At 46.5% G+C, this 139,141-nt stretch overlaps 13 protein-coding genes across 20 annotated transcripts; 7 read left to right on the forward strand and 6 right to left on the reverse strand.

The window, feature by feature from the left end:
- Positions 1-12,854: 12,854 nt before the first annotated feature.
- On the reverse strand, positions 12,855-19,635 carry LOC117582025 (excitatory amino acid transporter). 2 transcript variants are annotated; one of them, XM_034269552.1, is made up of 8 exons: positions 19,384-19,635; positions 18,777-19,063; positions 16,338-16,520; positions 15,946-16,279; positions 14,738-15,313; positions 14,087-14,416; positions 13,900-14,014; positions 12,855-13,785 (listed from the first exon to the last, which is right to left on the reverse strand). In XM_034269552.1, the coding sequence occupies exons 3-8, from the start codon at positions 16,501-16,503 to the stop codon at positions 13,639-13,641; spliced, it is 1,668 nt and encodes a 555-aa protein (XP_034125443.1). In that variant the 5' UTR covers positions 16,504-16,520; positions 18,777-19,063; positions 19,384-19,635; the 3' UTR covers positions 12,855-13,638. The 2 variants fall into 2 exon arrangements, with proteins under 2 accessions (XP_034125443.1, XP_034125442.1); XM_034269551.1 differs by lacking the exons at positions 18,777-19,063; positions 19,384-19,635 and having other exon boundaries at positions 16,338-16,637.
- A 7,347-nt stretch (positions 19,636-26,982) lies between these two features.
- LOC117582349 (gamma-aminobutyric acid type B receptor subunit 2) lies at positions 26,983-38,343 on the forward strand. The gene is made up of 11 exons (XM_034270000.1): positions 26,983-27,099; positions 29,829-30,805; positions 31,369-31,512; positions 32,140-32,415; positions 32,484-32,735; positions 33,040-33,408; positions 33,474-33,775; positions 33,886-34,024; positions 35,358-35,633; positions 35,753-36,071; positions 36,132-38,343. Exons 2-11 carry the CDS (start codon positions 30,143-30,145, stop codon positions 37,406-37,408), a joined length of 4,017 nt encoding a protein of 1,338 aa, XP_034125891.1. The 5' UTR covers positions 26,983-27,099; positions 29,829-30,142; the 3' UTR covers positions 37,409-38,343.
- Positions 38,344-42,920: 4,577 nt separating this feature from the next.
- Positions 42,921-58,947, forward strand: LOC117582354 (xylulose kinase). The gene is made up of 3 exons (XM_034270010.1): positions 42,921-42,925; positions 48,633-48,639; positions 57,197-58,947. The coding sequence occupies exon 3, from the start codon at positions 57,211-57,213 to the stop codon at positions 58,930-58,932; it is 1,722 nt and encodes a 573-aa protein (XP_034125901.1). The 5' UTR covers positions 42,921-42,925; positions 48,633-48,639; positions 57,197-57,210; the 3' UTR covers positions 58,933-58,947.
- On the forward strand, positions 54,169-55,472 carry LOC117582355 (gustatory and odorant receptor 21a). The gene is given in 2 exon segments (XM_034270011.1): positions 54,169-55,320; positions 55,322-55,472. Coding segments are annotated over 2 exon segments (1,212 nt in total). The 3' UTR covers positions 55,382-55,472.
- Positions 58,948-58,956: 9 nt separating the features above from the next.
- LOC117582352 (cGMP-dependent protein kinase, isozyme 1) lies at positions 58,957-77,632 on the reverse strand. 2 transcript variants are annotated; one of them, XM_034270006.1, is made up of 5 exons: positions 77,617-77,632; positions 60,982-61,234; positions 59,476-60,918; positions 59,218-59,403; positions 58,957-59,157 (listed from the first exon to the last, which is right to left on the reverse strand). In XM_034270006.1, exons 2-5 carry the CDS (start codon positions 61,200-61,202, stop codon positions 58,995-58,997), a joined length of 2,013 nt encoding a protein of 670 aa, XP_034125897.1. In that variant the 5' UTR covers positions 61,203-61,234; positions 77,617-77,632; the 3' UTR covers positions 58,957-58,994. The 2 variants fall into 2 exon arrangements, with proteins under 2 accessions (XP_034125897.1, XP_034125896.1); XM_034270005.1 differs by lacking the exon at positions 77,617-77,632 and adding an exon at positions 62,768-63,059 and having other exon boundaries at positions 60,982-61,346.
- A 2,343-nt stretch (positions 77,633-79,975) lies between these two features.
- On the reverse strand, positions 79,976-100,429 carry LOC117582350 (protein transport protein Sec24C). 4 transcript variants are annotated; one of them, XM_034270002.1, is made up of 8 exons: positions 99,836-100,428; positions 98,513-99,643; positions 97,994-98,450; positions 97,809-97,924; positions 96,861-97,728; positions 96,013-96,803; positions 95,771-95,944; positions 79,976-80,012 (listed from the first exon to the last, which is right to left on the reverse strand). In XM_034270002.1, the coding sequence occupies exons 1-7, from the start codon at positions 100,076-100,078 to the stop codon at positions 95,804-95,806; spliced, it is 3,747 nt and encodes a 1,248-aa protein (XP_034125893.1). In that variant the 5' UTR covers positions 100,079-100,428; the 3' UTR covers positions 79,976-80,012; positions 95,771-95,803. The 4 variants fall into 4 exon arrangements, with proteins under 4 accessions (XP_034125893.1, XP_034125895.1, XP_034125894.1 ...); XM_034270004.1 differs by lacking the exon at positions 79,976-80,012 and having other exon boundaries at positions 95,621-95,944; positions 98,513-98,577; positions 98,617-99,643; XM_034270003.1 differs by lacking the exon at positions 79,976-80,012 and having other exon boundaries at positions 95,621-95,944; positions 97,994-98,447; positions 99,836-100,429.
- LOC117582353 (tudor and KH domain-containing protein homolog) lies at positions 83,698-88,811 on the forward strand. Of its 2 annotated transcripts, none has more exons than XM_034270009.1 (5): positions 83,698-83,864; positions 86,514-86,883; positions 86,957-87,778; positions 87,840-87,946; positions 88,006-88,811. In XM_034270009.1, the coding sequence occupies exons 2-5, from the start codon at positions 86,585-86,587 to the stop codon at positions 88,503-88,505; spliced, it is 1,728 nt and encodes a 575-aa protein (XP_034125900.1). In that variant the 5' UTR covers positions 83,698-83,864; positions 86,514-86,584; the 3' UTR covers positions 88,506-88,811. The 2 variants fall into 2 exon arrangements, with proteins under 2 accessions (XP_034125900.1, XP_034125899.1); XM_034270008.1 differs by lacking the exon at positions 83,698-83,864 and adding an exon at positions 85,284-85,492.
- Positions 88,810-89,349, reverse strand: LOC117582360 (protein C10). Its single transcript, XM_034270016.1, has one exon. The coding sequence runs from the start codon at positions 89,243-89,245 to the stop codon at positions 88,895-88,897; it is 351 nt and encodes a 116-aa protein (XP_034125907.1). The 5' UTR covers positions 89,246-89,349; the 3' UTR covers positions 88,810-88,894.
- LOC117582358 (Golgi phosphoprotein 3 homolog sauron) lies at positions 89,559-93,699 on the forward strand. Of its 2 annotated transcripts, none has more exons than XM_034270014.1 (5): positions 89,559-90,291; positions 92,480-92,607; positions 92,677-92,795; positions 92,860-93,035; positions 93,103-93,699. In XM_034270014.1, exons 1-5 carry the CDS (start codon positions 90,073-90,075, stop codon positions 93,349-93,351), a joined length of 891 nt encoding a protein of 296 aa, XP_034125905.1. In that variant the 5' UTR covers positions 89,559-90,072; the 3' UTR covers positions 93,352-93,699. The 2 variants fall into 2 exon arrangements, with proteins under 2 accessions (XP_034125905.1, XP_034125906.1); XM_034270015.1 differs by lacking the exon at positions 89,559-90,291 and adding an exon at positions 92,178-92,204.
- A 219-nt stretch (positions 100,430-100,648) lies between the features above and the next one.
- Positions 100,649-101,821, reverse strand: LOC117582357 (endonuclease G, mitochondrial-like). The gene is made up of 2 exons (XM_034270013.1): positions 101,564-101,821; positions 100,649-101,512 (listed from the first exon to the last, which is right to left on the reverse strand). The coding sequence occupies exons 1-2, from the start codon at positions 101,735-101,737 to the stop codon at positions 100,733-100,735; spliced, it is 954 nt and encodes a 317-aa protein (XP_034125904.1). The 5' UTR covers positions 101,738-101,821; the 3' UTR covers positions 100,649-100,732.
- A 2,529-nt stretch (positions 101,822-104,350) lies between these two features.
- Positions 104,351-106,324, forward strand: LOC117582356 (phospholipase A1 2). The gene is made up of 3 exons (XM_034270012.1): positions 104,351-104,584; positions 104,656-104,944; positions 105,479-106,324. The coding sequence occupies exons 1-3, from the start codon at positions 104,521-104,523 to the stop codon at positions 106,275-106,277; spliced, it is 1,152 nt and encodes a 383-aa protein (XP_034125903.1). The 5' UTR covers positions 104,351-104,520; the 3' UTR covers positions 106,278-106,324.
- Positions 106,325-123,445: 17,121 nt separating this feature from the next.
- Positions 123,446-124,195, forward strand: LOC117581949 (Golgi-associated plant pathogenesis-related protein 1). The gene is made up of 3 exons (XM_034269432.1): positions 123,446-123,675; positions 123,734-123,960; positions 124,024-124,195. The coding sequence occupies exons 1-3, from the start codon at positions 123,481-123,483 to the stop codon at positions 124,115-124,117; spliced, it is 516 nt and encodes a 171-aa protein (XP_034125323.1). The 5' UTR covers positions 123,446-123,480; the 3' UTR covers positions 124,118-124,195.
- Positions 124,196-134,238: 10,043 nt separating this feature from the next.
- LOC117582030 (longitudinals lacking protein, isoforms H/M/V-like) lies at positions 134,239-135,171 on the reverse strand. The gene is made up of 2 exons (XM_034269559.1): positions 134,573-135,171; positions 134,239-134,508 (listed from the first exon to the last, which is right to left on the reverse strand). Exons 1-2 carry the CDS (start codon positions 135,015-135,017, stop codon positions 134,372-134,374), a joined length of 582 nt encoding a protein of 193 aa, XP_034125450.1. The 5' UTR covers positions 135,018-135,171; the 3' UTR covers positions 134,239-134,371.
- Positions 135,172-139,141: the final 3,970 nt, after the last annotated feature.

Below are 139,141 nucleotides of genomic sequence, written 5' to 3' on the forward strand. Positions count from 1 at the left end.
AGTGGGAAAATTTGACAAATGCCCCAACGAGGAGCAGGCAGTGATAATCACCTGATACCCGCCATACCGTCCACACTCCTCTCTCTGCGGAGCACTGCGGATGTCTGATGTGTGTCTTCCCTGCTTGCCCCTCGCTGCTTACAAATTTGCGCATTTGTCCAAAGCAGCGTGAACATTTCGCACAATCAGCCAGAGATCGGAGTGGACGCCAGAGGAGACCCACAGAAGAGTGGACGCTCGCTCTCCCTGTCTCTCTCTCCCTCTCTCTCTCTCTCTGTTTATACCCTTTGGGATCCCCAACCAGCATTTTTATGCACATTTCGTTTTCGTTTCGTGCTCGACCCGCCAGCCACGAAATTATGTCAATAACTAAGGTCATATGCATAAATTCTGAGCCAAGCGAAGGAGCAGCAGTGGAGCATCAGCATCAGCAAGCAGCAGCAGCCACGGACAGCAGCAGTCGCGGACAGCAGCGGACACTGGAGACCCAGAGACCCATAGAGGGAGGCTGAAACGAGCTCAGAATCTTTAACTACATACTAAATACTATAATACGCTGCAAGGGGTGGAGGGTATGTTGGCTTTTGGGTTGAGGTTGGGCGAGGATAAACAAAACCACAGAGAATTATCTTTAGAGAGCAGAAGGAATCTCTTATCTCTTTAACTTAAGTAAGCATTTATGATAAACAGAAGTATAGATAAAAGTATAAAGGAAATTCTATAACTAATAAGGAGAAAGATTTCTTCCCCTATTGCGTATCGATACAGTCTCAACAGCTACCCTCGAAAAATTCCCTCAGCACATATCAAAGGGCATTCCATCTTCGTTTAACTTTTGCTCTAGCTGCCTTGAAAATTAACCTCGACTCGTTTGGTTGCAAGTGCACGTGTCTCGCTGTTGTTGCTGCTGCAAGCACAATGGTTGCCGGATGGTGGAAGAGGGAGGGAGTATGGTGAGGCATACGCCTCCACCTTGGCACTGGAACAGAGAGCTCCGTCCGCATGCTAATAAAATGATATTTTATTGCTGCTTGGCGGCTCATCACAGCACACAGAATGGAGCATTGAGACGGGAGACTGGATGACTGGAACTGCAAAATGGATGGATCCTCCATGCAACTCCATGGCTAATTGCCTTGAGAGTCGTGCGTGGCCGTGGAGACGCCTGTTACGCATTCCCCGAGATTAAATGCCCCATTTGCCATTGTGACAGACGGGCGGGAGGAACAGTCGGCTGCTCGGCTTCCCAGAGACGCTAGTTGGAGTGGGAGGAGTTGCCTTTCTTCTGTGGGTCTTGTTTGGCTGGAAAATTGCCGACTTAAGATTGCAGGACTCTGCAGGTCCCTGACCCAGTAATTGGATGTGAAGAACATGCCACAGTGCAGAGCGCAGAGTCAAACGGCCAGCCAGCCAACCAGCAGCTATGACTGCCACGAAGTCCGAGGGAGGGCGGAGGGGCGCAGGCAGACGGACTGAGAAAACTAGCCCAAAACACGATTAACCCACATCTTGGACGCGATCATAAATTATTATGCAGCTGGAAGCAGGCTGCAAAGTCGGGACCCAGTCGCGAGCTTGCAGGATTCGAGATGATAGCGTGACAGAGTCCACGATGGAGATGCCACACTCGTGAGTGCCACGGATCACGCAGTCAGCGCTTGTCGGCAGTGGGGCAGCAGGGTGCACATCAGCTTCTTCGGCACACGAACATGACTTTCTAGCGGATTTATTTTGCCTGGATGCAGGGGGCATGCAGCAGGCAGGCAGGCAGACAAACCATGCAACTATTTATGTTGCCATTGCCAGAGCCATTGCTGTTTGTTGTTTGCTGTTTCTTCTGTTTTTTGCTGGCTTCCCTCGTCTCTACATTTAATTATTTTGTTTAAAAAAGTTTTGACACCGCGACGCGCATGCAGATTTACAGTCAAGTCAAGGCGGCGGACAAGGAAGAGGATTTTGGATTGGGATTCGGACTGCGACTGTGGAAGTCATACAAGACTGACAGCCTCCTTGTGACCAGCGGCAGCCTGCAGCAGCAACATGTGTGTGTGTGTGTGTGTGTGAGGCGACAGCCGTGACAACAACAAAAAAAGAGAGAGAGAAAAAAACTTTTGCCACTCAATTTTGTGCCGTTTGCCGGACGAGCACGAGCTTTGAAGATTTACTTTGGGGATTGGCGTTTGGACCTCCACCTCCACACCCTGCTCGTACTCCTACTCCTACTCCTTCCAGTGATTGTCTGTGTCTGTCTGTCTGCAGCTGTTGTTAGTCAAAGTGTATCTAGATTAAGGCGCAACGCGACAATAAGTATTAAGCATTAAGTTGTCGCCGTGCAACGTGTGAAGTGCCTTCAACTTTGGGTCAACATTTGTGCTGTTTGTACGAGCTACGAGATGTGACAATACAAATCTGTGGCACAGTGGGATTGAGAGGGCGAAGGAGTGAATGAAAGTGTGTTAAGTAAGGGGTGGATTTGATGGTGGGAATTGAAGCGCCTCTGATAGTAGGAGGAGAGACTAATTTTTTGAGAATTTCTCTTGGTTCATATGAAATATGGGAGTAGAGGAGCATCTATCTGGAGGAGTCCTCTGCCTGGCAGAAGTGTGATAAGTGGAAGGAAAAGATCAGCTATGAACTGATTAAAAGGAACATAAATATGGGAATAATCTAGAAGTGATCAAAGTGATCCGCTGTTTGTTGGACATGTAAAGAGACTTGTTCACATTTGATGTTGAAAATAGAGCAATTACTGTCCCTTCCTTTCATTCTTTTCATTTCAAATCTATGGTACAGTAAACACCATTGCATAAGGATAAGTTACAGGGAATTCCTAGACAAGTTCCCTGTAAATTCCTTCCTTTCAGGGCAGCGTTATGTGAACTAGTTTAATCGCTCTGCTGCTATATTGGGTTCAGTTCACCTTCTGCACCTCAAGCCCAACCTTCCACCCTTTCTGTCCACCCTTCGGAAACCCCCTCATGGCTCCACCATGCAACGCGTCTGACATTTTGCATTTAATTTATGCCACAAACTCCCATTGCCGTGGAGATTACACAGATTGCGGGTTATGCAAATTATTTTGCCACCGTCGCTTCGACTCACTACAGCTGTTTGCAGCTTGCAGTTTGCCTCTGTTGCAGTTGCATTTGTTGTTGTTGCTTTTTGCTGTCGACTGACAGCCAATTTGGTAAGTCAAGCGCGGGGGGAGTCGTGGCAACGCCGCGTATGAGCGATGCCATTTGGTAGCCAGTGCCAGTGGCAAGTTTGCTGTAGGAGGAGGCGGAGGAGGACAAGGTGGAGTGTCGCCGCTCGAGACAGTGTTAAATAATTTTAATTATTAAGCCGCCGACTGCCTGTGCATTGTCTTGCGGGTCTCCACTTAGCAGCAGAAAGCAGGCGGAGCAGCGGGGGGGGAAGGGAATGCTGTGTAATCAAACACAAATTGAAACCGAAATCGAATTGCAAGTGGAATTGGAAGCCGCACGCATTCCATGGGGCAGGCTGCCAGTGGTCAGTCTCGAGCCAAGGAATTTTAATTGCAACTGAAACTGAAATCAGCCTCACATGCTGCACCTGTCTGCCCCGTCTCTCTTGCGGCAATTGCTCATACGACACGGTGGCCAGTCGACAGTCGCCGTTCTCCACTCTCCACTCTGCACTCCACTCCCCACTCCCCGCTCTTTTTTTCGGCGCAGACTCAAATCGAGTCAAGAAGTTAATTACAGTCAAACGCGGCAAACGATTTTCGTGCACTTTTGACACCGGCCCCGGTACGTGACAATATGAGAAGCGATGCCCAAGCAGGTTGCCACGAGGTTGCAGCAAAAGGGTACCCCATGGGGGCATGGATCTGACTGGCATGCCATGAGCCTCTCTGTGCACAGGGCAAATTGGGGCAACATTGTTTCGCCAGGAAAACATTAGGCAAATGGAATAGATTGAACCGCCTGATCCAGGGCTCATTAAAAACTTTCTTCTGGCTGCAGCAATTACGCTGAGAAAACGACTTCATTCCAGTCGGGGAGTCCCGACCATCGATGGATGAGTTTCTGAGCAAATAGGAGACCGTTTGGCTGGCCAGCGGTCAGTGGGTTAATTGCAAGGCACCGAAACAGATGAGCAGATGATCGGATGGGCCAGCCAATCAATCATAGAGGCAATCCAACGATCGATTGAACGATCTATTGATCCATTGCAGCGAAAGTCCAAATATTGATTCTCGATTTGACCCAACCACCAGGTGGTCGCAGCGCTGATGCCTCCAACACTTTCACGTGACAGAGAGCTTTGCATAATGAAAGAGCGAAGAGAGAGCAACGAGAGCGAGGGATCGGGAGAGAGGTACTGTGAGAGCGAGCACTGGCTGAGAGGCAAACATGCAAATGCCTCATCAATCAGTGAGTTGTGCCCCTGCCATTGCCCGCAACCCTTCCTGCCCCCCCAATGTGTTATCGGTGACGTTGCCTGACACCCATTCCGGCTACTGTGCTGCCGAGTGCCGTACCACATGGCAATCAACGCGTCAAACGAGCAGGAAATCCCCAGTCTTCCAATGGAGATCCCTCCGCTTGGCTGCTGCACAGTTAGCATTTCCATTGCCATCTCCATTTCCATTTCCATTTACTATTTGGCTTGCAGCAAAATGTGTGAATTGTCGGCTGGAGCTTGGGCAGGAGGCAAACAATTTTTGACAGCTGCCTTCGAAATGGGAACAAAACAGCAGAGGAAAAGCCCAACTGGGAAATGCAGCCAGGCAGCATCCCAGCATCCAGCTTGGGCAAACATCTACAGCACAGCCAAAGGCAGAGTTGGGCTGCTTTTTGGGTCAGTCTGCAGACTGCAGACTCCACCCATTCAGCGGCCAGGCTTATTAACTGCACGCTAATTTATTCCTGGCAAACAGTAGGAAGGCTTCTTCTATGCTGCTGCTGTTGTCGAAGATTTAGACTCGCAGTCGAACTGCAGGTATCAGATGGAGGCTGTTGAGGCAGACAAACAGCAGACAGCCAGGCGCCAGACAAATGCAAGTTGTGAAAATTCGCAATTGCTTGAAAATTGAAAAACTTCTGCAATTGTTGGATAAATGCTAGGGGGAAAACATTGCCAATATTAGCAGAGATTAAGCTAATTCCTCCTCCTAGTAGAGTTTCTTGCAGCTTCTAGGGTTTGCTTGCTCAGTAGGTGACAGAAGCCAAGCGAAAAGCGCGCTGTCCTGACACAGAAAAAGGTGGCAAATGTTGTTAGATTAAGTTCCAAGTTGACTGCTCTTTGGACAGCAGACATATAGTATGTGTGTCACTGCAGCTCTGTTGAAAAACTGATAAAATCCGAGTCCTGGAATTACAATTTCTTCATGTTAAAAAAAAATTAGAAAGCTGTGGGAAAACTGTAAAAACAACTCCCTTTTTGCACACATTTCTCCATGGATCAGATGGTTTATGTAGCCGAGGAGAAAGTGAAGTGCAAAGATCTGTGTTTAGATGTCTTACACCCTTTCTACCGCTTTTGTGGGCTCCGTTCAATATGCTGGTCTGGTCTGGTCTGGCCCGGTCTGGTCCAGCGCTTCCTTCACACTTTCGGTTTTTAATTGCACTCCGAAATTTGGAACGGCCAACTCTGACTTGTGGGTCTGTCTTTGAGCCTTTGAGCGGGTCCAATGCTGCGATGATCATTTGCATAAAACAAACAGCAATTTCTCACACATGTGTCCATGTGCCATTCGCCAGTCGCCAGTGATGCCGTCCCTCTTCCTGTCTCTGCTCCACGATGTGTGTGTGTGTTTTGCGGATTGCATTTGTGGCCCGCAGCTAAAAAGCGATTCGTTACATGAGAGCGCGCATGGAGGGGAGTATGTCTGGGGATAGCAGCCAGACTTTTGCCTCGCTGCAAAAGCGTCACATCAAACATGCATCAATAAATAAATAATTCCAATTTGCAAATTTTTCATCGAAGGCCCCCTAAAAAAACCAAACCGAAAATGGAACCCCAAATGCTGGGTGCCGCAGTGTAGGCCGAGGGAGTAGCCACGAGCAGTCCCGATCCCAGACTCTCCACTTCGGCAGTCTGTCCCGTCCCGTCCCGGCCCGGCCCGTCAGGTGCGCGCAGGAAATTGTTCATCTGTGGCTAACACAACGGCGGCCACAACAACTCCATTCTCTCAAAGATCTGCTATGGGCAGCCCGAAACAGAAGACGGCAAAAGCAGCAGCCTCAAACGGAAAACACACACACACGGTACATGAAATGAAAACAGAAAACAGACGAAAGGCAAATAAAAAGGCTATCGCTATCGCTTTTGGCCAATCTGCATGTGCAACGCTTACATTTTGCCAACAGCCCCGAACAGAGTCGAGCCAAAGAGCCATAGAGCCACACACATAAGACATCCATTGAGCCACCAGCAGCAGCAGTGGGTTTTGTTTTTGTTTTCTTCGTTTTGTTGCGTGTGAGGCTGCGAAGCGGACAATGACAACAATGAGCAAATCATGGGCACTTTGCATACGTCCCCCCCCTGCGGCCTTAAAGCGAGGCTGCACTCAAAGAAACTTGAGGGAGTGCAGAATTTGCTCTCTTATTGCTCACAATTGCGCCCAACTGCTCATCGCGACACTTGCGAATAATGCTAAAGAGAGAATGCACGAAAACGCAGCAGCGGGCGTAGCGACATGTCCGGACATGTCGTTTGCTGCTCGATGAGAGTTTTGCTGATAAGCGCTGACGTTTGGTTGTTGTTGCGTTATTGGTGCCAAAGAAAAGCTTTGGAAGAGCTTTTGGGAGATGGCTAAGTAATATTCTCTACTCTCATAGAAAAAGGAATAGGCAATAATTTCTGGTTATAATTCTGTGAAGTACCTCAGGGAATACTGTGGGTCATATTCATTCAAATGCAGGGGGCTCTGTTCACCTCAGACCTAAAAATAATGCTTCTGTCCATAGAGCCACGATATATTCCATCATAATCTTATAAAAAATTCGAAATAAACCAAAGAATGTTCGCCACGTTAAAGCAGAGGTTCAAATAGATTTTCAGTATATTTTTTTGGGGTTCCTTTTTCATCAATGATGGCAACCCCTACTATGTTGTAAGCTTCTATGCAGAAAACGTAAGAAATACAGAAATAATCCAAGTACAATTTCTTAATTAATTCCCAACTATTCCAAGCACTGCCCACATTTTTCATTGACTTCTCCCGCTGCTGGAATGCACTGTAATGGCAATATTTCTGCCAGTGTATGCCGCGAAAGGCTAACGAGTGATTGGAGCACAGCAAATGGCATTTTTAGCTTTTGACATTTCACGCGTGCAGCACTCCAGCGATGGAGTGGAGCGTCGAGTCGAGTGGCGATGGAGATGGAGTATGGAGTGGAGGAGAGCTGGAGCTGGAGCTGGAGCTGGAGAGCTCCTTCGTCATACACGGCGCATGTGTGATGCGATACTTTTCTCCCTCTCTAGCCCTCTCTCTGTCTAACTCTCTAGTTTTGGCCTGGCCCGATCGCGACCCCAAAGCGGGCGGCGGCACTTTAATGTGGCCCGGCCCCCGATGCCAGTGCCAGTGCCAGCTTTGGCTTTGGCTTTGGCTGTTCGTTCGTTCGGTAATGTCATAGATTTGGCCGTGCGACTAATTCACGACAATTTGCACTGATCGACGATTACCGATGTGCGGTGGGGCACTCCATGGTGTGGCATCCACTTCCTACCGGGATGGATGCATGGATGGGGCTGGCCCAGCCTACGCGTAATTCTCCCTCCTTATTGCAAATGTATTTTTAATTACATTGGGCAAAACAATGGGGTTGCCACTGATACTGGGACTGCCACTGGGCCATTTGCCTGATTGCGGTATTTTGCGGCACATTGCGGGATTCTCTATGCCTCCCGAAGTAAATGGCAAATGTCCGCATCGAATCATTCCACAGACAGAACGCGCGTACGAGAGCATGTTCAGGGTATCGATTTCAGGCTTACCAACTCTCGCTTCCAGCTCTTCCCCAGCTCATCTGCCGCTGCCACTGGCACTCCTCTCTCACTCCATCTCTCTCGCTGCTGCAGCTCCGTCTTCTGCTGCTGGCGCGTAAATTTTCATGTCGCTTTGCGATTTGCAAGCATTTAACAAAGTCAAAACAATTTTAATGCACAGACGGGGCAGTTAATTAAAATTGCAACGATCCGTTGCCCAGTGGCTCCTCTATGCCATAGGTACACTTGTAATACCCTACAGGGTGCCAAGAAAGAGGAAGGGAGAGCTCTCAGTGTGTGTCTGGGATTAATATCAAACATGCCAATGATGTCCAAAATTCACATCAAATCTCAATCAGCAAAGAAACTCTCTTTAATGTCTGCCCAAGTCGTGAATTTTGTAGATTTTCCCATAGGTTTTTGTGGCCCTGCAGCGGTACGAGTGCCTCAGAAGTTTGCCGCAAGTGAAAAGAGACTTTCAGCAAAGAATCTTTCTGCACCTCTTTCTTTTGCTTCCCTCTCCAGGGTATCCCTCAGTCGTCAGCAAACACTTGCCTTCTGCACCTCTCTGTTTCGGGTTGGTTTTGCCTAGGACAACCGAACCGTCGGACACTTGTTCGAGGGATTGGGATTGCCTGAGCTTCCCATGTTTGTTGCCTTTGACAAAATCAAATTAATTTTAATGCCTGTTGGCCGCTTTGGTGCACATTAATTACGAGCAGCGAGCAGCCAGCAGCCAGCAACGAAGGTGCATCCCTGCGACACCACCCTCCCCCCTGCTGCAGCAGCCTTCCCACTGCATTTTGGCATTTCGATTGCCGACTGGTTTATAATTCAATAAAATTTGATTAGGCATTAATTTGCAATGTCGTCTAATTAATGAGCGCAATATGCAATGCAATCTGTGGGAGCTGGGAGCTGGGAGCTGGGAGCTAAGAGCTGCCGCCAGCCAGCAGAGGGAGCTTTTAAGCTCTCAGGGGTTAATGGCTATCATGGAGAGCCCACAGCTCACTGGAATACCTCTAGCTCTCCCTCAGGCGTTGCCTCTCTTGCTCTTGTTCTTGCTCTGCTTTAAGCCGCATCTAATGCCAATTTCTAAGCTAAGAAAAACACAGTATTAAATGGTTTTCCTCTTCCTAATGCTACCATCTCTTGCAACAGCTCCTTCTGCTGCTCCTCCTGCAGCGTGCAAACAGGGCGTCCAGCGGGTTGGGTGGTGGGCGTGTTGCTGCACAGGCGACCTACTGTTGCATCTCCATTTTTCCATCTCTCTGTGGCTCATTCTGTGGCATAATAGGCCAATTATTACTGCAATTTGCATTGGGCCAGCACACACACAGCAACAGCTACACTCTCCGGAGAGATGTGTATAGTCCATGAGAAGTAGGAAGCTGGCAGCCAAAGAGAAAGAGCCCAGAAAGAGCAAAGAAAGCAGGAAGAGGGGGACGGCAGTGGCAAGCCTTTGGAAAATTCTTTTGAGGAGCGCGTTGTTATTATGAAACCGTTTAGAGAACGTGTTTGTGAACAGCACAGTAATTTGGTTAGATTACCAATCCAGAGAGGAGTACTACCACCACTGCGAGTGGTGGTGATGTGGATGGAAGGAAGGAGCAGCAGCAGCAACAGCAACAGCAACAGCGGTAGAAACGCGACGAATGTGGGCCAATCTATCACCGCTCAAAGTCACACCAAGCCAGAGATTGACTTCAGCAAGAGAGTAGCAGCAGCAGGAAGAGCAGGAAGAGTGGTTCTAAGGGGGGGAGAGTGGAGACTGCAGCACTGGGAATCCCGTTTGGAAATGGCCATCGGCAGCGTGTGAATAGAAACGTTAGTGCAGGCACGTTCTGGGATGCCTTGCCTGATAAAAGTTGATTGCAAATTTATAGACGAGCAGATTGCCCATAAACTCATGTCCGAGCGGTGGCCTGGCCCCGGACTTGTATGCCCGTGTGTCTGTCCGTCTGTCTGTTTGTCGATGCACCCTGCATCTGCATCCATCAGAGTCAATCCCAGTCAATCATCATGAAGATAAGCGCGCTGTCGTTGTCAACACGAGAACAACTTCCGCCAGTGCTCAATCATTTCGAGGCCCAGAACGCAGTCAGAATCAGCACGGCAGTTGCACTGCCAGACACCAGTCGCAGTCCCAGTACCTGGCACAGTGCGAAAGTGAAACCGCCCCATCGGAAAATGTTGCTGTGACTTTGCCTCTAATTGAATTAATTAGCCCCGGAGCTTATGCAAATGCAAACAGCAACTGCTGCAGCTACAACTCTATGAATTATACCAAGTGTTGGGCCTTTCTGCATGCCATATGTGCCACAAGTGTCAATAAACATACAAATGCACATATCGTGAGCGGCAGCCGCAGCTCCGGTTCTCCTTCGACTTACCCCCCTGCCAATATTATTCTTCACAAATGCGCCGCAAGTCAAGCCAGCAGCAGCAGCAGCAGCATCCGCCATGTGTTGTTGCTTCACACAATGGAAAACGAAACGGCACAGTAGGTTCCCCCCCTTACCGTTCATGCCCTATATTGGGTCCAATGGGCCGATCACGAACTTTGTCACACGCAAGCGAAATAAAATGTTGGGAGAGAGAGTCACGAAGCGGTGGCGGCGTGTGGAGTGTCCATTTATGGATTGCCTCATGCCTCATGCTGCCATCTGAGCGCTGCATTCCACACAAGACTTTCGTTAGAGAGTGGAGGCTGTAGAAATGTTAGATCCATTGAGAATAATTCCTTATAATTGGAGCAAGGTCAGAGGAAGGCAAGATCTTCCAGGTGGAAAAGAGATGCGTAAAGTAGAAGCCATGATCCAAGAGTTCTCTCACAATTATCTCCTCCCAAATGATTCTCCCTGTGCTGATCATTTCCTAGAGCATCGAGCTACCGGCTTGTTGCCATTTCTTTCCCTTCGATGTTTTGTTGTCTGTTTGCACTCGTATTTCATTTTAGCAGCCAGTCAAGCAGGGGTAGCAACAACAACGCCAACACACTTCAAAGCCGCTGCCAAGTAGACCTTCAGACGCCAAACACTCCAACGCCAGCCGCAGCAGTCATTGAAGCAGACTCAGCCAACGCGCAGCTGAGCCGCAGCAGCAGCAGCAGCAGCCACAAGAGCAGTCAGTGGGACAGTTGGACAGGTGGAGGAGGCCAAAGAGAGGGCTAAAGAGGGAGCGGGGCCAAAGAGAGGGCTAAAGAGGTGCCAAGAGCGGCTCAGCGGCCGACAGCTCGACTTTGCAATTGCGCACTACACAATTTTGTTGATACGTTTCTACATGCAGCGCAGCAACCACACACAGAGGCCGCCCGGTCTGGCATCTCCATAAATATTGCCACCTCATATGGCGTATCGCATTCGCATTCGCATTCGCATTATTGCTGTAGATTTGTGTACCGTACGCCCGTACCCCTGCCAACGCTTGATTCATTTCATTCACCTGCAGTGAGGCACTCCACAGTGGGGCTCAAGTGCAGACAGTGAGGCAGATTGACACCTGACATGCCTCAAATCGAAGCAAATCAAATCGAAGTTGTTGCTGGGGGAAACGCGGGTTTCTACACAGATATTCCCTATTCCATATCCCAGATTTGAGATCAACAACAGGGCCTTATCTTCCAGGGTCGTGGCGGGTTCTGGTTCTGGCTGTGGCCTGATTTCCCTCTGTAATATATTCATAAATGCACATGCACCTATGACCGTATCTATATAATTATATAAAGCCCGATTTGGCTCGCTCTGTGCCAACCACTGGCCGGCCACAACCAGTGCAGGCGTTGAGTTATAGCACTTGCGGCGGGCACACTCGTGGCACACATGTGCTGCTGCTGAGTAGATGATTCATTCATTCATTCACTGCTGCTGCTTGCTGCTCACCCATCGATCGCCAGATTTATGGCCATGTTGATAGGCAAATTTCCGTTTGCCGATACCGATACCGATACAGATACAGATACAGATACGAAACGATGTAGTTACAAATGTGCACAGTGCACGAATATAAAGATACTCCAACAATTGACAGATGATTAGGTAATGATGACCTCTAGCCAACTTGTTAACTTCTTAATTTATTTAATTTAATTCTAAAGTCGTTTGAGATATTCGTATTCATACAGTGTTCAAATATTTAAGTTGTGGAGTAGTAATTTATGTATTCAATAACATATTCTATGCAGTTGTAGATGCAGCGTAGAGCATGGTTTCTGCAATTATAACACCAGCAATGAATAGAGAATATATAAAAGAAGGTTTATAGGCCGTGATAATAAAACATATAGTAGAAGAAATGGTGAGTCAGGCATACAGCACATATTTTACAGACATAGTTACGTCTCCGGGCTTGAAATTATAGAACAACAACAAAATGAAATTCTGCCCAAAATATTTTGCAGAAGAAAATCAAACAATTAGACAGAAAAGGAGGACCCCAAATGCAATGTATTTTACACAGGAATCATCCAAAACAATATAATAATGAGACTGTATAAAACTTCTGTGTTTCTCTGCAGTAATTAGAGATAAGAATTGGAATTCCCTCTACAAGCCGCAGAACGAGTAGAACATTTTGGGGAGTGATGGAGTGGTGAAGTGATTGCTGCCAGTGGATGCTTCACTTTATTAAAATGCCTTTGAATCATCCCATTACAACCCAGTTTTCATTCTCTTAAAACCGCAAATGTTGACCCCAACCTCTAATGCATAAATGAAAGTCAGAACAAATGTTATAATAACTTTTATTTGTTGTTGTTGTTGTATTCTGCGTTTGCGTACAAATCGAATGTTGGATATATTTGGTTAGTAATTAATAATTGTTGTTGTTTGTTTGTTTGCCTACGAGTATACCGTATGCAGATATATATTTTTGTGTATTCTTTTTTTTTTGTTAATTTGTTATCGCTATCGCTATTGAACTAAGTCTGCTATCAGTCTACGAATGCATGTGTGATAATCGGTAATTGGTAATTGCTAAACGTGGACTTGGGTATAAAGAAATGTCAGTGAATGGTGAATAGGATCGGGGGATCATCAGCAGATCAACAAAGTGAGAACTAAAACTAGAACTAAACCTAGGATCCAGCTTCCTTCTTGTAGTACAACCTTCGCATTCGACACACATCAATGACACTCACACAATATTAGTATAGATATTAAATCGTAGAAATAAGCAACAACAAAGTAACACAGAAATCAGTTCACAAATCGATGATGGCCTTACAAAATAATACCCATAGAGAAATCGTTCGCCTCCTTTGCTAGTCCGAATGTTATGTGCTGCTGCGTGTGATAAATATATTTTGTATTGTTATGACTACTAAGTGAGAGAGAGTATATATCCGATATATATATATATATGGTGTATGTGTGTGTTGTTCGGAGGAGCAGCGCCTCAAGGTTCGAGTTCTCTTCGAGTCCAAAAAAGAGGAATAAATTCTACATAATATCGGGTGGGTTTCCGGGTGTTCGTCACTCATGCGACAGTCTCACAGATCGATATCGATATCTTTATCTATCTGTATTTGGTGGTTGTTCAGATCTATATCAAAACAGCTTATTGCTTTGCAGAGGGGAACACTATTTGGTCTATTGGTGGTGCTGTTTGTTTGCATCTTCTGTTGGTGGTGGAACTCTCACGACTGACGAACTGGCGGCGGGTTATCATCTGTTGGTAGCTTGCCTAAACCCTGCGATTGCTGTGCTCCTGCTGCAGGTTCACATTATTCATCACAGCACTCATGTCCACCACCACAGAGTCGGTGATCAGTTCGGTCTGTCCCTCGAGCATGCCCTCGCTGTGTCCATTGGGGGTGCCAGCGGGCATGTCCTAAGAAGCAGTTGAAGATAAATTATTGAACTGCTTAGCACTGCTTTGGCAGCTAAGTACTGCTTTGGCACTGCCTAGCACTGCTTTGGTAGCTTAGCACTGCTTAAATCTCACCTGATAATTGACGGCGGCAGCATCCAGTGCCATAAGCTCCTTGCGCGACAACTCCTCAACGATGGCGGCGGTGTAGCAGTCCCCTAGCATGTTGTTGGTGGTACGAATCCGATCGCTGAAGCAAAAAAGACACAGAGAGACATTGAGACAGTTAAAGTTACTCCAAGGGGAATCCTCGAATACTTACACAAACCAGTCGACGGCAAAGAGTAGCGTCACATCCTGAACAGGAGCATCGATGGCGGTGAGCACCACCAGGAGCAGCACCAGAGCAGCGCTCGGCACACTCGCCGAACTCATAGAAGCCGCCGTAGAGGTCAGCAGCACGGTGAGCAGCTCCCCGAAGCCCAGCACCATGCCGCTCATCTGGGCGATGAAGATCGAGGCCACGGCGATGTAGAGCGCAGTTCCGTCCATGTTGATGTTGCAGCCAATGGGCAGAACGAAGCGGGTGATGCGCGGGTCCACGCGCAGCTTCTCGTTCATGCAGCGGAATGTAATGGGCAGGGCAGCAGCGCTGCAGGTTGCAGGTTGCAGTTGCAGGTTGTAGGTTGTGGTGTAGTGTAGATGTTGGGTGGATTTCAAGTGTTTTCAATGTGTTTTTTTTTGGTGGCGGAACAAAAGAGTTTTTTTTTTGCATATACAAGAACGTAACAAACGACGGGGCGGGGGGTCAACGATTCAGGGAACGATTCGTATCGGAAACCAAGAAGAAGGAAAAATACTTGTAGCACGTTAGACGTTCGCAGATCTCGAGAGATCTCACAGAGATCGCTCGCTATCGCTATCACAGAGAGAGCAAGACAGAGAGAGTGTGTGAGAGAGAGAAATGGCTTACGTTGAGGCGGTGGCAAAGGCGGTGAGCATGGCCTGGATGAGGCCCGCGTAGAACTTGAAGGGATTGCGGCGCACGAACACGAAGTAGATGGCCTGCATCACCACGAACTGGTAGAGGAACACGCCGATGGCCACCGTAAAGATGAACCAGATGAGCTGCGCCATCACCAGGCCCAGGTCGTCGACGCTTAGGATCTTGCCAGCAATCACCGAGCTAATACCCACCGGCGTCAGCCACATCACGCACGTCACCATCTTCATGATCACCTCGAAAATGGCTGCGAAAAAGTCCACAACGACCTGCCCCTTCTGGCCAATGGTGCCCAGGAAGGTGCCAAACACCAGGCAGAAGAACACAATGCCCAGCGTGTTCGTTCCGCTGCGGTACTGCACATCCCGCACGAGCACCACTTCGTCCAAGTCCTCAGCCTGGCGTTGCGCCTCCACGCCGCCGGACAGCAGGATGGCCGTGTCGTTCAGCGTCTCGTTGAAGGCGTGCAGAATGCTCGGCTTGGGCAGGTAGACGGTGTGGGCCTGCTGGATCGATGCCTGGAACAGGTTGTCCGGGAAAATGTTTCTGTGGAGAGGTGAAAAGAAATCGGAAAAATGGACAGTCGCGCCCTTGCAATTTTAAATTCAAATTCAAATAAATAAATGCACTGCACCATGCAGTGTCCTGCTTTAATGAGCTGCTTTTAAGTTCGGATGAAATGTCAATGTGGCAAATAGATGGCGCCAGACTTGGCCATGTAAATCCACTGCAAATTTCATCTATTTTCTTTCTTCATACTTTGTCAAGTTATATGGTAAATCGAAACGATTATATTTCCATTCCATATATACACGAGGAAAAAAGGCTGTTCGGAAGGAGAAATAGCACACGAAAGAAATAACACACGGCCTTTGAATATTCAAATTCAAATTCAAATTTCAACTAAATATACTGCTTGAGTGCAGTGCTTGAAGAAACTGCTTAGCCGTGTAGTTTAGTTTTCAACGTCCAATAGATGGCGCGTACCGCTTCGCACTGCTTTGCTTAACCGTTTCGACCCATTGAAATACTGCTTTACCCAACCGGTTCGCACCTCAGTTTTAAATTTAAATCTGACTCTAACGCGATTTTAACACATATGAAACTTTTCTTTGATTTTTTCAGAGCATTTATGCAACCTTTCACTTTCTGTCGAGTTTGCTTCGATTCTGACTCACCTGCCCAAATCCAGGAGGCTGTCCAATAGATTTACGGTCCGCTTGTCCGTTGAACGGTCATCGTTATTATGCATATCCGGATTTCCAGGATGAATGAGCAGCACGAGGGCAATGCCCAAGGCGGCATTGAAGAAGGAGGTGCTGGCGAAATAGACGAGCGTCCGCAGTGCGATCTTGCCGTTCATCTTGGCATTGAGGCTGGCAGAACCCGCAATCAAACTGGAGATAACCAGCGGCAGAATCATCAGCTTGAGCACGCGCATGAAGAGCTCTCCTGGGTACGATATCAGCATAATGGAGTCCCCATGGAGATGCAACGGACGCAGCGAGAGGCCTTGAGGAAGAGATAGAGATTAGAGTTTGGGGAGCACTTTGGATGGTTTTATACGTACCCATGATAACACCCAGGAGCACCCCAGAGAGCGTCACCAGCAGCATTAGATTGTCGCTGAGCCACTTCCGGTAGCCGGTGAGCTCCACGGGCGCATCGCTGCGTTCCGTGGTCTTTGGTGGCAGCTCGCTGCCGTGCACGGAGGCCGTCACATTCGGAGGACCCATTTTGGCGAAGAGGTAATCTGAAAATTTCCCAGACTTTTCCATTGTCCGCGGACCCGCAATCGAATGCAGCTCAGCGAAAAGCACAGCAGAAGAACAGCAGCAGTAGAAGAGGGCGGGCAGAGAGCCAGACAGGGGGGAGGTGGAGAAGGAGAGAGCACAGAGAGCGAGCGAGCGAGCGAGAGAGCAAGAGAGAGACGCGACACGAGACGACACGAGACGTTGGCTTTCCTGTTGTTATTTTTGTTGCTATTCGTTGAATCACAGAATCAGAATCACTTTAATATTTATGGCCAAATGATGCGAGGATTATAACTCGTGTCCGTGGGTGTGTGTGTGGGTTGTCCTGACTGTGTTCCTGTGGTCCTGCTGTGTGTGGTTTTGTCTCCCCTTTTCGAGAGTGTTTCCTCCAAATTATTGATTTTTGAGATACTTCACATTGAACTTGAGAATGTTGATTAGGTAAGCCATTTGGTGGCTGCTCGGTCGCCTCAGGGGGGCTCCTACCGGTGGGGTGTTGTCTTCTTGTCCGTCAGCGTCTGTGTGTGCGAATGCCGTAGCTCCGCTGACTCCTCCGCAGCGACTCCTTCGTCTGTCGAGTGGCGTTGGTGGGTTAATGGCTCCGTTGTTGTGGCTTTCCTGGTACGCTGCCTGCACCGAAACTCTTGTCTGACCTTCGGACAGGGGGCTGCTGCTGCTTCTAGTCACAGTTCGCTGCACTCTCTGCTGCCACTGCACTTTCTTCGGTGACGTTTAATCGATTTTTCTGCCACTCGTGTGGGGTTTGGGGTCAGGTCAGTCGATGCTGGAATCTCTTTTTTGGAATCTGTGTCAGCCTCACTCTAGGAGCAGGTCAATGGTCAAAGCAGCTCGACTGGGAACAGCCTTGGTAATTCCCTTTGCTTTTTGTGAGACTTTTTCTATAATTTCCTGGCCGCTTTCCGCTTTCGTTTTCACTATTACACGGCCCTTTTTATCCTACTTTTCTTTCTCTCTGTCGCTGTGTGTCTGTCTCTGTCTCTGCTCCCGTGTGTGTGTGCTGCTGCTCCTCAGTAAGTTCTCTTTTGCTCGACGATGAACCGTTCACTCCAAGCGTCCTCCTGCGAATGTGCGACTCTCGCGTCTGCCACTCGCTTTTATGCACAGGACTTCTGTCGCTCCCGCTCCCGCTCTCTCTTTCTCTCTCTCGCTCTCTCGCGTCGCAGGAGTCGAGTTGGCTCACTCTCCGCTCTCCGACTCTCTTACCGGCTTTTTGGTACGGCAGCAAAATGTCAACCACAACATGAAAATGAAATGGAAATTGAAATGGAGACGGCACGCACTTGCAGCGCCCGCCACCGCCTCCCCCTGCCGATGAGTGACGCTCCATAATTATAATAGAGCGGAAAATTTCGAGCTTCTTACGCAAATGCCAGTTGCCGGGAGGAAGGGAAGACCTTGCCTCCTTCCTGGTAATTTGATTTAATGCCTGCGCTAATCGATTCAAGTGACTTGACGGCAATTGACTTCGAATGTCCTTGGGCGGCAGAGCAAAAAGGGTGAGCCGAGCGAGCATTACAGCCAGCCGTTTATCGATCCGTTAGAGCGCGCCTTGTTAGCTGTCATTCATAAATCATGTGAGGGGGAAAACCCCCCCCGACCAGTGGCCACTGTCCACACTAGTTCACCGTCTTGTGGCCCCTGCCCGATGTCCATCTTTGGGCAGTCGGCCAAATCAATAGGGCATTGCTATATTTAACTTTTAACATGCTCTGCCCTGCCCTGGCCTGCCCTGCCCTGGCCTGGCCACAACAAAACGTTCTGCGTCCACCCAGATCCGTGTGATCCAATGCCCAGCGCTTTGCCAACGATCCTCTCTGGCAGATAATTAAGATAATTGCAGCGAATGTCTGCTGTCAGCATTGCACTGATTCGCCCGAGAGCGGCGAGCCACAGACAGACACAGAACTATTGGCACTTCCCAGAGCAGGCACTGGCTGCGGCCTCTTCGAACTTGAACTTGACATTGGAACTACACGCCGAGGAGATCAGGGAGATGGCTATGGGGGCGGGGGGCGGCGCATAATGGCTAGATGGATGGGCTGGGAGATCAATCGAGTGTGTGCGGCCTGTCACTCGGGCCATTCACTATGGATTTCGGTTGAAACAAATTGCCACCAGGCACGACATTCCTCAGCGTCCGATCGAAGGTCGCTAATGTATTTTTAATAACTATATTTGGACGCTGCCTTTATTGCTGCTGCTTTTCGAGTGCTGATGGCTAAGGGAACACTCACCTTTCACGATTAACCACAGATTACCCAGGATGGAGCTTGTTGATGGCCCGCCTTGAAGGCTCCTTGAATTAACCTCCACTTTGCACTCAACACTCAACACTCGTCACTTGTCGCACTTGTAGCACTTGAGTATCTTTTGTGTATCCCTGTACACCGGCGCGTATGCTTAACGTCTTGCCAATGCAGTCAGTTGGAACAATTGACGCAGCAGTTTCTGCTGGCGTTGCATCAACAGTTTCAGAATGCGTTGCACCGCTGTAGCCGTTGTAGTGGATTGCTTTTCCTACCTAGCAGAGGGCCAGAGAGTGGGTGTCTGAGTGTGTGTGGCTTGGAGCTTAGCTTTGCTCTGCTTTGCTTTTCACTTCAAGGTTTGTTTACTCGGAAAACGCAATGCAGGCGGTCGCACAGGTGCAAATCGAATTAGATGAGTGGCTGGGGCATGCAACGTGGTTAACAACAAAAGCGAAAAGGGCTTAAGTTGTCTCAGCGTGGGCTGAGGGCTAAAGAAGAGGCAGACAGCGTGAACTCTTGGCATATGGCGTAAAATGTGGCAGGGAAATGTCTAGAAGGAATGCGGGCCTAGCCCTAACCCTTTGCCTCTTCCTACCTCGACACAGACGAGCGAGCGAGCGAGCGAGCGAACACGACACGACACGACACGAACGATCCGAAACTGAAGTGAAAACTGCAACTGGTATGCCGCGCGCCTTCGAACTTAACTGATCGTCGAATGCGGAACGCTCAACTGAACACTATTTAAACTGCTGCAAAGATTTGCTGTCTACACACACACACACACACGTAGGGGGATCTCGGCGATCTGTAGCAGGAGGAGGAGCTTCGATGTCCGCTGGGCTCGGCAATTGAACGGAAAGTGAGCAATAAATTTAATTTAAGCAGTGCGACGGCGGCGGCCCAAGAAAATACATTTCTTTGGCTTTGTTTTCGTTTTCACTTCGCACTGCCGCGGAAAGGGTTCCTTTCCCCCCTCTAATGCGAGAGAGAGAGAGAGAGAGAGAGCGAGAGCGCCGATTAATGACGGCAGCGAAAGCGCGTCAGAAGGTGCCCTCATCTGTTTCCGTTTATGTCTTTCGGCGGCGCTGCCAAGCTACACCCCTGCCCTCTGCTCTAACACACGTTGACACCCCAAAAACAAACGACAATTGTTTATTGCACTTTGACACACTTTAAATCTTTCGTTTGGGGAAGAATTGCCATCAAAGCGAGATTCATACCCCCACGTAGAAAACAAAAGCGGGAATACGAATTTAATGGAGGAGAAGGTAATGACTGGGCGAATACCCTGGAGGAACAAAAGAGGGTAACTTGGGGAAGGAAAGAACAGGAGAAGTTTGCGGATAAAGAAAAGCCAATTGTTGCTTTGGCAGTTGTTGGCAGAAAGAAAAATCTTACTGAGATCTTAAATGTAATTTGGAAACTTTCTAATAAAATATGATCATTTCTTTCTTTGATGTAAGAATATTACATCTTCGACTCCTCGCAGAAGCTCTCTCCCTGGCTTCCAAATTATGCCAATGAAAGGGACTCCAAGTTTATTTATTTTTATTTATATTTCCAGACAAAATGTATCCTAAGGAAGCATATTTTGCAGGGATCTACTCAGGATAAATATTAATCTACCTTTCACTCTCCATCACTCGCCAGTCTTCCCCTGGAAATACACCCTAAAGCCAAAGCCAAAGCCCACACCCAAAGCCCATTCAAAAGCAAAACAACTCTCGCTGAGCGAGAGAGGATAGCTCCTCAGATTGCCTGCCGTCTCATCGTGTGTACAATTCGCATAAATGATTGTGTTGTGTGGCACAACTTGCGTGGATCTCAAATAGAGATTTAAGTGGAAAAGTGGAAAATTGTTCACCGAAGAACAGCGAAGGGTGTGAGACATGGCAGTGAGACCCACCCAAGTGCTCATATATTACGCATACGCCTCGTTTGCCCGAAGACACACAAACGCAGAAGTAGATGAAAGCAAGAAGAGAAGAACACATGTACATGCAGATGCCAAGCACAAAGATGAAGGCATTTTGTATGTTTCCCGATTTGTCATTTTAATTAGAGCGCAGTGCAGGTGCAGGTGCAAGTGCAAGCAGACACAAGGCGCAGCGGGGGCAGAGGGGGCAGGGTGCTACAATGCCTACAAAAATAAATGAGCTGCCGCCACAGAGACAGTCACAGTTACAGCAACAAAAGCTTCCTCAAATGATAGCCCCCTATTATAGGGCCAATTTCCATAATGTATGAGCAACGGGAAGACAAATGCGGCATGTGCGAGTGACAGCGGCATTGCGTGATGGATCGCTCTCTCTCTCTCTCTCTCTCTCTCTCTCTGTGTGTTTGGAAAGGTTGCCTTACATAAGAGTCAACGACAGAGTCAAAGCCAAAAGCCAATTAGGGGTCAGTCTTCCAGGGGGCAACGGCAGCAGGGGGCCAAGAAGTCGATTGGGTCTAAAAATTGCACAGAGACAAAAAGTAGAAGCAGTTGCAGTGGCAGGGCGGTGGATTAGCCTCCGTCTGGGAAGAAAGGCGAGTCACGCGCAGCTGGCGCATACCGGATTTTGGGGGACGCCTGCACCTGACCCACTCAGGCCAGACCAGGCCACGCCAGGCCACGCCATGCCGGACCAGACCGGGCCGGGCCGGGACACGTATGCTCTCGGCGCACGTTGCGCGTTGTCGTGCTGTGTGTGTGTGGCACGGTCCTGCTGCTGCTGTTGCCATTGCTCAATGAGCGCCAGAGCAGTACAATGACACCAAAGACCAGCTGTCTTTGTTTACGACCCATCTCTTTCTCGCGCTGAGACGGAAATATCTGAATTTTGGGCGAGTGTCCGTGGCACAGGCTGTTGCATCGTTTTGTTTACGGTGCATCCCGCTCGCACCCACGACACACGCCAGCGGTCCTGCTCGCGCATTCCGGCACGCTCTCTGGCACGGACAGCGCAGGCGTTAGCCTCTGCCATAATTATAGCAGCATATTCAGGTTTATGGCAACGATAGCGTGCGAAAATTATGGTTAGTAATTGCTTATGGCCATAAAGTGGTGGGTGAACTGGCTAACAGGAAGCTCTGGTGGGGCCAACAGCTGTTGTTTGTTTACACATAAGAAAGCCAAGTCGGCATAGCTACAATTGGCAGATATTGTGGATTGGGTAAGGGCAGTTAGGTGAGGACTCTATTCGGTGGTAGTATGCGGCTCCGAATACCAGCTGCCAGCGGGTTGCACTAAGGAAATATATGCCCGTGAACAAAATACACACATCTAGACACAAGACTAAAGACTGCTGAAAGTAACCAAAAATAACGTAAATGTCGTGTGCATGATGCCGAATTTGTATGCTCGCACAGCCGCATGCTGCAAGGGAGAAGGTCTAAAAATGAAAGGAAATTCTATATTCTCGAGTCAAGTGTACAAGTAAAGTCTTTAAAGTAGAATTCCCAAGAGAAAAAAACTGCATGGAATGTCATACATTTCATTCGCACTGCCGTCCCTTGCCATCTGTTAAATATACCTTGGAGCCGGCTTGATTTTACGTGCATAGAAAGAGACAGAAACAATCAAAGCTAACCGAGAGAGAGATGACTCTCAGAGAGAGTCACAAGATTGAAACAAATTGAAACAAATTCTTGCTCTGCCGTGTATAAAAGCAGCCTTGCCACCGTCGACACTCAACAGTCCATGGACTGTGCCACAAGCAGCAACAGCAACCCATACATGTAGCTCCACCAGAGGCTGGCTGGCTGCCTTGTAGCAATGAAATCTCGTACACCGCCGAAACATGTAACCAAATCAAGCCGCACAAATGTCAATCAATCGAAACCCAATCGAGTTAAAGCTGCAGGATCTGCAGCGCAAATCAAATAAACTTCAATTTGGGCTTAGCTCAGGGCCGCACCAACAGCGAATGCACCGCTCCCCCTCTCTCCATCTCCCTATAGATTTTGGCTCTGGCTAATACAATTTGAGGGGCTCGAAAAAAAAAACGCCGAAAAACGTTAACTTTCAAACAAAAACCTAATTCGATTTAGGGGGCAAAACGGCGGGCCCAGGCTTCGGGCACATGCAAATTATCCGCTTTCGTTCCATTCTTAATTAACATTTAAAATGCTTTAGAGTTTCGTTTTATTTTTTTGCCTTTGCTTTTTCTGCAGCCCCTGCACGGACTGGTTAAACCTTTTTCCGCTGCGGTGCTGGCAGGGAGGATGGGGATGGGGCGCAGCAAACCACTCGCTTAACCGCAGGTGGAACTCGCAACATGACGTGTAGAGTGGTGCAAGATGAATGGCTGGAGGAATGATGGGTGTTCCCACACACACACAGATGAAACACACACACGCATGAATATCCACTCATCCGCAGAAAGTTGCAAAATGTTAAATATTTGCAACACCTGAAAAATTGAATATTTTTCATTAAAAGTTTCCCGACGGCAGGCAACGGCTGCTGCTGCCAGAAGTGCGCGACTCAGGAGTGATGTGGGGGCGTACCGGCGTCGTCTCAACCGCAGTCAATAAATAAAGTTTGGAAAGTGCGTGGAAATGTCTTCTCAAAGATTGAACACTGTGTGGTTTGTGCTGCTAGTGCTGGCAGCGTGAGTGTGTGGCATGTACAGCGGTTGAGTGGGATGAGTGATGAGTAAACGTAATTAGTGAGTGACGTGAGTGGGTGAGTGAAATATAAGTGATTTATGAATGCATGCACCGATCATGGGAGTACCGAAAATGAATGAATTGTGGAAGAAGAATCCTCCTTCTAACCTCTTCTGATTTTCTAGTTTCGTGTGCGTATTTTGTTCATTCGTGGAAGCTGTTTTTGATCCAATATCTTCTTGTTTGGGTTCTTCTTTCTGTAATTAATTCTAGTTGCTTCCCGTATGACTGCTGAGGCTTCTCTGTGCCTCAATCTAAGTGAATATTCGTTACAACGCTTATCTTTTAAGCTCCCCAGAGCTAATCCAGCAACCTTTATTTTAAACAACAACTTATCAAAGCTTCAATTCTAGCTCTGATATTGACACTGCCATTCCCTCATTTCTCTGGATTTATTGTACCCAAATCAACATCGATTTGTGTGTGTTTGCTGTAAAAGTGCAAAGTGTAGTTCTCTCCCCACTCTCCCATATCTACTACAAGTTCTTCTTCCTCGCTGGCCATTGTCGCTCGGGTGCCGCCTCAGTGCCAGTTGTGGCACCAAATCAATTTACAAGCTTCAGCCGCAGCTCTCTCGCATTCGCACTTTCGCGGCAAACCGCGGCATGGATGGACCTCGACGAGCAGCTGGGCATGGGTGGGCTGCGGCGACAGTGGGGTGGCACGTGCTTTAGGGGGAAAGAGTCTGAGGCCCTGCAGCAGATGGAAGAAGTCTGTTTAAAGCGCCATCATAATCAGCAGCATCATCATCATCGTCCCAACTCCATGCCGCGCCCCCACCTTGATGGTCATGTTTTGCTTTGTTAAAAGGATTTTCACGGATTTCCGTTGTAATTTGAAAACTTTTTTGTGCAACTTTTTTCATTAGAATAAGAGAGAGAGAGAGAGAGACAGAGAGAGGCGTAGCGAGACACCAGGACAAAAAGGGGCGGCATATCCGGACTGTAGCTGGAGCGAGTGGTTCATGGAGGGCATGAGGAGGGCCACCGTGCCACGGGCCTCCTCCTCTTGTTGTTAGTTTTAGAAGTGCGGTGCTGGTGCCGTAGCCAAGAGCCTCCTTCCTGCCAAGCGCAGCCGGCGAACAGGTGTTAATTGTTTTCAAGCTAATTTCCCTCCAACGATAATGAATTTTGTGCAGCCCCCCAAAAAAAAGGAGAACAAGAAATTATAATTAAATTGTTCTGACAGCAGCGAAGAGCAGCCGAGCGGCTGAAGAGATTTTCGATGGATTCAACAGCTTAAAGGAGAAGGATACACGCGCAACAGGAGCTGCCATTATATCTGAATTCTAAGCTGGGAACGTGGCATGAAGTGTGGCCGGGGGAGAGGCAACACTTTCCCCGGCAAAAAGCGACAACTAAAAACTCGGAGGAACAATAAAGTTGTACTCTAAGCGAATAGCCAGAAATGAGACACACACACACACACACACACACACAGAGAGAGAAGAGGCTCCGAAGAGGCACGCTGGGGCAGCAGCTGGAGGCAGGCAGCGGTATCCACGCAGGTGTGAAAAGTGCGTGCAAAATGGAAATGGAGACGCTTCCTCCCAAACCCCCATGGGGGCGCTGCGTGTGTGTGGGAGATAATTGAATTTCTGATTTTAAGTGCTGCCAGAGACACAGACACAGACACAGACACAGCCAGAGACAGCGTGGAGTGTATCTCCTAAACAAGTCACAAAAGTGCAAATTTTGCGGCTCAAAGTATGCAAGCACTAAATTACGCATACGCCATGTGCGCCACGGCACCGTAACGGAACGTGTAAATTGTTACAACCTGTCTGCCATCGCCCCGCCCCGCCTCTGTATTGTGGCAGCTGCGAGCTGCCAATTTGCCAAGTGTCCGCAAAACAGAGAGCCAAATACGAGACACAAACAAACACACACAAAATAGTTGTCCGCTTCGGGGTCGCAACGAATGTGGAAATACACTTTCCGGCTAACCAATGCCCTGCCACACTCTGCAGTGAAAGTAGCCAAAGTCCAGCCAGGGGAAGTTCCAACAACTTCCAAGTGGCATTGTAAAAAGTTGGCAGCAGCAGCAGCAGCCCCCCGCCGCCAGTGAACTCATTTAAAATGCAAATGGAGGCCGTCAGGCCGCGCCGCCATAGAAGGAGAAATCAACCGCTCAATGGGGAGAGGGCTGGGCCAGGGGCTGGTGCTGACTGCCTGGAAAATTAGTTACCAGGCCCGAAACATAAGCAAAACATGAGAGGCGCGCGCGCGAGTGGCAAAACAATATATCAACCATTTGGACTATAAATTAACTGGAATATCCGGGCGCCTGTCATGCACCGGAATTTATTTGTCCACAATTGCTCGTAATCCGCTTTACCTTTCGCTCTGACGTTGCGGAGGTAACTGGACGTGTGTCCTTGCCTCTCCCTTTGCTAACTTCTTAAGTGCAGTGCAACTTTTTGACACTTGGAATTGAGTTTTGCGGTGTAACTGCATTTTATTTGTGTCACCTTTAGGTGTTACCCCATCCCCTGGGGTCGCAATCCAATCTGTGAATCCATGGCCATTGTGGCTGCCTGCTCCATGAGCTCGTGTATCTGTCAGCGACAGAGTCGCGTCGCATCATCAAATTTGCATTGGCGTCGCGGCGGCTGTGCTGCAGATAATCGCCAACTTTGACGCCGCTGCCTGACTGCCTGCCGCTGCTCAATTGAATCATTTCTGCAAATGGAAACTGCTCATAAAATGAACTTACACAGGACATAGCAAGAGGGGGTGTAAGGGCACGAAGGCCAGCAATTAATTGCAATTTTTTCAATGGGAAAAACGGAGCAGAAATCAAATTATTTTTCACTTGCGAAAGGGAAAACTGTAATCGAAACGAAGAAAAAGGGCAGCTGGAAACACAGCGCCCAGACTCAACTCAACTCAGACTTTGAGGCATTATTCAGAGGGAAAAATGAATAAAAGGAAAACCCATCCATCCGCTGCCGAAAGTCGAAGGAGACGAACGAACAGCATCGAATGCACAGCCATAATTAAGAGTGTCCTTGCTGTCAGCAACGGGCATTGTTCTGCAGAGGATTCCAATCTTCTTCGCTGTGCCGTTTGAGTAATGCAAATCGACAGCTGTCCCCCGCTCCAGCCCTCTCCTCCTGCTGCCTGTGCCGCCTGCCTTGCTGGCAATCGCCAGGATAAATGAATTTTTCATTAAAACAGTTGCAAATTATTTAGCTTCATGTTGGGCATTAATTTGCATAATTTAAACTTAAACTTGTCCACAGCAACATTTTTCAATTTTCCCTACAGCTTGTTGCGTGCTGCCCCTGTGCTCCCCAGTACTCCTCGCCCTCGGGTCTCTGTGGCTTTTCATGAATGAATTTTTGGCGCGCTTTTTGCAGCGCAGACGCAGTGGCTGGGCCCAGAGAGAGAGAGAGCGCCGACTGAAGCCGGTTGAACATTCAACATTCAACATTGAAAGGCAGGGCAGCAGCAGCATCCTTTCTGCAGCATCCTTCAATCTCGGACTTTTATCAGTCAAAAGCGAAGCTCCTGCCACGGCGTACCAACAGTTGCGGTTCGAAGCTCGTCGCGTGCGTGTCGGAGCTACAAAAAATCTCGCATAAATCGGGCCAGAAAGCCAGCGGCATCCTTCGAGCCATCGTCTTCGTCTGCGTTTTCGTCTCTGGTTCGAAGTAAATAAAACAAATAGAATTATTCTCCTGCCTCAAATATGTACGGCGACGTCTTTCCAACTGCCAATAAATTGTCATTTAAGAGTGTCTCCATGTGAGTGTGTGTGTGTGTGTGTGTGTGTGTTCGTGTGTGTGTGCCATGTGGCGTATACGCAATATTTATGAATGCAATTTCCGACTAAGGAGCGCCAGGGCTGAGCCGAGAAAACTGAGATTACAAGCACTGAGATTATTTTTTGCATGTTGCAGCTGCGAGCAGCTAAGTGGGTTGCTGCTGCTTCGTCCATTGTGTGTGGCAATCTCTGTGGAAATTGTTGCCTGATAAATCCACAGTTCATTTGGCAGCTGCCACTTGGCTGGATGGCTTTGTTCTACCGCTGATCATTGATTGGAGAGTGAGCAAAATCCCGTCCAAAATTAATTCAAATGGGAATTAGGATAGTTTGCAGCTTGGATCGGCTTGCAGTTGCTTTTTCTTTTTTCACTTTCCCTCCCGCTTCTCGCTGTTTGCCGTCACAGCGTACAAAATGGATTCAGAATTACAAATGCAGCCAGCATTTTGCATAATTTATGTCAAGCATGAAAACAACAACTAAAGCGGGGGCCGATGGCCACACAGGGAGCAAAAGGACCGACTGCTGAATGGATGGCTGAAAAGAGCACTATGGGGGTGTGTGGGAGGACTGCACACATGGCCATAAATAAGTGCAGGTTTAAATACCACGGCAACAATTGTGAAATATGACAGAATAATAGAAAGGACCAAAAGCAGAACAGAGCCAGAGCAGCGGCTGTAGCTAAATATTCATAAATGCACTGCAGCAAAAATTCGAGTACTTTATTTCGGGAGGAAATAAGTTCTAGTCTGGGTAGTTGGCCACTGCCAAGAGATGTGTCATAAATCTACATGATTCCATTTAATTGAAATGAAAGTAGAAATGGAAAGACTGGAATTCGTTCTCTGTTTAATAGCTAACAGCTGCATAAAAATGTTGATGTTCAACTAAAGTTTTACTGCACGTTTTTTTTGATGTTTTAAGAGAGAGAAAAGCAGTAAAAAATGCATCTGAAAATTGTCTACGTCTTAAATATAAAATTTTACTGCATTTCGAGTAGAGTTATTTGATAAAGTGCAATAGTTTATTATCCAAAAAGAGGGCAAAACTTCATGTTGGAGTGGAATGGTCTTTAAACTTCCAATTGTTACCTTAATGAAAATCTCACAATTTCATGGATGGTGGATGGATGGAAGGATGGATGGAGGGATGGTAACTGATGTTAACAAGCATTTCTCTCCCACTTTCAAATGTAAATTGAGAAGTTTTAAAGTGAAAACATATTTAGTTTCAAATGTTTTGACATGCGTATTAAAACTCGCTTTGAAAGAAAGAAAGAGTGACAAAAACGTCTCCATTTGAATTACATTTCAATCAATCCTGAAAAAGTTTCTTGGAAAATTTCAAATAAAATGAAAACCATTGAGTTTGAGGATAGTTTTGTTTAGTGAAGAGTTCTAAAGTTGAGAATATTTACCCATGATAGTTTTGGCAACAAATGCTGCCCATTTAAGGATTAAATTCAAAATTAAATCACTGTCCCGAAATCTGTCATTTTGAATCAAAATGTAATGAAAATTTAACCATTTCTCAAAGCTGAGCATTATTTTTGGGTAATTTCTTAAGCGTGCACTCCATTAGCAGATTAAATTGTTGACCTGGGGAGCACTTTCCCGCAGTGCATAAGCACAGCCATAGAGATTCGTCGAATGTGTTGCAGGTACGAGTACATACAACATATGAAATGTTAGTTACACGACTCGCTTGGCGGCTGGCAGTCGTTACATGGAGCAGAGCGGGCTTCGGGGGTGGAGAGAGTGGGTTAAGCACAGGGCAGAGGGCATATGTCAACCGTGGCTGGGCTGCAGGTGCAGCTGTAGGTGCAGGTGCAGGTGCAGCAGGGGTTAAGCAGCCAAGTGGGTGTAGAGTGCGGGCATTGAGTGATGGAGCTGCTGGGCGCAGTGGGCAATAGGCATTGCCTTCACTTGAAGAAGCAGCTGCCCCCCCTGCGGGCACGCCACTGTTGCGACTGTTGCCACTGCCACTCCCCCCTGTTTCTGCCCCGTACAGAAGAACAAAACTCAGTGCCGAACAAAATGGGCCAAAAAGTTATTTTAAGCGTGCGACAAGAATGAAAGCAAGCAAGAAAGAAAAGCGAGGGAGAGAGAGTGAGTGGGAAAAGCGTTGCTAAAGTGGTAATGGAGTGTGGATGGGGGGAATGGGGGGTACGCCGTGCAGTGGTTGGTAATCTCGAAACAATTATGCATACGCGCATGCAGAAAGCAACGAAAATCTGTGGCGCGTGATACTCTCGACATGAAAAGCAAAGCGCCAAAATGCTTGTTGGGCCATTAGCACAAAAAATAATGGCCAAAATAGAGGCCAGCCAGCAACAATAAAGGATAAAGAGTGGTACGGAGAGGGTGCAAGAGAGGGAAACTCTGAGAGCAGTGAAATTGGAGTAGCAGCAACATCGAAGACTTCACAGCTTAATCCTTTGCAACTGGCAAATTGCCTCAAGGAGCTCCTTACTGCTCCTCCTTACTGGCAAATTTTCTCACAATGGCTCCATTTCCTTTTACTGATACTCATACTCCAGCTCCTGCTTCTGCTTCTGCTCTTTCTTCTTCCCCTCTTTGAGGATGCATATTTTTATGTTCCAATACTTTTCAGCGTCAGTGTGTGGCTGTGTGTGTGAGAAAGCACAGATAATGGCAGGCGGGCAGCAAACGAAATGAGACCAAAAGTGAGGCCAATAAAAAGGCGATAAAATTGACGCCAATACAAGAGGAAAAGGAGCAGCAGGAGCACAGCAGCAGGGGGAGGAGAAAGAGGAGCAGCAAACGATAAGCGTATCCTGTCGGCACAACAGTGCATAAAAAGGCGATATATATTCCCGGCTGTCCCCCTCTTTGATAGCCAGTTGCAGCCGGTATAGGGCCTACCAATAGATACCGACATTGCCTTTCCCAATGCCTTGGTGATTAATGGGCCAGCCAGGGCACATGGCCGACGGGATGCGCATAACTCACTGCCCCCAAACGAGATACTGCCGATGGCTGGCCCCCAGTTTGGCCCTGGTGCTGGGCCTCGCCTGGACGGCTGTGGCTGCCGCAGCCATGGAGTCGTCAGCGGAGCTGCAGGCACTCAACGTGGAGCTGGACCAGCATCAGCCACAGACACAGCCACAGCCCAGTGTGGCAGGTGGCAATGCCTTAATTAGTGGCAGCCAACAGCCTCCAATCGGATCTGCACACACGGAGCTGCAGCTGCCATTGTGGGGGCCGCAGCATCGCTCCAATTGGAAGTACAAACGGACGAAAGTCAAGCGACGGCAGCGTCTCAATTCGCAGAGCAATCTGCCGAGCATCACAAACTCCTCCGCGCAGCCCTTCACCCCGCCAGCGACACAGCAGCGCTACCTGAAGGTCAATCAGGTGTTTGAGAGCGAGCGTCGCATGTCCCAGGCGGAAATACAACAGAATCATGGCAAAATCGTGCTGCTCGGACTCTTTGAGTTGTCCACGAAGCGCGGCCCGCGGCCGGATGGCATCTCGGAGCTGGGTGCCGCCACCATGGCCGTGGAGCACATTAACCGCAAGCAGCTGCTGCCCGGCTACACCCTCGAGCTGGTGACCAACGACACGCAGGTGAGTGCAGGGATTTTCTAGGAAGGGAATGAGGATGGGTGTGGGGCCATTCCATTACGAAATTGAATTTTCATTTAGTGGCGCGTGCAACATTAAAACTTAATAAGAAAATCTGCAGCGGCAGAAGGCCAGAGAGAGCAGGAGAGAAGGAAGATGGAAGCTGCTGCTGGCTGGAAATACGTCATCAACGTTTTCATCGTCTGCTTTTTCGTCTTTTGGCTTTCTTTTATTGCCATTTTTTTGCCGTTTCTTCTCTGTCTCTGGTTTTGATGGGGCACGCAAATGTACAACACGCATACAGGGAGAGACTCGTTCTCCGTATCTCGCATCTCGTATGTCTGTGTGTGTCTCTATCAAAGTTGACATTTTAAAAATGTTTATTGCGCCATCTTGACGCGTTTTTATGATGCCGAAACGAGTCACTGAACGGGGAACACTCCAACTCCAATTCCTCTGCAGTGCCCACAATAATGTTCCGTTCTCGCGCTCTCTTTTGCCCACTCTCTCTCTTTATCACACTCTCTTTTCCACTCCCTCTCTCTCTTTAACTCTTCTCTCTGCAGTGCGATCCCGGCGTGGGTGTGGATCGCTTTTTTCACGCCATCTACACACAGCCCTCGACGCGCATGGTCATGCTGCTGGGTTCCGCCTGCTCAGAGGTCACCGAGAGCCTGGCCAAGGTGGTGCCGTATTGGAATATTGTGCAGGTGAGTCGACAGAGAGCGAGTAGATTGTGGCTGATTAAAATGCAAATAGCCAGAGCCAAGAATTCATTCAATCAGCAACCTAATCAACTCACGTGCCACGCGTTTCGATTAGCATAAATGCCAGAGAGAGCGCAGGCCATGGCTGAGCTCACAGGATCTACGCACCTCATAAACCACAAGGCCTAAACAAGGCATAAACATTTGCACGCATCACAAAATTATGAGCTACACAAAATTCACTTATGCATGCTACACCCCCGCTGTTCCATTCCGTTCCACAGTTCCACTCTCCCACTCCGCTCTTGCATTACGCTCTTCTAATCCGCTCTCCCAGTCCACTCTGCTATCTCGCTCTTCAATCCCACTCTCACATTCCGCTCTGCCTTCCCGCTCTTCAATCCCACTCGCCCATTCCCATCCCTGTCATTCCGCTCTCCCTATTCCGACATTTGCATTTAACCTTTGAAGTTTCATTTGCCGCTCACGAGAATTATGTTAAATGAGCGGGCGAAAACTTTGTAGACTCGCATGTGGCATTCCTTGAGGCATGTCTTGCATTTTAAGCGGCCACAGACACGCCCACCCACAGACTAACTGCTTACTCCCTTTTTCACCCCAAAATGAAAGGTCTCGTTTGGCTCCACCTCGCCGGCGCTGAGCGACAGGCGCGAGTTTCCCTACTTCTATCGCACTGTGGCCCCGGACTCCTCGCACAATCCCGCGCGCATTGCCTTCATCCGGCGGTTCGGCTGGGGCACGGTCACGACCTTCTCGCAGAACGAGGAGGTGCACTCGCTGGCGGTGAACAATCTGGTGACGGAGCTGGAGGCGGCCAACATATCCTGTGCGGCCACCATAACATTTGCGGCCACGGATTTCAAGGAGCAGCTACTGTTGCTGAGGGTGAGCAGAGACGGGGAAGTAGCAGCTAGGAGTTTCCTCTTTAATGACAATTGATTCTTGCCCCTCAGGAGACAGACACGCGCATCATTATCGGCAGCTTCTCGCAGGAGCTGGCGCCACAGATCCTCTGCGAGGCCTACCGGCTACGCATGTTTGGGGCGGACTATGCCTGGATCCTGCACGAGAGCATGGGCGCTCCTTGGTGGCCAGACCAGCGCACAGACTGCACCAATCACGAGCTACAGCTGGCCGTGGAGAATCTCATTGTGGTGTCCACACACAACAGCATCGTGGGGAATAACGTTAGCTACAGTGGATTGGTAAGCAGGAAGTCCTTTCCTTTCCTTTCCTCCTTCTGCCTGCCCTGCGAATGATTTATTTGATTAGACAAACACGCAGCCATTGCCCATTGGGCATGTCCTTGCTTGCGATTGTGATTGCCACTGCGTTGCGCGCGTTTTTATGAGCCATTTTAGTGCCTCGTTCGAGGACGCCGCGAGGACTAGGCAATCTCATTACAAGCCATATTCCTGCAGCATTTCTGTGGCGTGTTTAATCGCCAGTCATTTCCAACCATTTCCATTTTGATTTTCATTTCCATTTCCATTCGATTCCACTTGACAGAACAATCACATGTTCAACTCGCAGCTGCGCAAACAATTTGAACAGTTCCATGGCCAGAATGGTGCATCCTCCTCCACAGTCGGTGGCAACCGCAAGCGTGCCGCACCACAAGCGGATTTGGATGCAGCATCGAGCAGGCGGCGCAGGCGTGCCACGGGCAGTCACGGCCTCTTCCCCGAGGCCATCTCCCAATACGCGCCACAGACCTACGATGCCGTTTGGGCCATAGCCCTGGCCTTACGCGCCTCCGAGGAGCATTGGCGGCGCAATGAGGCACAGTCCAAGCTGGATGGATTCGACTACACACGCAGCGACATGGCCTGGGAGTTTCTACAGCAAATGGGCAAACTCCACTTCCTGGGCGTATCGGTGAGTGAGCAGAGAGAGAGCTAGAGACTTGACTCCTCTTTGATTGGTTGTTTCTTCCCCCTTAGGGTCCCGTTTCCTTTAGCGGTCCAGATCGTGTGGGCACCACTGCCTTCTATCAGATACAACGCGGCATGCTGGAGCCCATTGCCCTGTACTATCCCGCCACAGATGCGCTGGACTTTCGCTGCCCCCGCTGCCGTCCGGTCAAGTGGCACAGCGGCCAGGTGCCCATTGCCAAGCGTGTGTTCAAGCTGCGTGTGGCAACGATAGCGCCGCTTGCCTTCTACACCATCGCCACACTGTCCAGCGTGGGCATTGCCCTGGCCATTGCCTTTCTTGCCTTCAATTTGCACTTTCGGAAGCTTAAGTAAGTCCTGCCACGGGGGCTGCGACTGCTGCTGCCTTTCTGTTGCTTACTCTGCACTTTTCATTGGTGTATCCAATCCTTCAATCCTGTATCCTTCTTCTCCTCCACAGGGCAATTAAACTTTCCAGCCCGAAGCTGAGCAACATCACCGCAGTGGGCTGCATCTTCGTGTATGCCACCGTCATCCTGCTGGGCCTGGACCACTCCACGCTGCCCTCGGCGGCAGACTCCTTTGCCACAGTCTGCACGGTGAGTCCTTCCTTACTACACAGCTTCTCCTTCTGTTGCCTTTCTTTTGTTTGACTTTTCGAGCATTCTCGTGGGTTGGGTCTCTTCGTCCCCCCCCACCCACCTTCGCCTCTCATCAAATATGACTTTCAGTTTTCTGGGCCTGCCAACAACTTTCGTGAGTCGCGTTCGCCCTCTCCCTCTCTCATGTGTTTGTTCTTTATTTATGTGTGGATTGAGCGGATGAGTAGCTGGAGAAAGAGCCTGCTCCCCGGCTATAAATAGCTGACGGGCTCCTCCAACTCACTCGAGGAGCAGCAGCAGCTCTTAAAGCTCTAGCCAACTGGCAGCCATACAGATTTTTAGATTTTCAAATGCTGCCATCTCCTGTCCCCTGTCCCCTGTCCATTTGAATGTCCTCTTTTGCTTTAGCTTCAACTTCAGTTTCTGTTTTTTAGCTTCAGTTTTTAGCTTCAGCTTCAGCTTCAGTTGCTTTAAACGCCACTCCAGGGAAATTTGCAGTTCCTCTGGCCCTCTGGCCTTGTTGTGCTCTTGCAGAGGGTGTTAATATTTTGACTTAAATTTTGAAACGTGCTGCATGCTCGTACACATGTAACAGCAATGATTAGACCACATTCTGTCTTCCTTATTAAACTAAAATAATTTCATAAAGATTACCAAATCTCGGCAAGTATTTTTACAGCCAGAAAATGTTTTTCTACCGTAGAAAGTATACAAATAATTTCCAAATTGGTTGAGACTCATGTGAATCTGATTCTACCACATTCTCTCTTAAAAATTCAATGAAAATATTCTCATAATAATTACCAAATCTCCGCAAATATTTTACCAGAATTGCATGATCCGCTGGCTTACATCGCTTAAAATATTTATTGTTTGTCATTTTCCTGCTAGCCAATTGGCTTTAAGGGCATCTAAGCCTTCGGTTTCCCTATCTATTTCTCCCTCTGGCTTTGTTTTTTGCTGTTTCCAGCTTCTGTTTCTGTTCTGTTATTGTTAAGTCCCGCAGCAGGACAGCCTCCACACGCCTCACCCCACGGATAACAAGTGCAAAACACATGACAGGGACAGGGACAGAGAAATGTACAACTTTTGTGATATTCCTCGTGATATTTGCATAAATTTGAAACGCAGTGCCACATGCCACCAGCCCTGCCACATGACTCTACTCCCCATTGATGAGTTGTTTTCCCCTTTCCCGGTCCCTTTTCCTCTTGTTTTCGGTTTGGGGTCTCTGTTTTTCTTTTGCTACATGACACGAAAGCACACACCAACACACACACACACACACACACACATCCTTAAGGACTTCCTATACGTATATCCTTGACAGGCACGCGTCTATCTGCTGTCGGCTGGCTTCTCGCTGGCCTTTGGCTCGATGTTCGCCAAGACCTACCGTGTGCACCGCATCTTCACACGCACCGGCAGCGTGTTCAAGGACAAAATGCTGCAGGACATCCAGCTGATACTGCTCGTGTGTGGCCTGTTGCTGGTGGATGCCCTGCTGGTCACCCTCTGGGTGGTGACGGATCCCATGGAGCGACATTTGCATAATCTGACACTCGAAATCAGCGCGATTGATCGGAGTGTTGTGTACCAGCCACAGGTAAGGTGTTCCGCCTGCCAGCCACACATCCTTTGTGTATTGGCATCCAATGTTTGTAAATTGACTCCCCCCTCTTGACTCTCTGCCACTTGCTGGCCTCGGTGCGCCCCCTCCTTCAGGTGGAAGTATGCCGCTCGCAGCACACCCAAACCTGGCTGAGTGTCCTGTACGCCTACAAGGGTCTGCTCCTGGTCGTTGGCGTCTACATGGCCTGGGAGACGCGTCACGTGAAGATACCCGCCCTCAATGACTCCCAGTACATTGGTGTCTCTGTCTACAGTGTGGTCATCACGAGTGCCATTGTCGTGGTGCTGGCAAATCTCATCTCGGAGCGTGTGACGCTCGCCTTCATCACCATCACGGCGCTCATTCTGACATCCACCACGGCGACACTCTGTCTGCTGTTTATACCCAAGCTCCATGACATTTGGGCGCGAAGTGAGTGGACGAACAGCAGCATCCCCACTAACCCATAGCCTAATCTTGTCTCCCCCCCAGATGACATCATTGATCCGGTTATCCACAGCATGGGCTTGAAAATGGAATGCAATACGCGTCGCTTTGTGGTCGATGATCGCCGGGAGCTGCAGTATCGCGTGGAGGTCCAGAATCGTGTCTACAAGAAGGAGATCCAGGCGCTGGACGCGGAGATACGCAAGTTGGAGCGACTGCTAGAGTCCGGTCTGGGCACCGCCTCGACGACCACATCCTCGTCCACCTCGCTGCTGCAGGGCGGACACGGACATCTGAAGCCCGAGCTGACCGTCACGAGCGGACTGTCACAGACGCCGGCCTCAAGCAAGCCGCGCACCCCGAGCATCTCCGGGATATTGCCCAACCTGCTGCTCTCCGTGCTCCCGCCGGTGATACCGCGCGCCAGCTGGCCCTCGGCGGAGTACATGCAGATCCCGATGCGTCGATCGGTGACATTTGCCTCGCAGCCACAGCTCGAGGAGGTTGCCTGCCTGCCCGCCCAAGATCTAATCAATCTGCGACTGGCCCACCAGCAGGCCACCGCCGAGGCAAAGACGGGACTGATTGATCGCCTCAGGGGCATCTTCTCGCGCACCGCTTCGAGCAACAAAGGCTCCACGGCCAGTCTGGCCGATGGCCAGAAGGGCTTGAAGGCGGCCTTCAAGTCGCACATGGGTCTGTTCACCCGCCTGATTCCCTCCTCGCAGACAGCCTCCTGCAATGCCATCTACAACTCGCCCAGCCAGCAGCCGGGCATCGAGGCCAACGTCGAGTCCAACTCGAATGGGCGCACGACGCATCTGAAGGCCATCCATCGCGGTTCACTCACCAAAAGCGGCACCCATCTGGATCATCTGGCCAAGGATCCCAGCTTCCTGCTGCCCTCCATCTCCACCATCTCGGGGGAGCAAGTCGATGGCAAGTATGTGAAGCTGCTGGAGACCAAAGTGAACTTTCAGCTGCCCAGCAGCCGCCGACCGTCGGTGGTGCAACCGTCGCCCAGTCTGCGGGAGCGTGTCAGGGGCTCACCGCGCTTTCCCCATCGCATTCTGCCGCCCGCTGCCTGCAGTTTGAGCGCCCTCGCCGAATCGGAGGATGCCAAAGTGCAGGACATAATGGGCAGCTGCAAGTCCATTCCGCGCATCTCCCTACAGCAAGCGACGAGCGGCGGCACCTGGAAGTCCATGGAGACGGCCGCCAAGTCGCGTCTCTCGCTGGGCGACTCCCAAGAGGAGGAGGCATCCGCGGTACAGTTGGAGCAGGTGCAGGTTGAGGCGGTGCCATTGAATGGCTTAGGTTAGAACCACACCACCAACGTCCTCACCCCCTGCCCAAGTCCTCGTCAATTAGAAGCAAACACCAAGCAATTATTTTCGAACAGACACGCGCCACAAACCCCCCCGAAAAGAACCCTTCCCCCTCGATAGAGCGCGTGTGCAACTGACCAATCATCAGCTTAAAGCAATCAAACGCATTAGGGATAACGCCTAGATAAGTCATACCCTCTCCAGGGTAGCTCCAACCAGTCAGCCAGTCATCTTTCGCACCCTATCCTGCAACCCCACTCGACAATGTGATTAAACCCCTGAGTCCCCCCTGTCCCTACAATTCCTTCTAGACTTTTGCCCTTTCCCTCTCTCTCTCTCTCTTTCTCTCTCTCTCTCTCTCTCTCTCTCTCTCTCTTGTAGGTTAAGTAGTTGAGCTTTTCGTTAGCTAGTGATTGTACTCCCTCTTAAAGAACCTTTCCCCAACCAACTCTAGTTGTAAGCTGACAAGATGCAAAAAATCTTAAGAAATTCTTTTTATTTTGTTGTGTGTCTTGTTTTTTGTTGTTGTGCACGGTGGTGCATCCAGTGTATCCAGAGAGCAATACTATCTATTATCGTACTTACAAATACAATCTAGAGTTAGAGCATCGGAGAATCATGAGTGAATAATGGCAAACAACAGCGCATGAGAATCAGAATCAGACTCGAAATCGGAAATCAGAATCAGCGTTAGAGTAGGGTTAAAAGCAAAGCCAATATAATTAATTATCGCCAAAGTCGTAGATAAATCCATGAATCATGTGTGTAGGGCATAAGCATGGGGAGAGTAGTTTGCCAGAAGAGTCCTGCCCTAGACCCAAAACACCCACCAACGTACAGTGGGAGATTATGCATTTTTTTAGAGGAGCAAAAATTAATTGCCAATTAAGAAAAAGCGATTAAAATCATAATTTCGTAGGCATATTATAGGAAAATTTTACATTTCATTTAATTTCCCTAATAAAAATTGTTTTTTTTATATGTTCTTGTGCTCTTAATTACCGTTTTTAATGTTCAAATTTTAATTGCATTTTTCATTTTTAATTTTTTTTTTTTTTTTAATTGTAAATACTTAAGCAAGAACCTCTCGGAATCTCCAGTAAAAATATGGTTTTCCCAAAACTAGGAAACAGCAAAGTTTCGATCATTTATATTTAATTTGAATGCTCAAAAATTATAATTTCCTTCCACAAAATCACCCACTGTACATCTCTCCCTGTCTGAGCCAGCCAGGCGCTCTGCAGTCTGAAAGGGGAGAGTCACTCCCTCCGTTCATTGCGACTAAGCCACTAAGTTTTTAGCATTGTAATCCAATTCCGGCCTCCAAGTCCCCCGCTCTCCACATTCCACATCTCTGCATACCATTCCGCCGGATAACTTTAATAAACAATGGAGCCTAAGCAGAATTGCCCGGCCAGAGAATAATGATTAATTAATTAAAGTTGTTTTATTGAGTGCCGCCCACTGGGCCATCGTGGGGGGAATGAAGCATATCCACAAACACAAACACAGTCACAGATACAGTCACAGATACAGATACAGATACAAATGCGTATTCAGACACAAACACACACAGAGGCCAAAAGAAATGACTTTGTACAGAGTCCGTGAAATGAGTTCTGCCCAGCGTAACGAAAGACACTGCGGCAACTGCGGAATCGAAATCCTGCACAAAAAGGAGCCGACCCCACAACTAATAGAGTTCGGTGATTAAGTTGACGTTGCAATTTGTTGCTATAAATAAATAAATAAATCGGACGACCGAAAACGTTTACGGCGGGTAGTCCAGGCCTGACCTTCCGCCCACTCCCTTTACTCACGTGTGCAATCCTGGCTCCATCCTGCGTGGCGATGGCACTGGCAGCTGCGTGTGAATTTATCTTTATGCTCGTAAAACAAAAAGCACATGAAACGGAATCGGCCAAATAAACAGCGACGACAAGAAGGAATTGCGAAATGGCAAGGGGAATGGGATTGGCGTGGGCCTTGGCTATGGATGGAAGATGAAGATGAGCACAGAGAGCACACACAGAGTGGAGCAGGGGGGCAACCAACGATGATGGTGACATTCACACAGCCATGTGGGCTGTGGAGGTGGGGACACTGAATGCGACAACATTTCTCATGGCTTCATTCAGTGAGACTCTGGCTCTGGCCCTGACTCCCCCCCTCCACCATCACGACTGACGCATCAAGATTTATCCCGGTCGCACTTTGTTGCCAGTTGCCAGCAGTTGTTGCCTCAGCCAGATTGCCACGAGTGTCGCAGGGTCGCAGGGTCGCAGGTTGCTGCTTCTTCCGCTCAATAAAATGGAGCAGTCCTGTCTTTACATTTGCTTTATTACAGGTGGAGTACCTTGCCACAGGGGCTGTCACGCATCGGGGGCAAGAAATGTTTATTTATTGCACATATTTGCCAGAGCCCGCAGTCCGTGGACCACTCACTGCCGCATGCCAACAGCTGACGACAACATTTTGTGGCGTAGCAAAACTTGCGCAAATATTAATTTTAATCAAGCTAATTAATATGGTCCAGCCTGCCAAAGAGGAAGACCCTGGCAAAAACAAAAAGAAACAAGAGGAAACCCAAAAAAAAAAAGAGAAGAGGAGCTCGAGCCCACGAAATGAATAAAAATGGGAGGACAAACGTGTTCGTTTCGAGGCATTGACAAATGGGCGGACGGGTCAACAGGTTGGGTCTCGCTGCCATTGTGTGTCGACAGTTTGGGGTTTCGTTTCCACAGAGAGAGAGTGCGAGTATGCAGAGGAGAAGGCTTCATTAAAGCCCCCGAGCCGGAGGGCTCTCCAGGCAAAAGCTGCCTTAATTAGCGCCTGCTCCAAAGGCAATTTACGCGTATGCCAAAGTGCATTAAGTGAGCATCTCCTGATGTACTCTCTGCGCGCTCTGTCCCTGCTCTCTCCGGAGCCTCGTGCCAATTCCCTCTAATTATTCAGGATTATCATGAGCATCCTCTTACACAAAGGATGAGTGTGTGTACTTGTGTGTGTGTTTGTGGCGGTGAACAATGCTCCAGGGCAATCGCAATCCCACAAGGAGGCGGCACTCTCTCATTCTGCACAAAGACCTGCACTTTACTTACCTTTCATGGCATAAAGCGCTTCAGTTTATTTCCATCCAGTATCTCTCCCCTCTCAGGAGGTGGCACATAAAACGGCACTAAGTTATTTTCAATCAATAAAAACAACATAAACAAAAAGCAAGCTGTAAAAAATACACTCAACTTGCCGTTCCATGTGCACGTGTGTGTGTGTGTTGGAAGGGGGCACCACGCTCTTTGCTGCTGTCCACCCCCCCACACATTTGGTTCTCCTTGGAGAACCGAACTGAAGGGAAACCACTGTGCTCCCAATTTGCCAATAAATTTGCCTGCCATGCAATGCCTGTAATTCAAAAGAAGCGAGTGAACCGAAAACAGCAACACATAACAAGAAGAATGATGCTCCGATTTGGTCAAAGAACCGAATCAGGAGATACACTTTGAAAATTAGAGAACAAATAGAGAGATCGCGAATAGGAATCAAAAAGGGCCAGATAAAGAGACGCAGATTTGCAGGTAAACATGTGGAATTGGACAGAGAGCAACAGAGTCTGTGGAGCTAACAGAGTAATTAACAGCGAAAGAGACCAGCAGCAGCTTCGATACATGTGGGATTTAGTGGGAAGAAACAGATAGAAGCAGATTCTGTAAAGCTAACAGAGCCAATAACAGCAGAGTCTGCGGAGCTAACAGAGCCAATAACGAAACAAATAACAGAGCAACTAACAGCAAGAGAGACCAAAAGCGGCCGACACTTTAAGAGAGGAGAGCATCAAGCTTCGTTGATCAACGGCATTTAATACGGTGCCAAAACACGATAATTACGAGCGCTCCCTATAAATGTGTATATCCAATTTGAAGCACAACGACAATTGAAATCCAATGAATATTTCAATTTATTATTTTATTAATATTTTAAGATTTGCCAAATTGATTTCATTAAAATCCCATAAAACTCCTCCTGGAAGAGTACAAAAAAGTGAGCAACAGAGCAAAACCAAAGAGCACAACAGTAGGGTGTTGGGAACGAAACACGACCAAGAGGAAAGCTGAAATGGGAAATTGTTGGCCAAAAAGTTTCTTCCTTTCCTGTGTGTCTGTAGCATTTTTTCTTTCAACTTTTCGTGGTGTGTCTCTTATTTTGGCAGTCGGTGTACCAGTACGTGGCTGCTGTCAGCACTGAAAATGACAAAATATGTTCCGTGCATAAATTCATTCGTGTCGGCCCCCAACTTCAACCGCCTTTCAATGCTGTCTAATCAGGCGGAAAAACATGCACGTTAAACATTTTCCACACTGATGGAAATTCGCACTTTTAATTGAGATTGGAAAAGGTGCGAAGCGGCGGCTCTAATTGGTTATCTCTTTGGTGGGAGCTGGGACAGGTGGGAGGTGGAACAGGAAACACGCCTGAGAAAAGCGAATGGCTAGGGTTTGGGGGAAATGGGAAACGAGTGGCGGAAAACGGATTTCTAGACGAGTGAGCGACTGATTGAAAAATTTCACAAGGACGCGACGAGAGGATGGAGCATGGAGGAGCCTCAATTCATGCAAATTTTCTCAGAGATAAAATCAGAGCTGTGGGTAGAGAGACCAAAGCAAAGCAGGTTGAGCTGTTGCCATTCAAGTCATGATTGCAATTTATTATAACTGAGCTGTAAACAAATACACGCACGAGAGGAGAGTAGCTGCAGCTTCATCCAGGCAGAGTGTTCAAGAAGGAAAGCGGTTATTGTCGCGACAACTGAGGAAACAGGTGGCAGGAGGCGAAGCTCGTGGCTCCATGCGAGCGAGGGAGCTGCTGTAGCCTGCACTCACATGTTCAGTTACCATGGGAAATTACACGAATGGAATGGCAGCAAACACACATCGAAAGAGGGAGAGAGCGATGTAGGGTGAAGGAGAGTAGAAATAACATAATGTTGTTGACACACTGCAAGGGCACGGGCACAGACATGCACAGGGGGGAGAAGAACGAGCGGCAGTCAACTAGAAGCGGAAGCGGAAGTAGCAACATGGCGACTGTTGAGCAGAAGAGAGAAAAGTCGAGGCGAGGCAAGACTGCCAACTGATTGCGATAGGTGGAGAAATGGAGACAGCGACAGCAGACGCAGACGCAGACTTGGCAGCCAAATGATTAATTTCAACAAGCTGCCACAAACTGTTGATGGAACAGGCAGCAGCTCAGCAGCAAGACTCCACTGTAGTCAAGATTCTCTGCACTCGGTAGTACGTGTCCTGTGCTCAGAGAGTTTATTGACTGAATGTGTGTCTGTGCGGCAAATGCAAACTTCGAACACGACAGAGAGAGCGAGAGACACGACGGCGTTGATTTTGCGCTTGAGAATTTAATGAACCACAAAATAACACAAAATTCGTTTAAACCCATTGCTGGTCCTACCCAAATGTGCCATTTGCCACTCTGATCAGATTTCGAAAAATTCTCATTTTCGTTTTGCCTAATCCCTGGAATGGCAAAGGCTTGTCGTGCCCAACAAAAAAAATACTCAGCGTTGCCCAGAGAGATGCCCAGAGATATATGCAGAGCCATCCAAAGATAGAAATTCATGTCCAGCTCTGTCGTAAGTTGTTTGGTTGTAGCTGTGTGAAGGAACCAACGAAAATAAGTGCTAACTGGAACAGAGATCAAATAACCCAATAGCAGCCCCCAACCCACACACACACACACACACACACACACACACACACACACAGACAGAGAGAGAGTGTAGAGTTCAAATGCCAAAACATTTTCTGGTGAACATTTCGTGAATGGACATGGCAGTGGACAGGCAGGTCCTACCGCTCTCTCTGCTTCTGTATTTGATTTGCGGTTGTGCATCCATTTCACTGCAAATGAAGCAAACGAGCCGTGCGGTCATTAGATGTCCAACCCCCCCACCAGCGCACTGGACTGCTTGGACTGCTTGGACTGCTTTGCCTGCTTGGACTGCTTGCTGCTCCCGCTCGTAAATATTGTCCGCACATTAAAGCGTTGAGTACTAAATTCTGCTCAATTTCCTGCCCACCGTAACATCATTAATGTGCCACTGCTGGCGGAAATTTTAATTAGAGCGGACACGTGGGGGCGGCACCAAAGGTAAGAGCTCAAATGCATGCGACAAAGTTTACGCCCAAGGTGCACCGCAGCGCGCTTCATTTAACTTTTTAGGGCAAAACACAACTTGACACGCGTGCACCCAAGTTGCCAGTCAGGCAGGCTTGCCGCTTGCCGCTTGCCTCTTGTGGCGTATGCGTAATCTGTATTGTTTGCCCCTAAGCATCCGGCATCAGGCAGCGTGCAGCTGCAACGCGATGACTTGATAAATATTTCCATTGGCGGCAACATCATCAACAACTTGCAAGAACAACAGGAAGAGAAACAGCCTCCTGCTGCTGCTGCAGGAGGAAGTGGCAGCGGCGGCGGCATGCCAGGAGAATTTAATAAGGAAATTCTCCTGCTCCTACTCTTTGTTCTTGGCAAAAATAAGTTTTAATTAGACGTCACTGCAGCGCCAAAAGTTTTCTCACTGCGGCTCAAGCGGCGTATGCGTGATGTCAGCGGGTGGGGGATAAGACTCCCCGCGCCCTTTCGGCTCATCTCTGACTCGCGACTCGCGACTCGCGACTCGCGAGAGAGAGCGAACTTTAATCAAAACTTGTGTTTCCTTTGCAATTATGCGACAAGAAGTCACACAGAACAAACGACAGACAGACACTGCTGCGTGCCGTTTGCCGCTGCCTCTTGCCGTGCCACATGCCTCCGCCTATCACCTGTAATTAAGCGGAGCGAACAGTTTTAAGCTGGCAGATGCAATGCATCATTAATGCACACTCGCTCGTACAGCCTGCCACATGCCACACACACGCAGACCTTCCCGCTTCCCATCTCAGAATTGTCGGGCAAAATGTGCGTGTCCTCAACGCCACGAATGGCCTATGAAGGGGTTGCCGGCAAACTGGCAGGGCAATGGCAGGGAAATTGTCAGGAAAATGGAAAAAAAATATGCCAGCTAATAGCTCCTTTTATGCGCCACCACTTCATGGCTGCTGTGCTCCGCTTTTTGGCTACACTCCGCTCTGGTTTTTGGCTCCTTGGCTGTGCCCTCACGTAGGCGGCATAAAATTGTGCGCTGTTGCTGGTGGCTCCCGGAACGTTTGCCGTGATTATTATGCGAAGGGTCGAAGCGGCGGCGGTACTCGTAATTTCATTAAAATTTTATTAGCTCAATATGAGGCTCGGGTTCGCGTAGCAGAACTCCAAAGTGTGTGTGTGCGGGGAAAGGGCAGGGCCGTGCCCAGTCTCAGGTTTTGATTTGAGCAAATGAAATTATCACCTATGCCAGGGTCATGAACATAAAACCAGCAAACCAGGCAGAGAGCCAGTCAGCCAAAGCCTCTTACTTTTAAGTACTTTAACAGTCGAGGAGGAGTTGAGCCAGAGCCAGAGGTGGAGGTTTAGGTGGAGGTGGAGGCCGACCCCGAGTCATTCTCTGCTTCCGACTGAGTACTGGTCCTGCAGCCTGACTAGCCCAGCTGATAAGTCATTCAATTTTCTCATGGCCAATGCCACAATTTTACATTTTTCGTTATTTTGCTATTAATTTTCAAGCTCAAAGGTTGTGCGGGATCGGGAAGGGCGAAACACGTATCACATATCACAAAAGCCGCAAAATCCTTGCCATTGGCTTTGGTTAAGCCGAGACACACACACACACACACAGGTACAAGTATGTTGGGCCGGCCGTGTGTGTGCCCTTTATGTTTTCTTGATTGAGTTTCACCTTTTGCATATGAAATTCAATTTAATCAGGCAGCAACATGGCCTGACTGGCACACACACACACACACACACACCCAGTGACACACAAACACTGGCACACTGATAATGCCAGGCAATAATAATGAAGTCCTTTTGTTGTTCAACATTTTCAACAACAACACAAATTTGCTTTTGCTTTCGCTGTCGCTTTTTCGGGATACGCAAGTGTGTGTGTGTGTGTGTGTGTGTGTGTGTGCGTGTGTGTGTGTGTGTGTGTGTGTGTGTGTGTGTGTGTGTGTGTGGGGCCAACCTCAATAATGTTTTCACTTGGAAATCAATAAATACAAATAACATATATTTGATGAAGGCAAACGAAAGGCAGGAGCAGGAGCAGCAGGCAGGCGCAGCAGTTGCCTCGGGATGCGGGCTAAAAAGCAGCGCCCGGCCCTGCGCCACAGCGCCACATTGGCCGAGTGCCAGGCTCTCTCTTGACAGCCATAAACTGGCAAATTGTATGCAAATAAAACACACAACAAACGCAAACGCAATGCCGCAAGACAAGCCACGAGGCAGCCCCTGCCCCTCGTCGCTGCAAACCCCAAAGTGGAAAACCAACAAACAGCTGAAGCGATAGAACTGCTGATGCTGCTGCAACACTGTGGCAGCCACCATAAAACACAGCCAAGCCAAGTCGCAGAAGAACAATGAGTGTGGGGGAGCGGACAAAGTTTTTATTAACTCTTTGGCTGACAATGACCGCTGCGCTCGGGCTGCTCGTTTGAGATTTTGTTATATTGTCATTGGTCCTTTTGCGGCAATTGGCAGAGACTTAAGGCCAAGAAAAAGGAAAGACACAACGAAAGCAAAGTCCAAGTCCAAGTACAAGTCGAGGACTTTGTGGCACAACAACTTGTTGTCGTTGACTGTTGGTCAAATGCAAATCCATTGACTTCGAGCAACAACTTTTGCAGATGATCAAAGTCAGGGCAGGACAAGCACCAGAAATAGGCAGAGGACAAGGAGCAGTCCCAGTTCAGGGATTTTTTGTCACAGTTTCTTAGCCATGAATTGTGTCTGGGGTTTCGGTTTCTCTTTCTCTCTCCGTCAGCTTGTTGTTTTCCTCATTTTGCGACTGCCCAACTGGTGGACAATAAGGCCGAAAACAATCGTATTGATTTAGGCCCCAGATTGGCTCTGCCTCATCCCTGCTCTGGCTCTGCCTCTCGACATATGTTACACATGCCGTAAGCTCGGTCTTGCCACTGTGCGGAGGGGGTTTCGTATGTATTTAGTTGAAGCCTCCACTCGACTCTCGACTCGTCTGGGCAAGGTCTGTTCTGTTCTGTTCTGTTCTGTCTGCTCGAATTTAATCGCATTTAGCTCATTTAGCGGCAAATTGAATTTGCCATGCCCCGGCACACCTCTCCCGAGCGCTGAATAGGCCCCGCCGAAAATGAGAAATTCAATTAAAATCAAATTTGTACAGGCTATCGGGTCGAGGGAGGTTCGCCTTTAAACAGATTTCAGCTACAATTTCGTCACTTTAATGCCGCAAAAAGCAAACAGAAAGCGACACCAGAAACGAAAACGAAACCCAAAATCGAAGCGCACAAAGGAAGAGGGGGAGGTGGAGCAGATTCTGCCTGGCAAAATAAATAGGCAAAAATAATTGAGCTGCTGCTGCTGCTGCTGGTGCCATCAACGCATCATCCATCCCATGGCTCCAATCGCACCAATTCGAGTCTCAGTCATCGACAGCAAAGGACACGAGATAATCGCCACGAAAACTGCCACAACATTTCGGGGCTTCTGCTATTTTTTTCCCCACCAATTTCGGGGCTCCTTCTATTTGCTCTCACACAATTTTCGGCACTCCTGCTATATTTTGCTCGCTCTTAGAAACATTTTTGCCGCTCCACCAAGTTTGGTTTGTCCCTGATTAGCTTTGCTGCAGAGTCCTAGAGTCCGAGAGTGTCCTGGCGGGCATTGGCAGCGTCATTCCGGTTGGTAAAGTCGTTGGCCAAAGCCTTTGACCAGACTTCCCTCAGTCTTTGCTTTTTGTGGTGATAATTAGGCCTGAGGCAAAGGCGAAACCTCAATGTTCTAGCACAGACTCAAAGATGATTTATGATGCATGCCCCGTGCTCCATGCTGGAGTTCATGGCGCGTTAATTTATTACATGCTGCCCCCAAAGGGGATTGCTGGATTGGATTTGCTGTCTTGTACCGAGCTGGCAGTTGCCCGAGCTACCACATCTAATGCCTGCAAATCGTTTAATTATGTGAGTTTTAGCCAGCAATCCCAGCATTCCGTTGAATATTTTGCGACAAACGGCAACTGCTAAATGGAAAGCGAGAGAGTGGCATTGGATGGGGTGCTGTTGCCCCATGCGGTTGCAGCACAAAGTCGTCTTCATTCACTCTGCTGATGCTGCTGCTGCTGCTGATGTTCGGCGAAGCGGCCACTTCGAGTGCACTGAAGTGTGTTTGGCAGTAGCAAGGGGCAGGGGCAAGGGCAGGCAGTTCCCATTGCAGCTGCTGGCCAGCGAAATGATCAATTGATTTGCATTCCCCGCATCGCCAGGCAGCAGACGCTTAAAGCCAGCGCTGGCAGCAGGAGCAGGACTGGACTCTGGGCTTAACCCTTAACCCTATGTGGGCCCAAGGGCAGTGGGAAACCAAAACTAAGAGCGGCAAATGTAGGCAGTGATTTTGTGTAGCATAGAATTTAGAGATCGTTAGAGAATGAGGCAGAGAGTTTCAACAAAGGGGAAGTAATTCAAATAAAGTCTACCTGCATGTGGAGCTGCTTTATGGACATCCCAAGTGCTGCCCTTGACCCAAGTCCAGTCGAGGAACTTCCCCCAATTGCAGCTGCAATCTTACCGATACCGAGCAGAGTGGCCTGCCTCAACCTTGGAGCTACTTTTGTGCTGTAATAATTTCTTTTTGATTGTCCATAAACATCTTTGAGTGAAGTACTCTGCTTTGGGGTTTTTCGATCAGCGACCTACGTGGGTTAAGCCGAGTGGCAAGTGTCTGACTGCCACCCACACACAGACTCCTCCACGTACTGCTGCCATGTGGCAAGCAAAACAGCTCGCTGGGGAACTGTAAATCACGTCGAGCGCAGAGCGCAAATTGGTTAGTGAAACACATAAACCAAGCGGCGCACATTCATCAGGGAGAGCAAAGGAGCATGAAGCGGGGCAGATGGAGGGACTGCCACACACACACACACGCACACATGAGTTGGCAGACTAAATTCGCGCTTTTGAAAAATGAAAAGCACACACACACTTACAGAGAGAAAGAACTACTCACACACACATGGAGAAATTGTGAAAGTTTCAGCGCTGTAAATGTAATCTCTGAAGCTGGAAGATGGCAAAAGCAGAGCTTGTGTCTGTGTCTCCGTAGCATTGGCATAGAAATCATATTATCCTTAGGTGGAATTAGTTGTTACACTCCGGTTCCATACGCTGCCAGGAAGTGCCTCTGCCCCTGCTAAAGCTCTTTCGCCTTTAACTTATTTTACTTGCTGCACAAATTGAAGGAAAATACACATCCTGCAGCATGTTCCTCCATCACGCTACCCCAGCTAAGCAGCAGAATGGCAGCAAATTAAATTTTCCCATGGCCGCTCGCACCGATCGAAGTGAGAGAAATTGCAAAAAATAATCATAAATATTGCATGCAACTTGCAGCACGGCGCAGTATGCAGCTCTTTGCCTGCCGCCGCTGCTTTTTTTTTGCCGATTAAGCGGCACAAAATGTGAGTGCAGCGGGGGGGAGGAGCAGACGCGGCTCTACGCTTAAGTAAACGCCTCGTGGGCTGCACAAAAGCTAAGCCCCAAAATGCGCACAAGCCGCTTCGTGTCATTCGCAGTAGGTAAGGCAGGGGGATGGCAGATAAAGCAGGACAAGTTGGTAAAGCAGGGGGATGGCAGGTAAAGCAGTAGGACCAGGGGGAAGCAGGCGAAGCAGTGCGGTGCCAAGTGAAAATGAGGAGCCATTGCTGCCATATTTACACGGCACTCCATTTCTATGGCCACAGCCACAAGGATGGAAATGAGGATGAGCAGTTGAGAGAATGTGCCGTTGGCAGGGAATATTCTAAAAAGCTTCGTGTGAAAATAATTTCACGCCGGAAAACAAGGTTAAAGAAGGTGTTTATCCCCCCTTTCCCCCCTGCAGAATGAAACGCTTAAAGCGTTTTCAGCACATTTAAGGTAGAACAGTTTCTCCATCATCAGCAGCAGCAACCATTTATTCCTCTATCTCTTTATCCGCTGGCCAGACTCTCTTTTCTCACTCTGTTCTCTCTGCCTTTTACATGGTGAAAATTAAAAGTTAAATGCGCAAAGTCAATAAAAAAGACAGCGATACTAACAAATGGAGAATGCAAAAATGGATGGCAAATGGATGGAAAATAGCAAAGTGGGAAATGCAAGGCGCAAGTGGGGAAGTGGTGCAAGTGGGAACTGTGGCAGTTGAGAAATCCTTTAATGCCCTTCGTATTTGCATGGCAAGTGGAGCAGCAGGGCGGTGGGTGCAGACAATGGCATCACTTCCTACCCACCAACATTTTTTGTGTGTCTTTTGTGCGGCAATTGCGACGCCAACTGTTTGCCGAGAGATAAAAAGTTGGTGGGGAACGGGGGCGAAGAGTACGCGACAAATGCCGACTAATAAAATGCACTTGCAGCAGGAGGCAGGAGTAGGTAGGAGAGTGCCAGAAGCAGGAGGAGGAAGTTTGGAGCTGAGAGCTCGGAACTGGCAGCTTTGAATCGTTTACTTTTTGTCTTTGACGGCTGAGTGGCTGCGTTTGCTTTACTAATTGATGCACTAGGCACCGAGCAGCGCCTTGTATGCTTTTCAATTACCAGGACTCACAATCCAATCCAAGGCTCAGGCTCAGGCATCTCCGTCCAGCCCAGCCCAGGCCAGGCCAGTGAGACTCTTTGTCACAGTGTCCGCCTCCCCCAAATGTGCATGAATGAAGCTGTCCGCTTATCAATGCGGCTGATTAAACTGTCAATGCCGAAGGGGAGGCATTCAATTCGAGAGTGCAGCAGATAGGATAAATGAATGGATGCTCTGAGAGAGCTTTGGCTGGGCCAGTGGCAGTGGCAGTGGCAGTGGCTGTGGCAAAACCAAAAATCAATCGAGGCAAAAATATGCAAAGCGTTTTTTAATTAAATTTTGAAGATCTTGCCCGATGGGACCGGTGCCACAGGGCTAAGCTCGGATGAAAATTAAATAGAGAAAACGCATTCAGGCATGGATTATAGAGCCAGTAGGCAGGGCAAGCAGTGCAGGAGGGCTGGAAGGAGGACAAGCAGTGCAAGAGGGCAGGGGAATGGGCAGCCAGAGAACGAACAAAAGAACGAACGGGCGGAGGGCGGAGGGATTCCACAGTTGTTCAGATTTTTGTTTGTATTATTTTTTTAATTGCCATTGCAGCATCCAACAGCCAGCAACCAGCTCCCAGCACTCATTAAAGCGATAAATTGTACAATGCAAATGAAAATTTCAATTTCATTTTAATTTCCAGCTACCACACAAGAGGGACATGGCCCAAGGGAGGGGTAGTGCGGCGGGGTAGAGTAAAAAATGGGAAATTAGTTTTGAACACTTTTCGCACTTGCAAACATTATGTCCGACCATTGCAGAGTCGCTCTGAATGGACACACAGGACAATAGCAGTGTATATTCGAGCAGAAGGTAACGATAGGCCAATTAAACAGACAAATTCTCTAACTAAGGCACTCTTCTGTGGTCTGTAAACAATATATATATAAAGCACATTAATTTTGCATCAAATACCAACCGCATTCCATCTCATTCTCTGCATTCTCTGGCTGCCTTCATCGATCATCGAAATGGTTGAAAGTTTTACTGAAAAGTTTATTTTTGCACTCGATAAAACTATGCGACAAACTGACAATTTTTGAATGCATTTTGCATGAGACAAAAATAAGTTTGTGGAACTGAATGAGTAGATTAATAAATTCCTCATACTTAGAATTTGCAATTTTCACACAACAAATATATTTTGTAATTGAAATAATTTAAATAAATATCCCACACTTTGACTCACCTTCTCGCTGCATTTACCTTTCACGAGAAGGACTAGGACTAGCAGGAGTTGCAGTGGAAGGAGCTCTGTTGTTGGAGCAAACATTGGGCTATGGCCACTTGCTTTTAGCACTAATTAGTCAATTTATGTTCAATTTGCTAATTTGTCGATGCTGTGCTGTAACTATGGATGCAGGATGCAGGATTCAGGATGCAATGAGTATGCATTGAACATATGCCTACATATCCTGCAAGCTGGCCGCAGGCGCATGATTAATATTTAATTGCATTATCCAGAGTGCAATCCAAACTTCTATCTCTCTCTACCACTCTCTCAGTGTGTATTTACATTGGACCATGGCATGGAACGAAGGCAAATTAAATTAACATTTATATATTGGTCCTTCAACCAGAGAGGGATAGGGACAGAGAGTCATAAATTGCATCCGCTGGCTGCCCTGATGGGTTTACCACCAACCGGAATTCAATCAGCCAGCCAGCCCAGAACTGGGAATCGAATGGAATAGTTTCCATTAGCTAGAAAAACCCCCCCAACCATACAAATAGTCAAACATAAATATCAACAGAAAAGCAGAAACTGAACGAGGGGGAGAGTCAGTCGGAGAGCTCCCCCCCAAAGCCATTGAAAACATATCAAGCAGCAGCTGCGGCATCGATGACGCAGATGAAAAGCAGCAAACAAAATGAATGACAGTCAGAAGTCTGCGGACACCGTTTATCTGCGGGGTCTTTCCAAATTACACCTGACGTTTATGTGAACTGTTAAACGTCACACCAGCAGCAGCTGTTCTCCGAGCAAAAGATTTCTTGTGCTGGCCAAAGGTAAGGTATAAAAGAGCTCCACTGGCAATGAAATTTATCACAGTCTCACTTACACTTTGAACTTGAAAACAACACAGAAAACAACACTGAAATATGCGTTTCTACATCTTGATTGTGCTCTTTGCGTTGGTTGCTGTGGCAGCTGCTCAGGGCAGGCGTCACCAGAGAGGACAGGGACAGGGACAGGCATTGGGCAGACCACAAGGCAGACCGCAGGGTCCAGCCCAGCAGGGCGGAGGACGACGACCACAATGGGGTCTACCATGCAATGGCAACAGCACAACGACTGAGGCAAGCAGCAGCACTGAAGCAGGAAGCACCACAGAAACAGGCAGCAGCAGCACCACTGAAGCCAGCAGCACCACGGAGGCTGCCTCTTCCTAGGAAGTTACTCCTTGAAGCCTCTTCCTGGGTTGTTCCTCCTCGCAGCCAATCTAAAAACCATCTTTTGGCTGACTTCAAAGCCCCTCCAACATGATATTAATAAAAGTTTTCCTTGCAAGAAGTGAATCTTCGTCACATGTTCCTCCTTTTTTGTGCCACGACAGATCTCGCACAAGACACTTGCATTATGTAGTCTGTGCTGTGATGGATGGTAGGGAGACTCGCCAGAGTGGGAGTGTGGCAAGTGTGGCAAGTGTGGGACTCCTGGGACTGGGTTTATTCGAAAAGGAAATCGAAATGTAACTTGTTCAGTGCTGCTGCAAGGCCGCCACGCGGCTGACAGCCAGCGGCCATGAGCGAGGGAGACTCATCGTTCGTTTTGTGCCAGTGACACCCAATGGAGGGGAGGGAGCAGCAGTTGGAGCAGCATCAGCAGCAGTCGGCACGAACTGCACAAAAGCAGAATCAAAATCCCGTGTAAAAAGCAAATCCCGGCCCCGGCTGCTCCACAGGCTCTTTAAGCCGCATCAAAGGATGCTGCAGTGCCAGCGATTTTTATAGCTCCACATCCACATGCGAGCTCTTGCCTTTATCCAGCTCTTTGCTGGCTGCAATTATGTCACAAGAAAGGATGCAGGATGGGGGACATAAAGAACAAGCTAAACACTTTATTTATGCACTCCCGCCTGGTCGTTTGTCTTGAAAGTTCTCGCATTAAACGAACAGAGTTTTGCGCCCCAAACTATGTGCAATGAAAATGAGTTTTCACCCAACGACAAAAACTCTATGAACAGCCACTGAACAGCGGCTGGGTAGAGGCTGCCAAAGGTCGGCAACAGTTGGCTTGCTCCAGCCTTGCTCATGGAAAAGGATGTGTTCGAAATTCCTCGCATTCTCGAGGGCAGATTTGCTGCCTGCCGACAAGAGTTCAGGCTTATCCCAAACGGGACGCTGTCATTGCCATTGCCATGAAACTGTCCGCTGGATTCGGGACTTTAAGCGCCTTAAGAGCCAGTCATTGATGTTGTTGGGCCTTTAATATCTCTGAGGCAGAAATAGATCAAAAGTCAGGCCCAAATACAAGAAACTACTGGACAGAGGACAACGGACAACGGACAACGGACAGAGGACACCCGATGGGGGCATGGGTGGCACATTTTTATTGGTCATTAGTGCGAGCCTCTATCGGCATTCGTAAGCATTTACACATCGTTAAACTTTCATTTCCGGCAAATTAAGCGCATTTTATGTACCTTCTGGACGGGCACCCAAGCACCCAGCCCTGCCTCTGCTGTAGGTCGGGGTCTTACCCATTCGTTGGCGGTGTCAGCAAAACGCTTACCCCACATCTGGACGACCACAACAAACAGCTCGGCGGACAGGGCTGTGTGTGTGTCCTGATGTGTTGATTGTGACCCTCGAAGCCTCATATCCTGGGTCTTGGGCATATTTAATGGAGAGGCAAGCAAGCAAGCAAGCAAGCAAGCAAAATGTTGGCGACGCCTCCGGGCGTTTCCTTTGTGTTTGCCTTTCAATCGAAAGTCAATAGCAAGGACTCTTGCCGTCAGCCCGGGTTGGGGGTCTATAAAAGCGTTGACCAAACCGCTGTCCAGCGACCGTTCATCATGTCATTCTGGGCCGTCAGTCGCGGCTTGACGCCACCGTCAAAGGTGGCGCCCATGCTGAATCCGAATCAGCGGCAGTTCCTCGAGGATGAGATGCGCTACCGCGAGAAACTGAAGCTCATGGCACGCGGCGATGCCATGGATGAGGTTTATGTGCGCAAACAGGAGACGGTGGACGATCCGCTGGAGCTGGACAAGCACGATTCCTTCTATCAGACCACCAAGAGTCTGCTGGTGCTGTTCCAGATCATGGGCGTGATGCCCATCCATCGCAATCCGCCAGTGAAGAATCTGCCGCGAACGGGCTACTCCTGGGGCTCCAAGCAGGTCATGTGGGCCATTTTCATCTACAGCTGCCAGACGACGGTGGTGGTGCTGGTGCTGCGGGAGCGTGTCAAGAAGTTCGTGACCAGCCCGGACAAACGCTTCGACGAGGCCATCTACAATGTGATCTTCATCAGTTTGTTGTTCACGAACTTTCTGCTGCCGGTGGCCAGCTGGCGGCATGGGCCCCAGGTGGCCATATTCAAGAATATGTGGACCAACTATCAGTACAAGTTCTTCAAGACAACGGGCAGCCCGATTGTGTTCCCCAATCTGTATCCGCTGACCTGGTCGCTGTGCATCTTCTCGTGGGTGCTCAGCATTGCCATCAATCTCTCGCAGTACTTCCTGCAGCCGGACTTTCGGCTGTGGTACACCTTCGCCTACTATCCCATCATTGCGATGCTGAACTGCTTCTGCAGCCTGTGGTACATCAACTGCAATGCCTTTGGCACCGCCAGTCGAGCGCTGTCCGACGCACTGCAGACGACCATTCGCGGGGAGAAGCCCGCCCAGAAGCTCACGGAATATCGCCATTTGTGGGTGGATCTCAGTCACATGATGCAGCAGCTGGGACGTGCCTACTCGAACATGTACGGCATGTACTGCCTCGTCATCTTCTTCACCACGATCATCGCCACCTACGGCAGCATCAGCGAGATCCTCGATCATGGCGCCACCTACAAGGAGGTGGGCCTCTTCGTCATCGTCTTCTACTGCATGGGTCTGCTGTACATCATCTGCAATGAGGCGCACTACGCCTCGCGCAAGGTGGGCCTGGACTTTCAGACCAAGTTGCTCAACATCAATCTGACATCGGTGGATGCGGCCACGCAGAAGGAGGTCGAGATGCTGCTGGTGGCCATCAACAAGAATCCGCCCATCATGAATCTCGATGGCTATGCCAACATCAATCGGGAGCTCATCACCACCAACATTACATTTATGGCCACGTATCTGGTGGTGCTGCTGCAGTTCAAGATCACCGAGCAGCGGCGCACACAATCACAGGCGGCATAGAGATCTCCCAGCAAAAACTTACTTTCAAGCAGCAAATAAAAAAAATGCCACTGAAGAGTGGGAAACATAATTGAGTGGGTTTGAGTACTTCCATGTGGTTCGTGGTGGTTGCTGGGAAATACTTCCATGTAAAGCAAAGTAACACATCGATCTAGTAGGCCATTCGATTTGCCGTCTAAAAAGTTTTGACACAATTCATAAAATTCCAACTCTGATTTTAGTTGTAATCAGTATTTTGTAGTGTTCGTTTCTCCTTGATTATTTTCCATAAATTTTGTTGTTGCAAATGTGACAGTGGCTGGCCGTTCTCATCACGAGCAGTAGATTGTGTGAAGCACGACTGGCAAGCTATTGCCTCTGCAGGCACTTCCTCGCCTAGAGACTTCGAGTACCAGGTATACAAATAGTCAAAGTTGAAGCAACAAGAAAATTTACAGACAATTTTAATAAACATTCCTTTAATCAGCTCAAATGTACAATTCGGCGAAAGATGGCAACATTTTCGTGCAAGAATTTTCTTGTGGGAATTCCAAAAGCGCAACTGCGGTCAAAATTCCAATCCAAGTAAACTACAGCCTAATTTTCGCCTCGAGAAAAGAACACTCAAAAATTTTCCAATTTGCAGCACAGCATAATTAAACTCATTCACGAAACAGCAGAAAAAATAGTCTTAGAATTGGAGAGATTATCGAAAAGCAAAGAAAGACGAGGAAAAAACGCAATGGCTGGAAGGCGATTTATTAGAAATAACATATACTCGGGCAACAAAGCTATCAAAATGCACATCCCACCGGTAAGTCTCCAAATAAAATATGAGGCAGATTGCTAATAACACCGATTGAAATTCAGACAACGGCAGCCTAGACCATCTTGAGCCAATCGATGGAAGCTCCATGCGGATCGGGACAGCCTAGTGCGCCAGGAGGAGAGCAACACTGGCACGTTGGATCGGCTTGCATCACAATGACTCGATCGAGTGGTCAAAGGGTTGCCTTACGTGCTTCACACGAGCTACTGCACGTGAAGAGAACGGCCAGCCACTGTCACATTTGCAACAATAAAATTCATTACAAATAACCACAGAAGGTGCAACAACAATAAACCAAAAATGCTAAATTCGGAAGATAAAAATACACCCCCAAAAAAATTAACTTCATGGATTTCGAGATTTAATTATAATTTAATAAATAAGCTCTTACATAAAATATTTGCAAAGCTAAATGCTATGACACCAATGCATCGTTGTGGGTCCCTTGCGTCTAGTGCTATCTCTGTCTTGCATTCGGCTGTAAACGGAACGAGAGATGTAAACAGAAAGAAAAGAATTGCGGTACACATTATGCGTAGTTGCTCAGTTCTTTGCTTGCATAGTGATGGCAAAGAGTTGCGATCAATCGGAACCTCTCATTATATTTTTGCGCTTTTCAGCACATTATCGTAGTTTCGTGACTATTGGCTCAAACTATCATCACTAATGACAAACAAAACAAAGCGCGTAGAAATAATGCTTGAGGAAAAAGCAAACTAATTACTTAAAATGCGCAAAACAACTACCTTAAGCCCATTGCAGTTTTGTCGAGGATAATTTGTGGATTCCTGGTGGCCATGGAGTACACGAGCAGATCTTTGAGGCGCGCCAGTCAAATATTTGTATTGACATTTGATTTATATTCCAAATTCTCAGTTTTTTTATGGAAAATGTGCCACCGACGCAAGCAGGACTACAGCGGCAACACGTACCTGGGCATCCAGCTGGGCACGCAGCTTTGCAAGGCCGTGATTTTGGATGCGCAAATGAAGGTCACGTTTGAGGCGAAAATCAACTACGACGTGGATCTGCCAGAGTTCAAGACATCGGGTGGCGTCCTCACCGATGCGAAGCCCGTCGAGAGTCTCGCTAATCCCGTCATGTGGGTCAAGGCGTTGGACATGCTGCTGAACTGCCTCAGCGGGCAGGGCGCGGATCTGCACTCGGTGGTGGCCATCGGGGGAGCGGGCCAGCAGCATGGCTGCGTCTTCTGGTCGGACATTGGACTGCGGCGTTTGTGCAATCTCAATCCGATACTGCGGCTCCACGAGCAGCTCAACGCTGCAGCCTTCGAGCTGACGCGCACGCCCCTTTGGATGGACGGATCGGCGCACACGCAGGCCTTCGAAATGGAGCAGCAGCTAGGCGGCACTGTTGAACTGGCAGCCATCACGGGCTCGCGTGCCTATGCACGGTTCACGGGGCCACAGATACGCAAGGTCTACCAGCAGTGCCCGGAGCACTACGATCGCACGCCGCGGATATCGCTGGTGAGCAGCTTTCTCTCCTCGCTTCTGGTGGGCGGCGTGGCCTCAATTGAATTTTGCGACGGTTCGGGCATGAATCTGCTGGACATTAACCGCCGCAAGTGGTCCGAGAAGTGCCTGGAGGCGTGTGCGCCCGGCCTGGGCCGTCGTCTGATGCAGCCCATCGCATCGTCGCGGCTGCAGGGCCGCGTGGCCGACTACTACGTGAAGCGCTGGAACTTCCGGCCCGACTGCATGGTGGTGCCGGCCATTGGCATTGTCGCTTCACGATACGTGGGCATGCTGCTGGAGAAGGATCTGCTGGTGCTCTCGCTGGACATCAGCGACACCATGCTGCTGCATCTGGGCGAAGTGAGTCACAAAATGGACGAGGGCCACGTGCTGTGTCACCCCACCATTCCCAACGAGCACCTCGGGCTGCTGTGCTTTCGCAACGGTTCGGGTGTGCGGCAGGGCTTTTGCGACGAGCTGGTCGACGGCGACTGGGAACGCTTCAATGCGATGCTCGACTCCACGCCCATGGGCAACGGCGGCAACGTGGCGCTGCACTTCGTCGAGAGAGAGCTCATACCGCAGGCCAAGGGCACGCTGCGTTGGGACTCTCGCCTGAATGCCAGATCCAAAGAGGCGCTGCGCGGCATCGAGAAGTTCGATCATCCAGAGACGGAGGCGCGCGCTCTGATCGAGGGCCAGATGATGCACCATCGCGCCATAGCGCAGGATTTGGGCTTCCAGTTCGGCCCCAAGACCATGATCGTGATGGCGGGCCCTGACTCGAGTAATCGCAGCATTCTGCAGATCGTGGCCGATGTCTTCAATGCCCCCGTCTACGAGAAGCTTGGCCCCGGAGCGTGTCTCCTGGGCTGCGCCTATCGCGCGCGCTACGCCTTCTACGAGCACCGCGAGGCCAGCTGCAGCTGTCGCCACTGCCGCAGGAGCCGTCCGACCAAGCAGAGCTTTGGCGAGTTCTTCCGCCAGCTGCCCAGGGATCTGCGGCTCGTGGCCCAGCCACAGCCAGGCTGTGAGGCCATCTATGCGCCGCTCATCGTGCGCTGCATGAACATGGGCCGGCTGCTGGCGGCCAGCACCACCATACACGACAGTCACATAGTCATGGAGACGTGACAAGAGTCCAACAACTACCAACTAAACTTTTAATGGCAAAAATCAACAGAGTGTGGCTTAAGCTAGAAGTCGGCATCCCAGCCGGAGAGCTCGTCCGGCGGCTCATTGGGATCGCAGGGAAAACGATCGAAGTAGCGCACATCCGTGGCATGGGCAATGGGCCGCACAAAGGGCGGTATGAGCAGCTGGCTGGCCAGCCCATCCCAGTCAAAGCCAAGGAACCATCTACAGGAGCGAACATTAGCTTAAAGTTGAAGGAACTTTGCAGTAACTTCCGCCACTCACTTGTGCTTCTTGATGTCCTGTATGCCACCGGTTTGGTAGCCCAAACGCTCCGAGGGCACATCGCGGCAGAGGCGCTTAATGAGCTGCACGGCCCAGCGGGAGATGTGCTTCGGGAAGTCAATCATGTCAATACCCTTGAGAATGAGATTGTACGTCTGCATGGGATCCGAGGCGCTAAACGGAGGACTACAAAGCGCAAGAGAACACAAAGATAGGGCAAAAATTAAACTTTAAACCAAACTTTCAGCGAAAACTTACGTTCCATTCAGCAGCTCGTGGATGAGTATGCCCAGCGCCCAGTAGTCCACGGCACGATCGTGGCCCTTGTTGAGGATAATCTCGGGCGCGACGTACTCTGGTGTGCCGCAGAATGTCCACGTCTTGGCACTGGTGCCAATGTGCTTGGCAAAGCCAAAGTCCACCAGCTTCACGTAGCCGCGCTCGTCCAACATTAGATTCTCAGGCTTCAGATCGCGATAGATGATGCCCCGCGCGTGGAGATACTCGAACGCCTGCAGCACACAGCCAATGATGAACTGCGCGGCATTGTCCTCGAAGGAGCCACGATCACGCAGCATGGTCCAGATCTCACCGCCCATGCACGCTTCCAGCAGCATGTAGACATACTTCTCATCGCGGAAGGTGCGATACAGCCGGCAGATGAACGGACAGCGGGAGCTGAGCATGATGTGGCGCTCGCTGAAGATGTGCTCCTCCTGCTTGGTGTCCACAATGTGCCGCTTCTTCAGGCACTTCAACGCGAACGTGTCCACGCGGCCCTGATGGTGCGCCTTGACCAGCTCCACGCGTCCAAAGCCACCTATGCCCAAAGTGCTGACCACCTCGAGATCTGTGAGTCGCAGATCGGGAAACTCCTGCTGCTGCGCCTGTGCGCCGAGCACCTCATCGCTGTGGGCGGCCGCCTTCATGGCCAGCATGCGGCTCTCGTCGCCATAGTCCTTCTCCTTCAGCTCACACAGATCCCCAATCAGCCGCTTGAACGAGTCGCGATCCAGCGAGAGGCACTCGACGCCCGGCGACAGTGCGATGATATTTGCCGTTCGCTTGTCCTCATTGATGAGCGCCTGTTCGCCGAAGTAATCGCCGCGGGCGAGTGTCCTCAGTTCCGTCTCCTCCAGCGCATTGGGCGTCAGCTTTTGTGTCACGCGCACATTGCCCTGCGAGATGAGAAAGAAACTATCGCCGGCGGTGCCCTGACGTATGATGTACGTGCCGGCGGCATAGAACTCCAGCTCGAGGACGTCGGCGATCTTGGCCAGCAGCTCATCGCTGAGATTCCGCAGCAGCGGCACCGAGCGCAAAAAATTGACGCTATTCTCAATCCGCTGCAGGCCCGTGCGCATCATAATCTGCTGGAAGACGCGCCGATCCAGCACCCAAACACGAGATTCGCTCAGCACGCGGATGGAGGCGGTGCGAGTGCAATTGTAGAGTATCGCCAGCTCCCCAAAGGCCTTGCCCGGCCCCATCTTGTCCAGCACTTTGCCATTCTGCATCACCGCAAATTCCCCTTCAGCCGAGACGTACAGATGGGCGCCCACCTCGCCTTCGCGTATGACAAACTCGCCAGCGGCTATGCTCTTGGAGTACATGGAATCCACCAGCTCACGCACCTGCGAGGCGTCGATGTTCTTGAGGAAATCATTGTCCATTATGGCATCTTTGATCTGTTGCTTGGCGCTGCAAGAAAAGGGAGTGCAGGATTGAGTGGGGTTCGGAAATGAAGGAGAATCTGTGACCCACCTGAAATCCTTTTCGTATTTGGGTATTGGTGCGCTGTAGGACTGCTGCATGGACTGCACGCAGCTCTCGGCGGAGACGCCCTGCTTCTTGATGGCCGCTGGCACGGGCTTAGGTCGCAGCTCAGGCGCAGCAGCCGCTCCTGTACCTCCCGCTGCTGTACCTGTTGCTGGACCCAGCGACAGCGCCTCCATCGCAAACTCTGGATTGCTGGGCAGCACCATGCCGCAGGACGTGCACAAATGTGCATTCACATGGCTGCTGCTCACCTCGCCACACTGCTCCGGCAGCGAGTAGAGCTTTGTCTTTGTGGGTGACTGCTCTTTTCGGGTGACATTCAGATGGTTGGTGGTCTGCTGTAGCACGCTCTGTAGGCGACAAATTGGAAAGCGTTTGCCCAATCAATTACCAGTCTCAGTCTCAAGCCAATTGAGTGGCCCAATCAATGCCCGGAATCAACGCGTGATGCTGCCACAGATACGACTATTCCGCTACCCCCAATTAGGCAGCGGAGTGGCTGTGTGGCATTCACGTGCTACGTATCAATGGCACAAATGGGCCGCTGACAGGGAGGGCGCCATAAATGACAACTAACAGAGGGGGTAGAGTTTCCATCTGTGCCACCAGTGGGTGCGTGATGTTGCTTGGGACTGGGGTTTGGCTTCGTGTTTGTTGTCCTTATCATAGTCCGCAAATAGAATGCAAAAAACCTGAAATCACTGACCCAAAAAAGAACCTAGCGCGAATAGATAAAAGCCCAAGTCCGAGGCGCCGCTGGGCCAGGTTCCACCTCTCTCTCGGGGCACAAGGGCAAACAAGATAAGCCGCATTGGCATTGGCCTGTGGCTGTGCCTCCACCACACTCTCCTGCTGGCATTGTTTTCCAAATTATTTGCATAGAAATTAGCATTTCAAAACGCTCTTCGCTACAAGCGCTCAATTCTCTTTTCCGTCTGTGTTTTTTTCGAGCTGTGCGCGTGCTGCCCTCCGTCTGTTTAGGCTTTTGTTTGCCCAAAGCAAATCCCAAAGATCTGATCTGCTGCCTCTGAGATGGTTGGAGGTGATCCGGCAATTAGCGGCGCAGCTCGAGAGGCGCAAGATATCCGAGAGAGCGCAGCGAAAGAGTCTCAATTCGATTCAATTCTCTTCTGGCTTTTGTTGTGACTTGAGCGATGAGATTTGTTGTGTGGAATCAAAGTCAAGTCGTGTTCGCCCTCTACGAAATATCTCGCCCAGAAGTGCTAATCTCTTGGCTCAATAAATCTGCTTTACAATTCAAATAGAGATTCAAGCGGGCAGCGAAGAGAGATGAGAATCAAGCGATATTCAAGTACAAATTTAAGTAGATGGAAACCGAGTGTACATATCTATTTACCCCGCGCTATGTTGCTTATGTGGTGGGGTAGGGCCATGGGTTCTATCTGATATCTCGGCAGACTACTGTTGCTGCTGCTGCTCTGCCTTCTGTGGTATCTCCGCCTCCTATCAAAGATAACAACAATGTGCGACGCAATTGATAGGGGAGGGTGAAGCGTGGGGTATTTGCAGATACTTTTGTATCTCTGCGCATTCGAAATTAGTCCGAAAAAAACACACAACGAGAGACCAGCACAATTGTTTGTCGCTGTGCAACCACACCACAGACTGGCCGCAGCCCTTTCCCCCGTCTGCCTTATCAGAGCAAACACAGCGCCAGCAAAAGCCAAACAAAAACGCGATGCCAAATACAACAGACAGACAACGATGGATGATGACTGAATGACTCTCTGCTATGCTGCCTCTCGCTCACCTTCAGCTTGTGTATTTCCCGGTGCAGCTTGACCAGCTCGCTCTCCCGATTCCGCACCATCTCCTTGAGCGCCATCACATCCTGGTGCAGAGTCTGCAAGATGGCCTCGCGCTCTCGATCATCCATTGGCCGGGCCATGGGTCAGCAGCAGCAGCAACAATTAAACGGCGGCAAAAGGTTAGTCAGAGGTCTGTGTGAAGGTGCTGCTATGGGGTATCCCATTCAGACGGCGGCTAACGTTGATGATTCCGTGCCGCGTACTGTGTGGCGTTCCGTACCGTACCGTTCAGTGGTTCGCCGCGCTTTGAATCGTTTTTTTTTTTGCTTTCGGCCAGCGACTGCGACTGGCGGCTAGCGGTGATCAACGCGGCGTATGCGTGATTTTACGTATGAAGAGAACGACCAAAGAGAGTGAGAGAGCGATCCCAGAGCGTGAGAGTGGAAAGGGTTGCGTCTTAGAAATGAATTAATTTGTGTTTCGGTCAGAGGCTGCTCTGCTTGCTCGCTGTCTGTTGTCGAGCTAAGATAACGGTTAAGCAGTGCGCCATCAAGTGTGCACTGCTTTGCCTTTCTGCTCAATCTACTCCATCGCACACCGCTTTATTTTGCTCTTAATCTACCTGCAACTTGGCCAAAGCAGTGCGCGATCGTGCGCGCACTGCTTTACTCACACCCCTTGAACCACAGCGACACACACAAAAGCCGCTCGTAATTTGATGATGGCAGCTAACGCGACATTCACGCAGCACAGCGCTGAGCTTGGGAAAATGAAAATGGACAGCAGCCAGCGGGCCATCAGATATGAAAAACGAAAGCTAAAACGGGGTAAGCGGTGGAGCCGCGTCTGGCCACAAAGATTTTTGTGGTCTGGTGTTCTTTGTTTTTTGCGTTGCACATACAACCCGTGTGGATGGCATAAAGTTGCCTTTACTGGCCATAATAGAATTATAGTGCCAAAGCCTCTGGTCCAGCGAGCGCTGCTGTCTGCTAAAAGCTGGCAAAAATAAAACACCAACCGGCATGCAGCGCACGACGGGAAGGACGCCAAGGACACGGATACGGGCACTACTCTGATTTCGCTGAAGGCAATGGCATTGGCAGAGTCAGAGTCAGTGGCAAAAAGGAAAGCCCCGCAGTGGCATCACCGGCTTCCGCTTGTCGGTGGCCCACATTTAATGGTGAAGCCAAGGAGCCAGCCGTGTGCAACTGTGTCTGTGTGTGTGTGTGTGTGTGTGTTTGTGTGGCCCTGGGAAAGTGTGTGCGTGCGTGCGGCAAAAATGCGAGAACTTTTCACGCGGGGCGACGTGACAAACCAACCAACTGCCGCCCTTGCAAAGAGACAGACAGACAGCAAGCCATCGAAAGCAGAAGAAGGATTAGCTGGGACAACACGCGGCATATGCGCGATGATGCAGCAAATGATCTATTAAAGCGCAAACCGCCCCCAGCAATGCTTAGCGCGTGGAGTGGCAGTGGATGATAAATTAATGTCAGACAGTGAGTTGAGGTGAGGCGAGGCCAGGAGCAGCAGCGACGCTCCAAACTTTGACAAGCGCCGGAAATTATCTGCAGCGACCACCAACCTGGAAGAGAGATTCTTCCTCTCGAATGACCCGCCGCGCTGCCTGGGATGCAGCCACAAACCACAGGGCAAAGAGCAGAGTAACGGTGAACACAGTGGAAAGGGAATGGGGAAGAGCAGAGTGAGAGCTGGAGCCAAGGTGAGTTTACTTTAAGGTGACGTCTTCACCACAGGGCAATCTCTTTCGCGAACCAATATCTCTATCTCTATCCCTTTCTGGCGCTTGTCTCTCTGAGAGCCGAGAGAGCGTGGGGAATTAGTGCTTGGACCTCACCACAGCGGAGAACGTCACCTTAAAGTAAATTCACCTTGGGTGGAGGTATTGGGTAGAGCGGAGTGAGAGGTTTAGGAGGAACTGAGCACAGGCAGCTGTAGAGTTAGAGGCGGAGGCAGCAGCAGCGAAATGAGTGAGCGACTTAGGAGGCCATGAGTGTAACGTCAATCCGTCAAAGACAACTTAATTAATGGACGCTAATTTTGGGCTGGGGTATAAGTTTGTCGCGCATTAAATGCACAAATTCCGAGATGCTCAGAAAATCAAGTTTACGAGCAGAGAGAGAAAGAGCTTCAAGACAATTAAAATAAACGCAAAAAACAACAGCCAACAGAAGTCACAGTTTGATGGTCACAAGTGTACGGAGCCAATCACTCCGTCCGAGAAAAGACAATCAGGCTAACAGGATTTGTGGCCTGCCAATATTTGCATAATAAATATCGCATGTCACAGAATTTCACAGCGGTGATTACAGATGCCAGGAGCTGGGAGCTGCCGTGCCTTCTGCATTCCTTGCTGCTCTCTATCTCTCTCTCTCGCTCTCTTTCTATCTGTCAAAGCCAATGCCAGAAGCGTCACGGCATTCAGCGAGGGCAGGGCAGGGCAGGCGGGGTCATAAAAAAGGCAGAGCAAACGGGGAGGCTAACAGTGGAACAATAGAGGATAAAGCCCGGGACAAATGTGCATAAAAAGGAAGGAACAAATCAAGTGGCAATCTAGGGTTATGAGCCAACGAGTTTCCCCCCACCCACCACAAACTCACATATGAACACCATCTGTATGTAAATGTGGTGAGGCTTTAGCAGGGGATTTGTGTCTGCGGGAATAGTAGATAGTCCTCGTATCAACGTGTCAACATAGAAAAAAAAGAACAGATAGGAGCGGGACTAATACACATCAGAAACGAGACCTGAACAGACGCAATTTTCAAGGGAAACGCAAAGACAAAGCCACAAAAGGCTGCCAGCCGCGGGGCTATTGGCTGTTACTTTCAAATCCAGGGTAATGCCCCTGCCATTCATTTCCGTTGTGATTTGTGAGGACACGCAGCTCTCTGGGGGCCTCTCGCTCTCTCTCTGGTATCTTATCATCTTATCAACACAACATAACATTTCGTTCGTGTCGTTATTCAATTAAAATGGAGCCTCGACCCAAACACATTCGTCGCTTCATTCCATGCCGTTCCATTCCATTCCGTTCCGTGCAAAAGTGTACGCTGGGGATTAATTCGAGGACATTGAACAACGTACCAGGTGGATTCGCCCAGCCCTGCCATTATCCTTCCGATTTTGGCTTTGACCAGAGCTTGACCCCCGCACCCCATCATCACGTGGCTAAAGGCTCTCCCTCCACCTTTCCACATTCATTTTCGGTGCTTTTGTTGGTTTCTGCTCGCTGCTCTCTCAGCGCTCTCGTATCTCTGTTATTGCCTTTGTGCTGTTACCCTGTAAATCGTGGCTGCTGTGGGGCATATAAGTACTGCCAGTATGTCACTGTTTTCTCTGCCACTTGAGATACCCGCAAGTCGACTACTTTGAGCAGCTCCCCTTGTTGTATTTTTGCTTCGTTTTTTGTCTGCTTTTATCCCCGAGAAAGATAAATGTAACATGTTTGCTTTGGCACAACAAAAAAACAACACACACCCCACACCAATCTACCCCCACTTCCCGTAACAGACAATGCATCATGTCCATGTGGCAGCGAAATTATTCCACTGCCCTTTCCGTTTCTGCTGGCTAATATTTGCGGCTGATTTCTGTGGCGAAGTCTCTGCCCCATCAGTTATGCACTCTTTTTGGAGCACTCTTCATACCTGTCACATATGTACATATCTCCCGAGGCTCTAATACTCTCCGAAACCAAAAGCAACAAACAACTTTTTCACTTTTCCTCGCAGTCTCTCTTTTTTGGTCATAATAAAAAGTGCTTGAAGGAAATGTTTTCCAAGATGCAATCTGCCACGGCCACGCCTTGTGCTCTAAAGCGTTTTCCTTCCATGTTTTTTTCCCACTGGATGCACTCAATGTCCAGGGAAGGAGCGCTCAGAGTACACTCCGTTGAGGAGAGGCAGTAGCGATTCTGTGGAAGACATTTTGAGTGCATTTATTTATGCCCTCAAGCGACTGGCGGAGTGGCTTCCATGATCGAATAATCGGAATGGAATGAAATCGAAAGCACTTCAAAGGAAATGCCACAGAAATCTTGCCCATTCTCCAGTGTATTCCAAGCTTCGACTATCGCAGGCACCACTTTTCTTTATGTTGCAGATAAATTTAGATTTTGCGAGTGTCTGAAAGGGGGGGCAGGCGGCATGGATGGGTTTTCGGGCACTCTGTGCGCCGCCTGCCGCCTGCCGTTTGCCGCCGCCTGTGCGTGTTTCTGAAGTTTTGCAAATTGCAAACACACACATATACACACTCACACACACACACACACACACACGAATATTCAACAGCGGACAATGATAGATTAGCCGTAGTGTGAGTCCCGCATCTCTCTCGGACGCTCTTTTGGCCAAGGCAAAACTTCAATTGGCAGTGCCCCAACATTTCTTACAACAAAATTAAACTGTAATTGAAAAAGTCAATTAAAAAGTTTCACATTTTGTTCTCAATGAACGCAGCTCAGTGCCTGCAACCACCCGCACCGCCCACAAAATGATATTTGCAGCAGAACTTAACGCCTGCGGGCATGCAATGGAGAATGGAGAAAAAAAGAGAGGAAACCAAAACGAAAACCGAAAAACTTTTGCCCTTTCATGCCCCATCTTATCGGAGAGGGCTCAGTGGCGAGTCGAGTAGCCAAGTGTCAATTAGCGTACAGTTTGCCAGAGTCCACAGTGTCCCTCTCTTGGTCACAGTTCCTCCTCAACCATTCTGTGACAATCTGTGAGTGGAAAAAAAAGAAAACAATACCTGTCATTTCACAAACTGAGAACTGCACAAAATGCAGGACCGAGCACACGGAACTGCAGAAGCAGAAACTGAAGCAGGATTCAAGCATCGATTGAGAGTCCAAATTTGTAGCTCCAAATTATTCCAAACAAATTTGCAGCCTCACTCCCAATAAGAAACTTTTCTAGTGGCAATCAAATGCTCGCATTAATTAGTAAGAAAATTGAGTAAAATCTTCTTTTCCATTGCAAATTGCATTTTAAGTTGAAATCTTGAATTAATTTTGCTTACTTCTAAGCAACAAAACCATGGCAGCAATAAGCGTAACTAATTAATGGTACTTACAAATAATCAGCAGATAAAAATGAAAAGCCCAAAAGCAAATACATTTCTGCACAACTTAAAATTAACTCTAAAATTCCACTCGCACATGTGTTATTTTTGCAGTAGGAGGTTTTGTGCTCTAAGCCAGCTGCAAGCATAAAAGACAATAGACATTGGTCCTGAAATTCAATTGACAGCTCTCAAAAAAGAACAGGAAAAGCCCCACACATGCGTATTGGTAAGCTCTGTGCCTATTTATAGACATCCCAGATTAGTTTTTGCAAAATTCATAAATGAGTTCAAACGAATTTGAACGGGAAATGCTATAGGGGGCCGGCAGTACCCGAAAAACACGTGTCGGATGAAGCACGAGTGAACACGGAACTTGAAACAAAAATACAATGAAATGGAAATATTTCGGCAGTAATTGGGGAAATTGTTTTTCCCTCCCTTCGTGGCCACAACGAAGGGCAAATGCCCTGCCGAATGGAAACATTTATCTGCAGCAAAAACACGTCCAGAGCAATGGAGAGCCGGAGACAAAGATGGATTTGTGTCCAACAGGAAGTGTACCCTGCTGCTGCTGCTGGCAGCTCCACTGCCACTCTCTCCCTCTCTCTCTCTCTCTCTTTCTCCCTCTCTCTCTGCTGCTGCTGGTCAGGCTGTGTGTGGGTGCTTAGCGGGGAGGCCTTTTATTTAAAAATGCAACAAGCAGTGTCGAACAAAGTTTTTTGTCGGTTTCTGCCTTTTTGTTTCTGCTGTGTGCGTGGAGCGCAAATCGATGGAAGCAAACAAATAGCGTTTCCAAGGACCCAAAAGGAGAAGGGGACGGGGGGCGTGGTTGTGGAGGCAGCCAAAAATGCCAAACAAATTGATTGGAATCGAAAACGAGAACGAAACGTAAACGAAAACGATTCAAATGATTGACGGACCGACTGACTGACTGATGGTCTGATGTTCGCTCTGCTGGCCAGCTGATGAACGATGGACGACACAAAAATATGATGGCTTATGCTGAGAGGTGCCGTTATGGTGCATTGGACAGTAAGAAGAGTGTGCCATGAGACCTGACTTTGATTGCACATGTTGCACAAGAGCCACCACGGCTAGTAGTTCTCAAAAAGGCTCCTCCACCTGCAAAACAAACTCTGAGCGGGGAAATTGGAAAACATTTTAGCCTGGACTTTAATTTGATTGCCATTTGCCTTTCGCTTTTTTGATGAATGCAATTACGCAACGAATGCATCGCAAGCAACAAAAGCAACGGGCTGCAATGCAAATTTGTGTGTGTGTGTGCCGCACGGCAATTGTTTTTCTGATATCCTCGGACTGCTACTAAAAACTAAGGGTGTATTTGTGCAAACCGCCTTTGGAGTGGAGCTGCAATATAGTCCTGATTTTAGTTGCTTTATGAAACAGCGATTTTGTGCACTGCAGAAGGAAGTTTCAGGGCAGCAGCTCGAAGAGTGGCACTGTTAACACCCCAAGCTAACAGCCTCCCTGAAGAACAGCCTATTACCGCTCTCCGTTAACAGCCAGTGGCACCTTTCGACTACAGCTTACTTTTGACGTCGCTGGCAGCGGTACTTTGTATCATTGCAAATCGAAGGGCAATAGCAATGTTAACACCACAGCTTAACAGACTTTTATCGCTTAACAGCCTGTCGCCGCTCTCGCTTACAGCTCACTGTTATCGCAATCTGACTGCACTCTGAGAGAAGCTGCCGCTCGCTTTTAAGATCAATGTTGAAAATAGGCAACGTGGCGTTTTGGGTCTCTCTTTCGTGTCCTCTTTCGTTCGCCTACAGAAGTAACAACAAAGTTTCTACCTGCTAGCATTGTCGGGCAGCCAAAGCTCGTACCGAAAAGAGAGAGCGTATTGCGGTAAAGTGCTTTCACGATCCATGTTGAAATTGGGCAACTTGGCGTTTTGGATGGCCTCTCTTTCGTTCGCCCACACATGCACTGACAACGAAGTTTGCTGGTTTCTACCTGCTGGCATTCTTGAGAGGCCAAAGCTAGTCTCAAAGAGAGAGCGCGCTGCGCTTTTATGATCCATGATGCAATTAGGCAACGTGGCGTTTTGGGTGGTCTCTCTTTTGGGTCCTCTTTCTTACGCAGTGTAAATTGAGGGAACAAGTTCCTCTTGCATCCCAAAACCGCACAGAATTCCACTTGTGGGGTATTTTGCAGTCGACACAAAGCAATTGTTGCTGCTGCCGCTGCGCAGTCATTGAAAGTGCATTTGGCATTATTTGCTGGGCATTGCCCGGAGGAGACATCCGGCTCCATTCAAATTGAAAGCGGCGCTGGGTGGTTGTGGGTGGATGGGTGGTGCAGACATCATCACTCGCATAGAATTGAATTTGCGGAGCTTCGAATGAAATGGAATGCATACGAAAGAGCATCGCACCCCAGCCGCTGCTGCTGCTAGTTCATCCTGCATCCTGTATCCTGTTTCGGGGTACACAATAAAAGGATACGACAGGGAGGGGTGGGTACACACAATGCCTCGTTCGTTGCATCGATGAATCGACAACTCGACGTGTTTATTCACTGCATTTCCTGTTGATATTCAACAAATGTCGTCGCACTCCTCATAGAGTCCTACAGCTCCTGAAGGAAACAGGAAGCGCATTTGCAGCGCTTTGGCAAGAGCAACCGCCGGAGACGGCAACGGCAAACGGCAACGGCAACGGAACGGAACGCCTAAAGGCAGCATTGATTTTTGCACTTATTGTTGGCAATCACCCAGGCAACACCCCCCCAACTCCCTTTTTACCCACTTTTGCCGCGTTTTTTATTTAATGTTTAACCTGTTTGCACGAAATATTTAAAACAATCGCCAGCTGGCTTCTGCTTCTCCCTTAGCATTTCGGCAACACTGCGCCATTTCCATTCGAAAAGTTTGTGTTGTTCTCCAGTGGAAAACAGCAGCAGCGGCAGGAGGAGGAGCACCCAACCGGAGTCCAAGCCACTTGCCCCAAGGCCAGTGCCCAGTGTTTCCTCCATCCATTGTGTTGAGCGAAACCAGAATTTAATTCCCATAAATATATTTCCCCTTCTTTAAGAATACTTTATAAGCTGCTTCAGCGACCCATTGCGCTGTGGTCCGAGAGGAGTTGTCGCTTGAACCAAACATTGTTATGCCACGCCCACCTTGCAACAGCAACAGCAGCGGTATCAGCATCAATTGCGTCAGAGGGACAAAAAAGGAGAGAAAAAAATATAAACTAAAAATGTTTTATGCATGAGCAAACCACAACAAAGCGCGTAAATGTCATTTCCTTTTGACTAAAAGGATACTTTGAAATTGAAATTGTGGTATTTTACACACACACACACACACACACACATACACGCACACGCACACAGAGGCAACAGCCATGCAACACCCTGGGCACAGTGCCACAGCAGCGTGCAGCCCTGCAGCTGTTGCCTGGGGACAAGAGCGCGTCAGCAATGCTTTTGTAGTAGTTGGTACTCTCAGCTCTCAGCTTCTGCCTCTACTATCCTCCTCCGACCCTGCTCCTGTTGCTGGTGGTTTGAGCGTTTTGAGTGGCAGCCCTCAAAGTCCTGCCTCTCGGCATGTGAGCAGTCGCCGCCACACCACAGAATGTGAATGTGGCGGACCTGTGTGGGGCAGGGCACTCGGTAAATGTCTCAATGAAGCAAAAGTTTCCACAGGCCAAATGGTGATGGCCATGGCCAATGTGCAATATTGTGCAAATAGCATACTTTGCGGCTAATTACGCCTGACAAATAGAAGGGCAGAAGCAGGCAGCAATGGGAACAGGATACAGGAGACGGGCAGTCAGACACACTGCTGGCCAGGAACATATGTAAGGCATTCCTGGACACCCAATGGGCAATCATCTTAATGAGACGTGATCAAGCAGTTCCTTAAGCAAAAGGGTGTCTGATTGTTGTCAGACTTTGGTTGAAGATTTAATTCTAGGGAACTGCCACTGCCAACTTCCAAGCCAAACTTCGCCTTGCCAAGAAATAGTAGCTCTTCCAGCAACGAGTCCCTCGACTCTAAGGACTAAACGTCTGTGTTTGTTCGAGTAGTGAATGCATTTTCCAACTGACTGCACACAGAAGGAGCTGAAAAGTTGTGCGTGCCACAGGCAGATTTTCACGCTCCCTTCCTCTTGCGGGTGTTCTTCCCGCTCCCTTCCATGGGCTTCTCCCCTCCTGCCAATTATCGGCGTTTTGCATTGTGGCCAGCTGCCGTTGGGACATGAATTATTATGAAGGGGAAAACTTTCTGTCGAGCTCTTGAATTGGCATTGAGTTGGGTTTTGGTTTTTACACTTGGCCTACGACTCCTTCGGGCTGCAGGATTAACTTGCTGCTGAAATATTCATGCGTGTGGCGACAATTATGCTAAAATCACAAAAGAGAAAAACATTCGAGGGGAGACTTTTGCATTGTTTGTTTTTTTGCAATTGCAGCGACGAATGAATGCAGAGGCGGCCTCTATAAATTGGCCAAACCGCAGACACACAGAAAGAGTGAGGGAGAGGGAGAGTGGGAGAGAGAGAAATCAACAAATGGCGTCCGAGGGCTGCGACGGCAATTCGCCGCAGGCTGCGCGCGAACAAAAACTTTTACGACTACGATGGCGCTTCCAAAAGTTTTCTTTACGACAATGAACGTAGCTCAAGCAGGGTGAGGTATGAAAATGAGGCACGACGACAAAGTTCAATTACGGTCAAACAAATTGTTTCGCAATTTGAAAACACACACATTTTCATAGTTTTGTGCCGCCCCAAACCACACAGTCCGCAAAAGGGAAGTGCAGAGACTACAGACTCCCCCCTCCTGCTGCTGTTGCTGCTTCTTTCCATTCTTTGCGCTCATTATCTTCCTCTCTCTTTCTGCCTCCTTCCCCCTGCTGCTCTCGCTACATTTCCAGCCGCAAAAGTATGCACACGCACAGGATTTTAATCGTGATTTGCGCATGCTGCGTAAAATTGAATTTTCAAGTAACCGAAAAGTTGTCTCAAGGCAGAAGGGGGAGCGGGGGGGCTGAGTGCTAAGAGCAGCCGTGAAGTACTCAATTTGTAGCAGCAAGTGATTGTATGTGTGTGTGGGTGTGTGTGTTGCGTGCACTCTGGAGATGGCAGCGTGAGAGAGCAAGAGAAAGATTCGCATCTTTGATTGCTTCTTGCAGATGATTCAGTTCCCCGAGGATTATCCACATGCAATAACAGAAAGCATAACATGAAAGTACACTCCCAGCTTGATTACAAACAAGAGAGAGAGGGAGATATATAGAGAGAGAGAGAGAGAGAGATTTGAGCGTAAACTAATTATGAGAGAGAGAGAGTCACATGTGACATTTGTTGTGTGGATGCAGTGCCAGATAAAAGACAAATCCAACCTGAAAGTATCTGGTACCAAAAATAGGCATGGGCTCTACACATATTTTACTCTCTTTATATATTTAAATTGTGCAGTCCCAGCGAGGTGCGCTGGATCATCGCGAGAGCTGGGAGAGTCGTGAGAGTCTGAACCCACTTCGATGCTCCTATTTAAAGCACGAAGTGTGCATGTAGAACTCAATTGAAATCCCTTGATTTAATTCAAGAGCTGATCGCGTGAGCTGTTGCCAAGGCAGCACTTCATCTAGCGGTAATCTGTTGGTTCGTGATTGGCTCGTCACGCCTTCATCTCTGCCATCTCTTAATGGGATTCGCTTCGATGACAGTTGCAGCGCTGTCTGCTGATTGCAAAACATCTCCTGCTGGCTGATGTGTTTACATGTTCTCTGACAGATGCCAGCTACCAGCTGCCATAGACCGCTCCTCATTTGGCATTCCGCAGTGTCCGACTACCTATTTGCTACGACTTAATTATGGACAGCAGCAAGGGGAGGGAGCAGGAGTGTCAGCAGGAGCAACCCAAGTAACAGGGCAACATGGAAACAGTTGGAGCTTACAACACTAAGTCCTGGCGTGCCTTGGAATAATCCCATTCTGCCCCATTCATTGTTTACTCTCCCTCTCACTCTCTCTACCTGTGCCTCTGCCTGCCCCAAGTAGATGCAACAACCTTCACTTGCAACAGTTTTCTCTGCCTCCGTTTTCCATTAGTGTGTGTTTTCGCTGGCTTCTTCTGCTGTTCCTTCTGCTGCTACTTGTTCACTTTCTATTATTATTTTTAGAGAACACGTTTTTAATTTCATTTACAATTCATGAGGTGCATGCAACTCCTACAGAATGGAAGCGGGGCACGCTCTAAGTGGAGCTAAAGATCCGCCCCAACCCACCAGTTAAAGTTGCAATTGAATTCGCGTCTCGACAACCAAATAGCTTTATTCCGGTCTGGCGCAAAATTCAATTTGGAAAGCTCTTTTAATATGCCGACGGGTCTTAGGCATCATTGTCTCTGCTTCGAGGGGGGGAGAGGCAGAGTTCTAAGCGGATTTCTTGCCTGTTTTTCCTGGTGTTTTCCCGGCTTCCTCGAGCAGGCCAATGCCAGCCTCGTATTGGCAGAGGCACACGGGCAAAGGCACTTTTAATTTAATATTCATAAGCAGCAGTTAATGAAAAACACTTCAAGTCATCAGAGGGGAAGCAGCTTTCGTGTGTGTGTGTGTGTTTAGGGGGCGTGGCTGTGTTTTGGGGGGTGTAATATCCTGCAATATTGCGTTGTTATAATAAAATGTCAAATATGTTTGACGCAATTCAACCGCAACACAATCTCTTCAACTCCGGACAGGCATTGGCAACGGCAACGGCAACGGCAACAGCAAAACCAAAATGCCACTCGACGACGCTTAAGGACACTTGGGGCTGGCGCGCATTGATGTCAGGGAAGGGACAGCAGCAGCAGCAGCAGCAGCAGCTAGAGGGAGGGGCTGGCAGGTAAAATGGCAATTCCTGTCCTCAGATTCCCAGCTACTTTCGCCGTTGTTGCTATTGTTATTAGCATAAAATGTGTGTACGTGTAAGGGCATTCTTAAAGAGCCCAGGCCCAGGCCACTAACCCAATCAGAGGGAGCAGCAGCTGGTGGGGCGGACCGCGCCGAAGGTTAGCACAGGGTCAGAGTCAGAGACGAGAGTCATGCCCCCAAGTCGTCGTCAATCTATTGATTTTCCCGTGTGCAACACACTTTGGCACACCTCAACCTCAAAACGGGTAGACAAAAGCGATGCACGCCATTTGTTGTGGCACGAATGAGATATCACAGAGGAATGTGTCACACCCACACGCCCACACAGCCTGAGCTGTGCATGTGTGTGTTAAAGGATAAGAGGACCTTGTCCGTACCTACCCATTCATTCCAGCCAAGCAGCAAAACAGTCAATAAAAGTCCACTTACATTTCTGCCGACATCTCAATTATTTTCCTTTCTCTAGGCAGGGCCAACAGGCAGGAGGAGGAGCATCGATAGGGGGAGGAGCAGCAGCATTGATAGGGGGAGGAGCAGCAGATGTGGCAGGACAGAGACCAAGACCCTTCACCCACTGTGGGTACAATTTCCTAGGAAGGTCTCTGCGGACATGCCGCACTGGCTTTGACATTTGCAAAAATGTTCGATGGGCGATGATAATTCAAATTACAGCAAGGGGAGCACCACAAAAGCGTTTAAATATTTCATCAATTCCTTGGAGACAATTAGTTATGATTGGGTATTAATTAATTAGCGTTGAGGAAAGCAGCAGCAGACCCCCTCGCACATAGCTGTCCAGGGAGTGGAAGTTGCTGTTTAAAATGAAAATAGAAATCGTGATAGAATGGGCAAGGGAGGAGGGAACCGGAATTAATTGACATAAATGAAGGTAGTTGTTTGCCTGCAGGCTTGTTACGAAGCGGGGGTGGAAAGAATACCTAAGTAGCGGCTGTCCGAGCGTCACTTTTCGTACGGATCGTGAGAGCGAGCTTTCGGAGCGCGCTAACAGCACTGTAGAGTCTACAGGTCTGATAACAGCATTGTATACGATGCACTAACAGCACTGTAGCACGAGTGCGCTAGGCTGTTACGTTGGGCTGTTAGTGGGCAGCGTAAACACGCTGTTAAGATAGGCTGTTAACAATGCGGCCGCCTCGCTAGCGCTGCTATTCTGGTCAGCAGGGGAATACTCTTTGACTGCTTTGCCATTTACCCATAGATCAAGCACTGCGATTAATCTATTAACGAAGGATTTGAGAAAATGGAAACAGACACAGAAATCTATTGAAACTGCCGCCAACCGATGAGCAAACCCTTTAGGGTTACTTCCTGCAATCTACCAGACAAGCAGCAGCAGATTATTGGCATTGTCAAGCGGTGTGTCTCTCCTTTAGAAGCTTTTGCTTTGGCAACTGCTCCCCTGAGGACCTCCAATTAAGCAAAGAGAAAACAGCCAAACATTAGAACGGAAAATCGCTTTATTCGTATTTTGTTTTTGGTTCGTTGTTGTTGAAGTTTTTTTTTGCAAAAACACTTGAAATGAACACAAACCCATTTGACCAAAAACCCAACTTAAGTTGATTACGCTCCGAGGAAGGGTCCAGCGGAACGGCAAAACCAAAGACAAGAGAGGAGAGGCGAAGGAGAAGAAGAAGGCCCAAGCTCAGGCGGAGAAGTGGAACTGGAACTGGAACCAACAACAACAATGGCAAGCAATTCATTCGCGGATTTCTTTCGGCTCTTTTCGTTGCGGGATAAAAGCAGAGAGAGAGAGAGAGAGCGAGGAGAGTGAGAGTGAGAGCGCGAAACGAGAGAGAGATGAATGGATGGACGGATGGTTGGGGGAATCCTGTCAAGCTGGCATAATCTGCGCTCTGTTTGCTTATTTGCATAAAATAATTGAAAGGCGAAATTTAAAAGAATCAACAAAGGCGCCAAAGCAGGCCAAGCCCGAGAAAAGAAAAGAAACGCTGAAGAAAACGCACTTGAAAAATACCCAGAAAAGGGAGCAAAGACAGGGAGAAGGAGAGAGGGAGAGGGAGAGAGGGAGAGCATGAACAAAGCATCGGTCCCAGAACGCGAATGAAAGACGGTCAAGTGAGCCGCCAGATTGCGCTACCAGTGGAGAGTGCACTAATTACTGGTGTTGCAATGCCCCAGAGGAGGCAGGCAAGCAGGCAGCCACTGTGCCACTGGTCTTCACTTTTATTTGTTTAATTGGGTTTTGGGGAGAACTTTCTTGTTTTTCACTCAATGGGGAAATGACGTTTGTTGCCTTTTGCTGGTGGACTAATTGGTGCAGCAGCAGGCAGCCGCCAGGATGCTGACAAGTGTCGTGGGCAAATCATTCACTTATTCAATTTGCAAATGAAGCGAATTCGATCTGGCTCTGGCAATTAGTTCTGTGCCACACAGGGAGCAGAGGAGCAGCAGCATGGAACTGGGACCGGGACCGGGACCGGGACTGGGGTTATGACCAATGAAACTCAATTGCTGATGCAATCTTCCGTTTCGTGCAACTCGCTGCTGTGTCCAATTGAATGGAATTAAATGCTGTGCATGCTGGGGGATAATAATAATAACCCGACTACACGTGTCCATCCAACGCTCGTTATGTCCATCGATGCTCATAATTGAGTTACCTTTGGCTTTGGCAATCCGCTCGCTGTCTGTCTCTCTCTCTCTCTCTCTCTCTGTGTGTGAGGCAAGCTGCAATCCATGCGCCAACCTATGCTGCATGCCTCTTAATTGACAGACGACGTATTTAAATGGAATCCGCGATGAGTGGGAGCCAGAGACGGCCGCGATTCTGATTTATCCTGAATGTGATTTTATAGCCACGTCCAAAGGCTGCCTCGTTGTGGCGGCTGCTGCTGCTGCTGCTGCTGCTGCTGCTTCTCCCCCGCTCACAATTGTCGTTTCATCAACTTAATTGAATTTGCCTTTCGACAACAGCAGCAATAACAGCAGTAGGAGAGGCAGATCCATGATTCAGGCTCGGCGTCAGGTGTTGGCTTTGGTATTGCTTACTCAGCCATCGAGCAGGCGGAAACCTTTGTAATTTAAATTCCCTGTCAGTGGGGGATTTCCACTGACATCGACTTCGCTCCACTCCACTCCACTCCACTCAAAAATAAACGCCAGGTATACGACACAACGCATACTTTTTTAATTATGCAAAGAGCCAGGGAAGTCAGGCAGCCCGGGAGGCAGGGAGCCTACGGTCTACGTGCGGCGCTGATTGATTGCCGACAAGCGACGGGCAACGCCGAAACAATTGATGACGACGACGACCAGCACAAGAGATGATGAAGGAGGGACAGAATGCCACCTCAGCCGGAAATCTGGCCAAGCTTCGCTAATGGCTGCCATCAGCAGCCGTAAAGGGCTGCTGCCCGGACTGCCGTCTGCCGTCTGCCGCCTGCCGCTGGAACCTATCGATGGGCGCGCGGAACTTTTCAGTTAACGAGAACTGCTGGCTGGCTGTCCATTAAACGTATTTCGGAAAGGGAACACTCTGCACTGCAGCTCACTCCTCGTGCCACTTCTTTTGAGCTGCTTTAAGCTGTTGCTTGCCTCGAAGACGTTTCCGCTAATGGCACTGGTTGGGAAATTTAACGAGAAAACTCCGTCGAAGGGAAGCACCAAGCAAGCAAACACCATTCGCCTTTCAAGAGTGAAACGAATCGCTGTTTATGGGGCAAGAGTATCCATTTACATTTTGCTTCATCTGCGGAGTGCGGAGTTTCAGTTCATGATTATAAATATCTCCATGAAAACTTGCTCTAAAAAGGAGTCTGGGTCTGCCATTCGCCATTTAATCCGACTGCGACTGTCCGCCGCCGCTCGCTCGCTTTCGCTCTCTAAGCTGCTGCCTCGACTTCATGTGAGTTTTTGACTTTAACTTTCATCCAATCTGCTCAAGGATGTCCTGCCTTTGCCCCTTTTGCGCTGCTAAATGCAATCGAACGGAATTCGATTTGCCGCGAGCACTTCGTCGAGCTCCTTCCTTTGGCGGCTTCCGCCAACTGCTGACAAGTTTCGAATTTCCTGCCGCTTCAATAATAACCGGCACTCCATCATGTAGCATGGGGCATGGCCATCATGTGGGCCCTAAGGTCACCGCATTGCGTGTGCAGGCGAGTCCTTGGTCCTCTCTGCCAGACAGCTCGCAGCGCTAGACGCGACGCGAACCTTGGCTTCCTAAGTCCACACACATCGCTGCACATTTATTTCCGGCAAATTAGGCTCCAGCTCCAGCTTCAGCTCCAGCTCTTTGGAGCGGTTGGGGCAACTCTCTCTCTCTCTCTCTCTCTCTCTCTGTGGGAATCCCTTGAAGCCTACGCATCTTGCAAGCCGCTTTTCGAGTCACTCCAAGCCTCAAACCCAACCGTTGTCAAACGGAAAACATGAAAATGATAACGGACAATTTATTGAAGCGAGCACACACACACACAGACACACACACACACACAGAGCGAGGGCTAGATGTGGACGCTGAAAAGTAGGCAACACATTTCCCCCACAGCCACACACAGAGCCACAATGTCCTGTGTCCAGGCTGTGCGCTACGAATGGGAATGCTCATGATTATTATGATTGGTCGTGCGATTCCCTGCCACTGGGTTTTCTCGCTCACTGCCTCCACTGCGACCCTGCCTCTCTGTCCCGCATCTCTCGTTGCCCAGTCCCTGTGCTCTGCCCTGTCCTGGTCCTGTCCCGCATCTGTGCTGTGAGGATGTTTATTTATTGCTCGCTTCTCTGCGATTCTGATTGTGTTTTTCTTTTTTCGGGTATTCATACTGTTGGCCTGCTGCTGGCGCGAATCCGAGTCTGAAATCCAAAGCTGAAATCCATTCCATTATCCGCACACACTATCAGCCATTTGGCAGACTCCTGCTTCCTCCGCCTGCTCCTCCCATCCTTTGACAAATATGCATCTACTTTGCATGTTTTTGATTTCTTACCCTCCTATTTTTGGGGGTTCCTGCTGCCTGCTGTTTGCCGCCTCGGGCTGTTAGCTGAGTGCTCCCGCAGTCGTTTCCTCTGTTGGTGTTTCATTTTGCCAGCTGCGGGTGCCGTGGCCTCCCTTCAACAGCTTAGCAGCAGCGTGTCAATGGCTGGGTGCGTGAGAATTTGTTGCCTTGCGAGCTTACAGTGGAAGACAGGACAGGACAGGGCAGGAGCAGTAGCAAAGGTGTGACAGGTGGCGGCGGCTCACCTGAGCCACATACATCACGAGGAGGCTGCTGCTGCTGCTGCTGCTGCTCTAGCTCCTGCTCCTGCTCCCGGCCATGTTTAGTAGACAGTTTTATTTACGCTGATGGCCATAAATATTTGAATTACAATATAATATTTAAGCCCAAAGGCATCTCGGCAATGGCTGCGTCTGTTCATCCGTTTGGAGTCGGATGTGGGGTGAAAGATTTATAGCTGCCGCAAATCTACGCACAGCCACTTAATGCATTTTAATTTATTAAGCTGTCAATCTGCCAGGAAGTAGGAGACGGAGCCTGCTGCATCATGTGTGTGCCATAAGCCTAGAGTTATGTGGTTTTTTCTGGACATGATTGGGTGAGGATTACCTATCGATCGTAGCGCCGGACTGCACCTGTTGAGGATTGCGAAGTTGCGGAAATTACTCAACACTGTTCTCAGTGCTGCCTGAGTTGGCATCCCCTTGAGCATCTTCGGTTGCTGTCACGCGTCAGTCTGTCTCCCTCCCACAAATGACCAATTTCAATTAGTGTGCTGCAGCAACAGAAATGCCTACACCGATAAGCACTTGGGTTGGGTTTTTGTCACCGAAACAATCATCAGTCAGACAGACACAAGGAAATGCTGGCTGACTGAATGCTGAGGGAATGCTGGCTGAATGCTGGATGGGCTGGTGGGATGCTGGGTGACTGCTGTTTAAATATGAGCAACAGATTAAAACTTAATTTAAAGTTGACCCTGTGTCGGGCTTCGTGTTTCCACTTCAGGTTTAATTAATATGTTAAGCCCGTAAAAGCCTCATCGGTAAACTAAAACCCTGCAACAGCAGCAGCAACAACAGCTTCAGTCTGCCGTCTGTCCGTATGTCGGTTGTCGTCTTGTTTGCTTTGTTTTGTTTTGTTTTGTTGTTTCCGGAGCTTAAACAAACAAAAGGGTTTTCGAGAACGCACGCACACACGCACACACGCACACACGCACAAGCAGAACTGTAAACTGGAGATCTGTAAGAGCTCTCTGCTCAGTGCGTCTCCCCCCCATAATGGCTCTCTCCTTATGCTTCTGGCTGTGCATATCAATTGTGTGGCAAGCAGTGTACTTACATTACGTTACATTAAATCGTTGTGTACGTACCGGTTAATCTGTGCAATTCCCAGAAAAAGCTCACAAGGCAGAGACAAGCCGTTACGTTCCATTCCATTCCGTTCTTGTCTGCCATTGTTTCACTCTCTCTAATGCGTGCTTCAAGTGCATTTCAAAAACACATGGCAGGGCACTCACTCGCACTTACAGCACTGCTTTGCTCCGCTCTCTCTCCGCGCTGCTGTGCATGCACAAAGCGTGTTGCACTCGACGCGCTGTAATTTGACGGCGACAAGTATGCAGCTGAACATTTTAAATGCATTTCACGCACTGCGGCTGACGTGCATCGCAACGCTCACACCACTGGCATGTCCACCGTCTGCACTGCTGCCGCTGCTGCTGTTAGTGACGTCAAGTGTTTTGTCTCTCCATCTCTCTGCCAGCGTTTGGCAGGAGCGTGGCTGCATTAGCACAACAAATTTCAGCATTTCCCCAATTCGCACGCACGCCCAATTCAATTAAAAAGGCAAAGCACCACGCACCATCACCACACGCGTCCTTTGTTCCACCTTTTTATCTGGCCACGATGCCTGCCTGCCTGCCTGCCTGCCTGCCTGCTTATCATGCAAATGGAGCAGCAATTTGTGCCGCGGCTGGTGCCCCCACTCCGCGCGGATAGTCGAGCGAGTGATTTATCTAATTGGCTGCGGCACTGGAATCTAGATGCTTAAATTGAATGGACAGGCGACACGGAATTCTTTTCTAACTTTTCACACAACTTTTGGTTCGCTGTCAGAGTTGTTTTGGCCAAATGTCAACAAAGAGCAGGATCGATAGGGGGGCACACAAACACGCACACGCAACTATCGATAGCCGCGCTGACCGCGAAGATCAGTTTGAATTTAAATTTGAAAAAAGTTGAATGCTAAATTTTAAAGTTTAAGTTTTTACACCCTGCCAAGCAGCATGCTTCAGCTTTTGTTCATGGTGTGAAAGTATATTAAAAACGCATCTGACTCGAGAGATGTTTGGCCTGTTATAAAGCCATTAGGCTAGTCCTTTTGTCTGCGTCCAACTTTTTAACACTTTAATCATTGAAATGCAAATTTGTGCAAAAACTTGAGCAAGACATGCGTCAGGCGCAAGCACATGTTAACATGGCCCAGCACTTGGCAGCGCCCACACACTCGGCCAGGACATGGACTGTCGTCCCTGGCAAAGGTAGAGGGCCGAGTATTTAACATATTCGAGCCCAAAAACTAAGAACGCATTTAAATTCAGCCTGCTGCGGATTCTCCTTTTCTGGTAGGGAGGAAAATGAAAAAGCATCACAGGGGCAGCCGAATAAATTAACTTGAAAATCGCATTTATATTCGGAAGTAGTGGCCGGATGCTCAAAGCCCGGCTGCGGATCCGGGCAGCTGGCCTGGGGCAAAAGCGAAATGTTTCCTTTATTGCACGTAAATAAAGTCATAAAGTCATCATTACAACCGCGCCAACAACAGTCACGGCTGAGAGAGACAGAGAGAGAGAGAGCCAACCATCAGCCGGAGCGCACTCGCTCGTTGTCATGTCGAAAAGAACAAAGGACAAAGTTTTGTGGCCCGCGATAAAAATTCGCAAATGTGCACAAATTACTTAAAACATATTAAAAAAAAAACAAAAACTGCGTTCCCCTTCGACAATTTGTGCAAAACGTTGCACAAATTAAAACCGCCCACTGGGCAGGGCGAACAAGATGAAAGGGAAATACCTGTGCCGAAAGTTTATGTCGCCAAATTGAGGTGCGTGGAATCGCATGAATCGCTGATAAGATATATGAAAATTCTGTTGAATAATTATTTGAAATTTCCCGCCAAGGGGCAGCACTGTTTACTTGACAAATTTTCCATTTCAGTTTATGGTCATATCAATTTTTACAAAAGCCGATGAGTTCTTCCTATCGCACAAAAGTACCGATATTTCTTTTCAGCATCGATTAACAAATTCAAATGTCGCGGGTAAACTCAAGACGTGTAATAAAAACATAAAAATAAATAAAACATAATAAAAACATATTAAAAATTAAGACATATTTATGATATTTCCCCATATCATTACATAACCATAGAAAGAACAAAGAACGTGCTTGGACATTCTTTTGATACGTTGAGACACGTTTGTTCCTGTCTTCGTTTATTTTGTTTTCGTTTTACTACCACATTCAGTTGATAGTCAATTTCATCAATATACAGCTTTATTTTCCTCTATAAGGTTATATTAAAGAAATTGGTGTTCACCTCTGTAAATGGAGGGGGCTAAGTGAACTAATTCCATAGGTATATTTTTGTACATTTCTGATGGTCAGGCGGCTTGTTTCATGGATGTACATTGGATATTTTGACTACGAAACTGAGTTCATCAAAACAAGATATGCAAACCAATAAAAAGTAGTATTTAAAATACGTCAAATTGTTTCTTCAAACGGATTAAATTAGTGTTTCAGTGTTAAAAGTCTTTGCAAGCTGGTAATATCAAATAGAACATCAAAATCGAGGAAAAATAATTTAAGATTCACGGTATATTTACAGTATATTTTCAAAAGGCAACGGTATTTTTCGGTATATTTCCTAGGGTCTGTCGGTACATTTTGTCGATAAGTCCGCGGTCACACTGCTTCGCACGTTTTTAAGCGGACTCGGCTTTTTTTGTCAAATTGCAATAACAAATCGTGCTTCTTAGCCAGGACTCAAGTTAATGGTTAAATAGTGACATCATAAACAAATTAGCCATAGAACAAACACAGCAGGACACAAAGACGGGCATACAGCCAGCTGCAGAGGGTAAGTTTACGCATTGAATGGACGAGACACACGCACACATGCCAGCCGTGCTACGGAATTCGCATCACTTTTACTATCAGTTGTACGCACATTCATGTACATCCGTGTGTGTGTAGTGTACGTGCATAACTATTCAAGTTTAAAGCAATTTAAAACCCACTCGGTTGACCTTTTTACCTTTTGCGAGTAGTAATTCTACCTTTGCCTCGACAAACTGGTTTTTCATTAAGAACTTCACAAAGCTTTGAAGCCTGCAGCGCATACAAATCTAAAATGCAAATAATATACTCCACTGAATGATAGACTTTATTCTTGTTCAGGAAAGTTTCTACAAATAGCCTCGTGGATTATTAAATACCTTTAGATGACGTCGATTTTTGTTGTGAATGCGGCTTTATTTAGCAACAGGCTGGCAGGCGGAGACAATAAATAGAACGTACATGCGAAATACAAATTTGAAACTTTGCCAATAGAAAATTCGACTCATCCCAAGCATTTTCACCGCGTGACCTCTTCGCAAACGAAACGCACAATAGTTGGCAAACAAAATGTTGCTTTCCGAGAGTATTGGGAACGTCCCCCCATAGCTAAAAGCAAATGTACGGCACTTAATGGTGAATCTATTTAAGCTAACTGTAATCCTAGTTGTCCCCCAGTTCCATTCATAAATCAACTCTGTTCGATTGTACAGTTAGCGGCGTCCTTAAGTGTCACAACAGCAAGTTAAGCCAAATGAACGGTTTATTATGTCATTTCACTAAATTTAGCACTCTGCGCACTCTCCCTCTGTTCGGCTCAAGCTTTTCTATCGCTCACACGCTCTTTCTTGCCTCTCCCTTCGCTTACTTTGCATCAGACACGCTGCCGCTAGCTAATATACGTTTTGTTTGCTTTTCATTATTTGTATTCATGCCAATAGTCGAATTGCTGTTAATTACCAGAGTCATACGCATACATGTGCTTATGCAGCTCTATTCATTTTTTGAGGCTTTCAAATGGTTTTATTCACCTTACGATTATGGGCTACCCTGTAATATGGTTTGTGTGCTTGGATGCACAGTAAAGGGAAACATCCAATTGGCAAGCAACAGGTGTCCACATATAGTTTTGAATATTAGGGATGAAGATATCAATAAATGTATACATTATGAGTTCGCCAAAACTTTCTTCCAGCAGCTACACACATGTGCATTGAAACAATATACCCTTCTATACCATCAATACCGTGCAAAATGAACCGGCAAAGTAAACAATAAGAACGAAGCCAGACGCTCTCTTGTGTTCGTGTATTGGTGCGAGAGTAAGAACAGCTGATGGCGGCTCTCTTTCGTAAGGGGAACTGCTTCGACCGACCGTTGTGGGGCCAAAAATTTAAATTTGATTTATTTTCCACAGTTTATACTGAAATGTAGAGGCGACGGCAAGCTCTGTCTGGCGAGAATTAATAATTTTACGACTTTCGAACGAATTAGACGACGTGAAAATGGAAAAACCAAACAACGCAGCGATTGTCGACTCAAATAAGACGCTTCATTGAGTTTAAGCATTTGTTTGAATTACAAAAAAAAAAAACAAACCAAAAGCTTTAATGCAAAAGCAAACAGTCTACAGCTAAAATCACGATCAAGGTCAGCGCCACAACAACGAAAAAAAAGCCAATTAATGAGTTATTTTTGGTGTTGTTTATCGTGTATTCCCCAACATTAATTTGTTTTTTATCAGTAAAGTACATAGATAGACAGGAGCTTAGTTTTTGTGTAGTGCATTTGGAGGAAATAAATATTAAACCGGTCTGATAACACACACGAGCGCATAAACCCGTTTAACTTGTCCAAGAACCAGTGCAAAAGCTTCGACAATATTGTGATTTATTGAGATTTAACAAAGACGGTATACAAAACGAGAGACACTGTGGACACTGGCTAAGGGAGAACACTTCGCACGACTATGTCGGGATGTATTTTTGCTTTAATTGCAATGCATTACCCAAGTGTTTAATTTGTAAAGTAATGGCTAAACTTTATGGCTTTTCATGGCACTATCCTACACACAAGTCGTGAAAAGACTTTTAACACTGGTTGTCCCGTAAGCGAATACCACACAAGAGAAAGCTGCAAAAGAGAATGCTAGAGAATTTTCAAAAATAAATGCCAAACGACTGCCTAACTCTGATAATTTCAATTAAATTCTGATAAATTTGCTTTAATGTAAGGGGAACGAACCCATTTAATACAAGGAAAATCCCTTGTTGCAACTGCTTCAGCTCAAAATTTGTTGCATAGTGTTCTCGCCACCAGGTAGCGTCACACATCTATTTTCTGTGCAGCGAGCACCTCCCTCTCTCTCTGTCTCTGGCAATTTCAATTATGAAGTCACTTTTTGTGCGAATTGTGTGCCAAAATTCATTTGTGTTCTGTCGGAAATTTGTCAAATTGAATGTCCAGTTGATAAGTGTTTATGTAAGCCCCTAACCCCCGTCCTCTATCGATTCACTTACACCCAGCTAATGCCTACCCAAAGTCGTATTTTATTCTATTTTAAGTACAAGTTTCGTACCGGGTACCACACACGCAATAAATATTAACAGAGACCTTGGCCAGAGTCTTAACAATTTTCCTTTAATATTTCTTTGATCTATTTCTCTTGCAGTTTGACAGCCAGCTCCAAGGAATAATCAAGATTTGAGACTTGAATTATCAAACTAAAATATATCCTACAAAATGTTGCGCAATAATCCTTTTCTTGGCACGCCCACATATAAATTGATATTGGGTCTGGGACTTTGTTCGCTGGGCGGTGCCATGCTGTACGCATACTTTAAGAATCGCAGCGATGAGGATGACCAAGAAGAAAGGAGAAATCAATCAGAATTGGAGCAACAGCAGCAGCAGCAGCAGAGGCCAAAGGAAATTGTTCTCAAAATGGTGGTGGACAACGACCATGTGCCGGTGATTATGGGCCGCGGCGGTGCCAATATCAAGCTGATTGAGGAACGGACCACGGCCAAGATAAGATTACGGTAATTGGATTTAAATGTTTGATCAAAATTGCAGCAGAAACCAAATATCTATCCGAAATTCCTTTCTTTTCAGCGATAAAGACACCCAACAAAAATTTTGCGACATTAGCGGCATACCCGAGGCCGTGAAGGCAGCCCGTGTGCTGCTCATACGTGACCTGGAGCGTGCACCCGTTGTCAAGGTGGAGCTGCAGGTGCCACAGCGGCTGGTGAGCAAACTGAATGGACGTGGTGGCGAGATTATCCAGGACATTGGACGCCATTCGTTGGCCAAGGTCACAATCGACACAAACGGACGGAATGGCAAGGCAAAGATCACATTGGTGGGCAATCAGAAGCAAGTGAATATTGCACGCAAATTGCTGGACGATCAGATCGAGGAGGAAGAAGAGCTGCTGCGTTCCGTCGAGGAAGTGGAGCAACGTCGTGAGCCACGCCGTTCGCCCACCAATAGTGTGGCCTGCTCCAGCCTGTACTCGTCGCAGACATCACTCAGCTCCATGCAGCCGCGCGACAAACTGATGGCTGCCCGTGGCGATGACAAGCCCATGGAGGTGTATGTCTCCGCTGTGGCCTCGCCCACCAAGTTTTGGGTGCAACTGGTGGGTCCGCAGTCGAAGAAACTCGATGATATGGTCAAGGAGATGACCAACTACTATAGCAGTGCCGAGAACCGAGCCAAACATGTCCTCACAGCACCCTATGTGGGTCAGATTGTGGCCGCTGTATTTAAATTTGATGAGAAATGGTATCGCGCTGAGATCGTTGACATTATGCCCAACCAATACAATCCCCAGGAGCTGGTGATTGATCTTTATTTTGTGGACTACGGCGACAGCGAGTACATTTCCCCAGCGGACATTTGTGAGCTGCGCACCGATTTCCTGACACTCAGGTGAGTCACATACCGCTGGGTTACAGCTATGGCTATAATTTGTGCTAAAATTTCCTCTTAGATTCCAAGCTGTTGAATGCTTTTTGGCCAATGTCAAGTCCACCATTAGCAGTGAGCCAAATACTTGGCCAAAATCATCCATAACCAAGTTTGAAGAGATGACAGAGGGTAAGTTAGACCCCCATTTAAAAATTGATATGAATGGGTACAAATATTGTTCATTTCAGTGGCCCACTGGCGTAAGCTTAACGCACGTGTTGTCACCTACAAAGAGCGTCCAAAGGTGAGCTCGGCAGTGAATGCAGCCGCCCGTGAGGGCACACCATTGCCAGGCGTGGAGCTGTTTGATCCCGCCGAAGGAGCTGATTTGAATATTGGCGATTTGATGATTACACAGGGCTTTGCCCTGCCCCTAGACGATGAATATCCAGTGCGTTCACGTTCCAGCACGCTCTCGAATCAAAGCGACTCAACGATTGAGGAACTGTGTGCCAGCACAACGCCTTTGACGCCCCACTCGCCCATGTCGATGTCGCTAACAATCGATGCCGACAGCAGCTCCACATCAGCGGAGGATGCGCATTTTGCCCAGCAGCTAGAGCAGTTGCAGCATAAACTAAATGGCAATGACCTGGCCAGCATAGATCCAGTGAAACTTACAACGACAGACCATCAAAGTGGCAACAACAATAATTCACCGACCACAAATGGGCATGGCAACCACTAGTTATGCTCGCTTAATTTACTCAAGGGCAGCTCTCCTTACTTGACGTGTACATAAAATGCTTAGTTTTTAAGGCAATATCCTTACATTGTAGTTATGAAGAAATTGTTTAATGTATCCACCCCCCGGCAAGCTGGGGGGCTGCATATCCTAGACTCGGAACTGACGATAATTTATATATATATGTCGTGGACTGGCACAAATCCTTAATTGTTTATAGAAATGAACTATATGCCATGTTACTTATTGTTTTTAGCAATAGACGATCAAAACTTTGTAAAAATTACACAAAAAACACACAAAAATGTATAAACTTCGCCTTTTAATGTGTGAAGAGATAACTTAAGCCTAGGTACAGTCTTGGGTGCAAGGGGGGGGTAATACACTTCCTACTAAATTAGTATATCATTTGTTGTATTTATAGCTATGGGCGGCAGGTAGATGGCCCGAATTTGACTGCGCAGGCGTGCAATTTCCATATCATCGCGTTCCATTTCCCGTACGAGCTGCGAAAACTGCACTAGGCCCTCGCGATTAGCCGGGAATCCATGGCCCTTGATTACCTCCAGCTGCAGTTGCATGACCAGGGGGAAGACGTGCTGCATCATTAATAACATTTCCTTGCCAGCCGAGGCCTTGGCTTGCGACAGTTTTTTCGAGTTTTCAGGCTGGTTTACACACCGAATGATGTCCATCAGTATTTGCTTGGCATTCTCGTTGTTAAAGTTGGCCAAATACGACATGGCGTGGGCGTGGCAGTGAAAATGAGTAAGAAATTTTACGAAAAATCCTTCAGCTGTGTAATGTTTTTTTTACTAGTGCTGGCAAATACATCGATGGCACGACTATCGATGGCAGGTGAAGTATCGCACAACCATCCTACCACACTGGCCAAACAGCTGTTGAGTGTACATAAAAATTGCATTGAACTGTATAAAGTGAGTGTTTTAGTTACCAATTTAATATAAAATAATCAAATAACTTGTTGGTTTTCATTTGTTTCAAGTGTGAATCTGTGTTTGAGCCAGTTTTCCAGCCCAATGGTTGATGCGCTTTCCAACACTAGGCAAGAAAATGTCACGTCGAAGAAACAGAAGCGACGACAAAAAATAAAAAAAGCTTATTTTGTCCAAGTTTTCATATTTGTAAAGTAAACGCAACTAAATGCGAGTAAACCTTTAGAATGTGTAGCTAAATTATATTAAATTGGAGAGTTATATTGCAAAAAATAAACGGTAAACAAGCAACGAGAGACCCAACGACGTCACGGTTTTGTGGGAGAGTGCAATCTAGTGCAAGACGTGAAAAGTGCGTGTGTGCAAAAAGCAGAGAAAAGTTTGGGGGGACAACAAAGAAGCAGAACTAACAACACACAAAACAATATACAGAGGACCGCGCGCATACAGGCAACCACCAGCAAACCGTAGCAGCCGACGAGTCAGCAATTTGTGCCACACACACAAAAAGAACCAGCAACAGCAACAGCAACCAGGCAGGGCAAAGCGCCAGCAGCCAGCGTTAACAGCAACATCATCATCACCATCATCACATTTGTAGCTTCCATCAGAAAATGAATCGCTCGGATGGCTTGGTCAGGCGCACCGTGAAGTCTCGCGAGAACGGTGCCGAGGGTGCAGCTGGTGGCTTGAATGCCAATACTCCAGACGACAATCAAGATGGAAACGATAGCAACAAGGATCAGGAGGATAACATCGATGATGGCGACTCCAAGGAGACACGGCTGACGCTTATGGAGGAAGTCCTGTTGCTGGGCCTCAAGGATAAAGAGGTGCGTTACCCAAAAGAAAAACAAAAAACATTCACAGATAGAAAGAAAGAGGAAGTGGAGTGCGGTGGAGTGGAGTTTGTTCGCGCCTTATCTTTCGTGCTCGAGTGCTAATTAATTGCTTGTTAAAGATGTTGCCAGCTTCGACTGCGATCTCTTGCTCTTTACCCTTTATTGCATTTTTGGCTTGTCGTGTGCCCCCCTGCTCGTTCGTCTTACCATTTGGAGGTCTGTTGTGCAATAAACTTTAAATGTTTTTCCCCCATATAAGTTGCATTTTGCTTGGAAAGCAAGTGTCTGCCTTGCCTTCCCCTGCCTCCACTTGTTTTGGCCATAAATCTGTGTCTCTTGTGACGTTTTGCTTATCTGCTGGTTGCTACTTTATTCTCTATGAGTTTTAATTCTGTTTCAATTCAATGCTGGCCGCTATCTAAAGTTATTCTTGGTATTCTCTTTTAATCAGTGATTTTTGTAGCTTGAGGCCAGCGTTTAGTCCAATCCACAGGCTGTTGCGGCAGCATAAACTTGATTCAAATACAAAGATAATGGAACAAACGGTATTCGGACACTAAGAAACAGATCTTTGGTAACATTCAACAGGCGGCAAATATATCGTTATTTTTTCTGTAAATATTCTATCATTTTAATGATTTATTCGGTATAGTTAGTTGATGTCAAGTGGGAGCCTTGTATCTTGAGTTTTTTACATGCCACAGCGAAAGCGCACTTTAATTTATTTTTCCTTGGAAGTACAACAGCAGTCTATGATTTATTCTATAAGAAGCACCTCTTAACTTCCTGTTACAGCGGCTACTCCACGATTAAAACATATACAAGTAGCTTCAGCTCTTCTTTAACTTAAACTTCAAATGAAACACAGCCTCCGGCTTGGGGCATTCCGGCATCAAACGAGTTTTTCGATACCTCTCTCACTCTTTCATTTTGTCTATGGTATGTGTTCAAATGTCTGTTTCTCAATTTGCATATTATTGAGATATTCAGTAAGTCATTTTGCATAATTTTTGGTTTGTTTGCCATTAAACTACGTGCCCCATTGGAGGGTATACTTTATTTTTGTATTGTATTTCATTTGGTGTGCTCCTCGCTCGCTCGCTTTATCGCTCAATTGTCGTGCTCAGTGATGTAAGTACATATGCTAGTATATATGTCTGTAGTAATGTATGTATGCCTCTGTGAATGAGTGATACGACGTCTATTTGTTTTTATTAGTAGTATATTATGCCCGCAGACCAGGGAACGGACGTGGACGTGAACGTGTCGCTGCGTCTCCATTGTTTCGCTTGAAAGTCTTCTGTGTGGCAGCCAAGTCCCTCCCATCTTATCAGAGACATTTTTTCACCATTTGGTTAATTGTTTGAGGAACTTCCACAGAAAATGTTCCACATCCCATGCTTTTGCTATTCATCCGTTTTCATTGCTTCTTATCAACGCCATGGAACGTCACTCAATATTGGAAAAGATATGCATTAAAGAACCTTTAAATATCGATGATAAGACTGTTATACTGTTGCGAATGATTCATTATTGATTAGGGTTTGGCAATTGACGAGAAATTAGAGGTTTGGCTGCCTTTAAGGTCAATAAAAGAATCTTTAGGAGAATTTCTTTTACCAAAAAACCTGAAATAAATCACCAAAATGCAGCATTTCCACGTGTTGCACGGCAGAAACAAGAGTTCAAAAGTAACAGTAATAAATAATAATGTTGCCAGGGCCACTGAGGCTCTTTTCGAGCGGGAATTCAACAGCTGTTTAAACTTTTGAACAGTTGAATTTGTTTTGGCTTAATAAACGAGAACAGAACACAAACCAACCTTTCGGTCCGTGATCTGCGTTCGGACATTTTCCATCAATGGAAGCCAGACAAGGTTGCTGTGTAAATGGATGTTCAAATTGGTAGATAGATCTACCATTGCATTGTTTATGTTGAATGGGGTGCAGTCTTGGGTATTCTCTTTTGCACTCTTCGCTTGTGCATCTTTCTGCCATAAATCTGAGAGCACTTTCCTCTTAAGTTATTTGCATGCAAATAAAGCTGATTGCTGCTGAATTTTTAGCAACTGAACTTGAACTAATTATATACCAGTGGGAAAATTCTCCAACTTAATCAATGGCTAATGGCGTTCCCCCTCATTAATTGACTGTATTAATTCTCATATTTGTGTGTGCAGGGTTACACATCGTTCTGGAATGACTGCATATCAAGCGGATTGCGTGGCTGCATTCTCATAGAACTGGGCATCCGTGGACGTGTAATGATTGAAAAGTCTGGCATGCGACGACGTGGACTATGTACAAGGTGTGTACCCAAGGAAATAAACATATGAGCTGCCCTTCAATTAATTACTATAAATTTTCTGTGTCCTAGAAAATTGATTTTGAAATCTGATCAGGCGACGGGCGATGTTCTTCTGGATGAGGCACTGAAACACATTAAGGAAACAGATCCACCAGAGACGGTCCAGAGTTGGATTGAATATCTTAGTGGTATGTAATTATTATTAGTTTAAATATTAATTAAAATTGTATTTAAATGCATTTTGTTTTTCAGGTGAAACTTGGAATCCATTGAAATTACGCTACCAGCTAAAAAATGTGCGCGAACGTCTGGCCAAGAATCTGGTGGAGAAGGGTGTGCTGACAACGGAAAAGCAAAATTTTCTGCTCTTCGATATGACGACACATCCGCTCAGCGATAATGTTGTCAAATGTCGTCTGGTTAAGAAGGTAGAATAGGGCATAATCCCACAAAAGAATACCTTCTAAAGAGACTCTTCTCTGTCTGTTTTTGTAGATACAAGACTCGGTGTTGTCCAAATGGGTGAATGATCCGCAGCGCATGGATAAGCGTATGCTGGCGTTAATCTTTTTGGCGCATGCCAGCGATGTCATTGAGAATGCATTTGCACCGCTAAACGACGATGACTACGAGGTGGCCATGAAGCGTGTGCGAGAGCTGCTGGATCTTGATTTTGAAACGGAGGCGGCCAAGCCGAATGCGAATGAGATACTTTGGGCGGTCTTTATGGCGTTTACGAAATAGAATGGGATACCTTAGATCCTCTCAACAGCACACACACACACACAAGAAACACACACCCAAAAAAAGGATTTATACACACACACACACAGATCTGGAATACATATTTTGCTGCTTTTTTGTGTTTAAGAAACGAAACTTTTTGCTGTGACTGGGATGGGACTCCTTTCAGTTTCAATCAAATATAAATATATATAAACTTTAAGCAAACACCCAGAGAGAAGAGCAGCCATAAAAGATATACAATCTATATATATATACGATATAAAGATAAGCTGCAAAATCCAACTGCTCCGTTCACCTTTTGGTTAATTATTTCATTTACGTATTCAACAATTATTCCGAATAAAACAAAAACGAAATGCTAGCCAATATTTCAAGTTCTTTTTCTAAAAAAATATAAAGAATAACTTGTGTTCCAGAGTACTTGACTTGACTTGAGAATAAATCTAAACAGCTAAACAAATACAAATCAGTTAACTTTTGAGGGTGTAGCTCGGGAGAGAGAGAGAGTGCAGAAGATCGAAGGAGATAGGAGCTATGGCAATGTTTTTGTAATTATAAACTGTAACCCCTAATTGTAAGTGCCGTGCAAATCTATATTTTGTCTTTTGTCTGAAGATCCTACTATATTACACACATACCATACCACATAAAAAACATTTAAATATATTTTAATGCCCCCCAAATTGTGTGTGCTTTTAATTATACATTTATTTTGTGATTGCCAAACGGAATTTTAGTTCAAAACGTTATTCAAATTCCGCACTTTCACTTTCTTTTTAAACTATAAACTTGAGTACAGCCACACACATAAGTATATGTGCACCTGACCCACAAAGAAACAGACAGCCAGAAACACTCGCAGAGACATTCATCATAGTTTTCTTATTTTATTTTAAATTGTTATTGAATTTCGGGAACATTAAAATTGATTGAAAGGAAACGAGAAAAAGGTTTTTCTAACTGCTTAAGAAAACCTTTTCTAACAGCTAACAAGAAAAAATCTTTTCTAACAGCTATAAAGAAAAAACTTTTCTAAATTTTAACAAAAAATATATGTGAAGAAAAATCTAAAATAATAAAATTAGAAGAGACTACCTACAAAAAGAGTACGAAAAAACACAATCTATGTAAATGTAAAATGTGCACGTCAAATAATAATAATTCTTAGTTATTTAAAGGACTAATAAAATATAATACAATATATAAATATATATACATAAAACTAATATATTCAACTGTGCAAAATTGGAAATATTTATGCGAACTTGGGGAACTTCAAACTGAACAGCAGATTTCAAGGGTACCTGCAAGGTCATAAAAAACAGGAAGAATGATTGAAAATCCTCCGGGGCTTTTAGCTGGTTTCCTTATTTTATTATTTATTGTACAATTTAAACAAAATTGATAGCAATGCTTGATTTGTTAGAGTGTGCAAGGCCAAAACCCTGGTCTGAAAGTTGTTAGGTTCAGGCTTCTTCTCTGTGAAACCCAATTTCGTAATTCTTTACATTTTTTATTTAATTTTTATCATTAAAAAGATTGTTTCCCCGATAGAGCACAAAAAATCAGTTTCGATGGAATCTGTTTTTCATTCATCAATAAAATATCTTTTTTGTTTTTTTGTTGCACACACAGTTTATATTTTTTTGTTTTGTCAATTTATACGACGAGGACCAGGGGGTAGGGACGAGGAGTAGTGTGATTAGGGAGGGGAGGCATGGAATACCATAGAATTAGAATAATTCTCACATTAAAACATTAATAATAATAATAATCATTTGAGTTACATTAAGTAAAGAGGATAAAAAGCAGGGTGCAGTGCACGCAAATTGATTGCAACAAATATGACAAAAATATTAAAAAATTCTTGGTAGGAAAAGACAATCTAAAAACTAATCATGATCTATCATCATTATCATCAAACCTCAATCCTAAAATATCTCCAGTGTGTGAGGAAATTTGCAAGTAATTTTTAATTACATATTTTTTAAATATTTATGGAATTTAATAAGAGAGTAAAATTTTAGCTAGTTGTTGGCCTCGTTTAACAAAATGTTTCATTTTCTTTTTAAAGGCCCTGGGCGTTCAAGAATCAGGTCGAAAAGGGGAAAGGAAATTGTTTGGAAACAATGCGAAAAATGTGAAAACTTTAATAAAATTAATGGAAGATTTGATACGCACGAAATGATAGCAATTAATAATATAATATATATATAGTATAGATGTATATGTATTTATATGTAGATATAATTGAAGTTTCAGCGCCTGCTTCACTCCACACGATGCACGATGCACTCTACTCCTTGCCTCACTTGCCAAAGCGACTGCGCATGGACGATAGCCGTCGCATGCGTGCCCGATTCTGGGAATAGCTGTCGCACCAGTCGCGTCCACCTGCACTGGAGGCAGCTGCTGCTGTTGGCAGCTTGTATGTGTAGCCGCCTACGTGCTAACTTAACAGATCCTTGATCTCCTTGTGCATGTGACAGAGGAAATCCACATAGCTGGCAGAGCCATCAGTGCCACGATCCTCGATAAGGAAATGCCGGAACACACTCTCCAGCTTGTCATTCTGTCGCAGCCAAGTGATCTGTAAAGAAAATATGAGATATGAGTTTCCTTTCACTTAGGGTAACATAAGATATAGATTCTACTTACCCTCATATAACGCGTACGCTGGTGCATAATCTGCTCCAGAATATCAGTAATGCGTCGCGCCAGTGGCGTCTCCGCTGTAATGTTAAACCTTTCGAGTGCCAACTGCTGCAGTCCCTGGACACCGAACACGGACTGCACAAAGTTCTGGGACAGCGACTGGCCCAGCCAAATGAACAAGTGCACACCGTTCTCCAGTATGTAGGCGCCATCCTCTGTGATCTTCTCGTGCGTGCAGCGCACTGGTGTCGGCAGCTCCGTCTCCTCAGCGCTGACATTGTGTATGGGAATGAATCTGGGATACAGAAAGTTCACAGACATATTCAGATCCATGGACAGCACAAACTGTATGACAAAGGAGCGATCGTCCAGCGTCATGTCGGAGCCACCCGATATCGCATCGTTCTTGAGCAGGCACGAGACATACAGCGGCAGCAGTTTGAGGCACTCGGGCAGTATCAACTGACCCGCGGATGTGGGCGAAGTGCAATGCTTGCGATAGCAGGCCAAAATCTGTGCCGAGCGGTGAATTATATTATCCTTGACCTGCTTGGGAGAATGCTCCATTAGCTTGAAGCAGGCCTGTTTGGCAAAGAAAAGCATAATGGCATCCAGATCGCAGCTCTTGAATACATCCGCAATGGTGGTGGTCACGCGCAAAGCGAGATTGAGGACACGCAAACGACGCTGGCCACTGCAGGAGGTATACAGCAAAGCCACCTGCACATAGATGTTCTCCTCGGGCGGCAATTTGTCATCGTGTTTGATCTCAATGCTTATGGATTTGGTGGCATCTAAAAGAGGTTGAATGTAAGACAAAAGTTAAGCTAAGAAAGGGTCTGTGTACCCACCAATACTGGCCAATTCCACATCCGTTGTATTGGACATGAAGAAGTGTCCAAAGAACTCTGTGGGACGTATGCCCGCCGATGTGCGCACACGCATAACCGCATCAAAGGCAATCGGTCGTGAGACATTCTTGATTATGTCCTCGATCAGCCGCTGGCCATCGACATCCGCCTGGAAGTAGGTATACTTGTAAACCTCTCCACCCGTCAAGCGCGCCACCTGTCCAATGGTGGCAATGTCGATGTACGCATTATTGAAGAGAAACAAATCCACCGAGCAGCCCTGCTGCACGCACTCCTGTCCGAGCGTATTGTACACTGTCACCTGTGGCGTCAGCACAGTCTTCTCCTTGTCGGTGCCCAGCAGCTTACGATCATCGCGATTCTTTAGTTTGCCCGGTGCCTCGGCAATGGGCAGCGTGGAGTTGAACACCAGCAGCTTGCCCGCGGCATTGGAGGCTTTGAGTGCCTCCAGGCCTGCCTGTATGGCCGGATACAGAATCGTTTCCGTTTCCTTGGTGTCTGCAAACATGCGAGGTATCTCCTCCATCAGAGCATCGATGACGGCTGCCGATTCCTCTGGATGGCAAAGAAAACCATCGAGCAGGGGCATAAACATCTCCTGAACATCACCAACAACCATCATCTGTGGCTGAGCAAGATTGCTCTTGATGTTGTAAAAGTGCACGGTGCTGTTGTAGGTGATGAAACCGACGCGCACCTTGGACTTATCCTGGCCCTGATCCACCGGCAAATGCTTGAGTATGTTCTTGATTTGGGCACACAGCAGATGAACCAAACCCGATTTGACCGTGTTGTAGGATACATCAATAATGAAGATAAATGCAGGCACCTCTGGCTGAACGTTGTTCTGTATTTGGAGGAGAAAGGCAATAAATAATAAACTGGATAAACAGGATTTGGTTCTTGGGTGTTTTCCCTTTCGCTTACACGACAGTAATCCTTGGTGGCTAGGAATTCGTAGGTTCCCAGCAGCAATTCAGGTCTTTCATGCTTATCCACACGCTGTCCGGTATGATCCAAATGCTGATGGTAATCGGGATGTACTGTCATAGGTACAGAAACCAAAACATTAGCATACAAAAAGGAATCCCTGAAGCTTCTCCAACACTCACCCTCTGACGACACCTTGCACATCAGACACTGGAAACGCCTTCCCGCATCCACAAACTGCATATTGGGTGACATGTACGCCTTGCAGCGATTGCAGCGAATCGGTCCCATGTCTCCAAAGTTCACGATGGGCGGCTCTAGCTCTCCCTCGACGGTGCGTGCCAGCGGCGAGATGTTCAGCGTCAGTGGCAGAGCTGTGGTCTTCAGCAGATCTCCTGTGTTGGGTATGCAGTAGAGTGAGGAGCGCAGGAACCTCGGCGACGAGTTGCCCTGATCGTGCACCACAAATTTGGTCGTCACCATCGGCGGCAGCAGACCCGGTTGATTGGTCACAAACGGTCCACCGGCTAGCCTCTGGTTCTCAATCATCACTTGAATGGGATTCGGCATTTGGTCGGGATCGAGGCGTCGCTGCGGTGCCTGCTGGTACATGTTGCCAGCTCCAGGCATGGGAGGTTGCTGCAAGGGAAAGATTGATTCGTGATGAAAGAATACCCACGGGAATGGCACTTTTTACTCACATTAAATCCAGGACGTTGCTGCTGTCCTGCCTGCCCTGGATAGCCGCCTGGTTGTGGGGGATATCCTGGTGCTCCTGGCTGTTGTCCTGGTTGCGGAGGATATCCTGGCGCTCCTGGCTGTTGTCCTGGTTGCGGTGGATAGCCCGGCATGGACTGCTGTCCGGTCTGTGGCGGATAGCCGGGCTGCGGGGGATATCCTGGCGCTGCGGGCTGCTGTCCGGGTTGTGGTGGATATCCTGGCGCTCCTGGCTGATGCTGTCCAGGATAACCAGCTGTTTGTGGTGCTCCAAATTGTGGCGTTGCTGCTGGTTGTTGGCCGGGAAGTGGCGGTGGACCGCCTGGATAGCTGCCTGGGTAACCGCCAGGCTGTGGTGCACCAAACTGCGCTCCTGGCTGCTGCTGCTGCTGTGGTGCCCCAAAGGACGCTCCTGGTTGCTGCTGCTGCTGCTGCTGTGGTGCTCCAAAGGCTGCTCCTGGCTGCGGTTGTGGTGGCAGTCCCGGCTGTTGCATGGGCGGCAGGCCCGACTGCTGCGGCAAACCGGCCTGCTGCATGGGTGGCAATCCCGGCTGCGACTGTGGCGGCAGTCCTGCTTGCGTAAATGTTGGCGGAGCACCTGCGCCCGGGGGCAACAGCGGCTGTCCGGGTCTTGAGGTGCTGACACCAAAGGGTCCTGCAGCTGGTTGAGCTCCTGGCGCTCCCAGGGCTGGTGGCGGAGCAGCTCCTGCTGCGTTCTGGGGCGCTGCAGACTTGGGCGGCGGCATATGCGGCAGGCCAGCCAAATGTCCGCTGTTCAGGCTCATCTGATTGATGCCACTGGCCACGCTCTGCGGTGTAATGGTGCGCGGTGGCGGCGCACTACCCGGGGCTCCCACTGGGGTTGGTCCATTGGCATAGGCTCCTGCTCCTCCATTGGCTGACGGCGGAGGCGGAGCACCAAAAGAATTATTATTGTTGGTCGGAGGCAGAGGCGCAGCGTTCGAATTGAATTGATTGAAACCCGTTGGGGGCAGCGGCTGTGCAGCCTGACCGGTGGGAGCTGGTGCCTGCTGGGCTATCTTCAGAGGAGGCGCCGGCACACCAGCACCAGCACCAGCACCACCCATATTTAGGCCGCCCATCGACGTGGCCAGCTAGATGGGAGGAAAACGGAGGAACATGTTAAAGCAATTTTAATTATACTTTTCGTTATCTCCAAGCACAGCTTCCACTCTTCCACCACGCATTACGAAATCGGTTGGTTTGACCTCTTTTTAATGAATGGAGGAAAGCTTATCAGGGCGAGGGATTGAAGAGATCAATGGAAGGGGATTTTATATTTGTACCTGCTGTTGATAGTTGCCATTGAGGTACGTTTGTGGCGCTGAAGATGTCGGTGGCGCTCCATACTGTGGTTGTTGCTGTTGCGGCGGCTGCGACGGCTGCTGCTGCTGCGGCTGCTGCTGTTGAGGTGGCCAACCACCAGGTGCACCGAGCGCAGCCCCAGGCGGTGGTGCTGCATATTGCTGTTGCTGCGGCGGCTGTGGCTGGAATTGCGTGGGCGGCGGCCCGTACATATTCGGATTCATACTTTCAGCCAACAATTAAAACAGACAACAACTTTCACACACAGAGAGTAGAGAAAGGAGAAGTGGCAGCAGCTCAAAGTTCGCCAAGGCAAAAACACAATTTCCTGGCTTATTTGGGACAATTTCTGTCCACTGACTGCCGCTGCTGGTTGCACTTGAATCGTTCCGCTGGCTTTTTCCTTGGCCACGGCACAGGAAGGGCAATTAAAAGCGTAAAATAGTTGCAAGCAAAAACGAACTTCCACGTCAGTTCCCTAATTCGATTTTTTTTCCCCCATTTGCTGCAGCCATTTGACAGTTGTTTGCCACGTAAAGTTGTCGCCTGTACGGGGTATTTTTGATAGATAAATGTGCGGTCCCACTGGTCATCAGCTGTTCGCGCTGTCTGTAAACGCACTGTGTTTGCATGTGAAGGTGGTGCGTGTAATAATGATTTGTGACGTCATGTGGCCATCTTGCTATTAATTATAATAATAAATTAATGGAAAATTGTAATTGATTGTTTTGTATGCACACTAGATTTTGCCAAAGTCAAGTTAGACAACAAAATTTGTTTTTGTTTATGCGACGTTTCAGTATATTTTGTGTCAAAATTGATTTGTTAGTATATTGCGGTATATTTGTACGGTATATTCTTCCACCTCAGTTTATTTGTCAACCGAAAACCCGAAAAACCTGAGATTCCCTTGGATAATTGCTGGCAAAGATGGCATTTCGGAGGCCATCGAAGAACTTAAGGCCCGCATAGTGTTCAATCTCGCGGATGTCGCAGAGGAAGGAGCGCAAATCGAGGCCATCTGGCAGCGCAGTATTGGGCAGAACATAACCCTCCATATACGGTTTACCCAGAGGCAGTTTCGACTCCACCATGATGACCTTGAAGAAGTGCGTGGGCACGGCCACCATATTCAAGCCAATCATCTCGAACTCCACGCCGAGTTTGCCAGCCGCGCGCTGCTTGGGCTTGTATAGTGGACCCGTGCAGACGTAGACCGATCCAAAGCGAAGGGTTAGATCCCGCACATAGATCTCCAGCTTGTTCCAAGCGCCGCTATTGAAGCCACGACCTATTTGTGGTGCAATGTTGGTCAGGAAGAAGGTCTCGTTGCAGTGGCTCTGGAGTGCACGATGATTGCCAGCAGCCGCCAGATGACCGCGATCAAAGCCAGATCGTCGATAGTCCGCCAGAGTGGATCGGAAATTCGAGGGCACACTCAGATCCGGTCGATACGTGGCGCGTGCACGATTCCCTTGGCTGGCTTGCAGTGTGTCCACCTGCAGATGCTCGCACACCCAATGGGCCACACGATTCCGTCGATCGTACGACAGCACAAAGTCACTGTATAGCCGTAAATCATCTAGACCCGGGAAGCCATACTTCATAATCTGCCGCAGGCGATGATCCGCTTCTTCTTTAGTTCTAAAAAAGGAAAACTACTGGCATTAGGATGATGATTGATGGAGTGATGCTGCTCCCTCCCTTACCACTTTATAGATTTTGGGACTAATGTAGTAGGCATAGGGATCTTCCTGTATCAACTGCTGCAATCTTCGACGGGCAAACTCATGATGAGTGTAAAAACCTGCCGCAAAGGATGCACCGACGGTGGTCAAGCCCACGACAAGACTTAGAGCCAGCAGATGCCATTTTCGGTTCATTGGAGGGACACACTGGAAATGGCTGAAGTTACATTTTGTTTATGGCTAAGTGTAAAGATTTTGCTTGGGTAACTGAGATCACAATGGTTGGAATTGGAACTGGAACCCGGTAGAATTAATAGGAAACAAACTTTTCCTTCTACGAATCAAGGAAAATCCTCAAAATTGATATCCTTAATGATATCTGTAACTGATCTTAGCTTATCCATAAATTAAGAAATGTTGTAAGTTCTTAAAGATGAGAACGCACAGCTCGTAAATTTATCTTGCCGCTGTTCTTGCCTGCCTTAAAGTTTTCTGTGTTCCAAGTTCAAAGAGTAGCCCGTTTGCCATTTGTCGAAAATCTACAGCCAACACTTCGTTGCACTTTCCAACTGCATTAAGTCAATAGAAAAAGTTGCAGTCACCGTCGCAGCGTCCCCAAAAACTAAAAAGCCCTTGGGACAAAGCCAACCCCCAGTCAAAACCCCCACTGTGTTGGGTGCTTTTCACCCCTTTTTGAACTACATAATAAGCGTTTTTGGGTGAGGGGGAGGGCAATGGCAATGCCTGACTAAACCAAAAACGGCGTTAAGATTTATATGCCAAATCTCGTCGTACTTTGTTATGCTTAAAAATGTTAGTTGAGGATTTAGAGTTTTTCGGTTTTTGGTCAGAAAGTTTTGGGACCGCTCTCTCTGCTGAAAGTTGGCAAAAGGTGAAGTAGTCTACTTTACTGGACCATAGATTCGGGTTGGAGTAGGGTTTTAAAAATGTTTTTGGCCTGCACAGTGTAAACTTTGAATGGAATCATCTACAAATTATCAAAGTGAGTTGTACAACTTATTAGTGAGTGAAATAATAAAGACGAAAGCTGAATGTTTAGTTAAGAGAATGCCACTAAATGGTGTCTATATAATTATTGCTCTCTTGAGTAGTCTATAATCTCTATCTTCCATTCTCTTTCCCAGATTTCAAGCTTAGATTCCTCAAACGCAATTTAAGGCAAAAACCTTTAATGACAAACGACCATTTCGGGTGGAAAACAAAGACCTCCCCCAGGCGATGGACCGTTCTCCCTCCAATCCGTTTCGGCAAACAGTTTGTGACGAAAATTCCGCCTTGCCAAAGAGGGAAAAACTTTTGCGACACTTGACAAAGGTTTCCAAAAAAAGTATAGCAAAAAAATAAAAGAAAATTCCCAGAAAATAGCGCAAAAGTGCAGTAAATTTGTAGACGCAAAGAGAGAATTTCACGGAATGTCCTGGAGCCGTGTCTCACTCAGATAAGCATCATTGTCAAAGCCAAAATGCGGAGAACTCAGATTTCTGCTCCTTGAACTCTCCTCAGAATCCATTTGCATTTTGAGGCTGGCCCCGAGGCATTGCCAATTAATTTTCAACATCTAATTGGTGGTTTGCCAAAATTCATTAGGGAACGAGGATGTGTTTGTTATGGCCTTTGGCTTTGCCCTGCTCCTGCTCCTGCTCCTTCTGCAGCTGCATATTGATTGATTTTATGCCTGAAGGAGGGGCAAAGGAAAGTCCCTTGGTTGCACCTCAGCCTGGCGGTCCGTGTGTCAAGAGTTTTACGTTTTTCATTTTCTGCGGATTTTCTAATCAACAAGGCTGCTCGCCGAAAATTTGCATAATTATAATGCTGCTCAGGTGTGCCACGAAATGAGGCAAAAGCAAAAGAGAGTGCCCCCGGCCTCTGCCACTGAGAGAAGGATTGGGCGGCTGGGCTAAGTGACTGAAAATTTGTCGCCTCATTTGAGTTTGAAGTTAATGAATTATGTACTCGGGGGGCGGAATAATTAAACGAGCTTCAAATGTGATTAGGGGCCAGGCAATTAGACGATCGAGTCGGGGATTCTTTAACCGCCGTTCCTTGGGGTATATGCGATAATTATTTGCTGACTGACAACCATAAAAATGTTTGCCCCAGGATTGGAAAAACCAAAACTCATTAATGCTTCAGGGGGTTACACTCGTTTCCTTTTTTAATTTCGTTGAGTTTATTGCAGGTCCACTTAATGGGGTAATTAACTTATCAGAGTGGGGAAGGATTGCTAGGTAGAACACTTTTTATATTTGCTTTTTATTTACTTTGTTAATAAGTGAAACATGTTTTGGGTGCGTTGTATATGGCCCGAAGGGAGCGTTTAAAAAATGGGATGTACTCAAAGGTAAGTGGTATGTTAATTGGGAGTGGGTTGGATTTTCTGGATTACTTTTTTACATTTCTTTGGCATATTTACAATATTTAAGAACTTCACTTCTAAGCCAGTTTATATCAATAAGCGATCTTGACAAATTGTTAATGTTTTTCCAACCGTAGAGGCCCAAAAAGGTTCCCCTTGCCTTTTATATTTTCGCAAAGATCGGCTATCATTTGTCGATGATCGTTGTCATTAGCAATTAACACTTTGTAACGAAAAACGCTCCCAAACAATTATCATGAGGCAGAGCAAGAACGAAGAAAAGGCACTGGAAAGAGGCGAGAGAGAGAGAGAGAGATAGAGAGGTAGAGAGGTAGAGAGCGAGGGTAGACATGACGTCGCCACGCTTTATCTCTCTCCATAGTTTGGCGATTCGGCGATCGTTCAGAGTCACAGCTCGGAGCCCAGAGCGCTTTGTCAGTTGTGCACGCACCATTGAGCAGGTCAGAGGCTCTCATCGAGCGGGGAACAAACTAAATTGGTGCGGAGTGTACGTGGAAGATCGGTAGTTCGGCAGATCGGCAGATCGGAGCAACGCACGCATACGAGCTCTCAGGCGCCCCAGGGCGATCTACAAACAGCCATGATCTCGCAGCTGAATCTGATCGCAGTCGTTGGTGCTGTGGCACTCTGTGCTCTAGCAGTGGGTAAGTTCATGGTGCCTGTATGTAACTCCATAATTGAATAATCTAAACAAGTGTTGGCTCTACTTAATTAGCATCACCTACGACGACCACCAGCACCAGCACAGAGGCAGCACCCACAGAGCTATCCATGGAGTTATCTCCTCAATGCAATTACACGCTAATCAAAACCAAGACCCTTGGCGTTGATCCCTCTTTCTGGAAGAAGTTCTTCACAAACTTGGTACCCTTTGTGGGTAGCTCGAGGAGTAAAATGCAATTTATACTCTTCAAGCGGGATTTTGCCGATTGCGGAAGGGAATTGCTCATCGACAATAAGGAAAATCTGAAAAAGTCTGGCTTCAATGCACGTCACCCGACACGGTAAGCCGACCGAGGGGGATTTCCTCAAAAGATTAATGTTTGTGATTGTAGCAGGGGGAACTTTTATACATTTGGGGGGGGGGGGGTGTACATTTTGTACTTTGGAAATTCATTTTGGGTGGAAATAATTGCTTGAAAGCTGCTGCCAACAAGCGTCACAGAATAATAGTTAAATGTTTTCTATTAGATTTCTATACTATATTCAAATATTTGCCAACTTCTGTCGCTAAATGTTATTAATTTTTTGGTCGAGCGTACAGACGAAACAGGTTTTTATTTGTTGTTTATTTTTGGCCCCCCCGCTTATCGCATTGAGTCATTGCCATTTGGCCTTTTTGCTCTGGAAACATTTTAATTAGCAATTAAAATACTCGTAAATATGTGGAGCCCTGAAATGTGGGAAATAGAGTCAAATAGTGACAGCAATTTGGCATTACAAGCAAAATAGAGATAAGATAATTGGTTGACACGTGAGGCAGAAATTCGACTTGGTGGATTTTGAACAAAGGGTTTTCATTGTTTCTTATTTTGCAGAATCGTCATACACGGCTGGATGAGTCAGAGCAAGGGTTCGCATATAAGGAAAGTGAAGAACGCATATCTGAGTCTCACCCATCCGGGAGTGAATGGAGAGCCCGCGCGCTACGAGGACTTCAATGTCATCGTCTGCGATTGGAGCAAAGTCTCAACGAATGTGAACTACTTTGGTGTGGCCAATATGGTAGAGGATATGGGCTTCCTGCTGGCCGATCTAGTGCGCTATCTGCACCTGAATGCCGATCTGCACTACGATGATGTTTATGTGATTGGCCACTCGCTGGGGGCACAGATCGCGGGCAGTGCCGGCAAGCAGATACAGCCGTTCCGGTTCAACACGATCTATGCGCTGGATCCGGCGGGTCCCAAGTTCCGTGATCAAACAGATGACTACCGCATCGATGCTAGTGATGCCTCCTACGTGGAGTCCATCCAGACGAGTGTCAGTCTGGGCTTCGAGCAGCCCGTGGGGCATGCCACCTTCTATCCGAACTACGGCAAGAACCAGAAGAAATGCTATGTCTACGGCTGTTCCCACAAGCGGGCCCACGACTACTTTATGGAGTCGCTGATCAGTCCGGCTGGCTTCTGGGGTCCACGTGCCGAACGTCATGCGGATGGGACGTGGATCCTGCTGCTCAGCGACGGTGAGTTCCGCATGGGCGGAGAGCCATCGATACCCAAGAATGGCACATTCTATGTGAAGACCTATGCCAAGCCACCATACGCCATGGGCCACAGATGGCAGATGGAACCGGATCCCGAAGAAGTTGATGACAACTCAACAGATGAATAAGAGATGGAAGAACTGTGAATAAACTATTGTTAAAATACGAAATGAAAGGATTGGGGGATTTTCTTGGGTTTGAGTTGGTTTTTTTTTTCAATTTGTATTTTAATGGGTTCCCCATTCGTTGTACCTCGGAAAGTGAGAGTGAACCTCATTAAAATAAGGAGAATATTGCATAGAAATATGTACACTCGGAGAACGAAAGCACTGAGAATCCGAGAGTGAATATATTTATATGGAAGTTTTGGCATTTTGGCATACAGAAATGTTTAATTTAAATATATTTCATACCTAAAATAAATAATTATTTCATGTTTCAGTTAAATTCGAGTACATTTTCCACTAAATATATAAGAATTATTTTAAAGTGTTTTATATTTCGTTTAAAACTTATTCATTTTATTTTTAAATCATGTTTAATACTATTATGTTTCATGCTACAATTATTTTGTCATATGTTTCCTCAACACTATGCCATTTTTCTGTCAGTGTACCCTTCGACTAAGTAAAAATCTCTTATCGTTAAAGTAATTTCGAATATGCGAAGCAATTTCAGTTTATGACAAAACGTGAGCCAAGGAATTTGCTTGGAATAAATCACAGTAGATATTTGACGTAACCCAGTTACGTGTGGACTTCACTTCATTTTAGGAGCATTCAGTATATATAGTAAAAAACCATTTCATAATTCTGCCATTAACAAGTAGAAAATGTTACGAGTTGCAAGATTTTGCGTCGTTTTCTTGGTTCTAGCTGCCAGTGTTGTGGCCAGGCCTGAAGGCGGTTTGCCTGCTGGCGAGGGCGTTGCTGGATATAAAACAAAAGAATTAATGAAGAAACCCGCCAATTACTTATCGGAGGATACCAGGGAAGCAAAAAAACAGGCATCTGACTTATATTCTGATGAAGCAAGTGACGAAATTTTGGGAAGTGAAGAATCATCTGGAGAATCGAATGAATTCGGACCCAGCCAGGACTCATACGTGGGATCATTGAGGAAGCAATCAAATAAACAATATAGACAGATTTCCGAGATACCAGTGATGACTGAGACAGTAACTTCAGACACCGTGACCACAGTAACCACAGAAATCGGAACTGTGTCGACAGAGACAAGCCAGGAAACAACTGGAAAATCCAGCCAGGAAACCACTGGGATGACAGTTGCACCAACAGTGGAAGATTGGCCCAATGAAGAGGAATCAAACGAGGATCCAGTGGAGGAGACACATGAAGAAGACATTTGCGAATCGCTTTTTGGATTTTTATGCTGGATCTGATCAGTTGAGCCTTCTGTTAATTATTTTTCTTATTTGTAGCAACATTTTATTTGTTTGTTTAAAACGAAGCTCACAATTTATTGGAATTCTTGTTAACTCAAACACTAAATTGTGTAATAATGAAGCCCGTTCTGTGTATTTTCGTATTTCTCTCCGTTTTGCGGTTGATCAGAGGCGTAGCCTTTCCTGTTATGGATCCGTTTTTACTCCAACCAGATACGGACTATGAAGATGTAGATGAATGGGCCAGTTATTAGATGCCTTTCGCCAGCTAATTGTTAAATTCGCAAAAAAAAACCCAAGCAGCAGAGAAGCAGCAATATACTTTTGGACACTGATGCTGCATTTTATAATACTTTAAAATGTAACCCTTGAGCGCTGCCAACAGCGTTTAAACGATGTACATTTAACACGTAATTCGACTAACGGCAGAACATAAAAATTCATATTTTCTGTCATGTTAAAGACCCCAGGGCCAATCCCCAAGGGTCCTTTGGTTACTAGAATATTTACACTCGATTTAAACGTGGGACATCAGATGGAAGAATATATATTTGAGCCTACGTCCAATAAAATATGGGTCTAGTGACACTAAGTAAATATCTTGAAAATCAAAATAGAAAGCAAGCTCAAATATTTTAAGTAAATAATTGTGTACAAACAAATGGATTTATTTATATTTCTAATCTTTTTGCTGAAGATCACAGCTCAAACCTTGCACGATGGGGATCCATTTGCAAACGAACCGGATGTAGATTACCAAGATTTGGATGAATGGGCCAGTTAGTAAGTTTTTTATTACCAACTTATTAAAATAATTGCATGTTTCACTTTCAGAATCATAAGGGCTGCTGCTGTTTCCTCTAGCGTTGCCTAAGGATGCCACTGCTGCTGCGGCGCTTCCTCTACGTTGCATACAATATTTGGAACATAGAAAAAAACTTAATTAAAACAAACAATATGTTGCCCAAATTGTTGCCGGACTGGCAGGGTTTCGGTAGCTGCAGAATATTGCAGTTTTCAGTTGCGAAAACCCCCTGGACCTGGGCAAAGTTTGTTGTTAATACATTTACTCGGCTTAATTAGCTGAGATTTTACATTATTCATGGCCACGTGTGACCACCAAGTGTGCTTAACCTTTTGTGCTGTGCCAGCGAACATCATAATTTTCACTTAATTAAAGTTGTCGTTTTTGTGGGTGCTGTGTTAGTGGGTTAGTCCAGGATGTGCAGATGATTTTTGGAAGCCAAAAAGTGCGAGGCAGTATTCACAGGTGTAGGTTTTGTGTCATGAATGGGAAAAGTTTACCAAGCGTTTTGGGGACACAACTTATGCCTTAAAATATCATTCTATTAGCACATTAAACACATAATTGACAGTTGAGAAGCCGGAAAAGCAAACTCATTTGTCTACCAAAAAAGACAATCATATATTTAAAGGAAAAAACATCAAATTTTCCCCCCAGAAAGTTGACAAGCTAAAAGACAATTCAAGCTTCGACATAAGCCTTTGATTGGCTTAGTAAACGTCTCAACGCACTTAGCGTAATTGTTGTCCTAAATTGACAGATTGATGAGCACATTCCGAATGAAAGCCAAAACACCAGCCACAAGTATAATAATCCTTGAGGTTTTACACACACACACACACCGGCATTGAGGGTTTAAATCTCAGGTGTAGAATGATTTCACTTAAATTTTATGCAAACTCATTTACCCTTTTGCGTGAAGGAGCTGCCCCGCAAGCGTTGAGAGGAAACCTTTTGCCGAAATAGTTGGGTTTGGAATTCGATTAAAGTCCCGAATAAAATGTCGATTGATGATTGTGTGTGGTGTGTGTGTGTGTGTGTGTGTGTGTTTGTGTGTGTGATTCCCCCAGGAGATTTTCTTACCGACTGAATTGTATTATTTAAATTTCACATTCATTTTCATTGGCACATACATTATTTATGAGGCATTGTATGCATGAGCTTTTGGCATTCTAATTAGAACTTTCACCCACAAAATGTCTCCCCAGATGACCACAGAACTTGGGCACTACTCTCAGGGCAGTGGTGCATCTTAAAAGGGTCATTACACCTTCAAAAAACTCCTTTTGGTAAACCATTTTTCGGTAGCAATTTGTCGCCCAGAAAATGGAGCGTGCGAAGCAAAACCCTCAGAGTGTCATAACTTTACTGGATTTGTGTGTGTGTTTCGGTGTTGTCACCGCTCAGCCCAAGAAGAGAAGGGAAAAATTAAAACGAAATCAAGTTTCTTTGCTGTTGTGAGCCAAAAGAAAAGGTTACAAAAGGCAGCAGCTCAGAGATATCCCAACAAATGAGTCTCCCGGCAACGACCGATGACAATGACTTACACTCACATCTCCGCAAAGGACTTCCAGCAGGACAGGACACACTTTACAGCAATTCACACTCGTTAAAGTTCGTGTGCACACGCACTTAGGTCAGCAGATATGCTGCTCCTCGTTTGAGAAAGAATCTTCCATCACTTTCATATACGGCCACGGCTACGGCTACGGCTCTGTATTTTGTATCTCCGTATCGCATCCAATGCTATTTGTGCAATTTTATATCATTTTTATGGCACACAAGTTTTGTACTTTGTGCCCGCCTGGAATGGGTTGGGGGTGCCCTGCGTCCGGTTTCCTCTTTAAAATATTTAAATTTGATGTGTGTGTGTGTGTGTGTGGGGGGGGGGGGGGGGGGGGGGGGGGGGAAGGAGCACGAAGGGAGTCCAAGCAATTCGGTTTCGTTGTGTGCTCAACTGTGTAATAGAGGCGGCCGTCTTGAAGTAATGGAAAGGGTAAAGGGAAGCCACTGCGGAAAATGGGAATAGTCGGAGATTCAGGGCTTGGAAATTGTTAAGTTTAAGCTTTGAAACAAAAGTTGAAGAGTTAAAAAGATAGTTAGCTAGATGGCGATGGTAAGTGTGGGACATGAAGAGTGTAGATAAGACGGAGATAATGGGGGAGTCATCTTTTAGGTCTCCATTTGGAATCATATTTTGAGTAAGTAATTTCTTACACAGAAGATTATCATTGTGCCAGTGTACATCATTATCAAATAGTACTGAAAAGGAAAAAGTACAGGGAGTGGCCTTCCCTACAAGCAATCTTCTCCAGCCCTGGCTGACAAGAATTTCTCCATTTCAGGCCCAAGCTACTCGTAAGTTCCGCCACACACACAAATTCCCATGAACACCCACATATGTACACATGTATGTACGAATGTATGTACATATTTCCCATACATATCTATGTCAGTTCACTTGAGTGTTTGTTGCCGCTCTTTCGCTTTTTCGGGCCTTCACCAAGTTTGCGGTGTGATTTTATGTGCAAAACTTAAATTATACAATTTTGGGGGCCATGAATACATTTTTCGGTTGTCGTCAACGTCTTGTTGCTGGTTGTTGCTGTTGTTGGAATCTGGCTGAATCTGAAGCTGAAGCTGTGTGGCCTGGTGAAAGGGACAATGAGTTGCTAAATGCTTTGAATATTCTTCTGGCCATTGCCTTGCACTGCATGCATAATATACGATACATGGCAACGTCCCTCCCCCATGTCAGATGCGAATCCTTCCAGTGTGGTCACAGAGTGAAAACAGGGAAAGGCGAGAGTGTGAAGTCTTGACGGCAAAGCAAGGCGTCCGTTCGGTCGGGTCGGTCATGTGTTGACAGGTCGAGTGTGTCATGCGGTTTTCTCTCTACCAAAAAAAAAAAAAAATTTGAACATGGATGTACTAGACAGTTTGCAGTGTCGGTTTATTCTGCACAATGTTTCCATTTTTATTATAAATAGACTTTAATTATTCTGGGAGAGGCAATATTGTTTATTTAAATACAGTTTAGCCGACAAAATTGTTTCATTTACTGGCATTGACCAGATGTTTGCATTCCTCGAGAAAACACCAATGTAGAATGAATTTACGTACACATCGATGTGGCCTATCGATGTTTGACCCCATTACTATACCATCCAAGCGCCGCAAATAGTTTTGCGTTTTGCTCAATTTTATTATTATTTCGTTATTATGTTATTATTGTGTTATTATGTATTATTATTATTCTCTTCCCTTCGAAGGCCGATGGAGACACGCTCTTACTGTTCAACGATATTTTCCATTTATGCAAACACAATACTGCATAAATAATATTCATAAAGGAATATCAAGGAACGAGTATAACAACTACAGGACTTGTCCAATGCAGATCATACAACATTAATTTCCCCCACCCATTAAAGCCCATCCGGAACAAAGAGAAAACTAAATATTTCTGAAAACTATTTGCAGAACGCTGAGCAAAGTACAGGGAAAAAAAAGAATTGCATTAAAAACATAAACAGTTATAAAAGCTCCGGCCAGGCACGTACCATGTCCAAGCAGCAGAGGAACCAAGAGGAACAGCAAAACATGACAAAATTAAGGGTGCCGATACCTTTGATACCCTTGTTTGTAGGAGTAGGATATTTAGTAGGAGTGCTACAGCAATGAGTACGAAGGAAACGTAGAGGGGCTGAATTGCGAGTGGAGAGTTGAGTGGAGACAGATCTCTCAGCGCTCTGAGAGAGTTGTACAGGCGAGCGGTAACGGAGAGCGTTAGCAGCAAGGGGTAACAGCGAGGGTAACAGCAGGCAGTAGCGTTAGCAGCAAGCGGTAACAGAGAGCTGTTAACACCACACTCTCCATTCCTATGGATATTGTGTACCGTGTTGAGGAGGGTGTTGACTCTTCACTGCACATAAACGAATCCACTGCAAGACTATTCGAAGAAGAACAAAGATATCATGGCAAGGCCTGCCTTCTGACACGGATCTCCGAAGATGGTGTGGTATTGGGTTTAGTTGGAGTCAGGAGAGCAGCCAACAAATCGCAAATTGAAAAAAAAGAGTAGATAAGTGGCATTGGGTTTACTCTCCCACGAAAGAGAAACTGAAGCAAAGAGAATGGCAAATAAAAATCAGAGCCCCCGTTCGTGCTCTGGCTGCAAGAATCCTCTACAAGCTCCTGCTGTCATGGCAACTGCTCTTCACTTCCCCCTCCCATCTTCTCGTAGCAATGTTAAGCCTGCAAGTTATGCATTGTTAATTTAATCGCTGAAATTGACTCTCCACCAGCCAGAACTTGCACAGGCTTAGCACATTGCCCTTCTGCCACTTGCAGCGAGAAAAAGCAGAGAGAAGTTTCCAGCAGAGATTAGGCATATATCATGCGATTATATGGCATAGTTTGCACAGCCCAATGACTTGGAAATCGCTTTTACTCCCTCTGCCCAAACGGTAAGATTAAGTTGCAGGCACTTGCTGCAACTTGGAGCAGGAGCAGCCAGTGTGGCAAGGCATTCAAATAGTTCCAGACATCGCGAAATAACGCTGGAATTGTATGTATAATTTTTAGGAATTTTGTGTGTAATTCATTTCGTGCACTTTAGTATTTATTGTTTAGTAACTGAAAGTTGTCTGGCTTTCGAAAGAATGTTTTCATGGATGCAAACTTTCAAAGATATTCGTCTGGAGATGTCTTTTAGATTTTATTTAATATTTCTTTACCATTGTCGATGATGCCTCTATGATGACTCACATAATGCTTGCTTGGAAACTTGTCCGGGCATATCATTGATGGATGTTTAATGATAAGCACAATGGGATCTGACAACTGACAATCATTCAGCAGATTGAGACACCTGATGTGTCTTGGATTGGTATTCAATGGTGATAATAAAAACCACTTTTATGGCAAACAATTGGCAGAAACAATCCATCATGAGACACTGAACTCTTGTTAGACTCATGATATAATTAAATATGCATTACCTCGGTATGTACATTTGTAAACGTAGTTTTCTGTAGAAGTTTTTCCCTTCTGACTGCAGGACCTTAGCTTGGTTTGTGGGTGCAACAAAAACATATCATATCCAGGGATGGTGCAACTTCATTAATAAATTCATTGTTGTCCTAGACAGTGCGCTGGAAATTGCATTAATCATGCGCCCCTTGGTGCATGTTGTACTTGAAATGCTATCACTTGTACCCAGGGACCCCGCCCGTTACTGCCGTTGCCGTTGCCGTTAGCCCGGTTGCCCGGAAGCATCCATCAAATTAATGAAATTTCATATTTGCTTTGCTCTTGTTCAGCCACCAAAGAAATTTGTTTATCCATCGCTTAAATATTATCGAGCTCACGTTCAGATCCCCCTCAATCTCCTTCTCCGTACCGAAGTATCCCATACCCGTTGAAGTAGTTAGTTCTTTTTAGTCGAGAGCGCAGTTACTTTCTTGTTTTTTTTGTTTATAGAATTACTTTCCAGACTTTTGAGCAACATAACTGAAAATGGCCCGTGGCTGTATGGCTATATGGCTGTCTGCGTGGAGAGCATGGAGGGGGAGGCTTCTCTCCAACAAAAGCAATTTAAAACGCTGACTCATGGCCGATGTGGCCCCCACTGAAATAAGTTTGTTTGAAAATTTTATTGAATTAAACCAATTTGGTATGCATGTGAAGCGCACACCCCACGGCAGCGCACACCCCACCCCAGCCACTGCTTTGTTAGGATTAGTCTTACCCCAGTACCCAGTCCGTTTAGCAGATACTCCGTCTCCTTCTGCTGCTCTTCCTTTCTGTTTTCCATTGGAGCTTGAATTCCAGTCACGTAACCGGACGCAGTTTAATGTGTTTAAACGCTTTTCCATCCACAATTCACACACAAAATGCAATCAGATAGTCATGCACTTGACGCCCGGACGGAACGAATGCCCAACGGGCTGTTGTCATTGTCAACAGCCATCGCCTCGCCATCGCCATTGCCATCGCCTCGCCAGCTGTTGGAGGTGACAATGTGTCCCAGGGGTCCAGTTGGGGGGAGAAAGTCAACTGGCTGCTGGCTTGTCCAGGGGTTAGTCAAGGCTAATTTGGTGAGGACCCATCGTCAAAACGAGCCAAAGGCCAAGTCAAGTGGCTTGCTCAAAGTGCGTCGGGGGGAGGGCGAGACGGCACTCGGCCAATTAAACCCATGACAAAATCCGGGAAAGATGCACTCAAATGGCATAGCGAGTGCACGGAAATGATCAACGACATTAAATGGCCATGGATTAAAAATTCTTAGAGTAAAGATTTGGAGTGGAATGCAACTGGATTAGGAATGTCTATCTGCAAAGAATAAATTTAATTTTCAATGAAAGACTTGGGCTTAAATATTATTCAAGGAATGTAGATATCCGAATAGCGGTTGATCTCAGGGTGTCTGAAATTAACGACTATAGGTAAATATCTTACCGCTCCCTCCCAGCGTTGAGTTGCCCATTGTCCAACGATCATGTGGATCACACTCAACTCCAGTGCCATGCACTTGGCGTTCAAATTTTCAGGTGCAGGGGAGCTGGCATTTATGTAGGTGGCAATCGAATGATAACCAAAACCAACACTAGCAGCAGCTGCAACGTTAAAACTAAATTGGCCAACCAAGCGACCAAGCGGCTGCGTGTCTGCTGTGCTCCACTATGTCCACACCCACAAGCAATGGTGCTTCAGTGGCTACGCCTTCTCCAGCTCCTGCTCCTGCTCCTCCTCGCGCTGCAGTGCCACATCTGTGGGCATTTTTGGCAGCAAATTGAAATGAAAAGCTCGTCGCGGTATTCTGGCTTTGTTCGACAGGACGATGCCCTGGTTGGCTGGTTGCCTGCTGATAAAGAGATGATCGGAAGTGGTAGGTTTCCTGTGGCAAAGGGATTCCACTGAAATGTGTCAAAATTATTATACAAATTTACACAATTTTTGCAGCGTTTATTTTCTTGTGAACAACACTAACATCGTTAGATGCAATGATTACAAATGATATATGGTTTGAGATTCATTTCCATATCAGCCCAGCTATAATCCAGTTTAAATTCGAAATGAGAACACCGCACACATTGGTGGCTGCCCCCGCCGAGGTCGTCCACAATCCACAAGCTATTCATATCGTAAAACATTCAAATGCAACTGCATTCAAAGCACCGCAAAACTATTTCCAACGATAGGGATAGAGATGATGGGCCGGGCATCGCCTGCCATTCCGGATATACGCAGCCATTTCCGTTGCTTCTGCTACTGCCAGGTTCCAGCTTCCCGCTTCCGTCCGTGCCATCTCGCACTTTGATGAGGAATTGTGGAGGCGTCCACCGTGTGCGTCGGGTCTGTCTGGGCTGCTCCGTTATTACCCAGCTTCAGCTTCAGCTTCAGCTTCCCTCTGTTCTCTGCACTCCATTTGTGTCTGGCGCTGTGAGCGTCCTTTCAAATGGAAACTTGACTTTAAGCGTTGGAAATTGTAATGCGCCAATGCGCAATTTATGATTATTTCATGCTCGTTTTAATTTGCGCATTCAGCAGACCACTTTAAAGCCGGTGGGGTGACCAGGAAATGGTGAAATAGTTTTCAGAAACGACAGAGACGGAATGGAAGACCTCATTAATTCCACGCACGATTCCGTGCTCTCCAAGCGAAAGATGGGAGGGAGAATGGGAGAGATACGAGAGGCCGCTAATAAAACAAAAATGGAAAACATATAAATCAGTGTCCTTGGCACGTGTCGCTGTCGTCGAAGGCTTTCGAGTCGTGTCGTCCCCCAGGTGCGCTCCTGGGTCAACCTAGAGGGTCTACCCCGCTCTCCGCATTGCCCACTTCCCTACTCAGAGGCGTCTCCTACGTTCTCCGCTTCACCTAAAGGCGCTCCTCACCCTACCTTCTACGGCACTTTTGGACTTGTGCGCTGTCACGTTGTAAATCTTCGGAGAGCAAACACAGGCAAACACAGGCAAAGACAACGCGACAGACGGCGACACAACACGCGTGCTTAGCCATATCCATTTCCACTATGTCTGGTATTAGAGCTGGAGAGAGGAAGTCGGAGACACCAAACAAATTCAAGCCAACAATTGCATTATAAATTAAAATACGTCAACGCAGGGAATCAACAGCTGCTACCAGAACTACCAGAAAATCTGGCAAAATATAAATATTTGTGAAAAATGAAAAATGAAATAAAATAAAATATACAACAAAAGTGTTTGGTCTTTTTGCCTAAGGAATTGAAGAATGAATGAAAACAAATATTCAGTGGAATGAACTAAATATTGCTGTGGTTCAACCTTTGGTATTTTAATTAAATGCAAGCCATTCAAAGCATTCATTCACAGAGCAAACAGAAGAGAAGAGAGGGAGTAGCAAAGAGAGAAAAATTACAAGCAAAACGAAGTAACGGAACTTACAAAGTAAAGGCAACCAAAGGCAAATATTGTTTTCCTATCGTTACACCAAAGAGAGAGAGAGCGAGAGAGAGAGAGAGAGAGCTGGAGAGAGTGTTGGGCGGAGAACGAGAGAGGAGGGCCAGATGAAAGAAGCTTCATAGCTACTGTTATTTGTCCGCTCGGGCGGAGTATTTAATTGCATCCCAATGGAGCGTACTCTCCTCGTACTTGGCAGAGTGCAACAGGAGAAGCCGTAAACAGAATTCAGTTGGGGAAGGGGCAGCAGCAGCAGCAGAGGAAACATGAGCCAAAGCCAAAGGGACGGGACGAGACGAGACCCTGGGACACGCTACGGAAATGTACGGCGGAGAGGTAATCGAAATGGTTGTTCGTTTGTACTTTTTACAAAGTTGAGCTGCAGACAGAGTTGCATCTTGTGGAGGTGCATCCGGACGGAGGAGCATCCGCCCAGAGTAAACAAATATTTACATATGTTTGTTCAAGTTTTATGCACCGCTGGGTCTCCTTTCCCCTTTGACAGTTTCTTTGTATGATTTCTTATGGCAAGGAAGTCACTTTTTTTGACAAATTAGTTGAGGGGAAATCAACTTCCTTGGGGAAAGAATATTTTTCTCTTTTTAGTTGTAAAGAAAATATCTCTGTGGAGTGTTTTACAAAAGTTGAGCGAATTTTGAATTGATTTATGATGTTTTAATTGGGAGGAAATTGGAGAAAACTTTCAAAAGGAAACACACAAATTTTAGATATGATTTATATATTTTCTCTTATTTACTTTGGTTTTTCCTCTCACACGTATCATCTAGATCTTATTCCTGTCTTGGCAAATCCATTGGATACCACCTAAAACTTTAAAAGACAATAAATAATTTCACATAATAAATTTATTATTTCTATTTTATGCATTTATATTGAAAGTTTCGCTGTCAAATCTTTTTTTTTCCTAAACGGTAATTGAAAAACCAAATTTATTTGGAGTTGAAAAGGGTACTTAAGCCGGAGACATGTCCTCCCATAAAACTATCAACAAATTTTTGTCAAGAATTAAAATATTTATGGCCTGTACGTGAGCCACATGCTTATGTTCCCTCAGTGCACTCAGTCTCTCTCTATTATGATTTGTTTATTGTTTTAATAAAAGTCAAAGATTCCTTGGGTTTGCAATTGCTCACACATGTTGTAGACACTTCCCTGTGATTAATGCACAGTTGTCAGCTGTATTCAAACTAACAAAAAAATGCTCTAAACCCAAACTAAATGGCAGGCCCAAAAAGGAAAATGAAAACTTTCAATGCAAGCAAATGCAATGCCCGAATGATTTATGGCTCCAACTTGAAAATGGAAAATGTGCGATTGTTTCCAACCCAACTTTCGGAGGGGGTGTGCCAGCAAAATGGTATGGAAAGCGGAAAGTGCAGGGCAAGTGGGAGTCGAGGGGGCGTGACCCTATCGCCATTCATTTTAACGTATGCGAAAAGCGAATCGTGCTGCGATTTCTTCGATTGGAAAAATTGAATTATACACATTTGATGAGCATAATAAAAACTGGCAGCTGCCTGTGCCAATAAATGCATTCCAAATTGTTTCGTTTCGCTTCGGTCTGGATGTGGCAGTCGCAGTGGCAGTGGCAGTAACAGAGTTTCTTGCCACACAACAAATTGTACAATTTTTCGGTGCAGTTACTGCCACAGAATTGATTTATTTTTGTGCCATGAAAGTGAATTGAAAGCAATGTAGTTCGAAATTTAAAACAATTCTGATGTCTTTTTTGGTGATTAAATTTAAATATAGTTTATTTCTGAAATATGCAATTTAATTTATGTCTTTGTTGCCAAATGTTTCACAGAATGGAACAGGGAAAGAGACATTTATTATAATTTATCAAAGCTAATTTTGTTCCCAAATAAATACTCTAAAAGTGTGTAAGAACTCTACACATTCGCTGCATGAATGTGCATTTTTTATGTCGCATTTTGAGGTCATGGGAGTATGAATAAAAAGAGTTTTTATAGGCAAAGAAAACGTAAATCGATTCACTTAACAGCGAATATTTACTGATTTATTTTGATGGCCAAAAACCAATGCACTTTCGTTTGCTATTAAACGGTAGGTCCATAACTGCCATAACCATAAATAGCTACTAAAAATACAGCAGCTATTGTTATAGCTACTATAACTATAGCTTTAGTCGCAGTTATTACTGTGCTTTTACTTTTATGCGTTGTTTGCAGCTCCAGTTATGGGCTTAGACACACAGGGAAAGTCCCTGTCCCCTCCTGCTCTGCATAAATAATATAAAATCTTTTGCAAATGTTCCCTGGAGCTGTGCTGCAACTTTGTGTAAGTATTTCGAACTGGCGCAATTCTGCAGATTTCTTGCCTTTCAGTGGCATCCGGCAGTGACACGGCACACACGCACTTTTCGCATCCATTCCGCGTATGGTTGAAAAATCCTGCACCAATTGACGCGAGAACTTTTAGTCAAGTTTATTGCATCAGAGCTCGAAGCCAATAAAAACGGGGGACAGAGTCAGAGGCACTGGCGCGGACCAGGCCATTTAGCCCGTGGCGGGGACAGTGTGGCACGATTCTCCGCATAACCCGCTCAATTGAAAAGACTAAAAGGAGGCGACTCTCAGGCACGTTCCTGTACACCGTCGCCCCCGCCGCCCATCTGGGGAGGTGGCATTCGGAACAGGCGCACAGGAATCGACAGGCGGCACATGCAACAGCGATTTTTGGTGCTACGTGCAACATGGAATGACAGCAGGCGAAAAGGAGAGACCGTGAAGTGTGCGGGGCATCGGATCGGAGAGGATTGGCCGCCATTCGTAATCCACTTTTTGCGTCCTACGCTTTCTTTCTGCATTTCGTTTGAGCCGCAAACATTTTAGCTTTTATGGCCGTAAGGGGGCACACACATGTCGGTACGTGGAAAATGCAATTTCCAAAAATTTCTACTACGTCTACTATGAAAATGCCATGCCACATGGCATACGAACAACAATTTTTTGTATGTACTTTTAAGTCGCTCGATGGGGCCAAAAAAAAAGTAACGTTGGTCTCCCCCCAGAGAAAATATTCACAGAAAAAAAGTTTTCGTTTTGCCATAAACCGATTTGGTAGCAAATTTTATGTCGTTTAGGTGGAGAAATTTCCAATCGGTTGCCTCCTCTCTGCCTCCTCTCTGCCTTCGACCTCAAACGGATCAGCGATTCAAGGAGCTTTCAAGTGAGAGAGAGAGAGAGATAGAGAGAGAGGAGTGCATGTGTTTTGTTTTTGTTGTTTTTTTTGGGTTTTTTCGCGGGTGACTTATTTCCGTTACTGTAGTTTACCGTTAAATGACATTAAAGGGGAGGGTCAAATGGTTGGATGAAGGCAAGCAACGAGCATTGACTAATTGAATTCCGCAAAAGCGGAAAAGCTTTTCAATTGGAAAGGGTTGGGAGTGGAGCTTTAATTGGAAGTGATATGCGAGTAGCTCAGGGCATAGGTAGAGAGATATAAATATATGTAAAAATAGATCTAAGGCTACAATTTTGTACTTAAAAACAAATATATAAATAATATTTTGTACGCTTCTCCATAGCTGTTCCACAGCGCAATGGTTTTTCGCTCTCCGCCAATTACTTTCCAACGGACACAATTTTTTTTCCACATTTTTTCATGCAGTTTGCTTTAATTGAGGTGCTCTCGATTAATGCCAGAACATGGCCAATCCCAATTGAATGGCACTCGATATCCCGAATATGAATTCACGCAGCTGAATCTGAATCTGAAACTGAATCCGTTCGCCAATCCGGGACATGGAGCCTGTGCAATCGGACGCAACCGCCAGCAGATGTTCTGCGGTTGTGTCATTGAAACAAGCGCATGGCAATGTTTGTCCAGAGTGTGTGTGCGCTGGTGTTTGGTGTATGTTTCGCTGGATGGTACCCGCATACCTCGCAGCGGATCGCACCCGCCACCCAAACAATGCATAAATAAACGAAAACCAAATTTGCGAAATTAATTAAATCGACAGCAGAGTAACGTGTGTGTGCGCGCTTTGGTTTAACGCTTTGACTGCGGCCAGTTTTACAATCCAAATAATACACACTGCCACATGGCGCTGCTGCACCACACGGGCATGGCCATGGCCATCACACACTTCACTTCACTACACTCCTGGGGTAACGCACCGCAAATGTGCATTGTGCGGATAGTTTAATGGGACTGTGAATCACAATTGAGGCAGAGCACCGTGGCAACGAGAAGTGCATGGAACAACCTGCTTAAAGCCTGCTTTGTCTCTGCTTTTGGGGGACAAAGTGGCAGTCAAAGTGAAATTTGACCAATTGGAGACGAAATGCTCATAAATGAAACGAGCTCCAGAGTGGAACACAGAGCTGTGTGTTTGCTGACAATTTAAACTAAATTGAAGCTTCTTTCAGTTTGAATTTAACCAAAAGTTTCAAATTGATTGCCAAAAGGTAATCCAATTGCCAAATTGCCAAAAAAGTATGTATGAAAGATTAACGATAGAAAAAAGTTGCAAAATCTGCTCGTTTATTTGTGTGCCTGCAAGTCGACGAAAACATTCTGCGTTTGGTTTTATTTCGGCTATAAGTCTGCCTAGATCTGTACCCCCTCAATATGGAGGATCATAAGGAGCTGAGCCTGAGCTGAACCAAACACCAGAGCATCACGGCCCACAGGGTGGTTCTGTCCGCCTGCAGTGCCTACTTTGCTATTTTCTTAATTCCCAGGCCAAACTGATCACTAGTCAGCAAAGACCTAGCTACCTTAATATGCCAGAAATGTTCGACCAACTATTTTGTGGAAGAATTCAAGAATTAAAAAGCAAAGAAGAATTAATTACATAAATAAGCAAACAGGAGATTCATGTTCACTCTTTTCATAACACAGTCAATTTCCTCTGCATAATCTGGCTACTAAAAGGGTTTTAAATTATTTGAAGACTCTTCCTTAGGCGGCAAATTTAGCTTTCGCTGCACAAATATTTGATTAGAATTTGAGCCAATCCCAGTGAAACAACAAAAAGGGTAAACGCTGTGACTGTTTCTTTATACTGGTGTGCTCTTATCGATCGACAAATGTACAAACAAAATTGTACAAAATATTATTATTTGATTGGTTTTTAAAATGTTTTTCGAATCCGAATCGAAGATTTTGCAGCTCTACTTTTAATGTTGCCGTTCTTTGCAAAATTGTTGCCTGTTCTACATTTATTTAAAATACAATTAGAGCTGCTGCCGATTTGGTTGTCTTTAAGTATTAGTTTATTACATTACATCCATTAAAACTAACTCATTTGCAGCTTTGACGAGATGCGCAAAAGGGACACTTGCACTGCTGACATGATACTTCAGAGCAGTCACTGCCAGAACACTTATGCCCGACCTGCCTCGAGGATGCAGCGAGTGCATTGCACTCTAATAAAATATATAAGGCGGAGGATAAAGTGGCAAATCTCGAACCTGAACCACCGTACAAGTGTTGTCGCTGCTCGAAAACTGCAGCCTTATGGCACACGAGAGAACTTTCCCACAAGTGCAGTCAAAGCTCCGCATCATTTCAACGAAAATTCCATCTGCAAGTACACATTCGTAAACACAAAGGTGAGTGACGTTTTCGTAGAAAGCTTTGTAGATCTGCAAATGAAATGGAGTAAATGAAATAGTGTTCCATCCAGCAACGGAACTTATTGTAATCAGTTTGGTTAGCATACAATATTTACCTACATATGTTGTTTAATTTAGCATCTTCTGTGCATAACTAGTACATGGGAGCACATGTATGGCCCTTGGCCTTTATGCACAGTGCTGATAATTCCATCTACGAGTAGAGTCGAGAAGGACTGCCATTGATTTGCATTTGCACAGCTCATTAAGGATTCACACAAGCAACGAGCATCCACCACACACACTCATCCACACACATAAATAATCAAAATGTTCGGAGTATTTCGACATCGAAAATTTGCACATCGATAGGCGAAAGCTGCGGGCCATGTCTGTCCTGTTACTGCTCCTCCTGTCTGACAAATTCAACTTGACTCAATCGGCAATTAATGCCACTCGGATGTGTCTAGGCCTAGTCTTTCATGATTTAAGATATGGCGCACATATGGCAAAGAATCGCTCGCTCATTAATAATCGGGGCAAATCGTTCATACATCACTCATATGTCATGTTGGCTCATTCATTCATCAAAGACAAACGAACCGAACGTCTTGTCTTTTGGAGCAGCGCGCCCTGTGCGTGACGGGGATCTTGAGTGCTGGAACTGGAACTGGAACTGGGACAGCCCACCAATGCCACTGACAGGCTGTCTAATCTATGTCTTTGGAGGGTGTGCATTCCCGCCCAAGTTGCTCCCTTATTTGCGGTATCAATCACAATGTTAATCTGGAGGTTTAAGTGGGATTATGTGGGTGGGACTCAAAGGGTTTAGACACTTACCACCCACCCAATCGGTCTGACTGATTGCCCAAGTATTTAGTAGGAAAATAGATGTAAGTATAAGGGAGTTAGGGAAAGGATATGCTATCCTTTTGAACCCGGTCCATAGCCAGTTAACGTAGCAAGGAAATATCTGATTGGTTTTGTTTTTAAACAGTATTTCCCATGTCGTTAAATGTCACTAAATTGTAATTGTTTTTGTCCTGGGTGCCCAAAATTTGATATCCATGTCCAAAAAACCAGCGCCCATACCAAAAACCCAGCCTCGTGCACCAGGTCCCCGAGGACAGGATACGAAGGCCAACAATGATCTATTCCTGAAGGAGGTCTTCACCGCCACGAACAAATGTCGGGGCCTGCACGGCTGTCCGGCGCTGACCATCAACAATGATCTCAACAAAGTTGCCCAGGAATGGGCCAATGTATGTACGGTTGCGATCCACCCAAAACTGCACTTCTAATATTTATCATTTCCCCTAGCATCTGCGCGATAAGAATGTGATGGAACACCGACCCAACCCCAAGTATGGGGAGAACATATTCCTCTCTGGCGGCATGGATGTGACGGGTGATCTGCCCGTGGACATGTGGTACCGCGAGATCAATGCCTACAACTTTGATAAGGCAGAGTTTACCCCGACATCGGGTCACTTCACGCAGCTCATTTGGAAGGGCTGCAAGGAGATGGGTTCGGGTGTAGCACGCAAGTGAGTTGCAGTCGATAAAGATGCCCGTGTTTCCCTTTAAAGAAATGAATACTTTTCCCGTAGAGCGGACAGAACTTGGGTGGTTTGCAACTACAATCCACCTGGCAATGTTGTGGGTCAATTCAAGGACAATGTGCCCAGGAAAATGAAGGAATAAAAGGTGCTTGGGCAGAGCCATAATAATAATTTGTTATAATAATAAAGACACATCCAGGACAAAAGAGCATTGAACGAAGTTATGGCCTATTTGTTGTGGGAAACTATTCCTTGGAGAGCTGATTCCACTTTTGGTATCCTTTGATCCCAAAGTGCCCTCTGCCCTCATTTAATTCCTAGAATTTGCTTGACTTCCCATCTCATGTGGCAGTTTGCAGCTGCTCTGGACATAGCCCTTTCAATCTATTATATTATTTTAGAATTTTTTCCTAGCAACTTCCACGTCAGCTGCGCCACCATGTCTTAATATTTCCACCTCCACTTCATTCTCTTGTAACATTCCTGTCCACGCTTATTAATTTAACTCTGCTCTTCTCTGTTTTCTTTTTGTAATTTTAATTTTTTTGCTATTTTTTTCTTTGCTTTTTGTTGAGAATTTCATGTCACACATCATTAATTTGACATTTTTGTCATAAATATCCTGCGAGGCGGACAGCGTACACTGCCACTGGCAGAGGGTGTTGCTCGAGTCACGGCGGTGTCAAGGCTAAATTATGGTAACAGCAGGTTCCAACCTCCATCCACCTCTGACATCTCAACAGCTGATGGACTGTCTGTCAGCTACGCAGGCGAAAATTAAAAGGAAAATTAAATTTTGCTTCATGAAGAACTTCATTTGGATTGTTTGCTGATTATCTTCTATTGATGGTGATTGCATTTTCTGCTATTTAATTGCTGGTTCTATTGTTGCTTTATGGCTTAAAGTTCAACACTTAATCGAGTGCCTTTATACGGAATCTACTCCAGCGAAAGCCACATCATACACCATCGAAATCAATTTGGTATTCCCGATGCTACAGAATTGATCTCTCACCCCTCAGCTGTGTCCTTCCCTGTTCCTGTCCCCTGTATCAATTTCCATTTAAACTTCAGCCAACTTCTGATGCATCCGCAACTTTGACTGTGAAAATCTCCGCTAAATCTGGTTAATTCCCGCACCCAGATTCGCACCATATTAAAGTTTTCGACCCCCCAGCAGCACGGCAGCAAGCGATAACTTTAAGCCGCCGTAGACGTAGTCGTAGTCGTAACCGTTAACCCAATAAACCGCTTTTAGGAGCGACAGTGTCAGGGCAAACGACTGTTCTCAGTTCCCATTGGCCTCAGTTTCACACCGTCAACAAGTGACAGGAAAACCAGCGCAAATACCCATAGATACACACACTCTCGACCACACACACACGCGCACTCACAGCGCTGGTCTCTGGCATCACGTCAAAGTTGGCCTGGCCTGGCCTGGCATCATGCCACTGGAATTTCTGTTGGCTACATCACCTCACCATCACCTTCAGACAACAAAAGCAAGTGGCAACAAAAAAATAAAGGTTGGAAAATGCCAGCGTGCCAAAAGCTCAGACCATCAGCAGAAAAAATAGCCAGTCAGCAACGAGCGTGAAAAAATATAAATAAACATATAGTAAAAACAGCAGAGAGAACACCAAGAAGTGATCATGGGAGTCGGACAACAAAAGGTAGACAATGCATTTTTAAACAGAAATTTATCGGACTTTTCTTTAAGTTAAAGGACGAGCAAGTGAGGCAGATATGCGAGTTGCTTGGGGCAGATTTTTGGTGAAGAACGTGAAGCCCCTATGGATGACACTCAGAGCCGGCCATAAAGTAAGTCCCTCTAGCATACTTCCTGGCACATGGCCAAACAGAATTTAATTTCATAAAGTGCAAGCGAGAAATGTGTCCCAAAGGTGTTCCTAAAAGGTGGGGTTTCTTAGGTAGATATTCTAAGACTAATAATAAAACTGTCCCCTATATTTGTGCCATAAATTAATTGGCGAATTAGTTTGGTCTAAGAAAATCACATTTGCTGTAGCGTTTCTGTTGATAAAATCCAAAAAGAAAACTGAAAACGGAGCTGAGCTGGCAGAGAATTTCATTTCAGCCGCTTTCATCTTGGTCAGAATTGTTTTAACTTTTTGCCAAGTTTTTATGTTACGTTAACTGGGAGTATTTATGCCACCATTAAGCTAGTTTTAAATTGCAAAGTTTCAGCAATGAAATATAATGAATTTATAAACCTCAAACGAATGTATGCTCCATTGAAGAGTATTCTTGTTTCCGCTGCATCCGCCTGCTTCTGTGTGCCTGCTGTGACAACGTTCATTGTTCCTCTGTGCACCTTGTTGAACGGAATGGTTAAATGCATTCAACTGTCAAAAAGCCGCATACAAAAGTTCAATTTAATTACCACAAAGACAGCGTGGCAACCAAGAGCGAAGGATGCCACACAGCGCTCCAGCTGCGGCTGCAGTTCCATCCACAGGTTCCGACTTCAATGAATCGTCTCGACTGCCAATGAGTTTGACAATGTAATTAAGCTGACTGAAAACTTTTCTTTTTTTTTCGCCATTCCAGGGTGCAAACCAGGTCACCAGCCAGTGCCTAAAGAACGGCAGGCTGCGCAAGCTGGGAGGAAGCCCAAAAGTCGAATGGCAGAAGGAAACGGAAAGGAATTTTTCACGCTTTGTGTTCCTCAGTGAAAGCTTTCTTCGTTATGCATTGTAATTTGCGTGTAATTTTCAAGGCGTTGGCAAAAACGTGAAAATGCTTCTGCAACATGAGAGCACAACATCAACAAGAGTAATAATTGCAACTGCAACTGCAACAGCAACAGCAACAAAAAGGGAAGAGGGAGGAAGCCAACGAAGCTGGAGATACTCTTGAGCAGACATTGCTGAAGGAAAGATTCGAATGGGAACCACTTTAGTAGAGTTGCTGTGATTCGATCTTTCTTTTGATTTGTAGAAAGATTTTAAAAACTATTTCCTGGTAATTCGTTGCTTACCAAAAACTTAAATACATTACTGAACTGCTTTCGCTTCCCTTTCTAATTTGCCAGCATCCTTTTAGTGTTCAAAAATCATCATACCCTGTGCCAAAGGGGGCCACAACATTGCCTGGCAGCTGCTTTAAGGCAAAAGTCTCATTTATTTTAATGTGTCGACGCTGACGACGTGCAAATGTCTGCCAGTTTTTCGCAGCAGCAGGTTTTCCCTCTCAGCTTTCCCTTGCAGTTTTCATGGTGAATGTTTTCCCCACGTCCAAATTGCTTGCAGATGCAACTGCATCTGTGTGCGTTCTTCTGTGCGTGTGTTCGTTGTAATTATTAAGCTGACATTGCAGCTGCTGCTCTGCTGCTCTGCTACGGCGGCGCTGCTGATAGTCCCGTTGATTTTGCGCAGGGATGCATAAACGATTAAGAAACGGTAATTGGAAAAAAGAGATATGAAAAGCCAACAAATCTTAATGTTGGATCATGAAATCGGTTTTCATATCCAATAGAAATTTCTTGTAGGAAAAATCATTAAAAAACCTGCTGCAGAATATAAATTCTGCCCGCTAAGTACGATTTTTTGTTATATTTCATACAAATTATCATAGTTTCCGCTCTGTGTTTCCCCAGCCCAGCCCTGGCTCTCGACTCATTCGCTCTGTCATTCTGTGTGGGTCAAACCTCTCTGCCACCCGCGTGGCAGACAGCGGCCATAACAATGCCAATTTTAATGGTCATTACAATAAAGCTCATAACCATAAAAAAAAATGCACAGGCGCACAGTGACATCGAAAACGCGAATAAGCGCCAGCACGGAAGCGAACACAACGACGGGGAGGGGAAATGGGACGAGACGAGGAAGAATCATGAGCATTTATTGGGCTTATGGGTCGTATTAATAATATTCACTCTGTGCACGGCACGGCACGCGCTCCCCAGATCCTCGAATAAAATGCAAATGAATTAAATTTCAATTTTGCACTACAAGGCGGGAAGGAACGAACAACAACAAAATATACACACATTTATTGGTTAACGAAACAATTTGTAGAATTATGTGTCATAGTTTTTTGGAGGGTTTTCCAATATGTATATGTCACAAATTTTTCGGGCTTATGGTACAAATTTTTTTGGCAAGCTCTGTTGAAGTGGGATTTTGTAGGGGATCTTTATGTATTTAAGTGTTATTTATAGTTAGGTTTAATCAAAGCTTATGCCTCGTATTCATTCTAGAATGGCTTTGTTAGCGGGACAGTTAAGGTAATCCATGTTCTGAGCATAGAATTCCAGGAATATTGAGAAAAAGACAAATATTGACTAAGGCAACAATTCCTACAAGTTTGCCACCTGAGACCAAGGGACCAAGCGAAGCCCATGCAGGCATAAGGAATCATTCTGGCTCCTCTAAAATGGGGTTTTCCCTGGCAATGAGTAGCGGTAGGCAGTCCTTCATGAGAAATTCCTTTATGTAAGCGCTTCAGCGTCTCCTCCATAAGAAACCAAAGAGCTGAAATCTCTGGCAGCACACAGACAGTCGAGTCGCGTACATCATTCAACCTCATAATTACTTAAGGCTCCCGTCGCTGAGAGCCACCACAGTAATTATGAATATCACGCACTCGCAGTGATGGGCAAGCCACAATAACCGCACATAAATTATGCACAAAAGTAGCCACGAAAAGTTTATCTTCAGTTTCCATTTGGCTGTTGATTTTTCATAGAAGAAATATTGCCCACGCCGCGGGTGGTGAGCGAGGGAGCGAGCGAGTCCAACTAAATGGCTTCCTGTGGATGCATCCGCCGCTGACACCCACTGCGCCGCGACCTGCTGTGTGCAGGACATATATAAATATATTTTGCAAATTGTAATTTAAAACATTTTGGAGCGCAGCCAAGTAATAATTTGTGCCATGGCTGCACTTCTCCGGCTGCATCTTGTCCGTGGCAACGGATTCCCGTATCCCGTATTCCGTATTCCGTATTTTGAATTGTGAAATGGCGGAATTGATGCGCTCGACTGCACTGAGCCCTGGCTCATCTGAGGGGGATGCAAACAGAACCATTGCCCTATCCGTGGCAGAAGCCAAAGCCCTGGCATTGTTATCGTATCCGTTTTTTTCTCCCACTTCTTTTTCGTTTTCCATTTTCCATTTTCTATTTTCGCTCTTTTTTTTTTTGTTGGTGTTTTCCATTTGGTGGCATATCAATGCGACTCCTTGAGAATAGCATTTTATTGCTTCAAACAACATGGAAAGTCAAGTGTTGCAGTCTAGCGCAATTATTCTGGGCTCCCGATCTGATCTGCTGCTTCTCTGGCTGCTGCCTCTGCGGGTATTTGTTGTCCTCCTCCCCCTCTCTTGGCTACGGCGCAATAAATTCTATTAAAATGCAATTTGAAGGCTCTGTGATTTTAAATAATGGCAAGCGGCAGAGGCAGAGGCAGAGGCAGCCCTCGGGTTAATGCAGACAGCAGCGGCATCCAATTCTCCTTTTGTTATCCTTGGGGCTTGGCAAACGTTTGGGTTTCCCTTTTTAGCCCGAGATGGAGATTTATGCAATCTTCTGGCTGTTGTTTGTCTGCCGGATATTCGAAGTATTTATGGTTGGCCCCGAGAGTCCTTAGCTAATTGGGTTGTCAATTTCAATGGAAAGTTTGTTTGGGTCGCCAAGTAGCATCCTCTAGAATTAGTAGAAGTTTGTGTAACGTAACCCAAACATACTCTTATATGAAGCCAAAAAGAGAACCGCAGTGGAAACTTGGCCAAAAGAAATGGCAATTTAATTAATCCTGGCTTGGTGAGTGCAGAGTGGCGAGTGTGGAGTGGGCGTGAGAGGAAAAGCTAGCGAAAGATTAAAATAGTTGAAATGTCATTAGCACCAAAGGGCCGCAGTACAAGGCACTGGGCCAAAGGATCAACCGAGGAGAGAATGGTCATCGTGTTGACCACACAATTGTGTGGTCACGTGATGACTTTTTGGCGCTGCTCTTGTGGTCATAATTTCACAGCCACAAAAAGAGGAATGGCACAGAAAGCTAAAAGGAAGAAGGCAATTCAAGGAAACTCTGAGTGCTGGCCACCACTGCTGCTCCAGGGACTATCTGCTTGGTGCTTTTTGTGTGCTCTTTAAGTTCCTGTTAAAAATTCATTAGGAGTTTTAATTAAAATTCCCTCTGTGCACCGGGCAAAGGCGCCATTTCAACACTTAGCGTTAGTTCGCTCACATTGCCAATGTCTCACAAAAGAAATTTGCTGCACAAAAACTAAACTGAAATAAGAAGAAAAAGAGGAGACTGCCTTTGTGCACAGATGTTTTTTTTAGGTTGAGGCATTGCCCTCTTCCGACTCATAATTCTAACAGCCAAAAAAAAAGAAAGAAAAAAGCGGAGAGAAATGAAGGGAAATGTTGGTTTTGGTGGCAGAAAATGTAAATGCCCTTTCAGTGTCTATGAGAGATCTACGATATACAGCATTTCGTCAGCTGAACACACAGTAAAATTGCCGAAAAGATCAGGGCAGCAGTACTGTTAGCACCAGACGTGAACAGCCTGTTAGCGAGTGGTAACAGAGAGCGTTAACAGCGAGTGGTAAAAGCAAGCATTAACAGCAAACGGTAACAGCGAGAGATAATATCGCGCGGTAACAGCAAGCGTTACTCTGATCCGTAACAGCATGCTAAAATGTTACCATGCGGTAAACCTGCTGTTGCTCTGAACATAAACTAAAATGTTAATCTTCTCGAACGATTAGACGTATGACGTATGCAACGTTGGCAAACATTCAGCACAATTCCTAATACCCTCTAGAAGGGCACACAATAAGAGAGAAAACCACAACGACAGCATCCACATGTGACCGGCGGGCCTGTGTGAAGGCGATGACGCCGCTGGCACTTTACATGCATGACTACGTGTCCTTTTAATATCCTGTACACAGGCGGCGCTTCAAAACTTCCGCTGGCAAATAAATAAAAATGTCACGAAATATATGTACTCGTCCTCGTTGACATGAAATATATGTTTATGTGAAAATACAAGCCATGTTTGAGAAAGTTTTTGTGTATTTTTAAAACGCACAACAAACAATAATTTGTTGGCTTTTTTTTTGCACTTGTTTCAATTATTTAACTATTGAAATTTTAGTATGACTAATTGGATATGTTTTGAGTGCGCTGTTTGTTTGTTAAATAAATACTTTAACGCAACTGGCTGGATTGATTGAAACTGAAATTGAAAAGAACATCCTGGATTAACCGAAAACAAGTCTAAATAGTTCTTTAAAATACAAATAACTTGGCCAAGTTTGAAACAAAATTATTGAAAATGCGAGCACAATTTATAATGGACGATTATTTCGCCCGATTGAAATATATCAATTATCCAAAAACTAATGCAAAAATATTTCATTTCAAATCCCTAATCACCTCTCTCGCTGTCATCAATCATTTGACTCTGTCAATTAACAAAAAACCAGTCAAATGTTGACAACGTATGACTGAAATGTTGAAAATTAAACAAAATGTTAGTTAATTCCCCCAGCGAATTGAATGTAACGCGTCATTTCACACATTATTGTGACATTCTGGCGACGGTTCTTCTTGGTCTGGACATCTAGTATAATGCGATGCTATATTCATAATTAGTTTGCATAATTTGACTCGACCCGCCAGTGAAGGCATTCCTGTATGTGCTCGTCGATGGTCCATGGACCATGGGTCCGATCCGTCCCTGAACAATATTCAATTACAAACATTGCTGAATGTTCCCAAACATTTGGAGTGTCTGGCTGGAAATTAATTTGTTTGTGTAACCGGGCAAACTAACACTACTATTCCTCATTTCTCATTCCAGATCTACAATGGACCCACAATGGGTGGTGCGGGAGGTGTGCCAACAAATTGCGTACGTGTACGGGTGTCCTGTTGGTCCTTTGGTAATTGTAATGCGAGCAAATAAACGAGCGAGTCCAACACACGAATATTCATACAACAATGGAACAAACAGCCAGCTGAGTGAGGAGCTGCAGGACCCACCAAGGACATGGCCAGCACACAGATGTGAATGTGAATGCAGATGCAGATGGAGCTGGAGCTGGAGAGAAAGGCAAATGCCAGAACAGGACACGACAAATGCCTGGTGTGTGGGTTGCCTTGTTATCCGCACCCCCCAACCACGCTCCTCCCCATTTTATATTTCCAGCAAATGGCAACAATTTTTTAATTTCAATTCTACTTTTCATCTTTTTTTCTCTTTTTAAATGCGAGTAGGGCTATTTTTCAGGTGCTCAACTGAAACAAGTTGTCCAGCCAACACCTGCAATATCCTGCTGTGGTCAGCTCCTGTTTTCAGTGTGTTCCTACGCTCCCCTGAACAAGTTCCCCAAGCGTCGATCGTTGTGTAAAGTTTTCGCAACGAGATTGTAGAGCATTAGCCAGCTACATATGACATTTTAAAGTGTTGTCCCGACTGGGAACTGGCTGTTGCCGTGGGAATTGCCTGATTGGATGTTAGGGGGGAAGGGAGAGAGAAAATGTTGCCAAAATTGAATTCACAAAGTTATGAATAGTTAATGTGTGAGGGAGGAAGGTGTGATACAATATGGGAATAGGATATGTTATGCGTAAGAGAGAGGTAAACTTTTTAAGCGATTTAGTTAAGTGTTTAAATTGGAATACTTGGCAGATAAAATTTAAATTAAAGTACGCTGGATTCACCTTTTGCTTTAAGTTAGCCATATTCTAAAATTGAAGGCAAATCAAAGTAATGAAAACACAATGCCAAAACAGTTTTTAGAGTACAGACAATACATATCGCATGTCATCTCCCATGCATTTCGATGTCCTGCTGTTTGGGTCCAGCGGCAGCTTCAATGGGAGATCAGACCATGACCCCAATCGATCCACTCCATTGTCCCAGCATCGAATGCATTATTAATCAACAATGGAAAAGCGAACAGCACAACAATGCCAGTGGAACCAAACACTTTTCCCCAGCCCAGGCCCTGACACACAAGTGGGAGAGTGCCGCCCTCATGCATGTCCTGCACTACTGGCACCTGGACTCCCGCCTGTCAATACAATCCACATGTACCAGAGTATTTTTCATTAGAGCAATTTTCGTTAATTACATGAGACGAGGGCGGCAAGCGGGCAGCCGGGCAGCCGGACAGGGAACTCTACATGTCCATAAAGTGTCCATTTCAATTCGTTTTTTGTTTTTAGTTTTTTTTTTTTTGTGGGAGGCCCTATCCCTTGCTGGTTCTGCGATTGCGATGGCGATGGCGATTTTGGGTTCGGTTTCAGTTTCAGTTTCACTTTTGGTTGCTGGCATCTCTGACCTATAAATCATCTAATGGACAGGACAGGTTTGGTTTCTATTTGGTATGGCTTTTCGGGGTGGCGATGCATCCAACATCCAACATCCAACATCCAGCCCAGCTCCTGCAATCCTCGTACCATCCTACCACACATGTGTCAATATTTGTGCGAAATGCGGCCGCAGTCTCGTCGACACAAACACTCTCCATCATCCACATCCACATCCACATTCCCATCCACATTCGGTTTCGGTTTTTGTGGGATTTTAGTTTGTTTTGTTTCCGTTTCGCTTTACCAAATTCCTCTGCAGCTTTTCCAATCTTTACTCCCACAACCCCTTACAGAGATAGAAGCGGAGCGAGCGTTGCTTTTGGTTGTTTAAATTTAAGTTCTATAGACAGCAAAAAAATACAGCTAGCAGCACAAAGGACCAAAAGTCACATCCAAATTTAGTTGTTACCCCTTTTTGGCAAGCTTTTGAATATTTAAACTATTTTCTAAAGCTTCAGTCGGACTTAATTTCCGCTGCACTCCCGCTCAGTCGAAGTGGTCTCCCTAATGGACATCTGTTTTGCAGTTCATTTGTCATGGAATTGAATTTATTGGTGGTTTTTTTTTGGGTACCCATCTCTTGGCATTTGCGTGTCCTCGCATATGAGCAACTTATTTGCCCTCTGTCATGGCTGGTCTGAGTCATGAAATGAAATCAAATGCAGTCGAGTGAGAAGAATGGTTGCAGAACAGATCAGGTTCCTCTCCCTATCTCGTTTTCTGTCTGCGCATTTATAGAGCGGCAAACATTTTAATGGAGACTACTCGAAAATGGAATCGTTGGGTAGGGAGAGAACTTAGCAAGATTATGTTGAGCAATTTATATCCTCCAAACACATGTTGGTTCTTTTCATTCTTCTTTACTTTTGATTTCTTGAGTTCTTCCACAAGTTAGTTAGTTGGATCAATTTGCCCTGGGAAACATTTGGATTTGTGCTAAGGAATGCGAGCTGATCCGTGTCGTAGGCGCAATAAGGACAGCGAAACATTCCCCTCTTGCCAACGCACCAACGCAGACCTTCCTGCCAGCGATATTTTTTGTCACAACGTTGGCAAACGTAAAGTGGTCAGTGGTTTTTTGGTCAGTTTGGCCACGAAACGGGCGCCATCGGAAAGCTCGGTCTCGACCAGGCCGGAGGCGGCATGAATAATAGAAGAATTCGAGTTGTCTCCGGAATCTGTGGGGGAAGGATTGGTGTGATTAATCTGGTACTTAAGGGCAAGTACTTTTGCAACACTCACCATTCGCCCCAGTGGTGTCCATTGTGCCGTCGGTGGCCTGCTCCAGTGGGAGGGCGCCACCACGGTCATGCTGAGAAGCCTCAGGCTTGGGGTCGGCCTCGAACAGGCCCTTGACCAGCAGCAATTTTCCCGCGTTGACAAGCCCTTCTAGCTGGTCCGGCTTGACGTTGACCTTGCCGCGGTACATGTAGTCAATCAGGGCGCGCAGATCCTGGTACTTGACATCCTTTAGTAGCACGCACGGAAAGTTTTCGTTATGTCCTTGAAATATGGTGGCAAAGTATGCACTGCAGGCGGACAGAACCACCTTGTGGGCCTTAATGGATTTGCCCTCGGCGCAGATCGTGCAGTCGACTAGAGTCTGGGTGTCCAGTAGCGTCGCGAATGTGCTGATCAGCGTGCTCTGGTGCATGCTCCAGCGCAGGCTTTTCCTAGGATTGTCCATATTGAGGGGGTACAGATCTAGGCAGAGTTATAGCCGAAATAAAACCAAAGGCAGCGCGTGGTCGTCGACTTGCGAAGAACTTTACACACACTCACACACACACACACACACCCAAACGAGCAGAGTTGCAACTTTTTTCTATCGATAGGCTTTCATACCTACACTTGTTGTTGCTCTGCGATATTTGTTTACCTTTTGGCGATTAATTCGAATTTTTTGGTTAAATTGAAACTGCCAGAAGCCTAAACTGAATTCGGAATCGTTTACTTTACACATTCTACACAGCTTTCGTCTTGCAATCAATGCACAAATGGAAGGCACCATTGATTGCTATTACGAGTGTGCCGCTGTGGCCAGCTCAGTTTCTCTTGCCTGCCGCTGGGCAGGCCAAAGTGAGGCAAGGCAAGGCCAGAGAACACAGTACAGAATCAGAATCTATGAATGAGTTCTTTCAACTATCTATCAAGTTCAAACCTCAAATAATAAACAATACAATGAAAACTGATCGACTGATACTCGATATATTTACAAATTTGTATGTTGACATTAATTGGCTCGCAGTCGAGGGTTAGCCAGTTTGTGGGTTTTCAGCCGAGTGGCGCCTGCTGTGCATCCGAAAAGCTCTGCGGTGGGAGAAAGACCTCGGGCAGCGGGAACACTTGTACGGGCGTTCTCCCGTGTGATTGCGAACGTGCTCCTGGAGAACACCGGGGCGGTCGAAGGCCTTGGTGCAGTGCGTGCACTTAAACGGCTTTATTCCCATGTGGATTCTCCTAGTGTGTACATTGAGATCGCCGTTTCTTCGAAATGATGACGAGCATTGAGGGCATTTAACTCGCGGCTCTGCTGGTTGCGTACGGGTGTGCTCCTGGACGATATCACGACAGGGGGGCTCCACTCTATCAACATACTCCATCAGATTGAATGTGTTCAGTGCATCCTCAAGGCACGGCGGGCATATGTGTTCGTGCAGTGAATGCCCTCGACCCAGCACGGACCCGAGAACCTGGGCCAAAATGTCAGCACTGCAAATTTCCCTCTTTTGCCTCTCGTCAAAGCGGTTTATAAATGATCCGGACTTGGCCAGGCAAACTCTGCATGTGTCCTCCATTGCGCTGAAAATTAATTAGTTGTTTAATGCAGAATTTATTTAAATATCGAACTCAGGCAATCAAATTATAAATGTATTTTCAAATAAATGTACAGCAGCAGGAACAAAATGTGCAATGCACAACCATCGATGGCATTATCGATAGGATCGATGGTTTTCCTCTTGTGCGATAGTGGGACTTCAAAGTCTAGTAAATAAATTGAGCGCACTTAAAAAACATTTGAAAAGCCAATCATATAATAATATTTCGTACAATTTTGTACAAGAAATAATAATGATCCGATACAGCAGATTGACAGCAGAATATTGTTGCCCGATGTGCTGAAGATCGAACAACAAATACATATACAAAAAGAGCAATCGCTTTTAGCAGCTAACTTTGGAACATGAAAGCAACAATGGATGGCGACACTCTGGCTGCAATTAAAAGGCAAATCTGCAATTGTTTAAACTTTAAACCCCGTGACCACAAGGCATGACAATGGATGGGATGGCCTGGAACTGGCAACTGGAACCCGGAACGGAAGCCAGGGAAAAAGGCACAGCACAAACCGCAAAAGGCAGAGCAGAAAAATCTGAGAGCATTTCAGCCGCAAGCTGCGGCAAGTCCCAAAATAGTCATAAATTTCTAGCGTTTTTAACAAGAAACAGATGGAAAATGGAAAATGAGAAAAAGTAAACTGCAAAAGGCAAGGAGAAAAATTTGAAAAACAAGGGGAAAATAAATATACTGGAGAATACTCGTTGGTTAAAGCGAGGCACGAAAAGCACGCCCAAGGAGTTTGCTTTAATTCACTTTTTGTACTGCTCTTTGGTTCCGCCTTCGACAACTTTCCACTAATGACACTCCGCCGCGAAAAGTGCATCCAATTTGGCAGACGTAAATCATTTTCCAGACCAAAAGTGCAGCCTGAAATGTGAATAGTTAATGGCCATTGAGAGGACATAAGTGCCCTGACCCACCAGGTCCCAAAGTTGGGGGAAATATATTGTTTTTAATATGGTATGGCTGTCTGCGGCTTGAAGCGCGAACATTAAGTGGCAATGTGGCTACATGGCATGGCGTTGTCCCCTTTGTTTGGAGCATAAGGTGGCACAGGAAGAAAGTCAATCCAGGGCAATGCCTTCGTGGGAGAAACCTTAAGAAGATCGAATGGGGAACACCCTGTTTGTAGGTTAAGCTTAGATCTAGATCTATATCTCTAGAAAATCTATAAAAATTCCAGCTGCACAAACAAATATATACACACAGCAAAACGAAGTTGTTGTATCCGTAAGGTAGGGTGCACCGACCGCTGGCAGCATCAATGAGACCAGACCACGCACGTAGCCGGCAGCCGGCAGTCGGGAACTGGGAACCGGAAACTCACACACACTCTAAAAACTAAACACAAGGGCGAGAGGCTGTGCAGAGGTGGGTGGGTGAGGTGCGGTAAGGATTCAGCGAAACACCAGCAACGAGCATTAAGCACGTCGGCAACATAAATATTTTAATTTTGCTAAAAATTTGTGCTGAAAAGTCGCTTTTTTGCATTAGGAAGTGCGAGGCAGAGACTACCCCTCCGGTATAGAGCACACAAATACATAAGCACGCATACACACAGATACGCACGCACACACTGACACAGCATAAACTAAACAAAATGGCGTCGACGAAAGGATGCGCTACGTAAATGAGATGCTTGTAACAGGCACCCGTTTGGTATACCCTTACAAAGGGTACACCCTTTGTGGAATTTACAGCAGAAAATGTTTAACTCCTTGTTCAGGCAATGCAAGATTATAATTTTTTAACACTTTTTTAGAGCATTTTATAAAGATCGTTTGGAAATTGCGGCATACAAATTGGTTTTTCTGAAGATTTGCCAATTAATTGTGAGAAATAGTTTACCAAAGTGTAACAAAATCGATTCAAATGTAAGGGTATTCAAAAGTTCAACTAAAAGTTGCCCTTTCCTCGTTGTTGTTACTGCTGTTTGGTGTTGGTCCTGGTGCTTCTGTGTCCTGGGCCTGGGCCGGGCCTGTAATGATAAGCGCTGTTAGTGTTTTACTTTAATAGGCAAAATTATGTTGCCACACACACAAACACGCAGTTGCACAGCGAACAAGAGGGAGAGAGAGAACCCACACAAACACAAAACACATACAACACACACATAGAAAAGACTTTGACTCAAACACGGCTCAAAGGCATAAATTATTGCGGTTAACTGGCTTGGCTGGAGCCGTAGAATGAAGCACGGAAAACGTTGTCAGAGCCAGAGTCAGAGCCATAGCCGGATGGCACAGTTGACTCTGTCTTCCTCCAGCCTTGTTCTCTCTACACACCACTTTTTGGCCAAATGAAAATAGTGTTGGCCCGGCCTACATGCTGGGACACAGTTATTGTTTCTATTGAGTTAGTTGTTGGTTGTGTTCTCTCTCTCTCTCGGCCACGACATAATAAGCCAAATAACAAGAAAGTGTGGAATATAATTTCACAGTTTTTCTTGTGTGTTTTTACCAAACCAAACCAAAGCAAAGTTTGCTAAGATTTATGTAAAGAGTTTCGCTTTGGTTTTTGGCCTGCAAAGCGATTTCTAGGCAATTCCGTTTTAACTTTCATGATTAATGGTTCCATTTCGGCCGCACAGCATGTAGTTTATCCACAGAAATCTGTAAGTTTGTGAGAGAAATTCAATTTTGGTGTAATAATTAAATTTGTAAAATAATTTAGAAAGTTAACCATGCACTTAAGCGTTGGCTATTGTGAGTTGATTTATGGATATTAAATTCATAATTTTAAATAGAGAGGAATGCTTTGGTACTAGGAAGATAATATATGTAAGGTAATTAATTGTGCATGGTGCAGGTTGACTAGTTGTGAAAGAAGCAAAACGTTTCCAACGAAAAACATTGAGAATGAACAGCCGAGAGCTGTGTGGATCGTGAGAGCGCTGCCACAGGGCGCTAACAGTGAGCTGTAACAGGGAGAGGCCACAGGCTGTTAACGGAGAACTCTAACAGACTGTTA

Source organism: Drosophila guanche, unplaced genomic scaffold (genome assembly GCF_900245975.1).
Source record: "Drosophila guanche unplaced genomic scaffold, DGUA_6, whole genome shotgun sequence".
NCBI lineage: Eukaryota > Metazoa > Arthropoda > Insecta > Diptera > Drosophilidae > Drosophila > Drosophila guanche.

Coding starts and splice junctions, on each gene's coding strand:
- LOC117582025 (XM_034269551.1), bottom strand. CDS start 16,545: ATGGAAAAGTCTGGGAAATTTTCAGATTACCTCTTCGCCAAAATGGGT. Junction 14,015..14,086: donor TTTGCCGTCGACTGGTTTGT/GTAAGTATTCGA, acceptor TTTTTGCTTCAG/CGATCGGATTCGTACCACCA. Junction 13,786..13,899: donor CTGCCGCCGTCAATTATCAG/GTGAGATTTAAG, acceptor ACTGCTTCTTAG/GACATGCCCGCTGGCACCCC.
- LOC117582349 (XM_034270000.1), top strand. CDS start 30,143: ATGGGCCAGCCAGGGCACATGGCCGACGGGATGCGCATAACTCACTGC. Junction 31,513..32,139: donor CGTATTGGAATATTGTGCAG/GTGAGTCGACAG, acceptor CCAAAATGAAAG/GTCTCGTTTGGCTCCACCTC. Junction 33,776..33,885: donor TTGCACTTTCGGAAGCTTAA/GTAAGTCCTGCC, acceptor TCTCCTCCACAG/GGCAATTAAACTTTCCAGCC.
- LOC117582354 (XM_034270010.1), top strand. CDS start 57,211: ATGTGCCACCGACGCAAGCAGGACTACAGCGGCAACACGTACCTGGGC.
- LOC117582352 (XM_034270005.1), bottom strand. CDS start 62,905: ATGGCCCGGCCAATGGATGATCGAGAGCGCGAGGCCATCTTGCAGACT. Junction 61,347..62,767: donor GGGAAATACACAAGCTGAAG/GTGAGCGAGAGG, acceptor TGTCGCCTACAG/AGCGTGCTACAGCAGACCAC. Junction 60,919..60,981: donor AAATACGAAAAGGATTTCAG/GTGGGTCACAGA, acceptor CTTTTCTTGCAG/CGCCAAGCAACAGATCAAAG.
- LOC117582353 (XM_034270009.1), top strand. CDS start 86,585: ATGTTGCGCAATAATCCTTTTCTTGGCACGCCCACATATAAATTGATA. Junction 87,779..87,839: donor ACCGATTTCCTGACACTCAG/GTGAGTCACATA, acceptor ATTTCCTCTTAG/ATTCCAAGCTGTTGAATGCT. Junction 87,947..88,005: donor GTTTGAAGAGATGACAGAGG/GTAAGTTAGACC, acceptor TGTTCATTTCAG/TGGCCCACTGGCGTAAGCTT.
- LOC117582360 (XM_034270016.1), bottom strand. CDS start 89,245: ATGTCGTATTTGGCCAACTTTAACAACGAGAATGCCAAGCAAATACTG.
- LOC117582358 (XM_034270014.1), top strand. CDS start 90,073: ATGAATCGCTCGGATGGCTTGGTCAGGCGCACCGTGAAGTCTCGCGAG. Junction 92,608..92,676: donor CGACGTGGACTATGTACAAG/GTGTGTACCCAA, acceptor TCTGTGTCCTAG/AAAATTGATTTTGAAATCTG. Junction 92,796..92,859: donor TTGGATTGAATATCTTAGTG/GTATGTAATTAT, acceptor TTTGTTTTTCAG/GTGAAACTTGGAATCCATTG.
- LOC117582350 (XM_034270002.1), bottom strand. CDS start 100,078: ATGAATCCGAATATGTACGGGCCGCCGCCCACGCAATTCCAGCCACAG. Junction 99,644..99,835: donor ATGGCAACTATCAACAGCAG/GTACAAATATAA, acceptor CCTCCCATCTAG/CTGGCCACGTCGATGGGCGG. Junction 95,945..96,012: donor AGCGTACGCGTTATATGAGG/GTAAGTAGAATC, acceptor TTTTCTTTACAG/ATCACTTGGCTGCGACAGAA.
- LOC117582357 (XM_034270013.1), bottom strand. CDS start 101,737: ATGAACCGAAAATGGCATCTGCTGGCTCTAAGTCTTGTCGTGGGCTTG. Junction 101,513..101,563: donor GTCCCAAAATCTATAAAGTG/GTAAGGGAGGGA, acceptor TAATGCCAGTAG/TTTTCCTTTTTTAGAACTAA.
- LOC117582356 (XM_034270012.1), top strand. CDS start 104,521: ATGATCTCGCAGCTGAATCTGATCGCAGTCGTTGGTGCTGTGGCACTC. Junction 104,585..104,655: donor ACTCTGTGCTCTAGCAGTGG/GTAAGTTCATGG, acceptor CTACTTAATTAG/CATCACCTACGACGACCACC. Junction 104,945..105,478: donor AATGCACGTCACCCGACACG/GTAAGCCGACCG, acceptor CTTATTTTGCAG/AATCGTCATACACGGCTGGA.
- LOC117581949 (XM_034269432.1), top strand. CDS start 123,481: ATGTCCAAAAAACCAGCGCCCATACCAAAAACCCAGCCTCGTGCACCA. Junction 123,676..123,733: donor TTGCCCAGGAATGGGCCAAT/GTATGTACGGTT, acceptor CATTTCCCCTAG/CATCTGCGCGATAAGAATGT. Junction 123,961..124,023: donor GGTTCGGGTGTAGCACGCAA/GTGAGTTGCAGT, acceptor CTTTTCCCGTAG/AGCGGACAGAACTTGGGTGG.
- LOC117582030 (XM_034269559.1), bottom strand. CDS start 135,017: ATGGACAATCCTAGGAAAAGCCTGCGCTGGAGCATGCACCAGAGCACG. Junction 134,509..134,572: donor GGACACCACTGGGGCGAATG/GTGAGTGTTGCA, acceptor CTTCCCCCACAG/ATTCCGGAGACAACTCGAAT.